The sequence below is a fragment of the Schistocerca piceifrons genome, chromosome 10 (assembly GCF_021461385.2).
Source record: "Schistocerca piceifrons isolate TAMUIC-IGC-003096 chromosome 10, iqSchPice1.1, whole genome shotgun sequence".
NCBI classification, from domain to species: domain Eukaryota; kingdom Metazoa; phylum Arthropoda; class Insecta; order Orthoptera; family Acrididae; genus Schistocerca; species Schistocerca piceifrons.
Window position 1 is genome coordinate 74,580,591 of NC_060147.1, and position 144,179 is coordinate 74,724,769.

Genomic DNA, 144,179 nt, shown 5'->3' on the forward strand with positions numbered 1-144,179 from the left:
ATGGCACTCCATCATTTGAGTATGTCTAGTACGTGATTGTTGTGAAAAAGGAATCTGAAAGATATTATTAACATGAAGTCATTGGTGTCAGTATTTAAATGATTTAACTGGGAATCTTCCTCTAAAAGCTGACCCTCTGAAGCCAAGTAAGCCGATGATTTTTGACATATTTTTGTACGCGTAGCTTCCTCAAACTCGTGAGGCTTTTCCAGAGCTTTCCCGTTCCATGGTGTCAAAGAAGCCAAAAATTTCAAGCACAAATAAAAACTTAAAAAAATTTCACTTCTGTATTTGTCAACATGGGTTTTATATCGCGTTTAGGAAAGTTTAGGACCAGAGGATGACCAGCATTTATCTGAAAATGAAGTCGCGAGAAGTTAATTAAAAAGTTCAAATCACTGTGAAATATCACACATTTATCGGTATGTATCCTTGCGAACTACATACAAGACGTCAATAATAATTTGGTCTGTGTTACTTCTAACTAGTGTCATTTCTGCTGTATCTTCTGCTTCAGGAAAAGAGCTTTGTAATGATGTTGGGGTTTTGTGCTACAGTTTCCCCTTTGCTGCCACTAACTCCATCTCCTCCGTCTAGCGTGGGACCTCGAACTACCCGCAGACAGGAGCACTTGGCTGCGCCTAAGAGCTTCCGTCAACGCTCCATCCCCGTGATCGAGTGGATCTTTCGGCCTCGGTTGCGTAACGTGATGCTTGCTTGTGTAACATTGCGCGAACACGTGTCGGATATCCCAAAAGGCGAAAACTCCGCACAGCGCTGGATATCCACGACCGGTCATTCTTTCGTCGTATGATACTGCAGATGTCGTAATGGGACGAAACTTTTTCTGCTTTAAGAATATCCAGCAATCGACGTTAATAAGCGAGCCACGTCCGAAGCGCAGTTTCAGTAGCATCTGACAGTAGGAGCCGGCCGCTGTGGCCGAATGGTTCTAGGCGCTTCAGTTCGGAACCGCGCGGCCGCTACGGTCGCAGGTTCGAATCCTGCCTCGGGCATGGATGTGTGTGATGTCCTTAGGTTAGTTAGGTTTAAGTAGTTATAAGTCTCGGGGACTGATGACCTCATATGTTAAGTCGCATAGTGCTTAGAGCCACTTGAACTTTTTACTTTTTTTTTTACTGTAGGATGCTTGACGTAGTCGAGGTAAATGGAAAGTATTTCTTCAGCATGTCACGAGATACGTTACTGTATACAGAGTGAGGCAATGAAGACACTTATGGTCTTTCACAGCATACCAATTCTTGAAATTGACAACGAAAATCCCAGCAGAAAATTTTCTACAGTTCGAAAGAATTGACGCTCTTTCAAGTGCTGTACGAGTGTCGCAGGGTCAAAATTATACGGACGGCAGAGGCTCCTAAAATGAAAGCTTAGGAATTGGAATCATTAATCGTAAATGGATAGATCAGGCGGTACGACGTCTTGAATGAGCAGTGCGTAGGTGGCACTTACACCCTATTTGTAATCTGCTTGCGTTTCTATACCACCGTTGGTGAGGCCATTTTGGGAAGAAATGCACAATCGTTTACCACCTGTGCGTGTTGTATTTTTTTCTGTTGATTTACATGAACAGCTGGTTGACCTGCTCCTAGCAGCATGTCTCACAGGAAGTGTGGCAGAATTTGACTCCCCGTTGCACTGCACGGGTTGAGGCTGGAAGTCGTCGCTCTGAATGGTTGCTGTGAGCATAAATTGTTAAAAAAATGGTTCAAATGGCTGTGAGCAGTATGGGACTTAACTTCTGAGGTCATCAGTCCCCTAGAACTTAGAACTACTTAAACCTAACTAACCTAAGGACATCACACGCATCCATGCCCGAGGCAGGATTCGAACCTGCGACCGTAGCGGTCGCCCGGTTCCAGACTTTAGCGCCTAGAACCGCTCGGCCCCCCCGGCAGGCATAAATTGTCACTACAGGGTGTTAATTGGCTATGAAAATAAAAAGATGTTCATTTCAGACGATTATTACCTTATATTAAAGCTCTCAGTTAAGTATTCTCGTAGCATATGTCAGATTTTGACCCCGTATGACGGAAAGTAGTGCATCTACTTGAGTGTCATCATCCTTGGCTTTCGGTATATCATTTGGGAAAAGCGCTGGTTGTATTCGGAATCCATACTGGTTGGCGTGAAGGAGATAATTCTGTTCGAGTAACCTCATTACGTCGGAACAAGGAATATGTTCTTAGACTCTGCAACAAATGGATGTCACTGTTACAGGACGGTAGCTTCGTGGATCCTTTCTGTTATCTTACTTCATGTCTATGGGCACAAATTTTTATGTCATATGTTTTATAAAACCATGTCCCAATATACTGGAGACAGATTGGCATCGCCCAATACAGTTTTTATAAAGCAGATCCGAAGATTATAATAAACATTTTTCGAACAGCGATCAAAAAATTTAAAAAAAAATTCAGTGTTGGTCGTACCACGTATGCTACAAGAACATAGGTGACCAGTTTCGGTCATATTACATGACCATCATCAGACCCATGGTATCCTTCGAAGATGGTACGTGGAGCACTCTTCTCAGCTGCTGTGTTGTCAGCTGGTCTAGTTGACATCACACCAGCTGAGAAGATTGCTCCACGTACCATCTTCGAAGGATGCCATGGGTCTGACGATGGTCATGTGATATGACCGAAACCGGTCACCTATGTTCTTGTAGCATACGTGGTACGACCAACACTGAATTTTAAAAAGAAATTTTTTTTAATCCGATGATGATCACTATCGACCGAAACCGATAGCCTGATGACAGAAAAATTTGTGCCCATAGACGCGAAATTTATTTTCGGGTCACTGTTCAATTCGTGACGATGTCACAGCCTGTGATTTCTGTTATCTTCCCTGTAGAAGGGCGTGAACTGTACTTACTTTCAGATACTGCGCAAAGTTTTTTGACCGAGGAATCTACGGTGTATTATCGTTACAATAGGGACTAACTTAGCCTCATGTTCCGTACCGAATCTCATAGGGACTCCATCGAGCGTGGGAGGTAACTACGTATGCTGCCGGCCGATAGCTTGCTGATGTGAACATCCGACTTCGAAATATTTTACTCGTGACGTTCGGCGCTTCGAGACGACTGTCACCTTGCGGAGGTCCTTAGCGCGCCTGACTAATAACCCTCGTCCCTCGCGCCAGAGGGCGGTAGGCGCCTCGCGTCATCTACCGCGACGCTGCGCTCATCTGCCGCTTCCTGTGCCGGCGGAAACCGCGACACACGCACGTGCGTGTAGCCTCACGCACCGTGCGAGCCGGTTAGGCCTTCCAGTTCTCGCGGAAACTTCGTCCTCTGTGGCTCCTGAGAGCTGTTCCTCTACCGTGCCACAAGTCCGCGGGCCGTTCCCTACAGCAGCCGCCGCCGCGGTGAGTTGGTAACATTTCGCAAGTGGGAAAAAAGTCAGTCTGCCGTAGAATTTTTGCAACTAGTTTTACGTTGGCGTTTTACTGTTACCTTTCTGGAGAACGTACATCTTCTCAGTGGATCTCAGAAACAACGGTCGCAGCGCGGGATTAGCCGAGCGGTCTTAGGCGCTGCAGCCATGGACTGTGCGGCTGGTCCCGGCGGAGGTTCGAGTCCTCCCTCGGGCATGGTTGTGTGTGTTTGTCCTTTGGATAATTTAGGTTAAGTAGTGTGTAAGCTTAGGGACTGATGACCTTAGCAGTTACGACCCATAAGATTTCACACACATTTGAACAAAGAACGGTTGTGTGAAATCCAGCTCGCTCCATTCGTCCACGAGACCCATTATGCAGTAGATATCGAAAGCCTGGCCGATAGATATTATGACACGCACGGTGCCATATAGACAGTTACTTTTTCATCGCTCAGTACACTAATGGAATACGGCGGAAAAATCAAAATTTTTGGTACAATTTTAGCCTCTGTCATGCAGTTTACAGTGGCTTCTGGCGTTTGTAAACAAATGAGCCGAAACATTATGTCCACCTGCTTCACGGCATGCCCATCGCCTGTCTTCCTTTCGAATTGCCCACGGTCCACCTTTGGAATGCAATATACGGGGTGGTCCATTGATCGTGACCGGGCCAAACATAAATAAGCGTCAAACGAACAAACTACAAAGGCGGAAACTTGTCTAGCTTGAAGGGGGAAACCAGATGGCGCTATGGTTGGCCCGCTAGATGCCGCTGCCATAGGTCAAACGGATATCAACTGCGTTTTTTAAAGTAGGAACCCCCATCTTTTATTACACATTCGTTTAGTACGTGAAGAGATATGGATGTTTTAATTGGACCACTTTTTTCGCTTTGTAATAGATGGCACTGTAATAGTCACAAACATATGGCTCACAATTTTAGACGAACAGTTGGTAACAGGTAGGTTTTTTAAATTAAAATACAGACCGTATGTACGTTTGAATATATTATTTCGGCTGTTCCAATGTGATACATGTACCTGTGTGAACTTATCATTTCTGAGAACGCATGCTGTTACAGCGTGATTACCTGTAAATACCACATTAATGCAATAAATGCTCAAAATGATGTCCGTCAACCACAATGCATTTGGCAATACGTATAACGACATTCCTCTCAACATCGAGGAGTTCGCCTTCCGTAATGTTCGCACATGCATTGATAATGCGCTGACGCATGTTGTCAAGCGTCGTCGGTGGATCACGATAGCAAATTTCAAAAATGGCTCTGAGCACTATGGGACTTAACTTCTGAGGTTATCAGTCCCCTAGAACTTAGAACTACTTAAACCTAACTAACCTAAGGACATCACACACATCCATGCCCGAGGCAAGATTCGAACCTGCGACCTTTGCGGTCGGGCGGTTCCAGACTGAAGCGCCTAGAAACGCTCGGCAACTCCGGCCGGTGACTTGGTTCAGGGATTGGGAGTGGACACTCGACATAAATAACAGTAAGATATTGCGTTACTCTTTTTTTTGTCATCAATCTTCTGACTGGATTGACGTGGCGCGCCACAAATTTCTCTCCTGTGCTTACTTCTTCATCTCAGAGTAGCACTTCCAACCTTCGTCCTCAATTACTTGCTGTTCGTATCCCAATCTCTGTCTTCCTTTACAGTTTTTGGCCTCTACAACTCCCTCTACTACCATGGAAGTCATTCCCTGATGTCGTAACAGATGTCCTGTCATCCTGTTCCTTCTTCTTATCAGTATTTTCCACATATTCCTTTCCTCTCCTATTCACTTATCAACATTCTTCTGTAGCGCCACATCTCAAACCCTTCGGTTGTCATCTGGTTTTCCAACAGTCCATGTTTCACGTCCATAGAATGCTGTACTCCAAAAGTACATCCTCAAAAATTTCTTCCTCAAATCAAGGCCTATGTTTAATACCAGAAGACTTCTCTTGGCCAGGAATGCCCTTTTTGCTAGTACTAGTCTGCTTTGATGTCCTCATTGCTCCATCCGTCATTGGTTATTTTGCTGCCTAGGTAGCAAAATTTCTTAACTTCATCTACTTCGTGACCATCAGCCCTTTGATGTTAACTTTCTCACGGTTCTCATTTATGCTACTTCTCATTACATTCGTCTTTATTTGATTTACTCTCAGTCCATCTTCTCTACTCTGTTCATGCCATTCAGCAGATCATGTAACCGTTCTTCACTTTCGCTCAGGATAGCAATGTCGTCAACGAGTCATTGATATCCTTTCACCTCGAATTTTGACTCCGCTGCTTAAGTTTTGTTTTATTTCCTTCATTACTTCTTCGATGTGCAGATTGAAGAGTAGGGATGAAAGACTACATCCCTGTCTTACACCCTTTTTAATCCGAGCACATCTTTCTTGGCCATCCACTATTATTTTTCCCTCTTGGTTCTTGTACATATTGTATACTACCCGTCTCTCCCTATAGCTTATCCCTATTTTTCTCGGAATTTCGAATATATTGTGCCAGTTTACATTGTCGAACGCTTTTTCCAAGTCGACTGTACGATTCTACAATTTCCAAAACAAATTCGCACGGTATTTGGGGAAACGAAGTGTCTCATTTTGAATTTTGGATCTCTAGCGGCACGCTGTGGTACTATGGCGTAGGAATTTTATTGTGTACTTCCTGAAAAAAAAAAAGGATGAGAATAATAATAATTGAGTACATATATATTTTCGTGGTGATAAGTAAAATATGGCGATTACCCCACGCAGGCGATACTTAACTCATTTTCGTCGGCCACCGAGAATTAGGGTGGAGTCCTATCGTTCGAAAAGGAGCGGTGTAGACTCTGGCGAAGAGTATCAGGATGTGATGTCATTTCAACAGGCAAAAGAGAACAAATGTTACAAAGGTTCAGACTGCTGTCAGGGCCGTACTCGTACGGAAATAGCGCAATCGGGAAAGATGTGGGGCGAACCAGCTGGCACCCCGCAGTTCGTGTTGCGGTAGTCCCGGACGACCCACATATTATGCAGATTGCTGAGCGGTAACAGCCGCGGATCGGCCGATTGCTGGAAGCCAGCACAGGGCGCAAGTATTTCTGGCGCCAGCAGCGGTATGGCGCTCCGTCCCGCTTGCAGCTCATTTTGATGCAAATTCCGCTCCCTCTGCAGTGACTTGCAGGCAGCCACCAAGTGCGCTGGGATTCCGCAAATAGCCGAGCGTTTCCGTCTCGCTCCATGTCGGACATGTAAACGACACGGCAGGTTTCCGTGATCGCCGAAATATACTTACGTTTTCCGCTGCGCTCAGCTTGTTTTGAGGCCACTGGGGCGGCGCACCGATGCGACAGGTCTGTAGTTGCAACGACTTTATGGAGAACGGCGACTTTATTTCCTTCGAGTGAATGCGATGGATTGGAGAACTGGCGAAATGGCAGAATTCTCTGCTTCATCTCGATTTTTCTGCCGAAAGATTAGTAACTAATAGCTCTCTGTTTATCTTTTTTCGTGTGATGATCTGACTTTATCGTCTTCAGGTAGTTACTTCAACAAATATTAAGCGCAAGAGCAGAAACTTAATGATAGATTAAAACTGTGTGTCGGACCGGGTCTCGAACCCGGAAGGTTGTGTTGGTGGGCAGTACGATAGGTGTGTGGTTGCAACTGTTGTATGGAGGACTGGCGATTTTGAAGGCTCACATTCTTCGAATAGGAGGAGCGAGTTGGACAACTGGTATACTGGCCGAATATGTTTGTTCCTTCCGACGATTATGACGTGTTGTCACTAACTTGCGGCCCTCAGTTTTATTTTATTACTCATTTTTTTTTCAATTTTATTGTGACCTTCGGACATTATCCACTCAGAGAACCTCCATTACATGATATGCTACAATTTAAGAAGTACATCCAATCACATTCAATACACATATATAACAAAGGCTTTCGCAGAATATTTCCATTGTTTTATACAGAACAGTTAAATGATAATGCTTTTAGCTGTCAAAGAGTAACGTACATCTCTATACAATGATGTGTCATGATTAGTGAGTAGTGACTACACACTGGTGAAACGTCCCCTCAGAAAAATTAAGAACGACTCTGCTGGTAAACTTCTACGTTATTTGATTTACGAACAGCTGAGCAAAACTCAACGTACTCAAACAGTTTTCTCTTTACTTATTCAGATCATCACTAAAGTGACACACAATATTTGTTAGCGCAACTCAATCTGACTTTCAATAATCCCTACAAAAGAATGGCCCTGACTAACAATAACCTATACCTTTCATGAATCATTTACCTCACAAAAATCTTCGTTACTCGAACTACTGCAATACAGCGAGCGCCAATACTGCCATCTAAATAAAAGATTCTAACAACTGAAGGCACTAACTACTGACAGGCATAGTTAGCAAATGAAAGATTTTGATAGAGAACAATCAATGTATGACATCCATCTCTACAAATTTCCTTCTTCTTGGGGACACAAGTCCAGATCGTCAGCTTATAGTAACCTCTCAAAACTCTGGCATCTCTCCCCACATCCATCACTGCTGGCGGCTCACCTCAAACTGCACAACGCTACGCGCTGTTCACATCCCACTGCCCAACACTACACAAGCGAATATTCCAACAATGAGTTCAACCAGCCACAGACAGCATACAGCGCAGTCAGCGATTTTCATACATAGCGCTACGTGGCGTTACCAACATAAAAACCTAAACAGCCTACTTATGCTGGTAGCGAGCTGCCTCTGCTTCAAAAAGAATAGACGTATTTTGAACGCGTATATTTATCAAACTGTAAGACAGACAATTACGAAACTTAGGACAATATTTACGAATCTCTAAAATGTAGATTACCGATTAACAATATGTCCTCAACCAGCGACGCGAACAGTATCACATAGGTACCCGAATTCCTCCCATACTGGGGTAATCATGTCCATTGTCACTGGTGTTAGAGTAATACGGGTCCGCTGCTTCAACTCTTACAGGTTCTATGGTATTGTTTATGCGTAAACGCTGTCTTTAATGAAATCTCACAGGTAGAAGTCACAGGACGTCATATCCATTGAGCTTGGAAGCCATCTGGTAAGTGCTAAATCTGATGTTTAGCCTACAGTGGTTCGAATCCATAAATTGTATCAAATTTAAAAAAAAACTCGTTGCATCTTTTATCTACATAAAGCAACTACTTGTGATTTCTCACCCTCTTGTTGTGTATGGGCGTGTTTGGTGTCTACTCTTAGTGTGATGTGGCCGATAACTTGTCATCAAGTGCGTTGCGGTCTATTTGTTTTCTTCGTATTTTATACCTTAATGCAAGGCGTTAATCGCGCGAACACTGTTCCCATATAGGTTTCACAAACGTATTATCAGCAGTCCTTACCTGCAGAAGCCCGCTATCCACCAAATGAATCGAAGCTTCATGATTGCTTCGTCCATTTCTAGACTCTTCAAAACCGTAAACACTCACATTTAGATGTCCAGAACATCCGCTATCAGTCAGAAAATAACATCGATTATTGGGGTCATTCTTACAGGCGATCAAAAACCGCGGTCGCGACATAGATGACGGTAAGACAATTAATTTGAGACACATGGTGTCGCAAATGTCGGGATACACCCCACGTATTGAACATGTGACATTACCACATGACGTACCTCAACAAACCAAGTAAAATATTCGCGCGCGACTTTATCGTGCGGGGCTCAGGGTTCGAATCTTGTCTCTTGCAGGCAGTGTTTTTTTCACTGCGTTACGTTTTCATGTGTTTACATTCAGGTAAGATTTATTATTTGATTACCGGCCTTAGGGTCTCCGCTGTTCTATTGCGGTCGGCTGGAGCGGCCGAGGGGTTCTAGGCGCTGCAGTCTGGAGCTGCGCAACCGCTACGGTCGCAGGTTCGAATCCTGCCTCGGGCATGAATGTGTGTGATGTCCTTAGGTTAGTTAGGCTTAACTAGTTCTAAGTTCTAGGGGGCCGATGACCTGAGAAGTTAAGCCCATAGTGCTCCGAGCCATTTGATCCATTTTGTTCAATTGCGAAGTACAGTTCAACAGAAACTTACCGTACAGCACCACAAATAAATGAGTATTAGCTTCCGAGTTGCGATCGTCACCAGTAACTGACCTCCGTTTTCTTCACTAAATAATGTCTGTAAACAAAAGAACAAGGCACAAAAAGAAAAGAAAAGCACATAATTGAAACAACTTTTATTTGATTACAGCGAGGACTATAATATTGTAACTTCTATGTTTACAACAGATCACATTTACAAAAGGCGTTCGAAATGTGAACCGTTTGCTCGAATGCAAGTGTTGCATCGCTCAGTCAGCCCTCCACGCAGAAGTGCAACCGCTGCGGCCGGCCGGTGTGGCCGAGCGGTTCTAGGCGCTTCAGTCTGGAACCGGGCGACCGCTACGGTCGCAGGTTCGAATCCTGCCTCGGGCATGGATGCGTGTGATGTCCTTAGGTTAGTTAGGTTTAAGTAGTTCTAAGTTCTAGGGGACTAATGACCTCAGATGTTAAGTCCCATAGTGCTCAGAGCCATTTGAACCATTTGCAACCGCTGCGAGTGCGGTGAGGTACGTCATCCGGTGTCTTCACATGTTGAACATTTCTCATCCATACTTAGAGTATTTCCCGACATTTACGACCCCTTGTGTCTTATATTAAATTACTTGCCTCAGCGTGATCTACGTCGCTCCGAGGGTTTTTGAAACATTGATAAGAATCGCCCTGTATATCAGAGCAATCAAGGCTATGTAGACATATGAAGCGGAAGAGAGACATTGAAGAGGGGAAGAGGGAGAGGGAAAGAGAGAGAGAGAGAGAGAGAGAGAGAGAGAGAGAGAGAGTAAAGTAGGAGAGCATAAGGCTTTTTGTGTTCCGCCATTCTCCCTTCCTCTTGCTGAAGGCCAGAAATAAAGTACTGAAGCGAGGAGCGGTGTGTACCCCTTGCAGACACCCATAAATCAATGATGCGGTAGCAATATCAGTTATTTTTGGTGTAATTAAATGTCCCGGCGGCTTAGCTGAGGTCGGTATCCTGCTGTTTTATTGTCCGAGGGGAGGAACCCACCGTCGAAGAGAGCGGAGGCGAAATTCTCGGCCTCCTCGTGGTTCCTTAAGGTAGTTCATCGCTGCCAGTATCCGTGTCTCACTATCGATTCGTAGCGCCTCGAGGTGGCTGTCAAAGTCAGGTCCAAGTGGCCGACTGTAGCTATCTATTCATGAACCCGTATCCTCCAAGATTTTAAGCGAACAAATTAAGAATTCCTTGACCCTTTTCTTAGAATATTTCAATTGATGTTTACAAGTGAGTAATAACTAAGTACGTGCAACATTTATGAAAATTTTAAAATGTATCTTATGTATAATCCTATGTCTCCGTCTGCGCTAAGAGGTACTACGAGCATCGTTCAGTAAGTAATGCAACACATTTTTTTCCTCTTGCTGATTGGTTGGAAGAATGGGGAATTTAATGTAGCATGTCCGCAACTCGTGGTCTCGCGGTAGCGTTCTCGCTTCCCGGGTACGTGGTCCCAGGTTCGATTCCCGGCGGGGCCAGGGATTCTCACCTGCCTCGAGATAACTGGGTGCTGTTGTGTCGTCTTCATCATCATCATTCTTCTCCATTACGTTCGGAGGAAGGCAATGGCAAACCACCTCCGCTAGGACCTTGCCTAATAAAGCGGTGCTGGTGTCCCACATCGTCCCCTTCGCTCTGCCGAACAGTGATGTACTTCATCACATCATCATCATCATCATCATCATCATCGTTGAGTATTCCCGCTTCAGCCCCTATAGTTTCAAGAAGCTCCGATTGGTGACGGCGCTATATTTAGTCTTCAGAATGGTGTCTGTAACAGAGGTGCGTTCCAAGGACTTTCATTCCGCGCGAAGGGGCCCTCCCCTCTCTCTCTCTCTCTTTCTCTTTCCCTCTCCCTCTTAAATGTCTCTCTTCCGCTTGATATGTCTACATAGTCTTGCTTGCTCTGATATACAGGGCGATTCTTGAAAAACCCGCCGGAGGTTCAAGTCCTCCCTCGGGCATGGGTGTGTGTGTTTTTCTTAGCATAAGTTAGTTTAAATTACACTACTGACCATTAAAATTGCTACACCACGAAGATGACGTGCTACAGACGAGAAATTTAACCGACAGGAAGAAGGTGCTGTGATATGCAAATGATTAGCTTTTCAGAGCATTCACACAAGGTTGGCGCCGGTGGCGACACCTACAACGTGCTTACATGAGGAAGGTTTCCAACCGATTTCTCATACACAAACAGCAGTTGACCGACGTTGCCTGGTGAAACGTTGTTGTGTTGCCTCGTGTAAGGAGGAGAAATGCGTACCATCCCGTTTCCGACTTTGATAAAGGTCGGATTGTAGCCTATCGCGATCGCAGTTTATCGTATCGTGACATTGCTGCTCGTGATGATCGAGATCCAATGACTGTTAGCAGAATGTGGAATCGGTGGGTTCAGGAGGGTAATACGGAACGCCGTGCTGGATCCCAACGGCCTCGTATCACTAGCAGTGAAGGTGACAGGCATCTTATCCGCATGGCTGTAACGGATCGTGCAGCCACGTCTCCGTCCCTGAGTCAACAGATGGGGACGTTTGCAAGACAACAACCATCTGCACGAACAGTTCGACGACGTTTGCAGCAGCACGGACTATCAGCTCGGAGACCACGGCTGCATCACAGACAGGAGCACCTGTGATGGTGTACTCAACGAAGAACCTGGGTGCACGAATGGCAACACGACATTTTTTCGGATGAATCCAGGTTCTGTTTACAGCATCGTGATGGTCGCATCTGTGTTTGGCGACATCGCGGTGAACGCACATTGGAAGCGTGTATTCGTCATCGCCACACTGGCGTATCACACGGCGTGATGGTATGGGGTGCCATTGGTTACACGTCTCTGTCACCTCTTGTTCGCATTGACAGCACATTGAACAGTGGACGTTACATTTCAAATGTGTTACGACCCGTGGCTCTACCCTTCATTCGATCCCTGCGAAACCCTACACTTCAGCAGGATAATGCAAGGCTGCATGTTGCAGGTCCTGAACGGGCCTTTCTGGATACAGAAAATGTTCGACTGATGCCCTGGCCAGCACATTCTCCAGATCTCTCACCAATTGAAAACGTCTGGTCAATGGTGGCCGAGCAACTGGCTCGTCACAATACGCCAGTCACTACTCTTGATGAACTGTGGTATCGTGTTGAAGCTGCATGGGCAGCTGTGCCTGTACACACCATCCAAGCTGTGTTTGACTCAATGCCCAGGCGTATTAAGGGCGTTATTGCGGCCAGAGGTGGTTGTTCTGGGTACTGATTTCTCAGGATCTATGCACCTCAGTTGCGTGAAAATGTAATCACATGACAGTTCTACTGTAATATATTTGTCCAATGAATACCCGTTTATCATCTGCATTTCGTCTTATTGTAGCAATTTTAATGCCCAGTAGTGTAGTTTACGTAGTGTGTCAGCCGAGGGACCGATGACCTAAGCAGTTTGGTCCCTTAGGAATTCACTCACATTTGAACAGGAGCTTTCATTGAGTTTCTTTCGGCGGAAAAGCAGAACATCGCAGATATTAGTGGGCGGCTGCAGAATGTCTGTGCAGACCTGACGGTGAACAAAAGCACGGTGAGTCGTTGGGCGAGGCGTCTGTCATAATGTCGCCAAGGTCGCACACACGTGTCATACCCGTCGCACACAGCTGTGACTACTGCAGCGTTGGAACGTCCGGACACTCTCGTTCGAGATGATCGACGAATCACAGTCAAACACCTCCCTGCTTAACTGGACGTTTGTGCTGATCTGCCCATCCGAAAGGAGCTCACAAAACTTCATTGGACTCTTCTTCCTCATCCATCCTACATCTCGGATCTCGCGCCTACCTGTCTGGTCCAACGAAGGACGCACCAGCGCAAGCAGTAGGTGGATGATGGGGAAGCTACTGATGTAGCAAGACATTGGCTCCGACCTGTACAAGTAGAGTGGTACCATGCTGGCATACAGGTTCTCCCAGTGAGGTAGCGTAAAGCTGTCGCACTGAAAGAAGATTATGTTGAAAAATAGGGTTCTGCAACCAAAAGCGTTAGGAACAATATGGTGTATTTGAATCTTTAATAAACGAACCCGTTTTCCGAAAAAATGTGTCGCATAGCTTACTTAACGCCCACATAATAATCAAAACTAGAAGAAAAGATCCTGTAGTATTCTGGAAACCAGTACCCGTTGTCATGTGGAACAACCTGTCCTTTCGTTATCATTTGCCTCTTAGGTAGAAGTAGAGACTTTAGGCGGTGCTTCACGTGGTTACCACGCATCCTGCCTGACACTTCTTTCTGCCCTTCTTCACAGTGGATCACGCACTCTTCCAGATACACCTGGCTCCCTTCGGACTGCGTCACATGCATTGGTTACGACCTCCTGTAGCGTTTGCATGTTGTCAATGAATTTTCGGATCCAATGAACAGGGAGGCCATGCTACCAGGCCTCCTAGATCAGTCAATCTCCCATAAAACACTGCGTTGGATTAATTAATCGTGCAGAAATCGGTTATATGCAGTGTGTGTGTGTGTGTGTGTGTGTGTGTGTGTGTGTGTGTCTGTCTAGTAAACATTGGCACTAAAGCGCGTACCATAAGGATACGAACGAACATTTGTTCATCTTCGATACCATAGAATACATCTCATTTACTGTAAGCTCTTTGCTTTCCATATCTTGGGAGGTGGTAATATGGACCAAAACAAGGAAAAAAACTGACCAGTAAACATAGGTTCTAAAATGCACACCTTAAGAAGTACGAGCCCTTGTTCAGTAAAAGAGGGGTGTTCCACAATAGCGAAGATAAACAGGTGCTTATAGCTCTTAAGCCATGTTTACTAGACATTATTTACATATTCTGTATAAGGAACCTGTCACCAAAGTTTGGCGGTGCTTTTTAGGTGTGTGTGTGTGTGTGTGTGTGTGTGTGTGTGTGTGTGTGTGAGTGTGTTGATGAGGGCGGTGGGGTACGAAACCCACTCGTTACTTGATTACGTCTTGCGGAGCCGAAAACTGCTCAATGAGTGAATAAGGAAAAAAAAAAAAACAGGCCATTTATGTAGCTGATAAGTTTTCGCTTAACGATAATCTCTATGAGGCCCGAAACAATTCCTTTATGGATGTTGCTGGTGGGAAAACAATATTTAATTGGGGATTCAGTAGTATCCATCATCCTGTATCTTAATAAAATGGTTCAAATGGCTCCAAGCACTATGGGACTTAACATCTGAGGTCATCAGTCCCCTAGACTTAGAACTACTTAAATCTAACTAACCTAAGTACATCACACACATCCATGCCCGAGGCAGGATTCGAACCTGCGACCGTAGCAGCAACGCGGTTCCGGACTGAAGCGCCTAGAACCGCTCGGTCACACCGGCCGGCCCTGTATCTTAGCAACGAGGAATTTCAAATGCGCACGCTTAATACAGCAGGAAAATAAATTTGTTATTATTGAATGGAAATGTCTGTAGGAGTTCTCTTGTGGTGTCTGTATCATACACTGATGTAATTTTGGAAATGGCTGTTCACACACACCTGATGCATTTGAAAAGTAGCATGACTCTAAAACTCTGCAGTTCCGTTCCTCAATTCCCGTACCATACACAATGTCAAGTGTCTCGCGAGTTTCTTAATGTCTTCTAATCTTCCACAGATACCATATCCAGAACATAAAAAATGTAGCGCCAAATAGTTTCTTGGAGGTGCCCAATTTGCAAGAAATCACTCATCATTATACGCACAGTGATAGAAAAAATATATAAACCTTACGATTTTTTTTTTGCGTGTGGGAAGAAAATCAAGTATAGCGGTGTAGCGAAGGCTTGAAACGTACCTTGGTGTGCCCCAAAGGAGAAAAGACTGAGAAACGTGGCTCTGAAGTAAAGTGTGTGGAGATGGAAAGTAATTTGTAGGTTTGTAGCTGTTTGCTTTGAGACCCTCTACAATCAAAAACTATACTCAGACCACTCTACATCCTTGTACATTCGGTACCGCGATCGATTAGCAAATGATTGTGGTGTGGGGAAAAAAAAGGGATAGTTACCAGGTTTATCGTGCCAAGTAAGCTTGTTACTGGCAGCAAACGGAATAAAAATTCTGTACACACCACTGTATGCACATTGGCGGCCTGCCTCAGTGCTTCGTAACAGTTAAGGCGAATGCTCACGCTTCGTCGGGAGCGATTTATAACGATTCGGGCCATGCTGACGAAGCCATTGACTGTCGCTGCACACCCCTCCCCGTGCCCTTTGTAGCGCGTGACGCCGTGCTTTATTTCGCCTGTTTACACGCCGCCCTGACCGAAAACCTTTGAAAAGCTGAACTGGCGACCAAAATAGGCACATTGTCGCAAGCTGACGTCTCTATTTGTCGATGGCGAAATTTCGCCTCACCCTCCACATTTTCTCTCGTTCCCTCTCTCTCTGCCTCCCCCCTCGCTCCCTCCTCCCACTCCACCCCGGTCTCTCTCTCTCTCTCTCTCTCTCTCTCTCTCTCTCTCTGCCTTATCGTACCACACGAATTTGTTTGTTCCCATTCTCTGGCTTTTCCTCCTCTCCAACATTCAGTGCACACCCTCAGCACAGCGAAACGAAAGAATAAGTGAAATCATCCATACTGAAAATCCACCACCCCTGTGTCTACATTCATCTTTTGTACGCGACGTCAGAAAAACAACACACACGGAAACCAGAAAAATCGCTCGCACCATTGCCTCTTTTGTCGTACCGTAACAGTAAAATTGGTCCCAGTATTGTGTCTTGCGATACTCAACGTCGGCGTAGCCACGCGACTCTAGCAAAACACACTTCTCACCCTCCCCTAATTCCACACACACACACACACACACACACACACACACACACACACACACACACACACAGAAACATGTGCACGGACACACATGCTGCCCACCTATTCACCATTCTCCGCCAGATTTTCGTGCCTGTCAGATTATTAATTCTCATTTTGTTCCTTTTTCTGTGTGTTGCAGGGGCGGTGTTGGGTCAAAGCGTCTACGCTATTGGTCGCTGGCCTGAGGACTTCCGAAAGCAGCGATTCGATCTCCAGACACCCCTGCGGGCAGCAAGCTCCGGGTGCCTCGTCACACAGAGTTAAACTCGCGGTTCGCGTCGTCACAGCGACGCTTCGACTAGCACAGTAGCTGGCCGTGTATAGATATACATTCACCTATCCAGATCTCGAGATTAAGTATACTTACTACTGGGGAGGATAAATTATATATATATATATACGTGTGTACATAAAATAAATTCATCCGTCGCCGCCCCGTAGGAAAATTCGGATATATATATATATATTATATATACGTAAATGCAAGAAATTTAAAATATTTTCTCTCTCTCTTTTTTCGCACTAAAGATTATACTGCAGGTGTTTTTGTAGGACTTTTGTGAGAGGCTGAGTGTCGAGTGTCGTCTTTCCGAGAAGCACTTTGTGTTCGTGAGCAGTGGATCAGCCCCTGAGGGGACAGTTTCGCGAGTTCTCTGGCGGGTCCAGCCTAGGAGTGTAATTGTTACAAAGTGTCAATATTAGTGCTCGCAGTTTTGGCCTGGAAGGAATAGATCGTGCAGGACGGTGATAGCGGAGCACGGCCGCGGTCCCTGAAGATGCCAGTCCGCTCGCTGCGAGTGGGGTAGAAGTGTCGACAGCCGAGAGAGAGCCACGTAACGGGAGTCAGGTTCCCCCGGGAGTCGAAGCAAGCCCGTAGCCTGGCGGTCGCCTGCACGAAGCTGTGGGGGTCCCCCACCAACTCCGCCGCCGCCGGCCCGTACGCGCCAGCCGCCGCGGACGCCGCCTCCGACGCCGCCGCCTCCGCCGCCGACGCGTCCTCCGCCGACGCGGGGCCCCGCCCCCAGCAACAGCAGCCGCCGCCGCCGCCGCCGCCGCTCCACCACCAGCCGCAGCAGTACCCCCAAGCCGCTGCCAAAATTTTGGTTTTCGGCGGCAGCCGCGCTGCGTCGAGTTGGGAGACCGAGGACGCGGCTGCGGGGGCGGCTGCGGGGGCGGGGGCGGCTACGGGGGCGGGGCCTGACGAGGACGGAGGCGTGCCGGGGGCGGGCGACGCGGGAGGCGGCGGTCCGGGGGCCGCCGCGGTGGCGCCGCCGCCCAAGATCTCGCCGCCGTGGTCCGACCTGTACCACAACCCCCACCACCACCAGCACGCGCACCACCACCACCCACACCAGCTGCACCACGCGGCCGTGCAGCAGCAGCAGCACCACCCGCAGCAGCACCACGGCCAGCCGCACCAGCCGCCCCCGCCGCCGCCCCACCCGCACCATACCCACCACCACCAGCACCACCAGCACCACAACCACCACCAAGCCCAGCACCCGCACGCCCACCAGGGCTCTCCTCACCTCGACCCCAGCATGAGTTCCTATTTCGCCAACTCGTACATGCCCGACCTGCGCAACGGCGGCGTCGTGCCCGCGGAGCACCCGCACGCGCACTACGGCGCCGCCGTGCAGCAAGGACCCGGAGGCGGCGCCGACCCCAGCTCGGGGGCGGGCGCCGCCTCGTGGGGCGGCGGCGGCGGCGGCGGCGCCGGGGCGCAGCAGCCGCCTCAGGGCATGCCCTACCCGCGCTTCCCTCCCTACGACCGCATGGACATCCGGAGCGCAGCCTACTACGGCGCGCAGCAGTCCGGCGGCGGCGGCGGCCTCGACGGCTCGCCCGGGGGCGGTGGCGGCAACGGGGGCGGCGGGGGCGGAGGCTACCGCTCGGGTTCCCCCATGGGTGGTGGCGGGCAGACCCCCGTCGTGTACGCGAGCTGCAAGCTCCAGGCGGCGGCGGCCGCGGCGGCCGCGGCGGCGGCGGGGAACGGGGGCGGGGCGGGCGGCGGGGGCAGCCCGCCGCTGGACGTGCCGCCCCACCAGCACCAGCACCACGCGCACCACGCGCCGCCCCACCTGCAGCAGCAGCAGCAGCAGCAGCAGCAGCTGTACGCCGACCCGGCGCCGCAGCAGCAGCAGCAGCAGCAGCCGCCGCCGACGCAGCAGCCGCCGCCGGTGCCGCCCCCGCACCAGCACCAGCCTCCGCTGGGCGCCGGCGTCCCGCCCCCCGGCCACCAGCACCAGCACCAGCACCCGCAGCAGCAGCAGCAGCCGCCCCCGCAGCAGCACAACGGCAGCCCCGCCAACACGCTGCCCAGCCCGCTCTACCCCTGGATGCGAAGCCAGTTCGGTGAGTGTCCCTTACCTACTTTAACTCTCTCCAACCCATATTTTATCTTACATTAGCAAAAAAGTTAAAATACTATTTTTGACTTCTAGCAACACATTCAACACGATTTCAGATTTATTTATTAGTGTATTTTATTTCCTAATGGGTCTATGTGTAGGGGTTGGATTCGGTTGGGTTGTTTGGGAGAGGAGACCAGGCAGCGAGATCATCGGTCTCATCGGACTAGGGAAGGAATTCGGCCGTGCCCTTTCGAAGTAACCATCCCGGCATTTGCCTGGAGAGATTTAGGGAAATCACGGAAAACCTAAATCAGGATGGCCAGACGCGGGATTGAACCGTCGTCCGCCCGAATGCGAGTCCAGTGTGGTCTATTTGGAGCCAGTACTTATTATCTTGTAGGTGCTCCCATCAAGTGATCTAGTTTATAGGCGCTATGTCACGAATTGCGAGGCTCCCCTCGTTGGAGGTTCGAGTCCTCCCTTGGGCATGGGTGTGTGTGTTGTCCTTAGCGTAAGTCAGTTCAACTAGTGTGTAAGTCTAGGGACCGATGACCTCAGCAGTTTAGTCCCTTAGGAATTCAACCACATTTGTACATTTTGATCTAGTTTACAGATAAGAATGCGATGGTGCCATGTGGGAACACTGGGCTTTCATGGATAATGCAGAAATATCTAAAATCTCTAATGGGTCCAATTCGATTCACTGGGCTGGAAAGGGTTAAAAGAGCTACTCGTAGAGTCAATCATAACCACGAAAAAATAAAAAGAATTAATTCATCGTCACTTTTCTGCTCTATTCGCGGGTGCTTTGTGTCTCCCATTGCTTGCGATAAAGCCTTAACTGTCGCAAGGCTACCCCACGCAGCTAAAATATCCAACTTCCACAAAAATGGCTCAAATGGCTCTGAGCACTATGGGACTTGACTTCTGAGGTCATCAGTCCCCTAGAACTTAGAACTACTTAAAACTAACTAACCTAAGGACATCACACACATTTTGCCCGAGGCCGGAATCGAACCTGCGACCGTAGCGGTCGCGCGGTTCCAGACTGTAGCGCCTAGAACCGCTCAGCTACTCCGGCCGGCAACTTGCACACAAATTCACTGCATAATTCTGGCGGTTATATGCACCAGACATTATATCGCTTCCAGCTGTAGTGAAATGCTGCCACCAACTTGACCACGGCGGGATAGACGTGGGTGACGCTGATCGGGAAGTTCAGATCCTACACAACCCCCTTTTTTCGTGCTGTCCGCAAGCTGAAATAAAAATTGCGGAAAAGAGATTTTCGACGCTGAAAACGTTCACAAAGCGGTTCTCGAATGTCTTCGTGACGTAGTACTAGATTTCTGTCGTCGAGATCTGTACGAGAGGCAGAAAGTTCCTACTGCTGTTTATAGAGACTTGGTGACTATGTTGAAAATTGTTTCATGTATTTGTGTGACTTTGACTGGTAGTGCAGCAGTCACTAAAAATTACTTGGCTTGCCACAATAATGTGTATCTTAGTTTTTGAAGTCCCTTCGTACTAAAGCCCTTCCTTTTATTCTTGTTCCATTTCATAAAAAGAACGTAATATGACGGAGTGAAACCTTCTCGTGAACTATGAGAACGTTCAATGCGTGCATCACTTATCGCGTTCATCTGAATGCTGGTAAGCGAGCTTTCCGCGCTTACGACACGAATCTGTCACGAAACGCGCTGCTCTTATTTGGACTGTGTCTATTTTCTCTGTCTGTTCTACCCGATCAAACTGCCCGAGTGAGGAGCAGGTCCTACGAATCCACATGTACCTACACACTATACAATCAGCTTTGAAGAGTGTAGTTGAGGGTACTTAGCGTGGTACCATAGGATACAGTTTCTTCGCGTTCAATGAATCGTATGGGGCGCGGGGAGAATGACTGCTTAAATTCCGCTTTGCGTGGTGCACTTGCTCTTATTTTGTCTTCACTGCCCCTACATAAATGATACTTAGCTCGACTCAAGAAAACCTCTATCTTCTTCACTTAATAATGATCATGAAATTTTGTAAGTACGCTTTTGAGGGGTAATTTGAGTCTACTTTCAAGAGTCTGCTTTTTCATGTCTTTCAGTATTTCTACCACACCCTCTCGTGAGTCAAACAAACCTATGACCATTCGTGCCGCCCTTGTTTGTTTTTCTTTAATATTCGCTCTTAGTCCCGGTTTGGTATGGGTCCCATATACTTCGCCGGCCGCTGTGGCCGAGCGGTTCTAGGCCCTTCAATCTAGTACCGCGCGACCGCTACGGTCGCAGGTTCGAATCCTGCCTCAGGCATGGATGTGTGTGATGTCCTTAGGTTAAGTAGTTCTAAGTCTAGGGGACTGATGACCTCAGATGTCAAATCCCATAGTGTTTGAAGCCATTTGAACCATTTTGAAACCTCACACTTCAGAAACAATCCAAGGTGGGGCGCACAAGTGATTTGTGAGCATTCTACTTTGCGGTTTGACTGAATTTTCACAGTATCCTGTCAACGAACCGCAATCTGACAAATCCTCTCCCTACAACAAAGCCTGTCTGATAACTCCGTTTCGCATCCCTCCAGATTGTTAAACCTAGGTATCTGTGTGAGGAGTAACCCTAATTGTGACTCGTTGATATGATAATCGTAGGATGCTACGTGTTTTCTTTTTTCCTATAGCGTGCCTAATTTTACATTTTTGTACATTTCAAACTCGTTGCCAGGTTTTCCACAATTCTGAATACATTAAAAAAGAAAACCGGCGCACCATAAAAAAATTTCCGAATGGAATGGAATGGAATGGAAATCAGTAAGTGTAATGTACATATACAGTCAAACAAATGATCACAATTTCTACATATACATCCATACTCCGCAAGCCACCTGACGGTGTGTGGCGCAGGGTACCTTGAGTACCTCTATCGGTTCTCCCTTCTATTCCAGTGACGTATTGTTCGTGGAACGAAAGATTGTCGGTATGCCTCTCTGTGGTCTCTAATCTCTCTGATTTTATCCTCACGGTCTCTTCGTGAGATATACGTAGGAGGGAGCAATGTACTGCTAGACTCCTCGGTGAAGGTATGTTCTCGAAACTTCAACAAAAGCCCGCACCGAGCTACTGACCGTCTCTCTTGCAGAGTCTTCCACTGGAGTTTATCTATCATCTCCGTAACGCTTTCGCGATTACTAAATGATCCTGTAACGAAGCGCGCTGCTCTCCGTTGGATCTTCCCTATCTCTTCTATCAACGCTATCTGGTACGGGTCCCACATCGGTGAGCAGTATTCATGCAGTGGGCGAACAAGTGTACTGTAACCTACTTCCTTTGATTTCGGACTGCATTTCCTTAGGATTCTTCCAATGAATCTCAGTCGGGCATCTGCTTTACCGACGATTAATTGTATATGGTCATTCTATTTTAAATCACTCCTAATGCCTACTCCCAGATAATTTACGGAATTAACTGCTTCCAGTTGCTGACCTGCTATGTTGTAGGTAAATGATAAAGGATCTTTCTTTCTATGTATTCGCAGCACATTACACTCGTCTACATTGAGATTCAATTGCCATTCCCTGCACCATGCGGCAATTCGTTGCAGATCCTCCTGCATTTCAGTACAATTTTCCTTTGTTACAACCTCTCGATATACTACAGCATCATCCGCAAAAAGCCTCAGTGAACTTCCGATGTTATCTCGAATGTTATTTATATATATTGTGAATAGCATCGGTCCTACGACACTCCCCTGCGGCACACCTGAAATCACTCTTACTTCGGAAGACTTCCCTCCATTGAGAATGACATGCTGCCTTCTGTTATCTAGAACTCTTCAATTCAATCACACAATTGGTCTGATAGTCCATATGCTCTTACTTTGTTCATGAAACTAAAAACTAGATAATTTATTCAAGAGAAAGAGGTTCACAAATTGAGAAATTCAATAAAGCGTTGGTCCAACTCTGGCCCTTATGCAAGTAGTTATCAGCTCGGTACTGATTGACAGAGTTGTCGGATCTCCTCCTGAGGTGTACCGTGCCAAATTCTGCCCAATTGGAGCGTAGAAGGCGGTAGAAACTATCGCTGTGTTCGGGCGGGCACTGTATTGTCGAAATGTATGCCCAGGATGGCTAACCGTGAGGGGCAGCTAAACGGGGAGTAGAATATCGTCGACATACCGTCGTGCTCTAAGATGACAGCCAAAGGGCTCCAGCTATGAAATGAAGTGGCGCTCCAGACCAACAGTCCGTGGTTGTGGAGCCGTATGGCGGGCGACTGTCAGGTTGGTACCCCACTGCTGTCCGTGGTGTCTCCAGACACGTTTTATGCGTGGAATCTCATTGACTGGAATACAGTCGTCTTCAGTGATGAGTCTCACTTCGAACTGAACATCGATGGTCACCGAAGACGTGTATGCAGGTTCCCCAGACACTGGTGGGACACCAGCCCGACTATCGACGTCCATACGCCATGACAGCAATTTCCTTTCCTTAGCAGGACCCCTCTGGTCATCATCCGCCGCACCCTTAGAAGTCGGCCGCTGTGGCCGAGCGGTTGTAGGTGCTTCAGTCCGGAAGCGCGCGACTGTTTCGGTCGCAGGTTCGAATCCTGCTTCGGGCATGGATGTTGTGATGTCCTTAGGTTAGTTAGGTTCAAGTAGTTCCAAGTTCTAGGAGACTAATGACCTCAGATGTTAAGTCTCATAATGCTCAGAGCCATTTGAACCACCCTTAGAACGCAGCGGTGTGTCGGCGATATTCTACGCCCCGGTTTGTTGCCCTTTATGGCACGCCCCCTGGGCCTACATTTCAGCAAAATAATGCTCGACCGCACACGGCTAGATTTTCTACTACATGTCTTCATGCTTGCCAAACTCTACCTTGGCCAGCAAGGTCGCCTTGTCCCTCCCCAGTTGAGAACGTCTGCAGCATTATGGGCAGGGCCCTCCATCCAGTTCAGGATTTTGACTATCGGCCGCACCAATTGGACAAACTGGAGGACATCCAAAACCTCGGTCAATCAACGCTTAGCCAAATAACTGCCTGCTTAAGGGCCAGATGGTAAATGGAGCTAACTTTTACCTAAGTGCGCATTTAAACACCAAAAACATAGGCACTGTATTAATTACCATCACCGGCTTTGCATTGATGGTGTAATAATTTATGAGTAAACTTAGCACGGAAAAACTGCAGTATTATCCTTTTACACCTCAACATGATGTCAACCCGGTCTAATGACTGGCAATTTGCTCATAATGAAGGGAAATAGGTAGTCGCGCACTTCACCAAACCTCGAAGCGCCGGAGCTTAGTTCAAATGGCTCTGAGCACTATGGGACTTAACACCTGACGTCACCAGTCCCCTCGACTTAGAACGACTTAAACCTAACTAACCTAAGGACGTCACAGACACCCATGCCCGAAGCAGGAATCGAACGTGTGACCGTAGCAGCAGCGCGGACCGGACTCACGCGCCTAGAACCACTCGAACGCAGGCCGGAGCTTAGTGTAAATAAAAAAGCACAATTTCCTGAAGTCTGTGTCACACATTTAGCCAAAGTGGGGACAAGTATATAAAATCTTTTTCGTATTTCGGGAACTGATATAATTTGTCAGTTCAAATGTGTCAAATGTTTATTTCTGAAATCAAATAAATTTTTCGCAAAAACAATCATTTACTGTGACAGTGGACCGATTCAAAGCGGAAAATCACCCAAAACTAATCGTGGGAGGGGCAATATAGTCCACCCACGAATGAGGTTCTTTATATATACGCAACTGGCCATTAAAATTGCTACACCAAGAAGAAATGCAGATGATAAATGGGTATTCATGGGACAAATATCTTATACTAGAACTGACATGTGATTACATTTTCACGCAATTTGGGTGCATAGATCCTGAGAAATCAGTACCCAGAACAACCACCTCTGGCCGCAATAACGCCCTTAATACGTCTGGGCATTGAGTCAAACAGAGCTTGGATGGCGTGTACAGGTACAGCTGCCCATGCACCTTCAACACGGTACCAAAGTTCATCAAGAGTAGTGACTGGCGTATTGTGACGAGCAAGTTGCTCGGCCACCATTGACCAGACGTTTTCAGTTATTGAGAGATCTGGAGACTGTGCTGGCCAGGGCAGCAGTCGAACATTTTCTGTATCCAGAAAGGCCTGTACAGGACCTGCAACATGCGATCGTGCATTATCCTGCTGAGTGTCGCAGCGATCGAATGAAGGGTAGAGCCACGAGTCGCAACACATCTGAAATGTAACGTCTACAGTTCAAAGTGCCGTCAATGCGAACAAGAGGTGACCGAGACGTGTAACCAATGGCACCCCACACCATTATGCCGGGTGATACGCCAGAATGGCGATGACGAATAGACGCTTCCAATGTGCGTTCACTGCGACGTCGCCAAACACGGATGCGATCATCATGATGCTGTAAACAGAACCTGAATTCATCCGAAAAAAATGACGTTTTGCCATTCGTGCACCCAGGTTCGTCGTTGAGTACACCATCGCAGGTGCTCCTGTCTGTGATGTAGCGTCAAAGGTAACCGCAGCTATGGTCTCCGAGCTGGTAGTCCATGATTCTGCAAACGTCATCGTCGAACTGTTCGTGCAGATGGTTGTTGTCTTGCAAACGTCCCCATCTGTTGACTCAGGGATCGAGACGTGGCTGCACGATCCGTTACAGCGATGCGGATAAGATGCCTGTCATCTCGACTGCTAGTGATACGAGGCCGTTGGCATCCAGTTGGCTTTCCGTATTACCCTCCTGAACCCACGGATTCCATATTCTGCTAACAGTCTTTGGATGTCGACCAACGCGAGCTACAATGTCCCTACACGATAAACCGCAATCGCGATAGGCTACAATCCGACCTTTATCAAAGTCGGAAACGTGATGGTACGCATTTCTCCTCCTCACACGAGGCATCACAACAACCTTGCACCAGGCCACGCCGGCAAACTGCTGTTTGGGTATGAGAAATCGGTTGGAAACTGTAGGTGTCGCCACCGGCGCCAACCTTGTTTGAATGCTCTGAAAAGCTAATCATTTGCATATTACAGCATCTTCTTCCCTATCGGTTAAATTTCGCGTCTGTAGCACGTCAGCTTCGTGGTGTAGCAATTTTAATCGCCGGTAGTGTACTTGTTGTCAGATAGCCTATAGTGTATTGTGATGACAGTCGCTTCGATTTATCGAGTGTACGAAAAAGAGAAAGAATTTCATCGTTTCATCAAGGTTTTTTTTTTTTTATAAAGCCGGAGAGTTAGTTAGGTTCGAACTAGCAAGAATGGACCATATCTGTTTTGTTCCTCTTTGTGTTCTTCTTGGCCTCTCTCTCTCTCTCCTACACACACACACACACACACACACACACACACACACACACACACAGAGAGAGAGAGAGAGAGAGAGAGAGAGAGAGAGAGAGTGTGTAGGGGTGGGGGGGGGGGGGGACGCTCAGGCAGCGTGCAGCCGCAGCACAACGTAAGACGGTCACCTAGGCTGGCCTCCCCCACACACACCACACAGCAGGATGGACAGTGGATTCGCCACGCATTCCTCGCGCCTGCACCCGCCTTGTTCTTGCGACTGCGGGGGCGAGCGGACAATAAGAGACCTCCCGTCGCAGCCGGCACCACTACAATGGCGGAGCCCACCCGCGGACCGCCACCATTCAGATTGAGACGTCTGGCCCGTCCGAATAAATCACCCCCCACCACGCACTCCTCCCAGGTAGCTAGCGCCTCTGTTCCGCGGACAGGGAGTAATACGCGCTGGCTCCGTCGTATCCCAGCGGACTCCCTTGTCGTAACCTGGAACAACTTAAAAATCATTTCAAGTTACTATCGCTATTATTCGTTGACGTCCAGCGACTGTCATAAACAACACAGTTTTATCGCTGTAGTCACTTTTAATGTCAACATTTACTGTGGCCGTCCCAAAAGATTTTCCAGAGACCGCTACCAGCTATAATTTTTTGTTGATTTTCGTAAATTACAAAGATAACACATAATGGGTGTATATTTACTTCGTTTGTTAGTATGCTGTCCACATAATTAAAAAACAATTCATCGCTGACTTCGCTCAGATGAAGTGGATGACTTGTTGTGGTGTCTTCATTACATCCATTCTTGTGAATCCTTCGATCTTGATAACCACTGTTTACAAATTTGCAAAGGGCACTAAAAACACGTCATCACAATCAATTCTACTTTACGGTACAAACAAGGAGATATTCAAAGCATATTTTGTTCCGATTTAACTATCGATGGCCGAGCGGTTCTAGGCGCTACAGTCTGGAGCCGAGCGACCGCTACGGTCGCAGGTTCAAATCCTGCGTCGGGCATTGATGTGTGTGATGTCCTTAGGTTAGTTAGGTTTAATTAGTTCTAAGTTCTAGGCGACTGACGACCTCAGAAGTTAAGTTGCATAGTGCTCAGAGCCATTTGAACCATTTTAACTATCGATATGTCGATCGTGGTGTTATCTATCAGTTGAATATCTTCTGTACACCCTGCTGATGTATTTCTGATAAAATATATTAAAATAAGAGAGAGTGTGACAGCTTAGTCTGATAACAACATAAAAATTATTTGAAGGCATTTGTAACACAAAATCATATATAATCTTAATCTTTACGTATTTCTTTAATGTTAACTCCATTAAGTTGAAGTAGACGAGCAAATGTGATTTCTTGAAATCCGTAATTACTTCAAGGTATCGTTTTTCCACTTTTGGGCATGGATGACTATTTCCATTGCCTCTAAGCCGTACATTCCAGCTCTTCTGTAAAGTGTTCAGTGTTTTAAGATTACTCTCTATTGGGACACTGTGTCCTATCCCATCTATATGCTTGGCTATAGCTGTTTTGCAAGCGTTGTAGAATCTAAAATAGCCAGCATTTTCTTTACACCGGGTTTGAAAATTTCCCCGCTTTTGGTCATAGAACATGCACATACGGTAAGGAACAATTTTAATGTCTGCGTGTACTTTTGTTAAATCTTTTTGCTTGGCTATTGCAGCCTCGAGATGGGGTTTGTAACACGAAATATGCTGTTTTAGTCAGTAATTTAAATAAATTGACAAACATTCCGCTACGGTCGCAGGTTCGAATCCTGCCTCGGGCATGGATGTGTGTGATGTCCTTAGGTTAGTTAGGTTTAAGTAGTTCTACGTTCTAGGCGACTGATGACCTCAGATGTTAATCCCCATAGTGCTCGGAGCCATTTTTATGAATCGGACTGCAGTTAGCAGAATCGATGGAGTGAAGAGGATGTAGAGGTTTAAAAAGTAATCACATAGGCTTGTAGCCTATCCGCAATGTTATTCAATCTGTACACCGAGCAATTAGTAAAGCAAATAAGGAGACATTTGGAAAGAAAATTGAACATCAGGAAAAAGAAATAAACAGTTTGAGGTTTTGCGGTAACAATGTTATTGTATCAGAGATACGAAAGGACTTACAGGGGCAGCTGAACGGAATTGGCAATGTCTTGAAAGGAGGGTATAAGATGAACATCAACAAAAGCAAAAGTTGGATAATGGAATGTAGTCGAATCAGAATAGATGATGCTGAGAGCTTTATGTCAGAAAATAAGATACTAAGTATTGGTGTTTGGGCAGCAAAATAACTGAAGATGGCCGAAGTAGAGAGGATATCAAATACAGGCTGGCAATGAATATAAATTTTGTAATAAAGATTTAAATGCTACGAAGCCCCTTCTGAGATTCTCTCAACTGTTTCCCTGGACGTAAGTGAAACTTGGACCATTAGCAGTTCAGAGAAAAGGACAGTATATGCTTTTGAAGTGTGGTACTACAACAGGATGCTGAATGTTAGATGGGTGGATCGAGTGGCAAATGAGAACATAGTGAAGTTAATTGAGGAAAAAAGATATTTGTGGCGCAACTTGACTAACAGAAAGAATCGGTTGACAGGACGCACCCGGAGGCTTCGGGAGTTTCTCAGTTTAGTAATTTAAGGAATTATTAGGGGTAAAAATTGTAGAGGGAGGCCAAGAGATAAATATAGCAAACAGGTTGAAATGAATGCGTGGTGCAGTAGGTGTGCAGAGATGAAGAAGTCTGCACAGAATAAACCAGTGTGGAGAGCTGCATCGAAACAGCCCCACACTGTCAAAACAGCAACAACAACAACAACAAGTTTTGTCATAGCACACGACAAATCGCTTTCAAGCGTTTGTGCTGCGTTAGTCCGATTACGGCATACCTCGAAAATCAGTGTAACTGTCCGATAGCTGTGTCGTTTCTTAAATGTTGTGAAGATAATACCATCAGCGTTATTTGCTGGCTTTATTCGTACGTAATCTGTTTCAGTGTTACACTAAACTAACTTTAGGCCCATCTCTGACTGATGCTCACGTAGATATCGAGGAAATTATTACTGTAGTTTTTGTAGAAGGTCCAAAACATCGCCTATGGTGTGTTAATAGGCGTGGGCAGCCTTTGTTGACATCCGGACCAGACTGGCATACTTAAGTTCACGGACACCTCGTAACGTGACCCAAGTGCAGTGCTCTTAACACATGAAGTCAAAACTATGGCACTCGTTACGTAAATGTTTATAGGGTATGAAAGACAGCCCTTTCCAACAAGCCAAAAATTCATTTTATGTTCACCCCACTCTCAGATATTTACATTCATTTACGTGTCATGTCGGCCGGCCGGTGTGGCCGAGCGGTTCTAGGCGCTTCAGTCTGGAACCGCGCGACCGCTACAGCCGCAGGTTCGAATCCTGCCTCGGGCGTTGGTGTGTGTGATGTCCTTAGGATAGTTAGGTTTAAGCAGTTCTGAATTCTAGGGGACTCATGGCCTCAGAAGTTAAGTCCCATAGTGCTCAGAGGCATTTGAACCATTTTACATGTGATGCTGACTTGGCGACGTCTTACAATAGCTGTAATTCCGTTGCAAAATTCTGCATCGTCTCTCTCTCTCTCTCTCTCTCTCTCTCTCTCTCTCTCTCTCTCTCTCTCTGGCTCCCGATCGTTGCCCACCTGTGGTGCATAACAATGTTTTTTCTCAGTAAAGATTACTCAGTCATATAGACGCCTGTAGATGGTGTACAGTAACGCTGAAACCTGTGGCATTTGCCGGCCGCTGTGGCCGAGTGGTTCTAGGCGCTTCAGTCCGGAACCGCGCTGCTGCTACGATCGCAGGTTCGAATCCTGCCTCGGGCATGGATGCGTGTCATGTCCTTAGGTTAGTTAGGTTTAGGTAGTTCTAAGTCTAGGGGACTTTGACCTCAGATGCTAAGTCCCACAGTGCTTAGAGCCATTTGAGCCCGTTGCATTTGAATAAAACCAGTTAGTACAGCTGACGATGGTATCCTTACTGCATATGAGATACAGTAACAGATGTTGTCCCAGTGTGTCCGCAAATTGAATGTATGGAGAAGTTGTGCCGTTGGAAGATTCTCACGCCGCGTACGTTCAACTCGTGCCCGGATCGCCCGCTTGCAAGGGCGACCTCAGGGTCGACAACCCTCTAGGTCTGCAGATTTGGCACGCTCCTTGGGCGAAGTGAGTCGTCCCGAGGGACAGCTAAGGTAACCCGTTGTTGAAAAGACACGGCAGCGGGGGCGGACGTCCTGGAGACAAAAGCCTTCGTCGGACAATGGGGGACCCCTGGTCAATGTCCTCTTGGGGGCAGCGGCCGGGGCCACAGGTCCACGCAGTGGATCGGCGCCTTCAGTCTCTTCCAGTATAGTTCCGCGCACGGGCGACTTCCCCGCGCCAAAGTATTTCTACTGCGATTTAGTTGCGATTGAGTTACGCGATGACGGAACATCCACCACCACCTACACCGCCTGGCTAACGGACTGAGGTAAGTTTCTCGAGATCGCCTAACTAACGTGGTGTACGAGCGTTAAAGTTGAGTCTATATCATGTGAGTAGCGAACGACTGAGCAATCTTCTAGACATGAGGCTTTTTGCAAATGATGCTGTGGTATATCGAGAGGTTGTAACAATGGAAAATTGTACTGAAATGCAGGAGGATCTGCAGCGAATTGACGCACGGTGCAGGGAATGGCAATTGAATCTCAATATAGACAAGTGTAATGTGCCGCGAATACATAGAAAGAAAGATCTCTTATCGTTTAGCTACAATATAGCAGGTCAGCAGCTGGAAGCAGTTAATTCCATAAATTATCTGGGAGCAGGCATTAGGAGTGATTTAAAATGGAATGATCATATAAAGTTGATCGTCGGTAAAGCAGATGCCAGACTGAGATTCACTGGAAGAATCCTAAGGAATGCAATCCGAAAACTAAGGAAGTAGGTTACAGTACACGTTTTCGCCCACTGCTTGAATACTGCTCAGCAGTGTGGGATCCGTACCAGATAGGGTTGATAGAAGGGATAGAGAAGATCCAACGGAGAGCAGTGCGCTTCGTTACAGGATCATTTAGTAATCGCGAAAGCTTTACAGAGATGATAAATAAACTCCAGTGGAAGACTCTGCAGGAGAGACGCTCAGTAGCTCGGTGCGGGCTTTTGTTAAAGTTTCGAGAACACACCTTCACTGAGGAGTCAAGCAGTATATTGCTCCCTCCTACGTATATCTCGCGAAGAGACCATGAGGATAAAATCAGAGAGATTAGAGCACACACAGAGGCATACCGACAATCTTTCTTTCCACGAACAATACGAGACTGGAATAGAAGGGAGAACCGATAGAGGTACTCAAGGTACCCTCCGCCACACACCGTCAGGGGGCTTGCGGAGTATGGATGTAGATGTAGACATCGGCTGGACCGTGTACCAGCCATTTAAACTTCCGACCAGTATTGTCATTGTTGTGTCAGTTCCGGAGACTGGTTTGACATAGCATTCCTCACTACTCTATCCTGGGCAAGCGCTTTCATCTCTGCATCCATTTGAATGCGCTTACTGTAGTAAAGGTGAGCTTGATGGTCCAGTTATAAAGTACGAGCGTAAACGCCGTAACGTCGCGGGGTCGAAAGCATGTCCGACACCGTAACTTTGCCTTTACTCTAGACCTCACATCTCAGTGACGTGGAGATATGTCGGGGATGACACGTGGATCTGATTGCATGTAAAAGTGTAGTTCTCCTTTCCACCGTAGCATTGTTGGGATCGGTTACGAGTGAGCAAGTCGGTGAAGTCCGATTTTTCATAACTTAAAACAGACTGCTGAACGTTGCTCTTGAGGTACTTACAGCTTATCATGCCGTACGAAATTACTTTATAGTAGTCAAGGGTCCACCTCCACAATTTCTATCTCGGTCACATTGTTCTCCATCTTCTTTTAGTCAACTTGCTTCATTTTTTTCCTTCCTAATTCGACTCAGAACGTTTCCATTAGTTATACGATCTCTACCCACCTAGTCTTCAGTTTCCTTCTTCAGCACCTCGTCTGACCAGTTTATCGTCTGTGTTTCACCATCGAATAAGTGTGCACGCCAGACGAACACTTAAAGACTTAAATTTGTACTGGATGTTAACAAATTTCTCTTTCTCGAAATTGCCTTAATCGCTGTTGTCAGTGTTATACCGCCTCTGTTCGATCCATCGTCAATTATTTTGCTGCCCAAATAGCTATCTACTGTTTTTAGTGCCCTACTTCCTAATCTAATTCCCTCAGCACCTAATCTAATTCCCTCATCACAGACATCCATGCCCGAGGAATCATTCGAACCGCGACCGCAGCGGTCGGGTGGTCCCGGACTGAAGCGCCTAGAACCTTCTCGGCTGTCCTCATTAATAAACAAAATATAATGCAAGAGATGTGCGTTGTGTCCAAATCCAATCTAACTTGTCAAGCACTTGATGGGATACGCTTCTTTCTTCTTTAGCATAAACTGTGAAACTTTCAAAAGCGTTGATTTTCCCACGACTAATTCATTGCTTAAACGAAAAGTTGATGCATTCCGACTTATTTCGATTGCCTCTCTGCTTCAGTGAGCGGTGTTATATGGTACAAGAGGTCTCCCTGTGCGAGAGTGATCGGAAACGTTGGATTTTCTTACGGCATTTTTGACGAGCAACAGAGAATTTGCTGTCGTTAGCGATGGTTTTATGAAATTTTCTACTGAACTCCTATTTCCAGAATAAGATTTTCAGTCTGCAGCGGAGTGTGCGATGATATGAAACTTCCTGGCAGATTAAAACTGCGTGCCGAACCTAGACTCGAACTCCGGACCTTTGCCTTCGCGGACAAGTGCACTACCAACTGAGCTACCCAAGCAGGAGAGCTTCCGTAAAGTTTGGATGGTAGTAGACGAAGTACTGGCAGAAGGAAGGTTGTGAGGACGTGGCGTGAGTCGTGCTTTGGTAGCTCAGTTGGTAGAGCACTTGCCCGCGAAAGGCAAAGGTCCCGAGTTCGAGTCTCGGTCCGGCACACAGTTTTAATCTGCCTTGAACTCCTATTGTATAGCCAGGTAAGATTATTCTCGGAAGCGCACACTAGCCATAGCTATGATTATCTCGGAAAAAAATACCAAGTCGGCATCATCACAGGATTCTACTAAAATTATGTACCGGGTAATCAAAAAGTCAGTGTAAATTTGAAAACTGAATAAATCCCGGAATAATGTAGATAGAGAGGTACATATTGACACACATGCTTGGAATGACATAGGGTTTTATTAGAACCAAAAGAATACAAAAGTTCAAAAAATGTCCGACAGATGGAGCTTCATCTGACCAGAATAGCAATAATTAGCATAACAAAGTAAGACAAAGCAAAGATGATGTTCTTTACAGGAAATGCTCAATATGGCCACCATCATTCCTCAACAATAGCTGTAGTCGAGGAACAATGTTGTGAACAGCACTGTAAAGCATGTCTGGAGTTACGGTGGGGCTTTGGCGTCGGATGTTGTCTTTCAGCATCCATAGAGATGTCGGTCGATTACGATACACGTGCGACTTCAGGTAACCCCAAAGGCAATAATCGCACGGACTGAGGTCTGAGGACCTGGGAGGCCAAGCATGACTAATGTGGCGGCTGAGCGCACGATCGTCACCAAACGACGCCATCTGTCGGACATTTTGTGGCCTTTATTTTCTTTTTGTTCTAATAAAACCCCATGTCATTCCAAGCATGTGTGTCAATTTTTACCTATCTACATTAATCCGTGGTTTATTAAGATTTCAAATTTATACTGACTTTTTGATCACCCGGCATTATAGCACAGCATCCGTTACTTCTTAGAAATGGACCGGTACTGTGTTTCAGACGCTAATCCCCTCTGCGTTGCGTTCACAATACGTGTACAACAAAAGCTGAATACTGATGATTGTAGAGAGCAACAGAGGTTGCCGTGCGACTACTTTCTGGCTTTTAACGGACGCTGTACTGTACCCTGCTTCCACACACACACACACACACACACACACACACACACACACACAAGGGAACGGTTACTCCATATACAGACGCGCACCCAGCCGCCACACCGCCGACTGTTTCCAAGTTTGATTGGCCGCCCCTGTCAGACCCGCATCCAATCTGCGCCAGCCTCGGGCCCCCGGGGGCCTAGCAACGTAATTCCATATATACATTTTTTTACTATTTTTTTTTTATTCCCAGCCGCGTTCCGTCTCTTGCAACCGCCCCGTCCCACTTGGCGGGCTCCCTATATACCTGCTGCTGCAACCCTCCTCCGCCACACACCGCACCACCGCCGCGCCGCCCAACGACTTTTTCCTGCGCTCGCGCTGCGGGGAACCCCCGCCGGGAATTGGCAGGGATGAAATTCCTCTAATTAAAACGCCTTGCTGGGTCGACGGCGGCCGGCGAGCGGACTCCGCGTCAGGAATCCACCACGGGATTGTCTTCGTTTTCCGAGCCGGCGCTCCGGCACGAACAAAAACTAAAAATAATAAAAAAAATACAGAGAGGGGGGGACAGGCAGATAGATACAACACGGAATTCGATTTAAGCCCCTCTGCGAAGCCCCTTTTGCTTTATACTTATTTTTTCCCCCCGCGCCCCCCTTTCGAGTGACAGTGTTGGTAGTCCTGTGTCTCATTTGTCTGTGTGGGAGCTGACTGTCCGCTTCCCCATTTTACTCCATGTCAGTGCCTGTATGTATATGTGTGTGCGTGTTACGTAGTGTGCGCGCTATTTCCTCCGGCACAGAGCTGCCTTATTTCGACCTTGCCACTCGCAACTTTTTTGTTTTGTTTTATTGTTATATCTGACCTGCCAAATCGTTGACGTGTCCGTGTGCTTCCCTGTCGAACGGCTAACAACGAAAAAAAAAAAAACTGTTGGTGCAGTCTGATTAAAAATTGTAGTGCTCAAACGGAATGGGGGACTAGATTTTATCACTTCACATCTCCTGTAGAGTTCGGATCCTGTCTTTTCGTAACAACTCACTGTCGCTCCTTAGCCTTCAAAAAATGGTTCAAATGGCTCTGAGCACTATGGGACTCAGCATCTGAGGTCATCAGTTTCCTAGAACTTAGAACTACCTAAACCTAACCAACCTAAGGACATCACACACATCCATGCCCGAGGCAGGATTCGAACCTGCGACCGTAGCAGCAGCGCAGTTCCAGACTGAAGCGCCTAGACCCGCTCGGCCACACCGGCCGGCCTTAGCCTTCAAATACAGGAACATACGAGTATAGTGTTGGCTACTCCACCGTAGGTAAAATAACAGAACCGACACACACCCAGGATCAACCAAGTAAATGAAATACTTCCCTGGAGGCGCGATCTAGAATGGTCACCTACTCTCTCTATTTCTAAATGGAAGTCATTTTCTTCCACGGCTGTCCTTTTGTTTCGAAATAAACAGTTTATTTCATTCATTCCTGTTGTTGGGCCGCCTTATTATATGAACAAACTTTGGCCGACTCTTCTTCAGGGTGACTGAGCAACTTAGTCGACCTGAAGGGGATCACTGCAAAACGGTCGAAACGTCGGTGCTGTAGTTCGTTTAGTATTTCTTAATCACGCGACCTAGTACCCGGAAGGATTTTCATTAACTTTGATACTGAATCTTGCTGGCAAAATTAAAACTTCGTGTTGGACCGGCACCGAACCTTGTACCTTTGCTTTTCCCGGGCAAGTACTCTATCGACTAAGCTACCCAATTACGACACAAGACCAGCTATCACAGGTTTACTTCCATCAGTGTCTCACGAAATATATAAATATATATGTAATATGTAAAAGGGAATGTTGTTCCTGACTGACTCACTTGAAGTTTTTACACGATACTTAAATGAACATTCGTTCACATAGATTATATATATTTTAATATATATAATACATAAATATATATGTAATGTATAAAGAGGACATGTAGTTATCAAAAATTTCTAAAAGTTTTGGACCGATTTACTTGATATTTTCACATGATATTCAAATCAATATTTGGATGGAAATAGACTATATTTTTTTTTAACCACAACGTTGTATTTATAGCTTGTCGGTGTATGATTATAGTAGTACTGTGGAGTGGGAATCGTCCGAAAGTCTCTAATCCTATCCATCCGCAAGTTAAAACTAAGCGAACGAGTGTCATTGAAGCTACTGTCCTCAGCTGGAGAGCTGTCTCTCGTACCCTCATATCCTGTATACCAATGATCCCGATCGATTTATTCATTTTAAGCGACTGCAATTCCCTGTTAAGATTTCGTTTGCAGTAACAATAAACAAGGCTCAAGGTCAGGAAAAAGGATAAGAGGACAGAGGAGAGGCGAGGCGAGGAAAAAATTGACTTACAGAGTGAGGAGGGAGGAGGAGTAGACGGACAAAAAGAGGAGATGATGGTGATGCGCAGGAGAAGTGTGGGAGGGAGGGGGGGGGGGGGCGAGGGCTAATTCCCATACATATTTAACAATTGCGAAGCATTGCAGGGTTCGAAGTTTTCTGTGTACTCAAACCCATCAATTCGCTCTTTGACTTGACTATTAACTCATGCTATTTTCTTTTGTACGTGTTAATTATGTCTTATTTTTTTCCTATTATTATTTTCACGCTTTTTTCACCTTTTTCTCTTATTTATAAATTTCTGAGAGAGTTATGGAAACGCTCTTCATACAGAATCATCTCAGCACAAAGCATTTCGTAGATACCCCGCAGTCGCTCAGTGTTGTTCCGGAGTAATATTATTTGCAACTGAAACTCTGTAATGATTTCACATCTCAACGCATTATTACTCTTGCGTAAGCGTATATGGCATAACTGAGCACTGTTTTGACACAGTCGTTCTCAAAGAAAGGTTCGAATCCTGTCTCGGGCATGGGTGTGTGTGATGTCCTTCGGTTAGTTACGTTTAAGTAGGGGACTGATGACCTCAGAAGTCCCATAGTGCTCAGAGCCATTTTTCTGTAGGGTACTTCCCATTGGCCTAGAATCGTGAAATTCGCCAAGAGGCCAGGTTTCACAGTAAAGGTAAAATGCGTAAATTATTAATTTGTTAATTATATAATACGAAAAATATATTTTTGTCATTTTTTATTCGCCTGTCTGTCCGTTCCTTAAGACCATTCTCCTCTGGAACAAGTAGGCGTATCAAATTCAAATTGACGTCACACAGCAAACCCTATGGTCTGTTGGCGGTGTAAGAAATTTAAGCTTCTAAGTATATGCGATCAAAAGATTCAGTCATTTATGTCACATATTCTGATACTTGCAAACTCACTCATAAACATTTGTAGGGTACTTCCCATTGACCTAGAATCATGAAATTCTGCAAGAAGCAAGGTTTCCAAGTAAAGGTAAAGGGAAAAAATCCGAAAATTATTAATTTGTAATTATATAACAAGAAAAAACATATTATTATAGTTTTTATCCCTTTGTCTGTCCGTCCGTCCCTTAAGACCGTTCTTCTCTGGAATAGGTTGGCGTATCAAGTTCAGATTGGTGTCACATACTAGAGTCTAAAGTCCCTTGGAGGTGTAAAATTTTTAAAGTTCCAAATCAGTGCGATCAGAAGATTCAATCTTTTATGTCGCATATTTTGGAACTGGCAAACTCACTATCAAGAGCTACAGTGTGCTTCCCGTTGACCTATAATCGCGATATTTGGCAAGAAGCAAGGTTCCACAGTAAAAGTAAAGTAAAATATCTGAAATTTGTTCAGCTGTAATCATATCTCATAAAAAATATCTTTTAGCCATTTGAACAGTCATTGCATTCACCATCCGTCAAAAGCATAACAGGCGAACATTGCTGGATGCGAACATAAACTGTAGGCTGTAGTCATCTTTCAGTAAGAAAAGAAAACAATGTTTTATTAAATATTCCCCCCCTACATATATAAACTGAAGCCCCTGCTCTTGTCTTTTGGTATGTGTGGGCTAGTCTCAGGAACTACTCAAGACATTTTGATACGGGCTTAGAATTCCCCGTATCATTGTCTTTCTAGTATCGATATCGATAACAGGCAAAAATCGTTGTCACTTTCGATTTATAGGGTCGACGAAATACGCATAATTAAGTTTGTACTGAACCCTCGGTGCGCAAGTTCTACTCGCACTTGGACATTTCTTTCTTTTTTTGCGTAACTTTCTTTTGCATATCTCTTGTAGTAAAATCTGGACAAGACAGATGACAGGTATCGATCAGTGTATTCAGAGGACACTAACAGAACGCTGTTACGGGAATAGCGCGTCATTTTATCTCGCATGTAGCTGAAACCAGAAATGTCTAGTACACAGTTTTCCACTGTCATCTAGAATAGACGACATAGACATGATTCTACATTCGCGAGTGAATAAGTGTTTTGACGGAATGCGTAACTGATAGCAAATCTTCAGATTAGCACGTGATCTGAGCTTGGTTTTTGATGACGTCTGCTTATAATAGATGGTCACTGGGAATTCACTCTTCATTGGCCTATCGGACGATGTTGTTATCTTGCAGTCGCAAGCGAAATTATTTCCTCAAAATTTTTTTACTGCTGACAGAATATACAGTGTTGTTTGAAACTACACGTTTTTTTTTTTTTAATATCTGTCGCTAAAGGCGTTCAATTACGGGGCATTGAACTATGGAGGAAGCATTCGTGTTCTGTGCGTGTATGAGTGGATGTGGGGGACGGGTACAGGGAGCGTGTCTTTTGAACTGTAGATGATATAAGTTACTACATTCGTACATCCGTGTTCTTGCGTGTGTGTGTGTGTGTGTGTGTGTGTGTGTGTGTGTGTGTGTGTGTGTGTGTGTGTGTGTGTGTACCCACTGCTTATTACTTAAACTATTAAACTTAATATGTTTGCTGTAAACTATCAGTTTTTCTGGCATACAAAAATGTTACAGCGCGAAGACGACGAAATGCGTACGTGGCTTCGATAATACAAGACCAACATACCTACCAAAAGCAATTCCTCTTATTTCTGCAAAATTTTTAGCTGCCTATTGCGAGCTGCCGCAACAGTAATTAATACGTATTGGCAAATATACTGCAGGTGGTTCATATCGTGATGTAATTTGGAATAAATCATAATTTGTGTAAACAAGAGGAAAAGTTCAGTGATATTCAATTCAGCGCCAGTCGTAAAAGTACAGATTGCGTTAAATTCACTAGACATACAGAAATAAATTACCGAAGTAACATGAAATTGAAAGAAGACGTAAAATCAGTTGTAAAGAGGCTGAGAAGATGAATTAAATGTATCTGGAAGGTTCTGGGGAAATGCGACGTATTTGTGAAGAATAACTTAAGTAATACTCTCGACCTATTCATAAGCACTGATTTATTTTATCGGGTCCTACCTGCAAACTTGAAGAATGAGGCCGAAGTATCTGATAAAGTTGCCGTCAGGGTTGTAGCGGAAAGATCTGATGCGAGGCTGATTTTTGAAGATGCATGAAAGGGATGCTGTGTTGAAACGCCTGCGTGATCAAATCCTGCCCTTAGAGCGAAACATGTTTTCATGAACTTTGGCAACAACAAAAAAAGAAAAATAAAAAGAAAATAGTCAACACAATTAGCACTTGATGATTTGACTATGAAAAGAAAAGGAGGAAGTTTGAAGGAAAATAAGGCGTATATTTTTCAGCAGGTGAACAAAAGTATGGACGAAGACACAAACGATTTAAATCAAACTACTGTAGAGGTTTCTACAGGCGAACTTCTGTTCCATCTACTCGATCCACCCTGTTTTCTTTTGAAATTTTAAACGTAGCAAGTAAAGTGTTCCCTAAAGACAAGGAATCCTTGTTGGAAGAAATAGGCGCCCCATGTCACGAAGATGATGGGATATAGGTGGCGACTTTCTAAAATGATGATGGATCCGTACGCTTCTTACAGTGGGCTTTATCTGTAACCTTGAACGTTACTCTAAAGTTAATGTAAACATGGGATTAAAACTAGACATTGGATGTTTCGAATCATTCTGCAACGCTGCGTTATTTTGGATTAGAGCTTCCCATCAGTGGTCACGCGTGAAAGCTGCAGAGGGAACAAAAGATTAATACAAGAACTACTCGTATTACGAAGTACAGAAACACTCTGGGAATTTAAATGTTGATCACTGGAAGAGAGACAATGGTTTTTTTTTTCTGGAGTAACACCTTTGGTGATGTAGACTGATTCCAATGTAGCTCAGCGTTTTCCACGTAAGGACTGTGAGGGAAAGATGGCAGAGATTATAACACGTGCACTAACTCACGGATAGTAATGGTTTTGATCCCCGCCTACTCGAATGAATCAGTAGGAAGTGTTCTCCATCACGACCAGTACTGCAGACTGCAGAATATATCTGACACAGTAAACAAATAGTTTTTTATTGATTTTGTGGGGAGAGTACGTTTTCGTTTCTTTCGTGCAGAAAAATGTGTTGTTATCCTTTGCCGCATACTTAATTTGCTATGCGCTTGTTTTTCCTTTGTAGGACGGCATTACGATGCATTACAAAAACGTGCATACCTTCGACGGAGTCGTAGGTTTTTCTGCATTTATTAATCTAGTCTGTCGTGCAGCTGTAATTTAATAGCATTCCCGTTCCCTGTGCATTCTGTCATATCTTTATCAAAACAAATCAATATTTAGCTTAAAAGTAAATGTTTCCGTACCAACTTTTTTTTGGTTTCTTACATTTATTCTGTCTGCAGTTTCGAATTTTTTGCAACCTAAAAACAGTTCGTTTAATTTCTCCTCTCCAAAAAAATTGTTAATAGTTTACAGGACTTTCATTCGCTCACATTAGCAATTATTTCGTTATAAAATAACTGAGGTCAAAAATAAGGCAAATAATTTAACATTGTTCTTTATATTATTACGGATGTAATGATAGCTTCCTTACAGCCCGTGTTTCACCATGACAGGTGCGTAACATGATTCGGTTAAAAACCGGTAACCGTTTTAGAAGCTGTTCCAGGTGTTAGTTTACTTGTATAAGTACCTCAGCCTCGGACGCACAAGGAGAGACTTAGTTTTAAAATACACGTGAAACAAACTAAAATACAACAGAGTTTCTCTTGGAACTCGGTAGAGGCTAATAAATAACATGGAACATACTTTTGTATTCTCACAACTGTTTTAGTAGTTATTTCACTCGTTGGGCTTATGGCGCTCTTTGGGATTACATTTGGTCGCGAAATATCACTCGCTTTCTTCGAAAAAGAAAACCTACTTTATGTACACTATGTCAGGTTGTTGACGATTTTCTACACTTTAAGAAAAATTTGATACATCTTTTTGGCAATTTCTGCAACATTTGCTGTTAGCAGTAACTTTTATACGGCGTGCTGTGACTAGTTATTTGATGATTTGTGTAATGTAAACTGAGAAAAAATTATTGATGATTTGTGTAATGTAAACTGAGAAAAAATTATTGAATGGTAAACACTAACTACGAGTTTAACCTCATATTTTTTTGTTACGTGGTATTAATATAATATAAAAGATATGGGTTATTGGTAGTTTGAAATGCTCAGAGCTTTTACAAATGATCAAGTCTCTTCACTGCTACTTCTATAGAAAAACTGCACCGGATTATCATTTTTCTGCCAGTTTTTGCGTCAGTAAGAATCTGTCTAACTGCAACTTCGTATATTCATTTACTTGAGAAGCAGGCCGCACAGGTGTTATTGCCGCAGACGTTCTTCAATAGAGCAGATGTTAGTATATCTCGTTTATAAACTACATTTAACTTTCCAAGTAATTTTCTCCTAGCTTACTGTAATTATGGTTCTGTCTTCTCGTTGAACAACAATTTACTTGCACAACTCTACAAAAGGCGTTTTCGCTTTCTGTTTTTCGTTGCCGTTTCCCTCTTCGGCGCTAAGCTGTCCACTCACATCTCTGCGGAATGATTTGTGCCAAATATTCTCGCTTTTATTCCCCGTCGACCCGTTCCCAAATTAACCAGTCCAGAACGCTCCAGCACTAGAATATCGGAGGTGTAAAAGCCACTCTTTTTTATACCTGCCCAAGAGTTGATGACCAGACCGCCTATGTGTAATGTGTAACTGACAACTCATATTTCATTTCACGTGAATAACAGTCTATGTGATGTGTGGTGCAGTTCCATGCTTGGCCAGATTTTGCAACAGCTCGTGCTGCAAAACTGGATTATCTGTGGCGATACGCAACTACGGTCCAAAATCGTAAAGGTTCTTACGAAGCTGTAGTTGATGGCTGCACACATTTATAACTGAAATTTTGACGGAAATTTCATTGTAAAAATTTACTCTGTTGAATAGTCGAATATGATAAAGGTGCAATAACGGACTGCTTTTTTTTTGGGGGGGGGGGGGGGGGGTGAGGAGTGGGGGTGTGTTTCTGTTATCCGGGAAAGATAGGCTCTACAAAATGTAACGAAGATACATCAGCATTTTGAATAGGAAATATTTTATTATAATACGGGACTGTGATAATGATAAGAAGCGTGTAGTTGCTTTACTAATACACATTATTTAAACAGAAAGAAATAGCGAAAATAAAGAAAAAGTGTTTGCTTTATCACCCACAGTGCTTCGACAAGAAATACTAATCCATAACACTCCAGCAGAACTGCCATTTCAAGTAATTTAAAGGAAACAAGTGTTAAATACTCCACTTGGATTTCTATTTAAGAATTAAATTAGTTTATCTGCACTGTGAGGTGGTTTCCAGCTTACAGCGCCGTAATGAAGCGAATACTGACCACTCTCATTTTACGACAGTAATGCGCAAAACGGCACGGAAACATGAAGTAGAGGTATAAATGTTACTATAAGCTGAAAAAAGTGTTGATGGATATAAGCGGACTTGCACTCACTAGTGCTGCTATATACGGTAGAAAATGTTTATTCAGCACCTCATTTATCGGTATTCCGTGAATTTTTCACGACGCATAACTTCCTAAGGTGCAGAAGTGCGTGACATCGGATTGTGCGGAGATGATTGCAGCAATACACACACTGTGTAATAAATACTGAGCACCAATCACATTGTTTAGTTAGATTTCTCCTGACGTGCTGTTAATGATAAATATTTAGGCACTACTCACATCAGAAGGAAAAACTGCTGAATAAAATGTGTTATGTGAGTGTACGGGGAAAATATTTTATAGTTATAAAGGTTACTGGAAAAGAATTGCAGTGCACATGGGGTATCACATATAGATAATAATCAAACATCGAGTGACATTCGTTTCTTTAATAATGTCTCGCTATTTCTTTGTGGTTAAATAACATGACAACCAACGCTTCTGTAACTATGGTGACGTTTCTTCGTGCTAAAATATTTTGCTTACAAATAAATGGAGTTTTATTATTCGGTAACTCCTCCTCCTTGTGTTCAATGGATACACACAAAAACTTTATGATTATAACCTGTAACAAAAATATGCTAGTAGAAGAACTGTTAAGTATTTAATCCTAAATGGGCAAGGTACAAAAAAGCAATATGAAAGTAAGGTTTAATCAATACTCACACAGAGAGCGTTGCATGAAAGAAAGACACGCTGGGTTTAAACTCAGGTTTGCGAATAAATACACATTTCTGTTACGTTGAATCTATTATTTTGATTAAAACCTTTTTCATGCAGTGATGTCTTTCTACTTGAAATCGCTTGTACAGCAAATTTGGTTTTCCTTTGAGGCAAAAATATCCGTCCTCATTGAAAACACGTAAGCAACGTTTTGTGTACTTTAATACTCTGGAGCCAAGAGCTACATGTAAACAGACAATCAGTGCAGTGAATTTAAATTGGTTTCCTTGTTGTGGCGTTGTTTATTGCATTAAATGGTTGGAGGAGGAAATAAATTACAACATACTTCGTTCAGTCCTAAGCAGGCACGCACAATTGATATTCAGAATGCAAAATAATTAGCCCTGATCCGATAAAACAATATAAAGTACTGTTGGCTGATTCTAGTGGGTGTGACGGTAAAACAGAAACAAATTTGACATTCCATTCACAGAAGGTTCTACTCTCTTGACCTTAAAGCACCATTATTAGTTGCTGTAATGGGATTCATTATTATGACAGGCGATATATTAGCTATAAACGTAATTGTAACAAATTCTTTTAAAGTTACTACATATACTATTAGAGATGGTAGTACAAACAGGTTTTTACAAGTGGTCGCTTCATTTAAATTCGACTTTGTGAGTGGTCTCTTTGTGATACAGATTTTACTAATATACGCTAAATCCCCTGTCTCTTTATAACTACGTTACTGAAAAATTAATACTCAAAAGTTCAAGTACATTCCATTAATGTCGTCACGTAAAACAATGCATTTTTAAACTGCATTTGCTCAGAACTTTCTCGACTAACGTCCCATGTTGAATCACATTTTGTACATGCAGTTTCACTGGTACATTAACAGATACTACATACAGTTAAGTAGTGAGCAAATACGCGAAAAAAACTGGTAAAATGGCTAAGAATATCCACTGACATCGCTTATTTTACGAAAACATTGTGACGTTATGATCCAAAATGACAGCTGTTAAAACCCTAACACACAACTGGAAAACAGACTATGTAAATTCATTAAGCCCTCTTTCCTCGGGCAATGCGCAAAGCAATACCAAAAGCCTAGTAATTGAAGTAAATGTTCTCCTGCTAACTGACCAGAGAGTGTTTAAATCGTCCAGGAAATGAACTGATGGTGTAGATGAAACACTTTTCCTCATTTTCACACGCTATAGCAACTGGGTTAGGTGTCTGCAAATTATGGGACAGCTTTTCACACGAAGCAACAGATCTGCTGTTTAATTCTTCATTCCACTATCCCTATTTACATTTGGTAACCAGTTTGCTATAGGTTGCTTACGAACATTTTAAGCACACTGTTCATATTTATATATTTTTTTATTTGGACACTACGGCGCTGACAGGAGACAACTATGAAAATTCCGAGACGTCACCACTTTTTTTTCCGCGTTATAACGTGACAATCACCATACACCATTACAGAAAAGCAGGAGAACCACAAACGAAGTTTTTTTGGTAATTTTCTAAGATTTCACGCAACTTTCCAACACTACTGTAGACTTAGCCGCCCGTTCACTTCTGCCCTCTCGCGACCGTTCGTGTGAACTATGTTTACGACGACTCTCACTTTTGATTGGTCTACTGAGTTCGTAGAGAAAGGGGGGTAGGAGCACCGGAGAGAGCAGTGTGGAGGGAGTTGAAGGGGGGAGGGCGGGGAGGTGGAAGGGGGGAGGGGGAAGAGTCAGAGAGAGAGAGAGAGAGAGAACCGTGGGACAGAGACAGAGAAACAGACGTTAGGAGAGAGACAGCACGAGGTTTGTGTGAGAGAGAAGGAGAGAGCCGAAGAGATCAAAAATAGGGAGAAAAAACACAAAATTCCCCTGTGGCGGGGGCGCTAGCAGGGGGTCGGGGTGGAGGAAGAACTGGCCGCGCTGGGGACCCATGGGATTTTCGGGAGTGCGGGGGAGGGGGTGATGGAAAAAGTGGGAGGGAGAGATGTGGTCATTTTTCAGACGTCGCTTTTCTCGTCGCTTATATCCATCACAGTGCACAGTACTTCGAAACTGCTTCCTTCCCTTTCCTAGCATATCGCCAGCTTTGTTTTTTCGTATTTTTATTTCCTCTGTCTTACAAGTTTTCAGAAAAAAAGGAGAAAGCGTGCTGGTGGAATTGAAGAAACACACAGCGAGCTCAGTCGTGAGAAAAGGATTTATAATTCATGTTATTGGGTAGAAGGCGTGATGTGATACTCCTTCGTGTTAATGTCAGCAATGAAGAGGTTGGTCACGGGTGCACCGAAATTTTTCCCTTAGCTCAACTCACGCAGTTACGCCCTCCTCAACCTACGGCTAGGTTGCAATGGACAGAAAGGCGGGCAATGCTGCTGAGCAACGATTTTTATCATTTCCCGCATTTGCTACCGAGTAGCCCTACGTATCAGCTACGATCGGAAGCAACCAACAACCACGTTCGCTTTTACAGCGTACAAGGTTTCAAGAAGAAGTGGTCAATACTTAGGGATATGGTAGGAATGATCGTTCGAAGCAAACAAGTCCAGTAAACGTGGCTTCTAAAGTGCATACTCTAAGAGCTATGAGCACTTCATCATCTTCGACACCATTAAACAAATACTTTCTGCTGCAAGCTCTGTGCTTTCCATGTATACAGAGGTTAGTTAGTTATAGGTTCCACGGATGATTTTGTACGATAGATGGTAACAATGCGGAATGAGTCAGTTTACATTCACATCGCAAATTACAAATTAATCTGAACATGTGGTTTCATTCTGAACTTTTCTAAGCTTTTCTTTTTCTTTGTTTTTCTATAAAGGAAAAAAGGTATACAGACGGGGGTTAGAAATTCCTACCCACTCCTTTTACACATTACTGTAACATAGATTCTTCTACAATGCAGAAGGACTTGTCAAGGACAAACTGTTTCAGGCTGTTTTCAAATTTTACTTTGCTGTCTGTCACACATTTTATTTCTCAGGGTAAGTGATCAAAAATGTTTTGCAGCGTTGTGTACTCCTCCTTGTGCTATAGACAATTATAATGTGGAGAAATGAATTTCATTATTCCTTCTGGTATTGTTATTATTTATGTCATTGTTCCTTTTGAACTGCAGTTGATTATTTACAAAAAAAATGGCTCACGTGGCTCTGAGCACTATGGGACTTAACATCTGAGGTCATCAGTCCCCTAGAACTTAGAACTACCTAAACCTAACTAACCTAGGGACAACACACATATCCATGCCCGAGGCAGGATTCGAACCTGCGACCGTAGCGGTCTCGTAGTTCCAGACTGAAGCGCCTAGAACCACTCGGCCACTTCGGCCGGCGATTATTTACAACAAACTGCATGACGGAATATATATATACTGTGAATCGGTAGTCAGAACGTCCAACATTTTAAACAAAATGTCTATAATATAATAGTGTGTGAGCACCATATATTATTTTTACATCACGTATTTGCGCAATTAAGACTTTCTTTCTTAAATATGAGTTACCCGAACATTATTCCACATGACATTATTGAATGAAAGTATGCAAACTATGTCAACTTACTTATTTGTCTCTTCTCAAGATTTGCAATGATCCTAGGAACAAATGTGGCCGAACTAAGTTCTTGTAGGATGTCCGATTTGTGCTTTTTCCAAATTTAAATTCTCATCAGTACGGACACCTAAGAATTTTGAAGTTTCTGCCCTATCTATTATTTCCTCAGCATGCGTTTCACTTATCATCGGTTAGTACCCCAAAATGTACAGAACTGTGTGTGTTGTGTCTTCTGAAAATTGAAGGTGAGACCATTCCCAGATAACGAATCAATGATACTTTTAAGAATTTTGTTTACCATTTCTTCTGTTTCTGTGTGTGTGCTTGGATTGATCATAATACTGGTGTCATCTACAAGAAGAATTAATGCTGCTTGTTGTCTATCTGGTGGAAGATCATTTAAATATATGAGGAACAATAGTGGACCTAAGATTGAGCCATGGGGAACCCCATAAGTGATCTCTTCCCAGTTAGAATTATGTCTTCGGACTATATTTGTTGAATTGCTAAGTAGAACTTACCGCATTCTTTTGGTTAAATATGCTATTATCCATTAGATCGTTACACATCAATACTATAAAACTTCAGTTATGTTGGAAAATCCACCCGCTGATGGAGGTTTAAACCTTCGAAACGCGTCGTGGAAATAAATAAAACGGTAACTGGTAAGAGTGAACTTGTTGTTTCATTTAATGTCAGTAACAGTCACGGTAAAGCCTAACCTAAAAATGTTCGCATTTAAAATTTGTTTTCTTGTTTTGGTCCGTACTACTGCCTCCCAAAATTTGGAAAGCAAAGAGCCTGCAGTAGAAGATATTTGTTTCACAATACTGGAGGCAAAGAAGTGCTCATAGCACTGTAGAGACCATGTTTACTCGACTTTTTCACTTCGGATGATCGTTCCTGTCATATCCCTGAATTCTTTGACGTCCTATATACAGATAAGGGTCTCTCAGTTTTGAGAAGTTATTCAGAAATTTGCAATACCATCGCAATTAGCAGTAACAGGGAGCCATTTAATGTTGATTTTAATTCTCTTTAATCTCAGTGCAGTACCAGGTCACCAACCCCATCAGCCGGCAGTTTGTGTTTGAAGTATCAACAGTCTAAATGTCATACTGCCGTGTTTCTGGACGTACTGAATGTATTCCGCATTTGATTTTAATTGACATCACCTTGTTGGCATAATAGTGTTTATCAAATGACCTTTTTCACATGTTGACATTCAGATTTGAAGATAGTCATCACAGAGGGAAATCGGTAACTAAGTGATATACGTTTGCAGTCAAGCACTGGGACTAAAGAGAATTAAAATCATCATTCAGAAATTCATGTTAAGCAATATTTTTTTAATTGAAATCGGACTAGTGAATGGCCTTTCCTTGCATAGACGAAACCAACCCCAAGCTGAGACTACTTGTATTATCAGCCACATTCCGCAGTTCCCACGTCATTCCTCATTCGCGATCGGCATACGAGAAGTAAATCTAAGTGGGAGACTGAAAAATGCTACGTACTACATCTGATACGGTAGATACGAGGCTGCTCGCATTGTCAGTTAACTTTTTGTTCCGGTGTACTACTACGAGACTGTTTTGCGAGGCTTGCGCCGTATTCTTGCACGGCGACATACTTACTCAAACTCGTATTAGCTCAGCGGCAGTGAAAAATTTCTTCATTTCAGAGGTGTCCTTGTGTTCAGGTTACGTCGTATACAGTGTTCGACAGAAACGAGCCGAGACTGTGATTACAAATCCGTTCGTTCTACTACTCAAAACATGTCTAAATCACGCTTTCCGTGCGCCTGTGCTTTCCAGCCTGGGTTCGAGAACACGTCCGTAGTAAACTGCTCTCCCATTGTTACTGAGTTCATCAATTTTGATGAAATTTGTCACAGGGTAAGAACAGAGTTCAAGATCCGAAAAAAGTAGAGAACTGATGTGCCGTTAAAAGCCACTTAGTAATGGAAGTGGTCTCACTTTCTTGTCAGAGGCAGTATACACAAAACGTAATTTCTCGAATTCTATAAGCAGCAAATCTTGTTGGTTATGTCGCTTGTAACCATTCGTCATCTTCGTGAGCCCCCATCGTTCACTATGCTGTCTAGTATCCGCAATAGCATTTACTGCGTGAGTAGACGTCCACCGTTTGTCATGCGACGAAAAACGCTCATTTTGTGTGAAGAACGTCGTATGAGCTTCGTTTCGACACTAATTTGCTGCTCTCAAAGTATCGTGTTAGTTGTCTTTCATTATTTCGTCTTCCGTCATCACCATTTTAAAAGCGACAGGTTTCGATGACATAGGTGGAAGGTTGGAACAAAATGAATGGGGTATTATTGTAGTGTAAAAGGGTAGATTGGAGAGAACTTATAAACATGTCAACAAAAGGCGTTCAGTTGTCTAACTTACTCGGCCAATAAAAAGCCTACTACTGGGGAAGAAGTCTGTGGAAAAAGTTCAGGGGAGTAGCACCATATAGAAATGAAGCTCAACTAGAGGGGAAACCGAAGCAAAAGAAATTGGAGTCATTTCAAATGTGCTCTGTGGAAGGAGGAAGCTAGAGATAAAGTGAGTAGATAAGGTGCGTAATGGAGAGATGTTAGACTTGTGGAGAAAGAAATGTATTGTACATTAATTTCAGAAACTGACATATGTTGATGAGATCTGTATTATAGAGTCACAGAGTACCTTGTTTTGTGAGTGATAGGGGAAGCTGAGGGGAAAGCTACAAATCGGCTAGCATGGCATAAAAGGTAACAGAAAGAGTGATGAAACTAAAAAAAGAAAAAAAAAAGAAATGGACATTTTTGAAAGGCAGTGCTCCAAAACTGTGATCTAATGCAGGAATGGCATTATGACTAACAGTTTCAGCTGCTGAAGTAAACAGATTTACTGATTGTCGATTTCAGGCTACATGAGTATTTTAAGGTAGGTGAAAGTTATTTAATTCATTAGCTGGAGGTATTCATAATGTCATTCCCGGAAATATGAAATCACTGAATCATTTATGACCCCGGATCTCTCTGCTCACAACTGTTTGTTTATGGCGAAAAATGTGAAGTAACCATTTACCACTCGCTTTTCTGAATATAATTATAAATTCACCCTTGTGTAGCACAGAACTTTCGTGTATCTGCACTTTATGAGTATTTACTCACCTTGTTCCACGTTCTGTTTAGCATGATAAAAAAATAAACATCTCTCACGACAAAATTGTCCCTCCTTTGGATTACTACCTCACTCTGCTAAACTGCCTGTCTTCAAAGGCCACAGATTTTCCCATAGACGAATAATAAAGTTGCCGAAAATAAGGAAATCAAGTGTTCACATACAATAAAATGACCAATCACGGTAACAGTTCGTATGACAAATTTTGTGAGGGTGAAAATTAGCAGTGTTCCCTAATGACTCTGTCAAGAAAGAGAAGAAGATACTTCTTCAAAAATGCGATCCAGTAAAATCAAGTTAGGAAACGTCAGTTGCCAACTGTCCTCAGCTCTGAGATAACATATTTGGATGTAGTAAGAAAATTCGTAACAACTTACCATAGGTCAACCATCTTATAAACAAATTCTCTCACAGATGACGTAATGCGTCGTATCATTTCTCATTAAGAGACGGAATCGTTCCATCACGATAACGGCAATTTGTTCCTACGAAAGCAGAGTTTGTTTGATGAGACGAAATTTTCAAGATCAACAGTTATTATGAAGAACTTCAGTCTCTGTTAAACCTGAATCATGGGTGTAGATTATATGGTGGGACATCCTAATGAAACAGCCACATCTTTGCATAAATGGAAGTATTCAGTATTATTCATAACAATATAGCCGTAAATGTAATATTTTAATAATTTTCCCAATATATATAATAAACAGCAAAAGTACTAGTAAAATTCCAACCTCTAAGACTAAAAAAATGGTGAAGAATGATAAGTCATGAAACACATCATCTTCATGGTTGACCATACAAGCTTTCAGTCAATATAGGAATTCGAAATCATCTTTTTCCCTCTTCCAAGGGTGCCCGACGTATTTCCGACAAATCGGTTTGGTATAATATAACTATTTTCACAGTTTTCTGTCTTCCATTCGTAAGAAGTGCTCGTATCAGTAATTTTATTTTTTTCATTAATATTAAATTTCTTTAATTCCTGGCTGACACGAGTTTCTCATATCGTATGTGAGGGTCCCTAAGGGTATTTCTAGACGTCTTAGGAATTTCACTTTCGCCGTTTCGTTGATTCTCTTCTTCTGGTCTTCACAGCCCAACCCCCACATCATAAAACTGTTATAAAATTTGATTTGCTAGGATATCGTTGAAGAACAGAGAAATAAGTTAAATAAATTTCAACTGTTATGATATTGGCGCTACGAACGGGACGCTTGCCAGACGAAATAAGAAAAGACAAACAAATTATATTTTATAAACAATAACAACCACATAAATTATTAGCGCCGCCTTATATAAGGTATAACCTCAAGTCCGATTTGCAAGTTACATTTAAAACCCAAGTTAACAGTACTATAGACACAAAAGAATTCACCGTAAACAGTCATATTGGTCGATACTTTTCTTAGTAAGTCGCATTTCGAAATTATATCTTTAGTCTCTGGCTATGAAACACATTTCATTTGAATATTTGACTCTATGCCACATCCCAAGCGCATAATAAATGAACGCGTCCCTAACTCTTTACAACGGAAAGAAATTTAGTAATACTCATATGTACTTCCAACGGGAAATAGGTTTCCATAATCGCAGCTATTTATCGAATTATTCTTCGTACTGTGTAGACTTGAGTAAGAAAGAAACCTATGGGGGATGAGTTGGTGCATTCAGAATTTTCATTTAAGTGACGTAGGAAGTGTTTCATTATGTTAATTTTTCTCATTTTGAGAGAGGAGAACTGGAGGACGATATATTTAATAGTTAAAAACAGTTCAGCAGCAAAGGTCGCATAAAATATTTTATTTGTTTAAGCCATACGGTTTCAACAAACTATGCTGCCATCTTCGGGTCTTAAGACCTTTTGTTGTGAAACTTGTTCATTTTACGCTCACCTCTCGCACAAGATGTCAAGTAGATAAAAATAGCACATTTAGCAATGACAGACCTTTTATAATATGATAATTTTGCCCACCTGACATCTTTTGCATGAGGTCACCGTAAAATGAACCTATTTCACAAAAAAAGATTTTAAGACCTGAAGATAACAGCATAGTCTGTTGAAACTGTTTGTCTTACATATATATAAAAAAATGTGATCTTTGGTGTTGAATGGCTTATAGCAGTTACCTGCTATACCTGAGTTACCTGAGTAATAAAAAATTTGTTGGAAACGCTTTGTGATGCATACGGCACTAGCAAACAGTGCAAAGTCTATGTTTCTCTACTTTAAACTTACCTGGGATCCTCAGTAATATAGGTAAGTTTCTCACATCATCATACACTGGAGCTACAGCAAAGTGGCATGTACATTGTATTGCAAGGATTCTAGAGTGAGAACAGTGGGGTGAAGAAGGATAAAACTGAAAATTAGAGCAGAAACACAGTTGAGATAAACGATTTCTTTATTTCTGAAATTACAGCATTATCCGTGACAGATATTATTTTCGAAAATATTATGTACGAAATTCTGGGTGCACGTTGAAACGTTGATATTACAGTGCTGTAGAATTGAGTGTTTTAGAAGAGAGGGAATACGGACATTTCTGAAAAATTCTGCCCAAATGAACAGCAGAATGGGTTGGCCACGTGGCTTCACTTTTCATGTGCACTTTGCTTGTCGATGTTGGCAAGCGTTATACGTAGACGTTGTGAAAGGCCCATCGGTTGATCAGCAATGAGGGACACAAAATTTTTCAAAACGAAGACTTTAAGAAAAAAAGCAAGAAAATTTATTAAATGGCACAAGCTCGAACGCTAGTAACAGCTGTTACAAAAAATTACTTGTTATATGTGTAGTTGTGACTACGTGAACATTTTGGATGCTCTACAGCGAAATATATTAAAACGGCATGCTGCTGATGTCTTCATGACGAGTACCTAACAGAAAAGTATAACATTCACTGTAAGTAGCTAGAAACATTCTTATAGGAAAAGCCACTCACGTACATCTGCAAATCGGTCTAGCCTCTACAAGCAATGTTCCTCGGATATTGGCAAATAGTAGACCTAATACGCACTGCTGTGTGAAATTAAGTTTAGTAGAGCAGTGATAAAATAAATAACTACATTGAAAATTCGACCAGAGCTTTCTATTAATTCGCAGGCAAATATTACATACACACTGCTGCCCCAGTATATAGACTGCCTCATTTGATTTGTAGCTACCAATATTAATCCTTTGAAATGGAACTGCAGAATTCAGTGAGTAGTCATTGGTCAGAACATGATTTAAATCTCGATAGGATTCGACAAATAAGCTGTGAACTATTCTACAGGTTCTCATTCTTAATAGGCTTCTAATAGAATTGAAAAACGTGACTAATAATCTTAAGATTTTCAAGATATGAGTTTAAAAGTTTTCATGTGGCACTTTTCGTTTATCTTGTACAGGAATTCCAAGTAATAGTGTGGAGAAATTATGTGCAGTGTAATATTTATATGTACATACGAGTACTAATATCTTGGGTTTCGAACCGAGTCAGCATTCCTGGAAGTACATATGTAGCGATTACTTTCGCGTTCAAGTGATTCTGACTTACACATTATGACAGAATCTGTGAAAATGAAGGTTGATTAAACATGTGTTACTTAATTAAATGATTAGTTACTACATATTAATGAACGAAGAGACACAGGTATTTAGCATCTGATGTATGTATTGCCGGCCGTTGTGGCCGAGCGGTTCTAGGCGCTTCAGTCGGGAACCATGCTGCTGCTACGGTCGCAGGTTCGAATCCTGCCTTGGCATGGATGTGTGTGATGTCCTTATGTTAGTTAGGTTTAAGTAGTTCTAAGTCTAGGGGACTGATGACCTCTGATGTTAAGTCCCATAGTGCTCAGAGCCATTTGAACCATTTTTTGATGTATGTATTAAACTAGCTTAATGATAAATCTGCTGTTAGATTACACGGACTTAGACAGTTAACCTAGGAGACAGTTGTTAGTGTTCGAAAATCCAGAAATTTACTTCAAAATGCAATAATTTTGTTGTCACACCTTCGCATTCCGCAGAAGCGTGTTTCAAATCTCCTTCCGGTCATCCAAATTTTGACTGAATACCGGAATTGTTTCTATGAAAAGCACACAGTCAATTTATTCCCCCAGTCCGGTACTCGCATATCTATAGAGAACTACTCGTCACCAGGATGTTAAAGCCTGAACTTCTTTACTCCTTTCTTACTCGTCGTATGCGTTGTATACAAATGTAACCGTTTTCTTTCGCTGTGCAGCCTCGCATTAAATCTCGCTGAGAGGTTAGGCAGTCTATGTTCGATTTAAACTGTCGCTACGAACCATAAACATCACTTGCAGCATCAGAAGTATGTTTCCGGCAACGTTTCATCGCGAAAAGCTTGCTTTATGGAAGCGAACGGTGTATAGCCGTGATAATAGTCGGTAATGTATAGTGATATTTCTCACGCGGTACGCTGTGAACGAAACCAGCCAAGCCACTGGACGGCAAGCCCACGTTGTTGAATATGTGCATATTGCGGACAGATATGATCTGACGCGTGCGGAAAGAAAAGTACTGAAGTGTGTTACCGAACCTGCCCTTGAACCGTGCTGTGATAGAGACGTGTCCAGCAAAATGATTTCATGAACAGAGAAATTAAACAACCGGCTGAGAACTGAGAGCGTCTTTCACTTGCCGTATTCACTGTTTTATTCGAAGTGCGCATAGATTTACAACATACCGAGCGTGTGAAAAAACAACATGCTCCCTTCACAAGTTATTTCCGATACCAGTTTAGGAGTAGGCGTTCTCCAACGACGAAAAGTTTTCAGTTGACTGTCGTATCGACGCCTACTGCAGAAAATATATCCATGCGGAATAAAGGATCAGCTATGCGATTGGAATGAGGGTGTGATGATAGGAAGAAAATCTTATCAGGTCCGTTCTCAATAGACACGTACAGGTCATTTCGAGACTGAACCAAAGTGTTTCAGGGACATTCGGTTGGAAAACTCGACAACGTTGTACAAAGATAAGATCTTAAGTTGAAGGTCGTTTACATAGGTTACAATGCACTCCTTTCTCTAAGTATCCATCTTTTATGACACGGTAAGGCATATTCGTGTAACACTTTTCTAGTGAGTTCATTCCATCCCTGAACCATTGTTAAGGAAGGTTTCACAAAGATCCATGTACGTCAGCCAGAACTTATACATTCGAATCAACACGTGTTCCAGATACCAGTATCGCTAGATGTGGCAATAAGTCAGACGGTGCCAAACGTGCTGAGAAAAAAGCGGTGTTTAAATTTTATGTACTTCAAATCCCTATTTGTCCGAAATACCTTTGTTGACAGGTGTATTGCCATGATTAACAGTCTTCTTTTTTTCTCTCTTTAAAACCGAGTCCTTTAATACACAGTCTTTTTTCTTCCAGTTCTTCTGGATGACTTGCACAGTATCTGCGAGCCAGTTTATGAGAAGAGGACTGATGTCTGAGAGGATTATAGTTCGAACTCCCATGTGTCTTTCTAGATTTAGAATTTTTTCATTTTATTCACTTACGAAGAATGCCGTGGTTTTGTTCCCATAACGGGACTGTTATCAAGCCAGGTCGTAAGTCAATCCAGGTCGTAAGTCCTCTGAATAGTTTAAGCAGTCTATCACGAATTCATCTACATGTGAATCTACATTATTACTCTGCAGTTCACAAATAAGTGTATGGCAGAGTGTTCTTCGAACCTCCTTCAGATTATTTCTCTACCTTCACTCTCTAACGGCACGTGAGAAAAATGAACGCTTAAATCTTTCTGTACGAGATCTGCTTTCTCTTATTTTTTTTTACAATGACCATTTTTCTATACCTAAGTTGGCGACAATAAAATATTTTCACATTCGGAGGAGAAATTGGTGACTGAAATTTCGCGGAAAGATCTCGCCGCAACGAATAACTCCTTTGTTTTAATGATTTCCATCCCACCATATCTATGAGACTCTCTCCCAGATTTCGCAATAGTACAAAATGAGCTGCCCTTCAATGAAATTTTTCGATGTCCTCCGTCAATCCTATCTGTTAAGGATCCTATACCGCACATCGGTACTCTAGCAGCGGACGAACAAGCGTAGTATAGGCAGTCTCTTTATTAGATCTGTTACATTTCTCAGTGTTCTACCAATAAAACACAGTCTTTGGTTTGCCTTGTGATCTTTCCAACCTACATTGTTCGTAATTGTGATTCTCAATCACTTATTCGAACTGACAGCCTTTATATTCGTGTGATCTATCGTGTAATCGAAATTTAAAGAATTTATGACAGACGTTGTGTGGGTGGCATCGCACTTTTCCGTACTGTGAGAGAATTGCCACCATTCATATATAGTAACTAAGTCATTTTGCTATTTGCTTTGGTGTTGTGATGACTTTACTAGACGGTAAATGACAGTATCATCTGGTAACAATCTAAGAGGGCTGCTCAGATTGTCTCCTAAATCGTTTATATAGATTAGCGACAACAGAGGACCTACAGAATGTTCGGAAATTCCCGTTACAAACTTCTAGCACTTGTAGAGAGGACTGAGTATATAATATTCTGAATAGGAACCCATGTCCTGAAACGTACCATATCCAGCCGCACAACTGAAGCGGTACTCCATAGGCACGGAGTTTGATTAGAAGTGTATTGTGAGGGGCAGTGTCAAAAGCCTTCGGGAAATCTAGAAATGCGGAATCAATCTGATATCATCTGCCGATGAATAAGTGAATAAAGAGCTACTTGTGTTTCGCAAGAGAGCTGTCTTCTGAATCCGTTCAGACAGTGAGTCAATACACCGTTACCTTCGAGGTAATCCATAACGTTCGATTCCCGGCGGGGTCAGGGATTTTCTCTGCCTCGTGATGACTGGATGTTGTGTGATGTCCTTCGGTTAGTTAGGTTTAAGTAGTTCTAAGTTCTAGGGGACTGATGACCATAGATGTTAAGTCCCATAGTGCTCAGAGCCATTTTTTCAGAGTAGCACTTACACAGAATTTCCTTAATTATTTTTTGGCTGTATCCCAGTTACTGTCTTCCCCAAAAGGTTTTGATAGCTACGGCTCCCTTTAGTTCCAAGGACGGTTTTCTGTCCCGTCTCAACATACGTTCTATTTTCTTCTTGTCTCCGTTCTCGAATTATTGCTTTCTCGCCTCATCATTTACCATCAGTCCACTTTACTTTCAACATCCTTTTATTGCACGACATATCAAACGATTCAATTCTCTTCTGTTTCAGTTTTTCCACAGTCGATGACTTGTTGCCATACAATGCTCTTCCCCAGAAGTACTTTCTCAGACAATTTTTTCCCCAAAACTCAGGCCGATTTTTGACGCTAGTGAGCAAAGGAAGTCAACGTGGAACTGCCGTGCGGGTGGACCGGGTACTGCCAGGGAATTGTCCTCGGCAGGATGATTGGAAGGGGCTACACTCAATCTCGTGAGGTAGTTGAACCGAATAGTAGCGGCTCTAGGCCACGAAATCTGAAAACGGCCTGCACACCTGCATACTGCATGAAATGACACCACTGTCAGAGGAAGACACGGCGGTCGGTCGGTGACCTTGGGCCTGCCACGCCCTGCGGGTGGAGTTTGCGTATTAAAAGTCTTGTTTTAGCATAAAAGTCAATTTTACTGGTTCTAGCCTGCTTCTAATGTCCTCCATCCTCCGACTGGTATGTATTATTTTGCAAGATAACAGAATTCCTTCACTTGTTCTACTTCAAATGGCTCTGAGCACTATGGGACTTAACTGCTGAGGTCATCAGTCCCCTAGACTTAGAACTACTTAAACCTAACTAACCTAAGGACATCACACACATCCATGCCCGAGGCAGGATTCGAACCTGCGACCTTAGCGGTCACGCGGTTCCAAACTGACGCACTTAGAACCGCACGGTCTGTTCTACTTCGTGAACTGCAATTTTGACGTTAATTTAATAAGCATTTTTGTTGCTTCTTATCACTTATTACTTCCGCCTCTCTTGGTCATTTGACTGCCCATTCTACTCAAGTATTGTAGCTCTTCCTCACAGTCATAATAGCAGTGTCATCACCGTGTCTCATCATAGATATTGTTTCACAGTGGATTCACATTTTTCACTTCTCAAAAACTTTTTTTTATTAACTTCGTTGCATATGGACTGGACAATATGGGAGAACGACTGCATTCCTGTCGCATGCCGTTTTTCATCCAAGAACGCTTTTCACGATCCTCATTGTTCCTTCTTTGTTCTTGACATATTTTGTATTACCCATCTTTCCATACAGCCTGTACATACTTTTCTTATTATTTCAAACATCTCGCACCAGTCACGTGGATTAACACTTTTTGTAGTTCGACAAATCCCTCAACAGTGTCTTGAATTTTCTTACCTCTTTCTCGCCTCCATTATGAAACGCAACGTTAGAGTTGCCTCTATAGTGCCTTCACAATTCATAAAGCCTACGTACTACGTAAATACTCTCACTGGTCAGATGAGTCCTGATTTCAGTCGGTAGGAGCTGGCCGTGGGGTTCGAATATGGCGTAGACCCAACAAAATTGGAAATTGGCAATAAGGACCCATGGGACCAAACTGCTGAGGTCATTGGTCCCTGGGCTTACACACTACTACTTATTCTAACTGAAACTATCTTACGCTAGGGACAACACACACACACACACACACAAACACACACACACACACACACACACACACACACACACACACACACACACACACACACACACAGATGCCCGAAGGACTCGAACCTCCGACGGGGGCAGCCGCGCGAACCGTGACAGGACGCTTGAGACCGCGCGGCACCCAACAAAACCGAGGACCCAAGTTTTGTCAAGGCACTGTAGAAGCTAGGGTGGCCTGTGTTTACATTGAATGGACAGGGTCCTCTGGCACAATTGAACCGGTCATTGACCGGAAGTGGTTATGATCTCTGCTTGGAGACCATTTGCAGCTATTCATGGATTTCATGCTGCCAAACAACGACGGAATTTTTATGGACAGCAATGCGCCATGCCACAGGACCACAAATGTCCGCAATTAGTTTTAAGAACATTCTGGGCAATTTGAGGGACTGATTTGGTCACTCATCGAACATATATGGGACATAATCTAGAGGTCAGTCTGTGTAGAAATCCCTCCACCAGCAACACTTTCACAATTATGGATGGCTTTAGAGTTAGCACGGCTCAATATTTACGCTGTGGAGTACCAACGACTTGTAAAAGTCCATGCTACATCAAGCTGCGGCACTACGCTGGGGAACAGGAGGTTCGAAACGAAAAAATGGTTCAAATGGCTCTGAGCACCATGTTACTTAACATCTGAGGTCATCAGTCCCCTACAACTTAGAACTACTTAAACCTAACTAACCTAAGGACATCACACACATCCATGCCCGAGGCAGGATTCGAACCAGCGACCGTAGCGGTCGCGCGGTTGCAGACTGAAGCGCCTAGAACTGCTCGGTCACACCGACTGGCTGTTCTAAACGATATTAGGAGATATCCCATGACTCTTGCCTAAAAAATGTGTTCAAATGTGTTTCAAGTTTTCTGGGACTTAACTGCTGAGGTCATCAGTCCCTAAGCTTACACACTACTTAACCTAATTTATCCTAAGAAGAAACACACACACCAATGCCCGAGGAAGGACTCAAACCTCCGCCGGGACCAGCCGCACAGTCCATGATTGCAGCGCCTAAGACCGCACGGCTAATCCCGCGCGGCTAACTTTCGCCATCCGGTGTACTGCTACATCTACAATGACGTGACCTTAAACTTTTATCTACCATCCCGCCCCCTCCCCCCCGTCCCCCTCCCACACCCGTTTTGGGGAGATGACAGTCCCACCTAATCACAATCGCGTTTCTCGAATTCTGCCCTTTCACTGGTCCCGTTTAATTTTCCAGCTGCCGAAAGCGTTACGAGGGAGGCATTTGCGATCGACCACGACACTGTGCGTGCGCGGTGGGTGGCGAGGCGCAAGAGCTCCAGACACACCGCATCAGATGCTGTGCGCTGACCGCGTAAGCACGACTCTTGACGCCCCTCGAGATTTCTGATTACCGGTTGTGAGCTAGCGGCCACTTGCCAGAGTATCACTTACGGTTACATGGACTCCCGCGGTCGCTGCAGCTAGCTATCAGGAGATCGGTCATCCTAAGACGACCGCTCTCTTTCTGTGAGGTACATCGGAGATCACTTCTGTGTCTGTGCGTGACTCCCCACCCAGGACAAGGAGCAACGTTCTGTTTGGCAATAAACTTTCCGTTCCAGTCGCAAACCTAGTGGCGCATCGTATACGGGTGCACTTTTTTTAGTCTGATGTCAACGAAACTTTGTATATCTATGCAGCATCGGTAGGTACGTAAATGATTAAGAGTTGCAGTTGCCTGTGACAGGTAGAAATGTCACAAGAGTGTAACAGTGTTGTTCGGGTTTAGTGTTGTTAGCATGCCTGTTAGCGTAAATAAGGGGCGTGAGCAGCTTCAGTGATCACTGTGGAGGACACGGACATGCTGCGTACTTGTACGAGACAGCGTTATCAGCAACTGACACACCTGGAATGGGGCCTCATGGTGGTTCTCCATTTGGCCAGCTGGTCGAATTTCGCGATATCCATATTTGTGGGGATATCGGGTCGGACTGTGATCTAATGTAGGACTACATATGAACGTGGAGCAGGCAACAGTCATCATCAAGGTTCTGGTGGACCACATCTGGCTACTGCAAGTGTGTGCATCTAGCACATACTAACCTGTTCACATGGGTGCCTGGCATCCAAAAACACCTAATGAACTCCCTATAACATTCTGTGTCATGCCACCCCATTGGGCCCGCATCTCGTGGTCGTGCGGTAGCGTTCTCGCTTCCCACGCCTGGGTTCCCGGGTTCGATTCCCGGCGGGATCAGGGATTTTCTCTGCCTCTTGATGTCTTGGTGTTGTGTGCTGTCCTTAGGTTAGTTAGGTTTAAGTAGTTCTAAGTTCTAGGGGACTGATGACCATAGATGTTAAGTCCCATAGTGCTCAGAGCCACCCCATTGGTCAGAGCCTAGTGGTAGCTGGAGTAGAGAATAAACATCCGATACAGAGACTGGTGTCAACAAAAATGGCTTCCTCATCTTCGGTAAGGATAGAAGCTGACGTAATGTATTGAAATGTATGGCAAGGCTGGGACTCGAACCCGGGTCTCCTTGTTACTTCGGAGATGTGTCAGCCACAATACCCTGGTGACGTAACAGGTAACACATCTGCCTAATAAGCAGTACACCTAGGCTCAAGTCCTGGTCATGGCACGAATTTTAATTAATTACTTTTGCTGCTAGCTTTACCAAAGATAAAGTTGGGATTCAGTATCACTCAATGAAAATTTAATCCCGTCAGGTCAGCAGATAGGCTGTGCCTGAGATACAGGCAGGATTTCCCCATTACGTACAAACCTTGGGTGCTATTCCAATATCGGAGAGCATCGTCAAAAATAACGACTTAAGAATGGGAAAAGCAAGATAGGTTGAGGAGGGAAGTTTGTATTAGGGAGGGCGTCAGACTAGGGCTGTGTTAGCGACAATACCAAGGTACTGTAATGGATAACACATCTGCTTAGTAATCAGGACACCTGGGTTCAAGTCCTCGCTTTGGCACAAATTTTAACTCACTACTTCAGCTTCTATCCAAGTTGAAGATAATGCTGAGACTCAATATGCCTCCAGGAAGTTTTAATCCCATCAGATCAGCAAACGGCTGCGTTTGGAGTGAGGCCGTGACGGGGAAACATGGACTGCTGTTGAATAGCACTGCATTGCATTCAGCGACGAATCGCGATTCTGAGTAACCCTCCAATTTCCATGACTGACGTGTATGTTGTTAAGCATTGGGGAGGTCACATTCTTCCAATGTTTTGTAGAGGCCCAGTGGTGTTACTCTTGGCGTTATGGTGTAAGGAGCCATCGGGTCTATCTCATGGTCATGGCTGATAGTGACTGAGGGAAATCTGATGGCACAGTGGAAGGCTACGGACATCCTGTGTTCTCAAGTGTTACCTCTCAAGGTGACAGTATCCTTATTCCATTTTCCAACGGGACAAGGCTCGTGCACACATGAAAAGTGAACACTCTGCTTCATGTTGACATGCTCTCATGGCCACCACGACAGAGGTGTGAGACCAGCTCGGGTGTCACTTCTGTCCCACTGTCTGAGATATCAAAGACCAGTTCCAATAGTTCTGCACCAGTTTGCTATTCGAAGAGGTTAAAACGGCGTTATGACAGCCTTCCCAACCGAATCAGTGGACGCATCCAGGCTAGAGGGGGCCAGCGTGATATTGATTAAGTGGACTTAAATTGCAAAGTTCTTTCCAGACTTTACTCGGTGTTGTTGAAATCACTGACATCACATACCCTCTCAACCTGTGAAGTTTCATTTCATTTCCTCCTCTCTATCTGGATGATTTTTTTTTTGTTATTTTAAGCAGTGTAACACACCCGAGGAAACATATTGTATTGTATTGTACGTTAAACGGGGACCTAGAAACGACGGAGAGGCTCCGTCCCCGCCGCAGCCGCAGTGGTCCACAACCCTGCGACGACTACCGCAGTCCACTCCACCCCTCCGCCGTCTCCCACACCGAACCCAGGGTTATTGTGCGGTTCGGCCCCGGTGGACCCCCTCAGGGAACGTCTCACTCCAGACGAGTGTAACCCCTATGTTTGCGTGGTAGAGTAATGGTGGTGTACGCGTACTTGGAGAACTTGTGTGCGCAGCAATCGCCGACATAGTGTAACTGAGGCGGAATAAGGGGAACCAGCCCGCATTCGCCGAGGCGGATGGAAAACCACCTAAAAACCATCCACAGACTGGTCGGTTTACCGGGCCTCGACACAAATCCGCCGGGCGGATTCGTGCCGGGGACCAGGCGCCCCTTCCCGCCAGGAAAGCCGTGCGTCAGACCGCACGGCTAACCGGGCGGGCTGAGGAAACATATAGATTCTGTTCCTCGCAGAAATGAAATCATTATCAAGGCTAGAGACAGTACTGCAGGATACTGCCGTGATGTCTGGTGAGGGTGATGAGCTTTTTATCTACTATGCTTTTGTAGTGACAAAATTATTAGCAAACGTAATGCGATACCATTTGCGAGCGGTTTATACTGAGTAAAAGTGCAGCCTAGAGGGGACCCCTTTGCGCAGTGTACACAACGGACGTCGGCGAAAAGCAGAGGCGAGCAAAACATGGACGGAAGGAAAGTGAGAGGTCCATGTAGACGAAGAAAACAGCCGGCGGCAGTAATAAGCGGACTGTGGGTCCCTGGCCGGAGAGCCCATCCATCTTGGTCATCCCAGGCAGCGGTCAAAGCAGGTGCCGTTTTTTGTTAATACTATTTTCTCATCGCGTGCCCGCCCAGCCTCTGAGTACAGCGCGTTCGTTCGCTTCACGCAGATGTCTGCGTCCCTCACGACGCGATCATTGCCTCCTTCCATTCTTCCCTCTCAAGTTTTGACACTCGGTCTTATTTTGCAGCAGTTCCATCTGGCATTTTCTGCTTTGTCACTAGTCCTATTTCCACTGAAATACTGTCCATATACAGTGAGTTCGGGAATACCCGTTACAAGATTCTGGAATTTGTACAGGGGAATGAGTACATAATATTTTGAATATAACCCCATGTCCGTAAACGTCATCCAACGACAATCTGAGCCCCCATCTTACTGTTACTCGCTCCTGTGAACGAGAACGCGTTATGCAGATCGTGGTGCCTCTCGCGTCCATCTAGAAAAGATAACCTGAAGATGCCTAAGTAAGGCGAAACGCCTCGTTGAAAAATAAAAAACTAAAATTGGAACCAAGACTGTTTTTAACCAATACGCTACAGAGCGTTGAAGTTATAGGCGTCAGGGCCTGTCTATATATATATATATATATATATACCTACCGTGATGATGTTACAAAGTGTCAAGAATGATGGAGAAGGATAAATGGATCAATCTGAGGCAAGGTTCCCTGCACCGGAAACGAATGAGTCGAAAGGTACAAGTGAAAACCGTTCTAATACCTCTGACAGTGGATTACATGTACTGCTACTGTTATTGCTAAGACTGTAGGGTTAGCAACTTTCAAGTGTGGTGGTTTGGACCAAAACAAGAAAAAAATGGTTCAAATGGCTCTCAGCACTATGGGACTCAACTTCTGAGCTCATCAGTCCCCTAGAATTTAGAACTACTTAAACCTAACTAACCTAAGGACATCACACACCCATGCTCGAGGCAGGATTCGAACCTGCGACCGTAACGACCGCGCGGTTCCAGACTGTAGCGCCTAGAATCGCTCGGCCACTCCGGCCTGCCACAATTTCAAGAATGTGCCGAGAATACCAAACCAGAAGCAATACATCTCACCACTGACAACGCAGGGGCAGACGGCCTACATTCAAGTACCGAGAACAGCAGCGTTTGAGCACAATTGTCAGTGCTAACAGACAAACAAAACTGATTTAAATAACCGCAGAAATTGATGTGGGACGTTCGAAGAACCTATCCGATAGGAAAGTGCTGCGAAATTTTCTCATTAGTGGGTGAAGGCGGCAGACGTCAGACGCGGGTGCCTTTGCTAACAGCTCGACATCGCCTGCAGCGCCTCTCCTGGGCTTGTGACCGTATCGGTTTCACCCTAGAAACTGGAAAATAGTGGCCTGCTCAGATGAGTTCCGAACCCAGTTGGTAAGAACTGATGGTAGGGTTCGTCGCGGGGACACCACGAAGCCGTGAGCCAAGGTTGTCAACAAGGTACAGTCCAGATTGGTGGTGGCTCAAGAATTGGGAAGTCTGTGTTTCAGTTTGCAAGAACTGATGGTAGGGTTCGTCGCGAGGACACCACGAAGCCGTGAGCCTAAGTTGTTCACAAGGTACAGTCCAAATTGGTAGTGGCTCAATAATTGGGAGGTCTGTGTTTACATGGAATGTACAGTGTCCTCTAGTCCAACTGAACTGATCATTGACTGGAAATGGTTCGGTGACCTGGAGACCATTTGTAGCCATTCGTGGACTACATGTTCCCAAACAACGATTTAGTGGATGGTAATAAGCGGTGTCACTGGCTCACAGTTATTGGTGACTGGCTTGAATAACATTTTAAACAATTCGAGTGAATGAATGATTTGGCCACTCTGGTAGCCCGACATGATTCCCATCGAACATTTATTGGACGTAATCGACATTTCAGTTCGTTCACAAAATCCTGCAACAGCACAACTACTGCAATTATGAACGAGCTGCAGAGGTGGCGTGACTCGATATTTCTACAGGTGACATCTAACGACATGTTGAATCCATTTCACGTCGACTTGTTGCACCACGTAGCGAAAGAGGAGACCCGACAAGATATTAGATATCATTGTCATCTCAGCGTATACAACAATGTATGTTCACTCTTCAGGATGAAACAGTAGCTTATAATTGCTGTTGGATGTGCACTGAAGGTGCTGGACCCCTTGATGATACCTGTATCATTATTAACGCAAAGCTGAAACAATTTTTTTTGTTTTGTTTTTTTGGTCATCAGTCTACTGACTGGTGTGATGCGGCCCGCCACGAATTCCTTTCCTGTGCTAAACTCTTCATCTCAGAGTAGCACTTGCAACCTACGTCCTCAATTATTTGCTTGACGTATTCCGATCTCTGTCTTCCTCTACAGTTTTTACCCTCTACAGCTCCCTCTAGTACCATGGAAGTCATTCCCTCATATCTTAGCAGGTGTCCTATCATCCTGTCCCTTCTCCTTATCAGAGTTTTCCACTTATTCCTTTCCTCTCCGATTCTGCGTAGAACCTCCTCATTCCTTACCTTATCAGTCCACCTAATTTTCAACATTCGTCTATAGCACCACATCTCAAATGCTTCGATTCTCTTCTGTTCCGGTTTTCCCACAGTCCAGGTTTCACTACCATACAATGCAGTACTCCAGACGTACATACTCAGAAATTTCTTCCTCAAATTAAGGCCGGTATTTGATATTAGTAGACTTCTCTTGGCCAGAAACGCCTTTTTTGCCGTAGCGAGTCTGCTTCTGATGTCCTCCTTGCTCCGTCCGTCATTGGTTATTTTACTGCCTAGGTAGCAGAATTCCTTAACTTCATTGACTTCGTGACCATCAATCCTGATGTTAAGTTTCTCGCTGTTCTCATTTCTACTACTTCTCATTACCTTCGTCTTTCTCCGATTTACTCTCAAACCATACTGTGTACTCATTAGACTGTTCATTCCGTTCAGCAGATCATTTAATTGTTTTTCACTTTCACTCAGGATAGCAATGTCATCAGCGAATCTTATCATTGATATCCTTTCACTTTGTATTTTAATTCCACTCCTGAACCTTTGTTTTATTTCCATCATTGCTTCCTCGATGTACAGATTGATGAGTAGGGGTGAAAGGCTACAGCCTTGTCTTACACGCTTCTTAATACGAGCACTTCGTTCTTGATCGTCCACTCGTATTATTCCCTCTTGGTTGTTGTACATATTGTATATGACCCGTCTCTCCCTATAGCTTACCCCTACTTTTTTAAGAATCTCGACCAGCTTGCACCATTTTATATTGTCGAACGCTTTTTCCAGGTCGACAAATCCTATGAAAGTGTCTTGATTTTTCTTTAGCATTGCTTCCATTATTAGCCGTAACGTCAGAATTGCCTCTCTCGTCCCTTTAGTTTTCCTACAGCCAAACTGATCGTCATCTAGCGCATTCTCAATTTTCTTTTCCATTCTTCTGTATATTATTCTTGTAAGCAGCTTCGATGCATGAGCTGATAAGCTGATTGTGCGATAATTCTCGCACTTGTCAGCTCTTGCCGTCCTCGGAATTGTGTGGATGATGCTTTTCCGAAAGTCAGATGGTATATCGCCAGACTCATGTATTCTACACACCAACGTGAGTAGTCGTTTTGTTGCCACTTCCCCCAATGATTTTAGAAATTCTGATGGAATGTTATCTATCCCTTCTGCCTTATTTGACCGTAAGTCCTCCAAAGCTCTTTTAAATTCCTATTCTAATACTGGATCCCCTATCTCTTCTAAATCGACTCCTGTTTCTTCTTCTATCACATCAGACAAATCTTTACTCTCATAGAGGCTTTCAATGTATTCTTTCCACCTATCTGCTCTCTCCTCTGCATTTAACAGTGCAATTTCCGTTGCACTCTTAATGTTACCACCGTTGCTTTTAATGTCACCAAAGGTTGTTTCGACTTTCCTGTATGCTGAGTCTGCCCTTCCGACAATCATTTCTTTTTCGACGTCTTCACATTTTTCCTGCAGCCATTTCGTCTTAGCTTCCCTGCACTCCCTATTTATTTCATTCCTCAGCGACTTGTATTTCTGTATTCCTGATTTTCCCGGAACATGTTTGTACTTCCTCCTTTCATCAATCAACTGAAGTATTTCTTCTGTTACCCATGGTTTCTTCGCAGCTACCTTCTTTGTACCTATGTTTTCCTTCCCAACTTCTGTGATGGCCCTTTTTAGAGATGTCCATTCCTCTTCAACTGTACTGCCTACTGCGCTATTCCTTATTGCTGTATCTATAGCGTTAGAGAACTTCAAACGTATCTCGTCATTCCTTAGTACTTCCGTATCCCACTTCTTTGCGTATTGATTCTTCCTGACTAATGTCTTGAACTTCAGCCTACTCTTCATCGCTACTATATTGTGATCTGAGTCTATATCTGCTCCTGGGTACGCCTTACAATCCAGTATCTGATTTCGGAATCTCTGTCTGACCATGGTGTAATCTAATTGAAATCTTCCCGTATCTCCCGGCCTTTTCCAGGTATACCTCCTCCTCTTGTGATTCTTGAACAGGGTATTCGCTATTTCTAGCTGAAACTTGTTACAGAACTCAATTAGTCTTTCTCCTCTTTCATTCCTCGTCCCAAGCCGATATTCTCCCGTAACCTTTTCTTCTACTCCTTTCCCTACAACTGCATTCCAGTCGCCCATGACTATTAGATTTTCGTCTCCCTTTACATACTGCATTATCCTTTCAATATCCTCATACACTTTCTCTATCTGTTCATCTTCAGCTTGCGACGTCGGCATGTATACCTGAACTATCGTTGTCGGTGTTGGTCTGCTGTCGATTCTGATTAGAACAACCCGGTCACTGAACTGTTCACAGTAACACACCCTCTGCTCTACTTTCCTATTCATTACGAATCCTACACTGAAACAATACTGGTACTAAAATAGTGCCCTGAGGTACTCCTAAATATCTTCTTCAGTAGATATGAAAGTTGAGTTGGTGTTTGGTTACTGAAGGGAACTTTTTGATCTCGCCTACAGAAACGTTACTGGCCCCAACATAGTGCACTGAGGTATTCTCTGTAGATGAGGCAACAGTGTCTTCAGTAGATATAAAAGTTGTATCAGCACTTTGGCTACTTATTCTCGCCTATAGAAATAGTATTGGTCCCAACATAAAGCCCTGAGTTATCCTTTGTAGATGATGCAGCAATGTCTTCAGTAAGCTAGTTATAAATGTTAAATTGGTGCTTTGGCTACTGAGCCAAACTCCTTGCTCTCGCCTACGGAACCTCCTTCCCTTTTCCTCTTCGGCCCCCAACACGCCCTCCCCTCCATCGCCCCCTACCGCTGGCGCCAGAACCCCTCTGCCTGCGGCGTGTTCGCTTCCTTTGCCGTCTGTACTCGTGCGCTTCTTTTTGTTTCTCATCCCACCGGGGCGCTCAGGACTGTGCGTTTGATGGTTTCTTAATTAACCCCTGAAACATACGTCTGTCTGACGGACGGGGCACAACTGGAAACCCAGGAAGAGCGGCGGGCGGCGGTAATTTAATATGTGCCCGAGTACCTGCCAAGATCTCTCTCTCTCTCTCTCTCTCTCTCTCTCTGTCTCCCTCCCTCCCTCCTTCCTTCCTTCCTTCCTCCCTCCCTCTCCGCCCCCCCTCTCTCTATCTTGTTTTCTCTCCGTCTCGTTCTTTGCAACTCCTCGTCACTCCGCGGGCTTGAAGTAATGCTCAAGGGCAAAAGGCACAGCTGTTAGTTCTAAGGAGATTTTAATAGGCAAAAGCGATCAGAAAGGGAACTATCCTGATTTAGAGCTATCTGCAGAGGCGGCTAATTGTTCCGGCGGTGTCGATCAAAGGGCACAGGGTACTCTAAATTTGGCGTCCATCTCGATGAACCCATCTTCGACGCTAACAGCCTGTGCTGAAGTAATTTAGTGAAAGTTGACAGACTTGCTGTATCTTCAGCCGAGGTAACTCGAGTCCTTTTTGTTTGCCAGACCTGGTGGGTGACAGTTGTTCAGACAATCCACTCGCTTTTCGGAGGACGACGTTTCAAATCCCCGTTTGGACATCGAGATTTAGGTCTTCCGCGATTCCTTAAATCGCTTAAGGGGAGCCGGAGGTGCCTATGCTGCCCATGTTAAAATCACTAAGTTTGAGGAACATTTGTGAATAAACTACCAAATAGTGTTTACATATAGAGTGGTTTAGTATTGCAGTTATGACAGAGGGATTTTGGAGTATCTTTTCTAGTTTCCTTCCAATTATTATTTTTTTATTAATGACCCAAATTTTTTACAAATAATTGCTTTATAATTAAACTGAAATGAAACTACTGAACATATTGCCAAATAGCTTTGTTACAATGTAAGTTTGACCACTAGGAGTGCTGTATAAAAATTTCATCTCTGTAGCTTGAGTGGATTTTGAGAAAATGTTCCTTATATTCGAAAAATTCTAATTTACGGGAAATGGCTATGAAAGTTTCTCAATACATTCCTGCACTATAGGATGGATTATCAGGGTCTTCTTCTTCATCCTCCTAAAGCTTCCTCTTCTTTCTTTTCTGGCCTGTTGTTCCATCATACTTCATATGCCTTTCTCTTCTTTCTGCTCCTCTTATCCTTTCTGTGTCAATATTTCTTAGTGCTCGTACAGTGTTCACCCCAGCTGTAAATCCTAATGCCTTCAGAACTTCACACTTCACACTGTTCCCTTGGTTGTAGGTCGCTATTGCATCATAAATACCAAAGTGCAGTGTTTTTATGCTTACAAACACCCTTTTAGGAATCACTTTCCAAATCAAATTGTTTACGCTCTCATTAGAATTCTGCGTCTTTCCGTGTAGACGTTTGTGTAACAATTCTGGCTGTGCTAAGTCATGAAAAATATCATCACTGTCAATAACATATTCACGAAACCAGTCACTGCCACCAGTCAGCTTCTTGCTAGAAGATGTCACAGGGCTATGGCCGGCCATGTGTTGCTTAGCAGAAGAACGCACTGTTTCAGTAATTGTAGTATCCCAACTTGGTATCAGTATTAATTTTCTTTTACCTACGTTCTTCCTCTTCTTGTATACACGGTTACTAAAACGTGGCATCGTAACCAGAACAACGCTTTACACAAGTAGTATAACACTACCAACAACAGACGCAACACTGAACTAATTCGAAACGGTAAACAGCAAAGAGACGATGTTCCGCGCTCTTAGCGCTTCATTTGTCACAGAAAACAATGCAGCCAACCCTTGCACACTCGCTGTATGCGTAACATAAGGCGCTGTATGCGGAACAGGCCGAGAAAATCCCAAGCAGTTCGCCAGGAAGTCACGAGAGAGTGTTAGATGCATTCAGCGCCCGCCCATTTCCTCTGCAGGCGTGGGGGAAAATGGTAATAACTCCACTTCCAGGGCGAGTAGAACAATAATTCAAAGTTTTCGGTAGCAATAAAAATCGTAATTTTTTGGATTTGACCACCTCCGGCTCCCCTTAAGGCGATTGTCGGGATGGCTCTTTTCAAACGGAAAGGCAGGTTTCTTAGCTCATCCTTCCTCGATCCATAAGAGCTGATGGTATATTCGAGTGTCGCGCAGACCCCACGAAGCCATGGTCCCGAGTAGTCAACAAGGCACTGTGCAATCCGATGGTGGTTCCATAATGGCAAGGGCTGTGTTTACATGGACTGGACTGTGTCCTGTGGTCCAACTTAACCGATCATTAACTGGAGACCACCTCCAGCCATTAATGGACTTCATGTCCCGAAACGACTATCTTATTTTTATGGATGTCAGTGGGCCATGTCACTGGGCCACAGTTGTTCGCGACTGGTTTCTAGAACATTCTGGACAATTCGAGCGTATAATTTGGCCACCCAGATCGCCCGATATGATTGCCATGGGACGTTTATGGGTCAAAATCGAGAGATCATTTCGTGCTCAAAATCCTGCACCAGCAACAGTTTCGCAGTTATGGACGGCTATAGAGGCAACATGGCTCATATTACAGCAGGGGCTTCCAAAGACTTTTTGAGACCATGTAACTTCAAGTTGCTGCATTACATTGGACAAAAGCAGACCCGACACAACATCAGTGTACTAACTGGCAGCCCCATAACAATGCGATGGAACATAATGCTGTCCAATTACAAGATCAGTGGTAAGTTCGTGGATCATGTCACATCGTTAAGTATATGCGATATAAAATGCTTGAAACCAGTAGTGAGGAAAATCAAGTGGGAGAGTTGACAAGATGTAGTACTTCTACAACGGAAACCGCTCTCTAGACGCTATTGTTGGAAACAGTTCTAAATTACTGCTCCATCGTTTGGAGTCCTTATCAAAAGGTCATGACAGTCTCTCGGTCTTCCTCTACCATCTTCATCTTCCCACGCCACCACTCTTCCCTAGAGTTCCAGATCAACTGTATTTTGATACCTCGTAATGTGTCATCTCAAATTGCTCCTTCCTTCAGTCAAGTTATACCATAAAGCTTATCCCCCCACCCTGTTTCACTCAGTACATCTTCACCTACCTAGCCGACCTCGGTAACCTTTTGTAATACATCATTTCAGTAGCTTCTGTTCTGTTCATCCTCGTTTCGCTACAATACTGGACAGACTTCACAACACCTAGCTTTGTATTTTTTTGTTGACGTATTTCTTAGTTTTCAGAAAATCTCATGTTACTAATTGTCTGTCTGCACTTAGGACGGTATACAGGTAGTCTTAAATTTTGCTTTCGCCAGTTTTATTACTTTCCGTTAGCACACTTCGCCAATTACTTCCGACTCCTCATTTCCTAATCTAATTCCTCCATCATTGCCGTTATCGTTGTTTCACCTTTGTTGATATATCTCTTTTCAATCACTGCTTACTCAACGTAAAATTTTAATAAGCCGAGCATAGTCTACAACCCTGTTTCTCATCTTCCTCAATTAGTTCCACTATTTCATATCCACTGACTCTTATAACTGCAGCCTGGTTGCTCTAAAAATTGTAGATAGCGACTGGGTAACAAGAAGGAAGGTCGAAAAATGTTTACCCTGGCAGTTCTTCTGCTGAAATCTGTCTTCATTTACACACATACCATGCAAATTCGTGGTATATTGCTCCTGGAAGGTTGCTTTCGACCATACTACGTTTAAACCATTATCTGGAGGGATTGGACGTCAATAAATATATGTCGAGGCCAGAAAGTAATACCATATTTAGCGAAAGAGTTTGCCATGATCATTTCAGGATAGATAGTATGGTACGTAGTATACAATCTCAGTTGGAGGTAATGAATTATTTACGATCGGTTTCAGTTGGCAGCCATCCGTTTCAAATCTGAAACAGCGATGAAGCTATCACTATGTGACAGACTGATTGCTTCATCACTGTTGCGAGTTTGATAATGAATACTCACTCTCCGAAACACGTCGTCAACAAACGATAACTTTTTGAGAAAGTGATAGCTTCATCACTAAAACTTAGATGACAGATGCCTTTCATCGAAAACCGTTCGTCAATAAATTGCAACGTGCGACTTGCTGTAGATCGGTGTCGCCATGCAAATATTATGCTGGAGAAATCCCACTCGTGTTTCGACAAAACTACGTTGGGAGTTAGTGTCGTTTGAACCCTATGTCAACTCTGCCGAAAGAGACCATGCTTCACCCTCAGCGGCGCCTGTGCAAAACTTTTTAATTAACGCCAATTAAGTGCGATACGTGCCCCGAAACAATTACGACGGGTAATTATCTGATAGCCGCGCGTAGCCTTCGGACGCTTCTAATTAGCCGCTATTCCGCACGAACGGCATCGCCCCACAAACAAACAAACGACTGTAAAAGCTCACGCCGCTCGACACATGAGCGAATCTCCGTACATCGGAGTCACATTGTTTTAGGATCCTAGCACTTCTTGCTAAGCAGGCAGCAATACTTTAAAATGTTCCGCCAGCTTCTAATTCGAGAGTCGTTTCTGAAGGAGGGAGAGAGAAGAAAAAAAACCGCATTGTTCCTCAGTCTGTACACTGACCATGAACCCAATAAAGTTAGAAAGTAAAGGAGAGGAAGAAAAAATTAAATGATTAGGTATTCGTTTTATACATTCAAAAGTCCCATGGACATATTTAATTTGTAGACAATTGTATCCTATTGCGTTAAAGGCATTTTCTGACGATTTCTAATTACTTGTTGAAGCTGTCCAATCAAAGTCTGCTTTTCGTCTCATTTGGTTATACGTTAAGATGCCTGAATTTATAGAAACAGTTCTTCTTTCTTTCTTTCACTGGTGCCATGTCCCGCACTGACGCAGGGTCGACATTGTTAGAAACGGATTTGGCAAGGTTAGGATGAAGGGGTGGCCGGATGCCCTTCCTACCGCCACCCCATACCCCCATGGGATGGAATCAGTGTACCCCAGCTGTCTGCGTCTAGTGTAATTCATGGAATAGCGCGAACGTGTTCAGATGTCGGCGAGTCGTTTAACTGAGGCGGAACGTGGGGACCAGCCCGATATTCACCTAGTGGGATGTGGAAAACTGCCTAAAAACTACATCCAGGCTGGCCGGCACACTGGCTCTCGTCGTTAATCCGCCGGGCGGATTCGATACGGGGCAGGCGCGCCTACCTGAGTCCAGGAAGCAGCGCGTTAGCGCTCTCGGCTACCCTGGCGGGTCAATTTATAGAAACAATGTTTAAATATACAGAATACTGCCACACCAAAAGAACGTGAAGGTTTTTCGTACGATCCGGCTTGTATTCAGTTCCTCTAGATCTTTCCTGGCGTTCATGTGCCACGTTATTCTTGTTCACTGGTGTTAGAATTTTTGGATATATCTTTCGTACATTTGGAATGTTTCATTCTTTTACGTGGCCCTAGGATCAGACTCTGCATTTGCGCATTGTGCCTGTATTTGTTATTTTGATTTTTTATGGTGATCCAAATGGTTCAAATGGCTCTGAGCACTATGGGACTTAACATCTGAGGTCATCAGTCCCCTAGACTTAGAACTACTTAAATCTAACTAACCTAAGTACATCACACACATCCATGCTCGAGGCAGGATTCTAACCTGCAACCGTAGCGGTCGCTCGGTTCCAGACTGAAGTGCCTGGAATCGCTCGGTCACAACGGCCGGCTATAGTAACCCCTTTTTATATAATTTGGCCTGTGTATTGCGTGAGATATTTTCCTCTTTTCTTTCTAATTCTGCTCGTAAACACGTCTCAGAGAGGCTAAGAGACTCAGATGTATAAGGGACACTGGTTTTGCGACAAGGTTGATGATGAAATTTGGTATCTATGGAGCGCTTTCTGTTCTAAATGTCTCGTGTAGTTTGGAATGCTATTTCCATCTATATGGCTCTCGCTTTAAAGACTCCATCTAACCCATCCATTCGCTCAGGTATTTAAAGCTATTCACGTGTTTTATAGTTCCGTTGCCGATGTACAGTGATAAGCCATAACATTACGACTACCTACCTAGTAGCCGGTATGTCCACCTTTGGCACGGATAACAGCGGCAACGCATGGAAGCATTAAGGCCTTTGTAGGTCGCTGGACGGTGTTGGCACCACATCTGCACACACAAGTTACCTAATTCCCGTAAATTCCGGGAAGCCACCATGTTCAATCACATCCAAGATGGTTTCGTTGGGGGTCCAGATCTGGCAGGTTGGGGGGGGGGGGGGCGAGCACATCAAACGGAACTCGCCACAGTGTACCTCGAACCACTCCATCACACTCCTGGCCTTGTGACATGTCGCATTATCTAGTTGGAAAATGCCACTGCCCTCGGAAACATGATCGTCAAGAAGGGGTGTACGCGGTGTGCAACCAGGGTACGATACTCCTTGGACGAGCTCGACTGGACACATGGATGCCGACGTGAATGTTCTCCAAAGCATAATGGAGCCGCTGTCAGTTTGTCTCCGTCCCACAGTACAGGTGTGAAGGAGCTGTTCCCCTGGCAGACAACGGATTCGCGCCCTCCCATTGGCATGATGAAGAAGGTATCGGGATTCATCAGACCTTGCAGCGCTATGCCTCTGTGCCAATGTCCAGTGCCGACGATCACTTGTCCATTTCAGTCGTTAGTTGCCGATGTCGTTGTGTTAGCAGTTGGACATTCACGTGTCATCGGCTGTGAAAATCCATCGCTAGGAGTGTAGGGTGCTGTGTGTGTTCAGAAACACTTGTACTCTGCCCTGTATTAAAGTCTTGATGGTAGCGCCGCCACAATTCACAACCTCTCCTGTTTTGCGAGTCTGCACAGCCTATGAAGTCGGACATCTGTGAAGAGAGGTAGTCGCCCAACTCCACGACTTCTGGACGTGGTTTCCCCTTGGTTTCGCCACGTGTTGGAGATAGTCAGTCACTACGTCACTCATCGAACATCCGACAAGTCGCGCAGTTTCCGAAATGCCTGTGCCCAGCCTCCGAGCCATCACAGTCTGCCCTCGGTAAAATATAGATCGCGCGCCTTCCCCATTCGCCAGGTGAGGCTGCTATCGCCTGGATGGGTTTATACTGATAGCAGGTCGGTGGTCTTAATGTTGTGGCTGATCAATATATGTGGCTACAATATACAACCAGTCGTTCACCGGCCGCTGTGGCCGAGCGGTTCTAGGCGCTTCAGCCCGAAACTACGCGGCTGCTACGGTCGCAGGTTCGAATCCTGCCTCGGGCATGGATGTGTGTGATGTCCTTAGGTTAGTTTGGTTTAAGTAGTTCTACGTCTAGAGACTGATGACCTCAGATGTTAAGTCCCATAGTGCTTAGAGCCATTTGAACCATTTTGAACCAGTCGTTCTTTGAGTTGGTGCGATTTTCTGTATCATTGACTACCACTCGAGCCGCCGCAGGCCCATCATCAGATGGAAGTCTCACAGAATATCATATTACCGTAACAGTATCCTAACTTGCTTGTCATATCAGTGATACTCACGAGGGGATATTCTGGGAGGTGCATCGAGTTATGAGCTCCCACTTCGCCTGCTTATAGTGTGGGTGGGCACCTATGACACCCTAAAATTGTAGGTGCCAATGCGGCCTCGTTTTTGAAATATTGAGTGTTAAAGTTTGGGCAGCTCTTTACATACAGAAAAGTTTCACTATTGTGGCCAGTGAGCGAGTAGCGTGTTCGGTCAGAGAGCTGTTTGGCCTCTGTAATAAAAAACTGAGTGGAAGGATCAGCAAATGAACTTTAACGGATGTCATGTGACGTCCGCAACGACCAAACCCAACGATCAACAAGAACAAAAAAAAAAGAAAGGTGGCAAGCGAGCGAGACTCCCGTCCAGGCGACCCTGGTTCGAGACCCGTCTATGCTACTTTTGTTTTCGCGACGCTAGATCCATCGCAAAAAGTTATATTCCATGACGTCAACGCAGTGGCGTTTCCTGCGGACTTGAGAAAATACAGATGCGACTGCGACGAAAATGAATGTGCATTCGTACAATTTTCGTGGTGTCGAAAGTACAAATGTTTTAATTGTTTTTATAAGAATGCTCTGAAAAGCTAATCGTTTGCATATCACGGCATCTTCTTCCTGTCGGTTAAGTTTCGCGTCTGTAGCACGTCATCTTCGTCGTGTAGCAATTTTAATGGCCAGTAGTGTATATTGAAAGCTGAGGGTTGGACTGGTGTGGGCGGACGTGGCTGTACTGCCTGAGCCGGAATGGGGCGAGAGAGCTGGTGATGCTGCCACGGGGGAGGGGATAGGGGGAGGGACTGGCAGAGGCGACTCACAAACGGACAGAGCCTGCCTGCCGCTGGAATGTGTTTGAAAAGCGCCGTTTGTCTTCATCACGGCGTGACGTAAGCCGGGCCCACTGCGGCCGTCCCCCCCCCCCCCCCCCCCCTCGCTACCACCGCTCTACCGGCAGCGAGTGGCCGGCGCAGATACGGCAAGACGCGGCCACCCGCCGTGACGTCACACTCGCGGTCCGGCCGCGTAAACTGTCACACTGGTGCCCGCGACGCGACGGCATAATCTCGTTACGTGTCCGCGGTCATCTGCAGCGCGGTGCGGCGTCGCTCGGTGGCACCTGGCCAGCCCCTGCGAGTTTGCAGCGACTGTGGCGGGTGCGCTGCGCGCGCTAGATAACGAAGTTACTGTGATCCTATACGGCTGGCCCCACCCCTGTGTCCGCATCTCGCAACGGATTCGCGTGACAGCCGCGGACGCACGCTGCTCCAGCAGACGGTTGCAGCCCCATATACCTGGATCACGATAACAAACGGATTGACGGCTGGTTGTTTGCAGGACAGCTACAGCGTGACAATTATTGAACTATTTGAAATAAAATCATTATTCACTGAAGAGCCAAAGAAACTGGTACACCTGCCTGATATTGTGTAGGGCCCCCGCAACACGACGTGGTGTGGACTTCACTGACGTCTGCAGTGGTGCTAGAGGGAATTGACTCCATGAATCCTATAGGGCTGGCCATAAATCTGTAAGAGTACGAGAGGGTGGAGATCTCTTCTGAACAGCACGTTGCAAGGCATCCCAGATATGCTCACAAGGGAACCTCCCCATCGCACCCCCTTCAGATTTAGTTATAAGTTGGCACAGTGGATAGGGCTTGAGAAACTGAACAGTTTTTCAAGGCCTATCCACTGTGCCAACTTATAACTAAATCTGAGGGGGGTGCGATGGGGAGGTTCCCTTGTCAGTAATGTTCATGTCTGGGGAGTCTGGTGGCAGCGGAAGTGTCTAAACTCAGGAGACTGGTCCTGGAGCCACTCTGTAACAATTCTGGACGTATTGGGTGTCGCATTGTCCTGCTGGAATTGCCTAAGTCCGCCGGAATACGGAATGGACATGAAGATGCAGATGATCGGGCAGGATGCTTACGTACGAGGGTAATCCCAAAAGTAAGGTCTCCTATTTTTTATAAGTACATAGACGTGTCTATTTCGACAATGGTTTGCATCAGTTTACAGCTTGAACGTTTAGCTATTTTCCGACATGGTCACCATTTCTATCGATTCATTTTTGTAAACGCTGTGGCAGTTTCTGTATGCCCATGTCATACCAGCTCGCCGCCATGCTATTCAGAAAGTGAAGAGCGGACAGAGGGGCCTCAACCAGGCTGACATTCCTCCACGTATAGATGTGTGGGTTCAATAACAACACCTGTACGCGGAAGGCAGGATGTCGATGTCACCAGAGCAGACACGAAGGCCACTGCGCGACAACCTCCTCCAGTGTGACCGCGCTCGCCTATAAATAGTACAGGCCAAAGAGTCTGCTGCAGTAAACACGTGAGTTGGACGTGTTACCAACCTACGGTTTCTAAGTACACCAAAGACAGAACTCGCAATCGATAGTGGGTACACTACGGGCGGGAGTTCAAACGAAAGTGCTTCATAAAAGACCAACCCTGAACAACCGCGGAAAAACGAAATAGAAGCGAAGCAATAAAAGACAGCAACGAGATGCTATAGCCCGATCGCACCCAAACACTATCGATTACCAAAAATATTGGCTCCACACGACGCTCAGGAAGCGAGCTGTGGAAAGATGGAAGTACACATGGCTCAACGACCTCTTTCAAACTGAGTGAGGCGTTGGTTTGATTCCCAATCTTGGTACAAGTTTTCACTCGCCACTTCAGTCTATATACAAGAAAACGTGTCTTTATGGGACCAGTGAAGTCTCTGACAGTGCGTCATTTCATTTGTATAAGTACCTGCGCCTGGGTTTCAGGCTGGCTTCTCCATGCTGAGGTGCTACTCCAGAACATGGAGAGCCTCAGCAATTCTGTTCGTGTGTAAGGAGAAATTGAAAGAAGACAAATGTTTATGGTGTTAGGACAGCAACCAGCCACAAATTTACTTTCAGTTCCTTTATTCAAAGGGTACCGTTACCGGTTTCGAATCGTTGTGATTCATCCTCAGACGGTTTACACGCTTTCTTTATGACATGTGGTGTGTTTTTTGTAGATTAATTGTCGTGAAACGTCGGTTTGGAGTGTTTGTTTCCATAACATTCGTCAAACAGATGTAAATGCATTCCCACTGCATTCTTATTGTTGCACACGTAAATTGTTCTCACTGAACACTTTAGATTTGTCACTGACACATACATGTATCAAAACATGTGGTGCGTGGTAGAAATCTTCTCGTTGACAAATCTAAAGTGTTCAGTGAGAACAATTTACGTGTGCAACAATAAGAATGCAGTGGGAATGCATTTACATCTGTTTGACGAATGGTATGGAAACAAACACTCCAAACCGATGTTTCACGACAATTAATCTATAAAGAATAAAGAAAGCGTGTAAGCCGTCTGAGGATGAATCAAAACGATTACAAACCGGTAACGGTACCCTTTGAATAAAGGAACTGAAAGTAAGTTTGTGGCTGGTTGCTGTCCTAGCACCATCAACATTTGTCTTCAAACAACAGCCACGGTGTCCATGTCATCATGTGACAAAATTGAATTTCAAGAAGACTGGGGAGGCACTGAGAATCTTGTTCGAGGAGGGAGGCATGCCAGGATAAACGGTGCCGTTATATGAACCGCTATGTCAAGGTGGCAAAGTGGCTAATGCACCTGCCTAGTAAGGAGAAGACCCGAGTTCGATTCACGGCCTTGGTACTAATTTTTACTCTCCGTTTCAGTCTACGTACATTAAATCATACTTTCTTTTTACCACATCATCTGATTTAATTCAGTGCATCCTGTAACACATTATAAACTAGTAAAAGTATTAAAATCAGCAGTAACAAATTTTTAAACATACGGTGTGTAGCAGCTTATTTTGGTTTGAGCTACCATAAGCTTCAATATCAGTTCCACTGTTGTTCGTCTAACATTAGATGCAAGAACGTGTATGTTTGCTAGAACTGCATTCTTGCTATCCAGTTAGAACGATCGGTAGTCGAAGACTGACACAATCATGATACATAGCGGAAATATGAAGAAAGAATTGAAAAGTTGTAGGGTTGTTAAGGGAGAAACTACCTACCGCAAGATTCAGTACTGCGTCCAGATTTTTCCTCTACCACTAAACGAAACTGTAGGGACGCTATATCACCATTTCTGCCGTTCAGTAAACATACTAACGAGCAAGTTGGAGTAGCTGAAAACTGAGACAATGATGGTGCACCGTGGAAATGTGAAAGGGGAATGTAAGAGGTGGGGAGGTTGTTAAGGGAGTGGACTGCAATTACGAGTGGCCGGATGGGCGGCTTTGTTAATCCCGTCGCCCCCCGCGCTGCGCAGTTGCTGTGTGTCTAATTGGCGACCAATCGGGGAGTGGGCAGTAATTGCGTGTCAGCCACCTGGGTGAGACGCGGCCGACAGATGGACGAAGACGGACGTCCGAGGCGGCAACGCAAAAGGACCAGCAGGGGCGGCCGGGCGGCCGGGCGGCCTAATGGAAAGGAGGGAACTCCGAAATGGCTGGCTGGTTCCTGTGCAGCGTGCGGTGTCTGGCCTCACTGATTACCGACACCCACTGCTACGAAAAGCGAGCCCGGTATAAAAAGACAAGCGACTTCTAATCAAGCTGCGGGCCTATGGGGCATCTACTCAGTTGTGCGACTGGATTCGTGATTTCCTGTCAGGAAGGTCGCAGTTCGTAGTAATAGACGGCAAATCATCTAGTGAAACTGAAGTGATATCAGGTGTTCCCCAGGGAAGCGTCCTGGGACCTCTGCTGTTCCTGATCTATATAAATGACCTGGGTGACAATCTGAGCAGTTCTCTTAGGTTGTTCGCACATGATGCTGTAATTTACCGTCTAGTAAGGTCACCCGAAGACCAGTATCAGTTGCAAAGCGATTTAGAAAAGATTGCTGTATGGTGTGGCAGGTGGCAGTTGACGCTAAATAACGGGAAGTGTGAGGAGACCCACATGAGTTCCAAAAGAAATCCCTTGGAATTCGATTACTCGATAAATAGTACAAATTCTCAAGGCTTTCAATTCAACTAAGTACCTGGGTGTTAAAATTACGAACAACTTCAGTTGGAAAGACCACATAGATAATATTATGGGGAAGGCGAGCCAAAGGTTGCGTTTCATTGGCAGGACACTTAGAAGATGCAACAAGTCCACTAAAGAGAGAGCTTACACTATACTCGTTCGTCCTCTGTTAGAATATTGCTGCGCGGTGTGGGATCCTTACCAGGTGGGATTGACGGAGGACATCGAAAGGGTGCAAAAAAGGGCAGCTCGTTTTGTATTATCACGTAATAGGGGAGAGAGTGTGGCAGATGTCATACGCAAGTTGGGATGGAAGTCATTAAAGCAAAGACGTTTTTCGTCGCGGTGAGATCTATTTACGAAATTTCACTCACCAACTTTCTCTTCCAATGCGAAAATATTTTGTTGACCCCAACCTACATAGGTAGGAATGATCATCAAAATAAAATAAGAGAAATCAGAGCTCGAACAGAAAGGTTTAGGTGTTTGTTTTTCCCGCGCGCTGTTCGGGAGTGGAATGGTAGAGAGATAGTATGATTGTGGTTCGATGAACCCTCTGCCAGGCACTTAAATGTGAATTGCAGAGTAGTCATGTAGATGTAGAAGGACTGTTGCAGACGAAAGGTGACAGAACACTTCCAGGAGACTGAAATTTTTGGAAGATCGAAACAGCACAGTCATTTTTATAAGTTACAGAAAACATTTATGGTAGGAATAAAAGCTTCATTTGTAGGCTTCAATCACGTTCGTATATTGTCGCAGTCGGTCTACAGCATTACCTGTTAGGGCTCAATCCATCATCAGATTGTGTTACATGAAATGAATGAAGAACGTCAGTGTGATTAGAATCAGACAGTTCATAATAACACAGTTCCAGACGGGTTAAAACTGTACGTGCCATACCGGGATTCTTCTCCCGTTAATCAAAAGTGGTTCAAATGGCTCTAAGCACTATGGGGCTTAACATCTGAGGTCATCAGTCCTCTAGACTTAGAACTACTTAAACCTAACTAACCTAAGGACATCACACACATCCTTGCCCGGGGCAGGATTCGAACCTGCGACCGTAGCACCAGCGCGGTTCCAGACTGAAGCACGTAGAACCGCTCGGCCACCGCGGCCGGCTCAGATCAGTTACCATTACAAAATCATCTTAATTAAATACAGCGATAAATTGAAACTTTACATTTGAAACATAACATTACACCTGCTTCAGTTTAACAAAGTAACCAGTATCTGCTCCTGCGCCTACGCGCACACCAAAGATGATAACCTAAGCCTGCGATAGAGCTTAAAACATTGGCGCCCGCTCACATATAACAGCTCGAGAGAAAGATATGGCACTATTGTACAATCGATTAATACTCAAATAACACTTTTCAATCTATATCCGCCATGTGGCATATGCCATCATCGGATCAAAATCGGCGTCATTTTTCCAGGTGTATCAGTTTTTTTCCGGCAGTGTAACTTACAGATTGCGAATGGGTACGCTGCGTAAAATGATCCGTTTACTTTTTTTTTTTTTTTTATCGAGTATTGAAGCATGTGGTAGTTCGTAGCTAGAGTTACGTTTTATATTCCTGATCCGTCAGAATATGGCAGACCACCTTGTAGCTGTTTTTAACACTTTTCACTTTATATTGCTCTGATGGATAAGATAGCTACTTTTTTCAGTTTTTGGAGTCAAAAGAAGCCGTTGAACCGTGTTTTGAAGCTTGTGGTCGCTCATAAGAAAAATAACCGTTTATATGCGTCTAGAACGAAATGTTCACTCTACAGCGGAGTGTGCGCTGATATGAAACTTCCTGGCAGATTAAAACTGTGTGCCAAACCGAGTCTCGAACTCGGGACCTTTGCCTCTCGCGGGCAAGTGCTCTACCAACTGAGCTACCCAAACACGACTCATGCCCCGTCCTCATAGCCTTAATTCCGCCAGTACCTCGTCTCCTACCTTCCATACTTCGCAGAAGCTCTCCTACATACCTGGTAGAGCACTTGCCCGCGAAAGGCAAAGGTCCCGAGTTCGAGAGTCGGTCCGGCACACAGTTTTAATCTGCCAGGAAGTTTCATATCAGCGCACACTCCGCTGTAGAGTGAAAATTTCATTCTAGAAACATCCCCCAGGCTGTGGCTAAGCCATGGCCCCTGCAGTATCCTTTCTTCCAGGAGTGCTAGTTTTGCAAGGTTTGCAGGAGAACTTCTGTGAAGTTTGGAAGGTAGGAGACGAGGTACTGGCGGAATTAAAGCTGTGAGGACGGGGCGTGAGTCGTGCGTGGGTAGCTCAGTTGGTAGAGCACTTGCCCGCGAAAGGAGTCTGGCACACAGTTTTAATCTGCCAGGAAGGTTATATGCGTCATTTGCGGAGACTGTGTTGTCACAGGCTATCTTTACAGCTGCTTTTTAACACTGTCCGAGATACCGGTAAGCGGCGGAGCCTCATGACACGCCACCTGTTCCTGTGTTGCAGAGCGCAAGCGCGGCCGGCAGACGTACACGCGCTACCAGACGCTCGAGCTGGAGAAGGAGTTCCACTTCAACCGCTACCTGACGCGCCGCCGGCGCATCGAGATCGCGCACGCGCTCTGCCTCACCGAGCGCCAGATCAAGATCTGGTTCCAGAACCGCCGCATGAAGTGGAAGAAGGAGAACAAGTCCAAGCCCGACGCCGGCCAGAACGGGGACGGCAACGCCGGCTCCGACATCACCCCGCAGACGTCGCCGCAGTGAGCGGGCCGCGCGCCCACCACCCTCCGCCACGCACCTCCGGCCTCCGCACAGAGGAATTCGCCGGAAGGACTCCCTCCCTCCCCCCGCCCCGCCCCGACCCCTCTCAGAAGCTGTTCCCGCAGAAAAGTATTATGACGTCCACCCTCATGTGCCCCCAAGAAATTTTGTGGCTGTCCCTCCCCCATAACCCCCATACATCGTTAGAGAAAGGAACCTTTTTACTCAGAGCGGCAGCCTTTTTTTTGCAATTACACAGCTGTGCGTGCGAGTGTGTGCTAAATTATATATATATACATATACGCGTATAGTCACTATATTTAAGAAAGCAGCGCTTGAAGTGTAGCAAGAGGAGACAGTGAACAAAATTTGAAAATATATATATATATTATAAATGTGCTAAAATTTTGACAAGTCCAATGTAAATAGTCACTAAGCATATATTCAAACTGTTTTCTGTGCGTTTCTAGACGTGTGCGTGTAAGCGCTTTTAAATTAGGAACTTGGCTGTAAATGGGATGTGGCGTTTATGGAACAATTTGTTTTCAGACGCAAGCTCAGACGAAGAGGAACGTCGACACTGTAGCTCAAAGGATGCTAGCAGATCCAACCTCTTCAATTAACAACCTGGGCATATGGGAGGCACATCCCAATTTCTTTTAATGCATCGCATCTAAGCTCACTGTCGTACATTTCATAAAATCCGTGTAAAAAGAGAGGAAAAAATCAAAAGAACACACGATTTCAGCATCCAAGTAGAAAAGCAAGTATAATAACAAGCTTAGTATCACGAGCTAACTTTATTCTAGGAAAAACAAACGACAGATGTGCTTGTGTTAACAGTAGATGAAACGCTACAGTAAATGTTGTCACAACCTTTTTGCCATCATGCCAATGTGATGCAGCTAGAAGAACCTATCCCTTTTACAACTGAACGCTGAGAATACGTTTTGCATTGCCCCCTTTTTTTTAAAAAAAAAGAGAGAAAAAATGAAAGTGACTTCTTCAGTGGAGCGACTGACTGTTTTTGATCTGCCAAAATGTGACGAAAGAAGAAGGGTAACCATGTGTTGCAGCGACCTACGAAACACACGTTTAGCGCTCTGACTATAATGCGGTCTCCGTTAAAAACCTCAGAAATGAGATTTTTCGAAGAGAGGAAGACCTACGAGAGAGTCCTCTATGTGGATAATTGAACGAAGGCTGCGTGGTTGGTCTGCGCAGATCTCCGACAATTTCATGACTAGTCGCAACGAGCGATGAATGTGTGCAGATGCGCCGCCGATGGTCCAGTATTTTCAAGCTTTGAAAGTGCTTAGCTGTGTGTGTGTGTGTATGCGTGTGTATCGAAGCTCTGCAGTGTTATCGTATTAATGTAGGAGGTAAAGGAAAATTGCGAGCATCGTATTACTGGTGATCAGGAAGTGAGTTATTCGAGTGAAAGTTGCCAAAAGTGATGTTGCTAATTGTTTCCTTGGTCGTGTGACAGTAGTAATGTTTCGCCCAGTTATGAGAGTCAACACCATCGTTCCCTGAAGGGTCGCTGCCATCGCCAGTCTGCAACCCCAAAACGTCCTGCCCATCTTCAGCGGGAGAGAGGTCCATCTACATTGCCCTCCCTTCCCCCCCACCCCCCATCCCACGTACGTGCAGGAAACCTCTGGGCCATGAAACGTCTACACGACACCAGTCTAAGAAGTGGCAGATCAGAAGACATTGAGGTTCACAGGCGTACGCCGTACCGTGTAAGAACAGACAAGCTCTGCAGACTTTCGTCGGAAAGGTCAGTGAAAGACTATGAACATTGCTGGCTGGATCGTTCATTTTTAATTTTTCTTTTTCAATATGTGATAAAGACGCTTTTAACTAGTTAGTAAGGACATTTCTAAAAATGCTAAAAAAATACATGTTAGAGTTCTAGAATGTAGTGTTCCAAGAGATATTATTCAGTCTGATACCACACGTGGAGGAACTTTTGTGGCTACCAGTTTTATTAATAAATTTTATTTTGCTCCAGTAAATGGAAAAAATATACGTTCCTAATCGCCTGTACAGCTGTACAGAGTAGGTCCACAATGCCCTCCATGGTGCAGGCTGGTTAACATCTGTTGGAATGGATAGTTCGTGTTGAGCAAAATTTTATTTTGTAGTCTATCTATCTCTATGCCCCATGAGATGGCTCTGTGTCAATGTCCCTTGCTGTCCCCAACCCACCAGTTGACCATTTCATTTGATGTCTGCTGGTGTGACAACCTTAAAGCTACCAAAATAGTGGAGAGACTTACATGCAGAGATTATAGAAATGTTGGTTCCGAGCCTAACTTGGAATATTATGGTTAGATGACACGTGTAGAGTAAGAAGGTGATATCACCTCACTTGTGAGGGCTTCGCGTATTGTAGTTGAACAGTACCTCAGCTCTGTTTTTGAATTTTCTAGAGGTCAGTTTGTCAGTAGAGGGGGGCACCTTTATCCCCATACATATTATTAAATGTGCAATATAAACTATGAAATATATATAACTATATACAAGGAAAGATTTATCGTATAGTTCATTACATGTGAATGCATAGAACGACTAGCTATTAACTCGTAAGTTTTACACTACTGTATGTGAATACCAGCTATGATGGTTGAGCTTACAGACAAGAAAAAGGGGGAAATTCGAAAGGTATTCTTGATTTTCCAACAATAACACCTGTAGAATGCGTCACGTAGAAAGCAAGAGAACAAAGATAATATAGGTATCGATATAGAATACCATTTTGCACTATGTTATGTTATTGATTTTGTGACTAAACGCGTTTATACCAAAGCTGAGATAAATTATTTTTATTTTCGTTCATTGTTAACTAGGAAAAATATATAATTTTCCATTATTGTAAAATTCCTTGGCTCAGTTACCAGAGGCCTCGTAATATATAAACCATGAACATATTTTCTAATTAAAAGATATAATAACTTCCTGTGTGTTTATATCTCTCATAGAGTTTCAATGAATCTTACATCAAAAATTTCAGTTTCGCTATTCGTTAACACTTCAATAGATTTTTTTTTTTACATTAAATATATACATTTCATGCAAAATTATCACAATGAATTGACAAAAGGAATAATTTGTGGACATTCAATTTTAAAGAAACCAAATCGCTATTTTGTATACAAAGGCAAAAAGGCAACATTACATCAATATAATGAAACTAGGGACTTACATAATTAAGGTATAAAAGCTTATTAAAGTATATACATTATATTTCAAAAGGAATAAAAATCGGTATTTGTTATAATAGGAGGAATGCTGGGACCCCTCCATATGAAATTGTTTGTGATGAATTGTATAATTTCTTTTTTCAGATGAACAAGGAAACGATATACGTAAGAAGGAGTCTGTAACAAAACTTGCACACACTTTTTTGTGTAAGATTGAAACTGGTATACGTAATATAAAATGACGTAAACTATTTCTGGTCCTATATGAAACTGTAGAATACGTCTTTATACACCAATGGAATAGCATACATATGTTTCGTACAGAAGTTTTGAGTGTTTCGATAGGTTTAAACTAATTTATAGCAAGAAATATGTGCTGTGCTAAAATACGTACTACTGATATTAACAAAAAAGAACACTTTTTTAAGAGGAAGGTATTCTCAGAACATATTTCATATTCCATAGAAAGTAATGGAAAGTATTTGTCTTTACTATTAACCATTGATGTGTATTTGTTAAAGTCTACACACTAAAATTTGGGACAACCGATTCAGAGATTATTGTATCAATTCTGCTGAAAACACCACAGCATCGGTAGTCATCAAATGAGTGTTGTTTGTCGATTTATTTTACTTGAATTCATTATTGTAATTCATCGTAATTTTTGTATGATAAGTATTGTTTCGAAAGAATGAGAATATCCTATATAAGTATACATACATATATAAACAGTCACATCGCGTTCAATATTATTATATAGTATATTAAATTGAAGTAACTAAACATAAATATTCACAGAAGTTCGAACACTTGAGTCTTGCGGTTCAATTTCACCAGAAGAAAACAGTACTACTATTCATTTCTCAGACATTATAAGTAAGTATTAAACGTTGACTGTAGTTTGTGAAAATTACATAAAACAATTCAGAAATGGGTCCTTGTAACTTTTCGTAGTGTAAAGATATATTTAAAAGTCTTGTGCGTGTGTGAGTTAATTTTTTGTAGTTAACTGTACAAAAGTAATAATAATAAATTAATATAATAAACAGTGTCAGATATGTTTTTTATACTTCACACATAATACAGTAATCAGGTTCCAGTTTCCTTCCACAAATCTCTTAAGGACCATGTCTTTACAAACATCTTCCAAACAGGTGCAAGCCACAATTAATGATATAATATTGAGTGCAAAAACATAAAATGCTGCACTGAAATTACAATACGTTTCCAGAGAAACTACAAAAAGCTCCAATTTATTGATAACATAAAACACCAATTTAGTACTTACACACTCACTGAATGACAGAGGTCTCAGGAAGTGCAACAAAACAAACTGAAAACAGTCTTGTTACACAGTAACACAGTATTTGTTGGAAACAAAAAAAAAAAAAAAAAAAAAAAAAAAACACAGACTGCTTATAATAGAAGGCGTCGAAACAACTACAAGGAAACTTTTCATATTTTACTCAATCAGGTTCAAATCAATTGAACTGTAGCTTGAGTGTAGTACTAAGAAATTGCTTTTGTGTCAACACATTACAGGTTTTCAGGTATGGTGAAGGACTGTGTGTTAAGGAAAATATACTAGCACAATGCTGTAACTGAACATTTTATTAGCAACCTTACATCACTGAACAATTTATCTGAATGCCCTCAGACACAGAATATACTTATGCAGTCTGCATTACTGACGAAAATACTTAGTTAATGTAAGCTGTCAGTCCACTTAAGAAATGGTTCAATTTCTTATTTCTGAGTCCAGCAGAAACTTGAACTAATTTTACAAACGTATTTTCTCTCAGTTTCTGAATGATACACATGTACAACAAGAAAAAAAAGATATAGAAGTTAGAACTGACACAAACTCACTGGAGTACTAGAAATCGACATCAGCTTGAATAAAAATTTTGCATCGTATTCTTAATGGCACATTTGAATGAGAAGAAGATGGGTGGAGTGACAGGAGTTACATTTTTTATCCATAGTTTTGAATAGACTTACGGGCAATCGAAGTAGGTATACTTCCCTAGAAGGGTGCTAAACCACTGTCCATTTTGAAAGGCTCATTGTATCAAGGAATTCCTAAAAGCTGAGGTGCATTTGTCATCATACTGATCTATGGCCACTCACTGGCCGTTCACAACTCTTTAGGCATTGATGCAGGAGATCGAAGGTATGCCCAACCATCGAAGGTCACCACAGTAATGTTCCATACCTTTTACGCCAGGAGAACTATAGGGTCAACTGTATGTCATCATATGCACAGAGAATTCTAAAAATAATTCTGATGTGATATGGGAGAAAAACACATATAATTTGAGAGGACAATGCAAGTGAATGAATGGGTGATGTAATTTGATAGTTCTTACAACTGCTCAAAACTGGGGGCTCAACGGGTCATGAGCCAGAGGTCCCAAATTATTCAACGGAAACTATTCACCCACCGGTCCATTGCCATAGATATGAAATTATTCCGTTCGAAAGATCAATCCATTACTTCACATTCATTTAGACATACGTGTACCCTACCATCAGTGAGTCGCAGCGTTTTTGGGGGGTCACCTTCCTAGGTCGCAAGGTCCCTGCTCAAGCATTAATTCTTGCCATTGGGGCATCTAAAGCGCAGTCAGAGAAGGTTCCCTAGGTAGAAGGCTGCTTCTTTGCTGAAGGCCTGTATCCATGGTGGATGAACTAGTGAACTATCATTTTTATTAGCTGGGACTGTAATTGATTTAAGAAATGACCCAGAGCCCTGCATGCCCTCCTTATAATCTCTGTTCTTACTGATCAATTTACAGGGCAGGCATGCAAACATATGTGGTCTTTCCATTTATTCATCCACTTGTTGTTGTTGTGGTCTTCAGTCCTGAGACTGATTTGATGCAGCTCTCCATGCTACTCTATCCTGTGCAAGCTTCATCATCTCCCAGTACCTACTGCAACCTACATCCTTCTGAATCTGTTTAGTGTATTCATCTCTTGGTCTCCTTCTACGATTTTTACCCTCCACGCTGCCCTCCAGTACTAAATTGGTGATCCCTTGATGCCTCAGAACGTGTCCTACCTACCAGTCCCTTCTTCTTGTCAAGTTGTGCCACAAACTCCTCCCCAATTTCTATTCAATACCTCCACATTAGTTATGTGATCTCCCCATCTCCTCCCAAATTTCTATTCAATACCTCCTCATTAGTTATGTGATCTACCCATCTAATCTTCAGCATTCTTCTATAGCATCACATTTCGAAAGCTTCTATTCTCTTCTTGTCCAAACTATTTATCGTCCATGTTTCACTTCCATACATGGCTACACTCCATACAAATACTTTCAGAAACGACTTCCTGACACTTAAATCTATACTCGATGTTAACAAATTTCTCTTCTTCAGAAACGATTTCCTTGTCATTGCCAGTCTACATTAGATATCCTCTCTACTTATTGGATGGGAAACACCAGTATGATAGTCACCGGAGTTCCCTGGGTGACAAAGTTGTTGTTGACAATCAGTGAATTAGCAAGTGTCCTGTACTTTACTCCATTAGCCTACTCATTCAATAACCAAGATAGCCAATGCGAATCATTGTAATCTGCCATAACCATTGAGCATAACGTCACTGATTTTACTTGATTCGATGTCCTGGTGTTGGACCAGTGACACAGAGACCACAAACCCTAATGACCGTTAGGTTTCGGAAGTGGGGTGTCCCATGTGTCTGGCTGTGTTAAGATTCTCTCACATCTCTTATCTTGTCCAGCCTTGGCGCAAGTGTCATTCAGACGACACTTCAATAACCCATTTCATTCTCTTAGGCGGTATCAATGTTCTCGTCCAACACAGCTTCTAATTCAATTGCTCATCAGTGCATTATTTAAATGGGAAGCATCCCACAATTTAAACAATGTAAAGGCATAGCTCTTGGAAGATGAAAGCCATTATACTAAAATTCTTTTGGGTTTGAGGCCACTTCATGCTGCCTCTGTAGCTTTCCATAATTGCGAAGGTGTTACCGGTGCAGTGTTTAGTGCACAACCTCGCCCCTCGATTATGTCCCTTAAATGTTCGATGGGATCCATGTCGGGCGATCTGGCTGACCAAATCATTCGCTCAAATTGTCCTGAATGTTCTTCCGACCAGTTGCAAACAACTGTGGCCTGTTGACATGACATCGTTGTTTGGGAACATGAAGATCATGAATGTCTGCAAATGCTCTCCATGGAGCCAAACATAACTATTTCCAGTCAATGATGGGTTCAGTTTGAGCAAAGGACCTCGTCGATTCGTTGTAAACACAGTCCGCACCATTACGAGCCACCACCGGCTTGCATAATGTCTTGTTGACAACTTGGGTCCATGGCCTCGAGGAGTCTGCGCCACACTCGAAATCTACCATCAGCTCTTACCAGCTTAAATCGGGAATCGTATGGCCTGGCCACGATTTACCAGTCGTCTAGGATCCAACCGATATGGTCACGAGCACGGGAGAGGCTCAGTGGGTGATGTCGTGCTATTAGCAAAGCAACTTGTCTGCTGCCATAGCCCATTAACGCCACATTTCGAGGGACCGTCCCAACGGATACATCCATCGTAGGTCCGATATTGATTTCTGCAGGTATTTCATGCAGTGTTGCTTGTCTGTTAGAACTGACAACTGTACGTAAACGCCGTTGCTCTCGGTCGTTAAGTGAAGGCCATCGGTGGGTCGTTAAGTGAAGGCCATCGGTGGGTCGTTAAGTGAACGCCATCGGTCTCTGCATTGTCCGTGGTGAGAGGTAATGCCTGAAATTTCGTATTTTCGGCACACTCTTTACACTGTGGATCTCGGAATACTGAATGCCATAACGATTTCCGAAATAGAATGCCCCATGCGTCCAGCTCCAACTACCATTCCGCATTCAGAGTCTGTTAATTACCGTCGGGCGGTCATGATGACGTCAGAAATCTTTTCATACGAATCACTTGAGCACAAACATCTCCGCCAGTGCATGGCCCTTTTATACCTCGTGTACCCGATATTACAGCCATCTGTAATATGTGCGTATCGCAATCCCTTTACTTTGTGACCTCTATAATTACAACTGGATCAGATTATCATTAATACTTCCTCAGTTACTAAAACCCAAAGGCCTTTGTGGAACACCCTGTAGTGTACCTGTAGTGAACAACCACTGCTTGAGAGGTTTTTACTTTGCAATTGATCTTTCCTATCTGACGGGTTGAACCGTAATCAGTCAGCTCAGTCGCTGTTGACAAACATTTGAGTTATCGCAAACTACTTCTTTTCTGTCAGAAGGCAAACATGTCGGAACTCTTTCGCAGCTTTGGGGAGCGACGAGCAGAAATGTTGTGAGCAGTGGCAGGAATGAAGGCAGACGTGCGTGCACTCATTAGAGTTCATCTTACTAAAGGAAACGCAAGAACAGAATTAGAAACAATTAAAACAGCAGCGCTTATAATATGATATGATATACAGAAAGAAAATTACGGCCAAATTTGCTAACGAAACTGCAATGACGTTAGGGAATGCAGAAAGAAGAAGAATGACAAATTCGTTACAATACAATATAGATACGGGACATATTTACCAAAAAACAAGTAACACATTTCGTAATACTAAAACTGAAATTATATTTGGACAAAGAATAAAGCAGGAATTTACAGGATACAAAGAACAGACACAGCTTAAAAATATGACCGGTGGGGAATACGTACCATTAAATGTAGCGAATGTGACATGTTCTACATCCGACAAACACAACGATTATTAACTAAAGGTACAAAGAACATATAAATAAATGTGGAAACATCTCCATATTTAGTATATACCTTCAAGAGAATCTACACTCTACAGTAGACTAAGTACTAGTCTTTCCATACTTCATTGAGTTGAAAAAGAAAACTGCATGAACATCTTACCATTACAAGAAATAGATAAATCTACACATTTTTTATCAAAAATATACCAAATAACATTTTAAGAACAAACACAAAGTTGAAAATAAAATGTATTGATAACTTTGACTAAATTCATATCAGTGATACACAATTCAAGAATTAGAGACAGTCCTGAATTTTATGTATATTTCCAGCATCGGGAAATAATTTTTTTTTTTTTTTTTTTTTGGTAGGAGAGACTGGGGGAGTACCGAGATATCTCACGAAATTTTTTCGTTCTGTTTTGAAACCTGTCACTTCCATGGAAAAATTGATGGCATCCTGTGTGACCCTGTAATGTTAGGCGCATAGCTGCTCCAGACAATTTGGAAAATATTAATATCTTTGAAGGTATTTAAACATTTTATAAACATTTGCCCCGGATGTCTGGGCAATATCGACACTCTTACAGCTTTACACTAAATGCATGAAATAAAGACAGGATTAAATTCCTGTTCCAAGAGGGGTTATTACCTGTACTTGTATCAAAACACATAGGTATCATGGTTTTCGAAAATGATGTTCAGGGTGGAAGAAAAAATATAAATCAACACCAGCTTTATTGAAACCTAGAACCCTGTTGCTGATGATTTTCTTAAGCGTATTTTAGGGCTATTCTTTTTAAAACCAGAAACCCAGTCTACTCCCGTCATTTTGGTAATTTTATCGAAATTGTGCTGGAGGACCAGCTTTACCGTAAGATCATAGGCAATTCGCCGCAATTCAACCAGGCAAATGGCATAGAATAAATGCGTCAGATTAGTCACATGGTTGACTAATTCTTGTTCTTGTCCTTGTACCAGAGGAAGGTTTCTTATCTGAATATGATTTTAATCAGTAATAAAGTATAATATTTAGTATGTTCAGCTCCTTTTGGGACGCTTGTCACTTATCTCCCTGGCTTCACTAAACTTAATGCGTTTCTGTAGAGTTCTTTCAGTCCATTGAAGCTTCTTATTTGCTTTTTCTTGTCGTCGCCATTCGAAATTATATCTAAGGTCTTACTTCAGTGTAAAGAACTTTTTTTCTGTAGTCTAGAGCATGGGGAAATATCGGCACCCTATCGACGTTGCCACCCGTTCTTCTGTCGCCATTACCCCACTCAGACATCATGGCAGAGAACAGAGTGTAAAGGCTTTGCAGTTGCTGGGGAGGTTACAAAACCTGGCGGCGAAAACAGTACCAAAATACATAGCAGCTTCAACAAAAGCAAGAAGAAAATTAAACAATAAAATAGTTTCTTGTTGAAACTGTTACAACCTGTGCTAACGTTTCACTGTCAGGTAGCTAGGTAATGCCGAAGGGAGCGAATTTTCCAACTGTTGATTTGTGAAATAAAGTGTTTATTTCAGAATAAAGTGAAGGGTTACGCCTGGAAAATAAGTTCTTTCAAGAAATTCACAGCGCCTGAAGACATGTACATCTCAAAGGCTATATAGCTACAGTTTTCTCTTCTGTCAAAACTGCGCTCGAAATTTTCTAGCAGGACGCAAAACCACGCCTGTGGTCAACTGCTCGTTCACTGCCACTGGGGAAATCAAGCAGATCTGAACTTGGCACAGCGTAAGGACACTGAGCATGACCGACAAAGAATGAATTCACCACTAGAAATAGCTCTTTAGAAAAGCGAGCAGTCACAGTTCTTCTTCAGATACATACATACACCACAAGCAACCGTATGGTGCGTGGCGGAGGGTATCCTGTACCACTACTACTCACTTCCATAAATAGAGCGAGGGAAAAATGTCTATATGCCGCCGTATGAAACCCAGTTTATTTTATCTTACCTTCGTGCTCATACGCAGTCTACGATGGAGGCAGTAGGATCGTTCTGCATACAGCTACAAATACCGGTTCTCTGTATTTTCTCAATAGTGTTCCTCGAAGAGAACGTCGTCTGCCGTCCAGCGATTAGCATTTGAGTTCCCAAAGAATCTCCGGAATACTTGCGTGTTGTTTGAACCTACCGGTAACAAATCTAATAACCCGCCTTCGAACTGCTTCGATGTCTTTCTTTAATCCGACCTGCTACGGATCCCGAACACTCGAGCAGTACTGAAGAACAGATTGAGTTAGCGTCCTATTAGCGGTCCCCTTTGCAGATAAACCACGCTTTTCCAAAATTCTCCCAATAAACCGACATCGACCATTCCCCTTCCGTAGAAAAATCAGCATAAGCTCGTTGCATTTCATATCGCTTTGTGACGTTACGCCCAGCTATTGAAGCGACTTGACTGTGTCGACCAGGACATTACAGGTTTGTTCTTCAGAATGAGATTTTCACTTTGCAGCGGAGTGTGCTCTGACATGAAACTTCCTGGCAGATTAAAACTGTGTACCGGACCGAGACTCGAAATCGGGACCTTAGCCTTTCGCGGGCAAGTGCTCTAGCAACTGAGTTACCTCAGCACGACTCACGTCCCGTCCTCACAGCTTTACTTCCGCCAGTACCTCAATACCTCGTCACCTACGTTCCAAACTTTACAGAAGCTCTCCTGCAAACCTTGCAGAACGAGCGCTCCTGAAAGAAAGGATTTTGCGGAGACATGGCATAGCCACAGCCTGGGGGATGTTTCCAGAATGAGATTTTCACTCTGCGTGAGTCGTGCTTGGGTAGCTCAGTTGGTAGAGCACTTGCCCGCGAAAGGCAAAGGTCCCGATTTCGAGTCTCGGTCCGGCACACAGTTTTAATCTGCCAGGAAGTTTCAGGTTCGTTCTTGCTACTCATCCGCATTAACTTACATTTGTCCACATTTGGAGCTAGCTGCCATTCGTCACACCAACTGGAAATTTTGTCTAGGTCGTTTTGTATCTTCCTAGAGTCACTGTACTTCGACTCTTTACTGTTCAGCGCAACATCATTACCAAACAACCGCAGATTGCTTCCCACCCTGATCGCGAAATCATTTACGTGTGCAGCGAACGACAGTAGTTCTGTCACTCTTCTCTGTGGCACTCCTGACAATGCCATTGTCTCTGACGAACACTTGCCGTCGAGAACAATATATTGGGTTCTATTACTTACTAAGCCTTCGAACCACTCACGTATCTGGGGATGTATTCTACATTCTAGTACCTTCGCTAACAGTCTACAGTGCGGCGCCGTCTCAAATCCTTTCCGGAAATCAAGAAAGACAGAATATTCCTGTTGCCCTTGACCGATAGTTCACAGTACATTCAAATGGTTCAAATGGCTCTAAGCACTATGGGACTTAACATCTGTGGTCATCAGTCCCCTAGAACTTAGAACTACTTAAACCTAACTAACCTAAGGACATCACACACATCCATGCCCGAGGCAGGATTCGAACCTGTGACCGTAGCACTCGCGCGGTTCCGAACTGAAGCGCCTAGAACCGCTCGGCCACACAGGCCGGCTCTTGACAATAACTTGGTTGGTTGGTTGATTGATTGGTTGGTAGGTTGATTTGGGGAAGGGGACCAAACAGCGAGGTCATCGGTTCGGTTCCATCGGATTAGGGAACGATGGGGAAGGCAGTCGGCCATGTCCTTTCAATGGAACCATCCGGGCATTTACCTGAAGCGATTCAGGGAAATCAAAGAGAACCTTAATCAGGATGGGCGGACGTGGGTTTGAACCGTCATACTTCCGGATGCGAGTCCACTGCGCCACCTCGCTCGGTGGCAACAGCTTGACAAAATTTCTTGAGGTATGCCATATCCTTGGCCACTAATTCGTTATCAGATCCAGTACAGCTGCCAAGTTTCGAGAAAATTGTTGCTATGTTACACCCGCCGTTCTAAACAGACCCATTACATCAGTAGTGTGTGTGGATAAGCTGAGAATGTGGGTGTGACGGGGGGCCTGCAAGATTAGTCCTCGCAGTTGTGTTGACTGCTGTGTCCGGCTGGCGTAGGAGTCACAGCAGCTGCCTAGCGAGCAGGAGAAACCAGAATCGAATATTATTCTGGCACAAATTTTCAGCTTTCCCCATTGGTATAAATCAGTGACCACTTACTGCTGAGGTCTTTAATTGCTTTGTGTGTTGATTCATACTGGCTGTGAGGTAAACAAAGAGTCGGGTCTTTGGGACATTTCCGAGGGACACAACATACACTGCTGGCCACCGTAAATGCAACACCCTGAATGAAGCATCCGAATCAAGTGAAATTTACACCATGGGTTTGCAGCGATGAGATATGCAACTGATTAGAATTTCAGCGCAGACGCACATCACGCGCGCCTGTGGCGCCACCTCATAGCGCCATTTAAGGCTTGGCCATTTCGACGAGTGTACGTTCGGCACGTGTGTTTACCTTGTGGTTGTTTCACAAGACGATCAGTTATGCCTCGTAGACAACAGCGAACATCGTTTGATGAAGTATCCGAGCACAGCACAGCACAGCACATTGCGTCTGTAACGCATCATCCAGTGTCTGCGCGTACCATTCGACGCCGTTTACAGCAGAGTGGTCTGTCCGCAGGACGTCCATTGCTTCGTCTACCATTGACGCAGAACCACAGACGTCTCCGTCGCCAATGGTGTGATGACAGACGGATGTGGACGGCAGAATGGAATGACGTTGTCTTTACTGACGAGGCACGCTTCTGTCTGCAGCACCACGATGGTCGGATTCGAGTGTGGAGACACCGTGGAGAGAGGATGCTGGACAGCTGCATTATGCACCGCCACACTGGTCTTGCACGGGGTATTATGGTATGGGGCGGTATTGGATATTACTCTCGCACGCCTCTAGTACGCATTGCCGGTACTTTAAATAGCCGGTGCTACATATCCGAGGTGCTGGAGCCAGTTGTCCTTCCTTACCTTCAGGGCTCGGCCACAGCCATATTTCAACAGGATAATGCGCGACCACACGTGGCACGCATTGTCCAAAGGTTCTTCGTCAATAACCAGATTGAAGTGCTTCCCTGGCCGGCTCGCTCTCCGGATCTTTCGCCGATAGAAAACATGTGGTCCATGGTTGCTCAACGAGTGACCCAGATTACATCCCCAGCTGCCACACCAGATGATCTTTGGCAACGTGTGGAAGCTGCTTGGGCTGCTGTGCCCCAGGAACACATCCAACGTCTCTTTGACTCAATGCCGAGACGTGTGGCAGCGGTGATCTCCAACAATGGCGGCTACTCTGGCTACTGATTCTGGCAGGAACCACATGTCACAGACGTCTGTAAACGTAATCATTTGATACTTGGTCAACATGTTATCTACAAAATAATTCTTGTTGTGCTACCTCTTGTCTTTCTTGGTGTTGCATTTACGGTGGCCAGCAGTGTATATACAAGATAATTAGGGTTTTGTGTCTTGAACTACACAGATTTTATATGCTTAAAGTCAAATATTTAACACATTAACTCATTCGTAATCAGGTGCTGAAACTGTTTAAAGGATTAGGGGTTCTAGGAGGGTGACCAACTCTGCCGTGTTTTCCGGGATCTCCCGTGTTACAGAATTTTTCTTTATCCTCCGGGCTCCCTTACTGACCGCCTGTGTCTCCCGTATATTTCGTCAGTGATCACTGATACGAACAGTAGCCCCTTGAATTGCGATTGATATTTCGCAAGGAAATCAAGAATGTGTCAGGTTCCTCAGCAATAGGTTTTCATACTGTCAAGTATAGTACCAGCTACAGAAGTATGGACTGTGCAAAAAAAATTATCACCGAGCGAGGTGACGCAGTGTTTACCGCACTGGAATCGCATTCGGGAGCGATTCAAACCCGCGTCGTGCCACTCTGAATTAGGTTTCACGTGATTTCCCTGTACAGCTTCAGGCAAATGCCGGGATGGTTTCTGTGGAAGGGCACGGCCGGCTTGCTTCCCCATTCTTTCCCACTCCGATGAGGCCGATGACCTCGTTGTTTGGTCCCCTCCCCCCAAATCAAACAAAGAACCGAATAAATTATCGCACGATGTTTAGCTTAACTCTGATTTTGAGATGTAAACAAGCGCTTTTAGGGTACACATAATATACTGAACCGTCCGCGGTGTCCGAGAGGTTCTAGGCACTTCAGTTCGGCACCGCGTGACTGCTACGGTCGCAGGTTCGAATCCTGCCTCGGGCATGGACGTGTGCGTTCAACTTAGGTTAGTTAGGTTTAAGTAGTTCTAAATTCTAGGGGACTGATGACCTCAGATGTTAAGTCCCATAGTGCTCGGAGCCGTTAGCCAATATACTAACGGAAAAATCGTAACAAAAATAATTCATGTAGAGTAATGAAATTTTGGGAATACGTTTGTCCAGTTAACATATTTAAGTGATTGACATTGCAAGATCATAGGTTAATGTAATTGAGACATAAGTCATTGCAAATGTGATTCGCTGGTACATTAATAGCCGGTCTAACCGCCAGAATGTTGAATGCAACTATGAAAACATACATTCATTGTGTTGTAGAGGTGCCGGGTATCAGATTGAGAGGTAGAGCCCCATGTCTGTCGCACTTGATCGGTCAGTACAAGGACGTCTAATGCTGTTTGTGGGTGACGCTGGAGTTGTCTCATATGTGCTCGACTGGAGAGAGATCTGGTGATTGAGCAGGCGAGGTGATCATATCGACACTCTAGAGAGGGTGTTGGGTTACAACAAGAGTATGGGGGTGAGCGTTATCCTACTGGAAAACACCCATTGCAATTCTGTTCATAAATGGTAGCACAACAGCGCGAATCACCAGATTGAGGCACAAATTGGCAGTCAGGAAACTTAGGATAACCACAAGAGTGCTCCAAGCTCACATACGAAATCGCGCCCCAGACCGTAACTCCAGGTGTAGGTCAAGTGTAGACGTAGACAAGTTGGTTGCAGACCCTCAACAGGCATCCTAAACAACAGATTTTTGGACAACATGGTTGTGGGGAGAAGCAGCAATTAGTATGATTAAACAATAATTGAAAAACAGTCTCAAACGCATTTATTATTATTATACCGCCAACCAGTTTCAACCCGACGTAGGGGTCGTCATCTGGGTGTTTCACCATTGGTCGACTGCTGGTGACTGGTCGACTGTGATAGTTTCCTGCCGTTATGTAGACAGGAGTGACAACACCAGCTGTCGACCAATGGTGTAAACGCCCAGAGGATGACCCCTACGTCGGGTTCAAACCGGTTGGCGGTATAATAATAATAAATGATATTAAGACTGTTTTTGAATTATTGGCCCTAAACAACACATGGCTATCACTGGCATCGAGGCAGAAACAGCTTTCATAAGATAACAGAACAGACCTTCACTCCACTCTCCAATGAGCTCCCGCTTGACGCCACTGAAGTCGCACATGGCGATGGTTTGGGTTCAGTGGAATGCGCGCCACAGGGCGCATGTCTCGGAGCTGCCCTTGCAGTACATGATGTCTGACAGTTCGCTGTGTCACTGTAGTGCCAACTGCTGCTCAAATTGCTGCTGCAGACGCAGTCAGAGCCATACGCCGAGCACGATGGTCTTCAATCTCGGTAGTGTCACGTGGTCGGCCGGAACCCGGTATTATTTCGACCGTACATTCTCGCGACCACCGCCGACAGAAGTAACGAACAGTGGCTACATTCTTGCCAAGTCTTTCTGCAGTATCGCAGAAGGAACATCCAGCAACTACTAAACGAACTCACTCGAACTCAGTGAGGTGTCGACAATGGCGTCTTTGTCACCTTGAAGGCATTCTTGACTAACATCAACTCGCCACGTCCAATCACAAAGCTAGCTAACGCTCGTGACTGTTTCAGCGTGTATTTCAAGCAAACCTGATTTGTGTTCTCGTTGTCGTACTACTAGCGCCACTCCCATGCGACCGCCGCGAAACAGAATAGACTTCATCTTTCAGACGCAGAAACACGCCTACCAATTCTCGGTTATGTCGCACATCTCCTCCTTGGTGGTACAATTTTTTTCCCGTCAATGTACACTACTGGCTGCTAAAATTGCTACACCACGAAGATGACGTGCTACAGACGCGAAATTTAACCGACAGGAAGAAGATGCCGTGATATGCAAATGATTAGCTTTTCAGAGCATTCACACAAGGTTGGCGCCGGTAGTGACACGTAACCCGTGCTGACATGAGGAAAGTTTCCAACCGATTTCTCGTACACAAACAGCAGTTGACGGGCGTTGCCTGGTGAAACGTTGTTGTGTTGCCTCGTGTAAGGAGGAGAAATGCGTACCATCACGTTTCCGACTTTGATAAAGGTCGGATTGTAGCCTATCGCGATTGCGGTTTATGGTATCGCGACATTGCTGATCGCGTTGGTCGAGATCCAATGACTGTCAGCAGAATATGGAATCGGTGCGTTCAGGAGGGTAATACGGAACGCCGTGCTGTATCCCAACGGCCTAGTATCACTAGCAGTCGAGATGACAGGCATCTTATCCGCATGGCTGTAACGGATCGTGCAGCCACGTCTCGATCCCTGAGTCAACATTTGTGGACGTTTGCAAGACAACAACCATCTGCACGAACAGTTCGACGACGTTTGCAGCAGCATGGACTATCAGCTCGGAGACCAAGGCTGCGGTTACCCTTGACGCTGCATCACATATAGGAGCGCCTGCGATGGTGTACTCAACGACGAACCTGGATGCACGAATGGCAAAACGTCATTTTTTCGGATCAATCCAGGTTCTGTTTACAGCATCACGATGGTCGCATCCGTGTTTGGTGACATCGCGGTGAATGCACATTGGAAACGTGAATTCGTCATCGCTATACTGGCGTATTACCCGGCGTGATGGTATGGGGTACCATTGGTTACACGTCTTTTTTCGCATTGACGGCACTTTGAAAAGTGGATTTTACACTTCAGATGTGTTACGACCCGTGGCTCTACGCTTCATTCGATCACTGCGAAACCCTACATTTCAGCAGGATAATGCACGACCTCATGTTGCACGTCCTGTACGGGCCTATCTGGATACAGAAAATGTTCCATTGCCGCCCTGGCCAGCACAATCTCCAGATCTCTCACCAACTGAAATCGTCTGGTCAATGGTGGCCGAGCAACTGGCTAGTCACAATACGCCAGTCACTACTCTTGATGAACTGTGGTATGGTGTTGAAGTTGCATGGGCAGCTGTACCTGTACACGCCATCCAAGCTCTGTTTGACTCAATGCCCAGGCGTATGAAGGCCGTTATTACAGCCAGAGGTGGTTGTTCTGGGTACTGATTTCACAGGATCTATGCACCCAAACTGCGTGAAAATTTAATCACGCGTCAGTTCTAGTATATTATATGTGTCCAATGAATACCCGTTTATCGTCTGCATTTCTTCTTGGTGTAGCAATTTTAATGTCCAGTAGTGTATTACCGTCTCTGTAAGTATGCTTGTTTGTTACTGAGCAGGAAAGCTACGCTCTTAAGAAGCTCTTAACGTCAGTTGAAGTTTTTGGATTCGGCTGTTAGTTGCCACATGTATATCAATATAAATTAGGCTGATAATCGCGTTCTGCATTGATATTTCATTTGGACAAGATGCTGCCTGCGGGGCACAATGTGGAATATTGCTTTAAAGGATCGTGGGTGGGGACTGGTCAGGAGGCAGTTCCTGGTTACCTCATACTGCGGTCCAACACCATTAAGCTGTACAATTTTCTTGATAACTTCTTTACTTTTCTTCTGGGAAAAAGCTGCTTGGGGTGATGAAGATACGAGGGTCTTTCCAAAGAAATGCACACTGTATTTTTAAAAAATATATATTTTATTCTACATGTTTGAAAGTTTTACAGTGTGCAGATTCATCGTTTAGGAACAGTATTTTCATTTCTCCACATAATTTCCACCCCTCTCAACTGCCTTACGCCATCTTGGAACCAGCGCCTGTATAGCCGCACGGTAAAATTCTGGACCCACCTCTTGGAGCCACTGTTTGGCAGCGTGCACAAGGGAGTCACCATCTTCAAACCTTTTTTCACGAGGAGAGACTCAGTTTCCCAAAGAGATGATAGTCACATGGAGCCAGGTCAGGACTGTAAGGTGGGTGTATCAGTGTTGTCCATCTGAGTTTTCTGATCGCTTCCATGGTTTTTCGACTGACATGTCGCCGTGCATTGTCGTGCAACAGCAAAACATCCTGCTTTTGCCGATGTGGTCGAACACGACTCAATCGAGCTCGAAGTTTCTTCAATGTCGTCACAAATGCATCAGAATTTATGGTGGTTCCACTTGGCATGATGTCCACAAGCAAGGGTCCATCGGAATCGCAAAACACGGTAGCCATAACGTTTTCAGCAGAAGGTGTGGTTTTGAATTTTTTTCCTTGGTGAATTTGCATGATGCCATTCCATTGACTGCCTCTTAGTCTCTGGTGATAAATGGTGGAGCCATTTGTCATCACCTGTCACAATTCTTCCAAGAAATTCATCTCCACCATTCTCGTACTGTTCCCAAAGTTCGCTGCGTACCGTTTTTATTGTTTCTTTGTAAGCCACTGCCAACATCCTGGGAACCCACCTGGCACAAACATTTTTTAACGCCAACACTTTCAGTATTCTGCAAACACTTCCTTCCCCTGTCCCAAAGTAGAGTGACAATTCGTTCACTGTGATGCGTCTGTCAGCAGTCACCAATTCGGTAACTCTCTGCACATTGCAATCCGAAAACAACGGAAGTAGGTTGCAGTGCGCTTGTTCGCCCACTGCTTGACTACTGCTCAGCAGTGTGGGATCCGTACCAGATACGGTTGATGGAAGAGATAGAGAAGATCCAACGGAGAGCAGCACGCTTCGTTACAGGATCATTCAGTAATCGCGAAAGCGTTACGGAGATGATAGATAAACTCCAGTGGAAGACTCTGCAGGAGAGACGCTCAGTAGCTCGGTACGGGCTTTTGTTAAAGTTTCGAGAACATACCTTCACCGAAGAGTCAAGCAGTATATTGCTCCCTCCTACGTATATCTCGCGAAGAGACAATGAGGATAAAATCAGAGAGATTAGAGCCCACACAGAGGCATACCGACAATCCTTCTTTCCACGAACAACACGAGACTGGAATAGAAGGGAGAACCGATAGAGGTACTCAAGGTACCTTCCGCCACACACCGTCAGGTGGCTTGCGGAGTATGGATGTGGATGTAGATGGTCTGGAGTGTGTGCAGTACGAGACCTGCCTCAATATTGCCGTGCCCGCTTTCATCACGTAGCCTGCTTGCCCACCGACTAACTGTACTGCGATCGACAGCAGCATCTCCATACACCTTTTTCAACCTCTTGTGGGTGTTTCCCACTGTCTCGTTTTCACAGCACAGGAATTCTATGACAGCACGTTGCTTCTGACGAACGTCAGGTGTAGCAGCCATCTTGAAGACATGCTGCGACGGCGCCACTCACGGGAACTGGTTGAACTATGTTTGAAAACAAGCGGGAAGGATCTATCTACGCACTGTAAAATTTTCACACATGCAGAATGAAAACTGTACTTTTTCTAAAATAGTGTGCATTTCTTTTGGAGTGACCCCCGTAGATGGGAGATTGTACCTGGTGAGATTCGCAATATTTTCCGGGTAGGCACGTTCAGGCTGTCGAGTTCAGATATCTGCCAGTGATTGCACTAAACTCCACGCGAAACGTAGGGATTGTAGAAGTAGTGCTGAGGTGCGGGGAGCATTGCCAGCCCTCTAGGCCTGCGCCATAGGCGACATCCGGCCGCCTCCACGCCGTGGGTCCAGCGCGGCCCTCTCCCAGTCAGGGGTGTCCAGCATGCCGGCCACTGCCTGACGGCTTTGCCGCCCCGCTTTCCAACCCCCGTCTTCCCTCGCAGCCATCCGTCCGTCCGACCTGCGCCCTCCTCCTCGACTTCCTCTCTTTCGTTTTTCGCGTTCCTCCCCGTCCGCGCTTCCGCCAGAGGGGAGAAGCCGGGCCTTCCAAGATGGCCTCTCCTCTCTGCGCGTATTATTATTGGCTAATACCGGGGGTTGGGCCCCGCCTCGCCCCGCGCTGACGGCGCTGATGTATCGATTCTCGCCGCCGCCCGAGGTCGACCTCTCGGTCGCGCCCCGATGTTCGCCCTCCACCGGGCCTCTGCTCCTTACGCACGCATTACGCCCGCTCTCTCTTCGTCTGGTCTATCCGGATGTGGGGTGCGCACTATCGCGCAGTCGACACTAATTCGCCCGCTATTTCTTCATTCTACATCCATGACCTGCAAAGTACTTTGAAGTGCAAGGCAAACGGTATTTTTCCATTTGATACCATATTATGGTTGACGACTATTATTATTACATCAGTTTTATAACACCTACCTGCTTTGTCAGATCCCCAATTCCATGATCTTGTATCGTACCATTGATATTCTTTTAACACCTTTGACATCATACACCTGCTAGCCAATAAAATTGCTACACCAAGAAGAAATGCAGATGATGAACGGGTATTCATTGGACAAATATATTATACTAGAACTGACATGTGATTATATTTTCACGCAATTTGGCTGCATAGATCCTGAGAAATCAGTACCCAGAACAACCACCTCTGGCCGTAATGACGACCTTGATACGCCTGGGCATTGAGTCAAACAGAGCTTGGATGGCGTGTACAGGTACAGCTGCCCATACAGCTTCAATACGATACCACAGTTCATCAAGAGTAGTGACTGGTGTATTGTGACGAGCCAGTTGCTCGGCCACCATTGACCAGACGTTTTCAATTGGTGAGAGATCTGGAGAATGTGCTGGCCAGGGCAGCAGTCGAACATTTTCTGTATCCAGAAAGGCCCGTACAGGGCCTGCAACATGCGGTCGTGCATTATCCTGCTGAAATGTAGGGTTCCGCAGGGATCGAATGAAGGGTAGAGCCACGGGTCGTAACATATCTGAAATGTAACGTCCACTGTTCAAAGTGCCGTCAATGCGAACAAGAGGTGACCGAGACGTGTAACCAATGGCATCTCATACCATCACGCCGGGTGATACGCCAGAATGGCGATGAAGAATAAACACTTCCAATGTGCGTTCACCGCGATGTCGCCAAACACGGATACTACCATCATGATGCTGTAAATAGGACCTGGATTCATCCGAAAAAAAAGGCGTTTAGCCATTCGTGCACCCAGGTTCGTCGTTGAGTACACCATCGCAGGAGCTCCTGTCTGTGATACAGCGTCAAGGGTAACCACAGCCATGGTCTCCGAGCTGATATTCCATGTTGCTGCAAACGTCGTCGAACTGTTCGTGCAGATGGTTGTTGCCTTGCAAACGTCCCCATCTGTTGACTCAGGGATCGAGACGTTGCTGCACATTCAGTTACGGCCATACGGATAAGATGACTGTCATCTCGACTGCTAGTGAAACGAGGCCGTTGGGATTCTGCTAACAGTCATTGCATCTCGACCAACGCGAGCAGCAATGTCGCGATACGATGAACCGCCATCGCGATAGGCTACAAACCGACTTTTATCAAATTCGGAAACGTGATAATACTCATTTCTCCTCCTTACACGAGGCATCAGAACAACGTTTCACAAGGCAACGCCGGTCAACTGCTGTTTGTGTACGAGAAATCGGTTGGAAACATTCCTCATGTCAGCACGTTGTAGGTGTCGCCACCGGCGCCAACCTTGTGTGAATGCTCTGAAAAGCTAATAATTTGCATATCACACCATCTTCTTCCTGTCGGTTATATTTCGCGTCTGTAGACGTCATCTTCGTGGTGTAGCAATTTTAATGGCCAGTAGTGTATTTACAATTCACTCTTCCGTGTTTTCCTCGGAGTTGCACTTTTTCTGTGGTGCGGTGGTATCCACAGCACCTTCTTCTCGCGGAATTTGGATTCATCTATCCGTTTGACATGGCCAACATATATTGTTTCCGTTCTATGTTGCTGCTACTGACCCTCCTACACCAATTCATAGCCGAAATTCTTTGTCGCTTATTTTTTCTCTTCTAGATTTTCCCAATAACCGTATCAACACATCCGTGTTGGTAGCCTTCAACTCCCTCTTCTTGATCTCTGTAACTCTCCATGCTTCTGCCACGCACAACAAGGAACTCTTTTTATTAGAGTATCATTGGTAATATTTGACACGCCAGGAAAGCAGCGTACGATGGATTTGTTGCTCAGCTGACATCCAGTGACTAGTCCACGTTCGATGTGAATGACCCCTCCTAACCGGTTGAATCTTCTCTTTCTCTACTGAGAACACAGTATGCCCCATCTCCTTATATATTGTTGGATCCGCCGTACGTGACATCTAGTACTTCCACGACTATTTGCGACAGCACATCATTATAAAGGGTGTTTCCGTAAGAGAGTGGAAAAATGCAACAGGACATAGACAATGGGAACCTCGAGTCGGAGGAGCCAGATTAGCGAGTTGTGGAAGTAAACTTGTATATCGCTTTGTCTAGCGTTATTGTTTTAACAGCTTCTTTACGACCAACGTGCGCACAGGTTTACACATACTATACTGTTTACTTACATGTGCATTATTTATTCCCTGCAAGGAAACAGGAAGGACGAGCCTGATTACTAGGAAGTCATGATGCAGGTATTGTTTACTTTACTGGTCCATAATGTGGCTCTGTTGTATAGTATTTACATTGAACCATGTCAGAACGACAGACCCATTCAGTACTCAGTGATATTCAGAGACGTACAGTACAATACGATGAGGCAATACCGGTACAATATTTCCTCGTCATTGCGTTGAAAGGGGAGTTCCTGTTCCATGGCGTGGATCCTCTTGATTATTTCCTATAGGCATATTCAAAGTCACTCGCGTGTGAGACTCCAATGGATACGGAGATGGAGTTAGCTGCCAGAACTGTAGCTGTGATTCGAAACACACCAGAGATATTTGTCAAGGTGTATCAGAATATTGTTCGCATATGTCATGCTGGCTTTGAGGCTGATGGATGTCAGTTTCAGCACATTTTATAAGATACACTGCTAATGGTACGTTCATTGTGTCAATGGTGGTATTCGATGTAAATAAAAAGGTACAGAGTAATGTGATTTTATTCCTGTTGTCTTCTTAAGTGCCGCGCGGGATTAGCCGAGCGGTCTAAGGCGCTGCAGTCATGGTCTGTGCGGCTGGTCCCGGCGGAGGTTCGAGTCCTTCCTCGGGCATGGGTGTGTGTGTTTGTCCTTGGAATAATGTAGGTTAAGTAGTGTGTCCGCTTAGTGACTGATGACCTTAGCAGTTAAGACCCATAAGATTTCTCACACATTTTTTTCTTCTTAAGCTGGCTTCTCCGATCCCAGGTTCCCTACCACAAAACGGTTAGCGGAGCATCCTCTATGCCCCGTTAAACTTTTGCACTCTCTTACGGTAACACCCTTTAGATAACTGCTTCACCTTCTTGGGTAGCTGTTGATACTGGCCGGCCGATGTGACCGAGTGGTTCTAGGCGCTTCAGTCTGGCACCGCCCGATTGCTACGGTCGCAGGTTCGAATCCTGCCTCGGGCATGGATGTGTGTGATGTCCTTAGGTTAGTTAGGCTTAAGTAGTTCTAAGTTCTAGGGGACTGATGACCCCAGAAGATAATTCCCATAGTGCTCAGAGCCATTTGAATCATTTTTTGTTAATATTGTCTTCCACGTCATCAACATACAACATGAACGACAAGTTTCCCAACACTCTTCCCTGGAGAAGGCCTGAAGTTATTTCTACTTCTGTCAGTGTCTCTCCGTGAAAGATAACATGGTGCGACCTGCCCAGCAAGAATTTCTGAATCGAGTCACAGATTTGGTTTGATACCCGTTAAGTCGTACTTTTGTTAGTAAAAAGACATCAGAAAATTGCAGTCGCTGTCAGGCATTCTCCGTAAACGACACTACCATACCAAGTGGGCTGTTCTCTCGCGAGAACTGTTACAAAATTCGGCAACCGTGAGAGTGGAATCATTACGACATGAGTTCCCAACCACGAAATAGGATACGGTGGGCTGTCGAGTACGCATGTAAATGCAGATTGTAAATGCTTTTGGAGCCAGACTGACACGAACACATTTCATAACCTCGTGTCGGCTCATTTCTGATGTTCGTCGACGCTTCTAATTAAGCCAGAACCGGCGCACGATTCCCTGCGGACTCTACTACAGCACTCTGGTTGTTTATTCGCAAATCGCGCCGGCCACAGACACCCTGTTTGGGGAGATCCCTAAGCGGCTATTGTAAGCTGCTGTATTCGATCTGAAGCCGACATAGTTGCGTTTTTACACAAGGCCCCTAAATCCCACAACACTTGCCGCTGCTCACACACACACTCACACACACACACACACACACACACACACACCTCCACCTACACACGATCTGCGAGTACAGTGGACTTTTTTTTTCCTTGTTTGTTTTCTGATTTTCCATCAACACGAGTACATCGCCCGGAGCCCATTCGGTTTGCAGAGGTCAGTCAGGCAATTCGCCATAATGGGCAATGCCACACTTGGGGATCGGCACCAATAAAACGATTAATCGCCCGCCACGTACGTTCAAATCGAAATCGTATCATTTGGGAAGCCGTCGCAAACGCTTAATCAGTCAGCTGTGGAAACAGGGGCCAACAATATAGCTTGCCGTGCTATCCAAAGCTAGCGCTCTCTCTCTCTCTCTCACTCTCTCTCTCTCTCTCTCTCTCTCTCTCACTTGTGTGTGTGTGAGTGTGTGTGTGTGTGTGTGTGTGTGTGTGTGTGTGTGTGTGTGTGTGCCCGATCTGGCTGGGAAGGCTATGTACTGCTTCGAGCAAATCATTGGGCGATAATTGCTGTAAACCGCTCGCCGCTGCGTTGATAGGGCGGTATTCCATTTGCGTAATCAAACCATTGTGGCGTAGAGGATGAGAGGGAAAAAAAGAAAGGACGGGTGCAAAAGAGAAAAAAAATTTCCAGCGAGTACCTTCGGTAAGCAAAGCGATGCTAAATTAGCGCTCGCACACAATTAGTTCTACGCTGTCAGATGAAGACTACGACCATCAAGTTTACCGAGTCTTAGACTCTTTTGATAATTTTTATTTTGGCTGGAGCCAGTCACGGTAAAATTTTTTGGATGGTGCTGCCGCCATTTGACTGTAACAACTTTTATTTTATTGGTCTGCGATCCAGATTCGGCCTTAACCCATTTTCAAGTACAAAAACTTACTTATGTGAAAAGACATCAGACTGGTAGGAAATGCAAGTCCTTGTCGAAAAAGCATATCTCGTCATATAGGACAGATCTGTCATTAGTAAATGTGAAAACTTCTCTAAAACGCCAAAATATATTGTAGACCTTAATTTCTCGACCCTATAGCACAGCTGTTGTATGGAACTGCTAACCAATAAACATTTGCATTCTCCACAAGTATCTTACGATGCGTGGCGGAGGGTACATTGTACCACTACTAGTTCCTCTTGCCGGCCGGTGTGGCCGTGCGGTTCTAGGCGCTTCAGTCTGGAACCGCGTGACCGCTACTGTCGCAGGTTCGAATCCTGCCTCGGGCATGGATGTGTGTGATGTCCTTAGGTTAGTTAGGTTTAAGTAGTTCTAAGTTCTAGGGGACTGATGACCATAGATGTTAAGTCCCATAGTGCTCAGAGCCATTTGAACCATTTAGTTCCTCTACCACTCGCAGATAGATCGAGGGAAAAGTACTGCCTCCGTATGAGTCCTAATTTTTTGTATCTTGTATAAATCGAAGTCGACAATTCGCCTACCCTACCACAATCCTCAAATCCTTCCTTTTGCAGCCTTCCTTGCTGCCCAAACTTCCCTCATTCGCTCACTGTGTTTCTGTTTCCGGCCCTCTGTCCATGCTTCTTGTCGGCTTTGTGCCTTCGGCTCCATCTTGATTGCCTTTTTGGTTGCCCATATTTCTCTCATCTTCCGACTGTGATCTTGCTTGCGTTCTTCGGTCCATTTTACGCCTGTTCGTTTGTCACAGTGTATCTCATGTAGTTTACTTTTCTTAATGATGTTTCTGAATTTTATTCTGTCGTTTATTGTGTCTGCTGTAATGTTGAATTGGTCCAGGTCGTATTTTACCTCTGCCACCCATTTGTTGTTTCTAGTGGTTACCCAGTCAAAGATCTGTTTGGTCGATCTGTGTGATGGCATTCTGTATAGGTGTCCATAGAATTGTAGTCTGCGTTTTCTAATCTTTTCTGGGACCGTCTCCGTATGTTTGTATAGTTTATCTGTAGGTTTCTTGATCCATATTTCATTGTTGTTAGTTGCGCCAAATATTTTTCTAAGTATTTTCCGTTCTACTTTTTCTAGTTGCCTGATACGTGTATGCCCTAGGATTAGTGGATACGTGTATGCCCTAGGATTAGTGTGGTCTCTGCTGCATATAGCGCCTCGGGGAGCACCACCGTGTAGTACTGGCGTAATTTGGCTTTTTGTGAGATAGACTTCTTGTTGTAATGATTCCACTGCAGCTGTTATAGAAGGTACGAGCGTACGGAATAGGCCTCCAGATGTGTGACTGGTTCGAAGACTTTTAAGTAATAGAAGCCAGTATGTTGTCCTCGACGGCGAGTGTTCATCGGAGACAGGGGTAACATCAGGGGTGTCCAAGAAAGTCGGAGAGAGAGAGAGAGAGAGAGAGAGAGAGAGAGAGAGAGAGAGAGAGAGAATAGCAACGGTCCTATCGCACTTGCCTGGGCACCCCTGATGTTACCTCTGTCTCCGATGAACATTCGCCGTTGAGTACAACATACTGGCTTCTATTACATAAAGAGTCTTCGAACCAGTCACACATCTGGGGCCTGTTCCGTACGCTCCTACCTTCTATAACAGTCTGCTTTTCGGAAATCTAAAATTATGGAATCTGCCTGTTGTTCTTCTTCTGTAGTACGCAGTATATCATGTGAGTATAGGGCAAGTTGAGGTTCGCACGAGCTATGCTTTTTACAACCGTGCTGATTCGCGGACATGTCCTTTTCAACCACTAGAAATTTACTATATTCGAACTCAGAATATGCTCTAAAATTCTGCAGCAAACCGATGTTAAGGATACTGGTCTGTAACTTTGCGGGTCCGTCCTTTTACGCTTCTTGTATGCAGGAGTCACCTGCGTTTTTCGGAAACTTGTGGTATGTTCCTATGGGACCAAACTGCTGAGGTTATCAGTCCCTAGGCTTACACTTTACTTAATCCAACTTAAACTAACTTGCGCTAAGGACAACGCACACACACTTGCCCGCGGGAGGACTCGAACCTCATACGGGAGGAGCCGTGCGAACCGTGGCAAGGCGTCTAAGACCACGCTGCTAGCCCGAGCGGCCTGCGTTTGTCTTCAGTCGCTTGGCACTTTGCGGTTGCCTACATGAATAGATATGCTTTTGCGACAGGGACTTGTACTTCATAACAGTTTGATATCTTTTGACAAATTATTACAGTCAAAAGGCAGTAGCATCATTCAAAAAGTTGAACTATTTTATTTTTCGATACCGTGTCTACAGTGCAGGCTGTTACAGACAGCTAAGTAACACTGATGAAGAGATATATGTTAAAGCTGAATATGAATCTTTCTGGGGTTGGACAAAAATGTGGAAACGAAGTGGGCAATGCAAATGCAGATGTTAGCCAAGTCTGCAGATTGCGCTACTGCATTTCGCCAGAAACGACACCTGTGCGAATTTCCTCAGTACAGTGTGTCAGTCGTGGTCAAAATAGTATTTTGTGTAGTTGTCAATCTAGTACGCTGGATGCCCTGAACGTTTCACTCTATTCAGTAACACATATGCACTCATACAACATAGACACATATACACAACATTTAAATTTTTGGCAGGGACAGCATTCCCCCTAGAAATAAATTGGTATGTTTCCAACCCCCGGTTCCAACCGCGGTTTCCGGGAGGTTTCCCTTGGTTATAGGGCGTATGCCGGAACTGGTAAGCCCCTACCAGTTATTCACGATTGCGATCCCTCATTTGACCGATTATCACAGGATTTGTGATTGGTGTAAAGAATGGCAGCTGACTCTAAATATAGATAAATGTAAATTAATGCAGATGAATAGGAAAAAGAATCCCGTAATGTTTGAATACTCCATTAGTAGTGTAGCGCTTGACACAGTCACGTCGATTAAATATTTGGGCGTAACATTGCAGAGCGATATGAAGTGGTACAAGCATGTAATGGCAGTTGTGGGGAAGGCGGATAGTCGTCTTCGGTTCATTGGTAGAATTTTGGGAAGATGTGGTTCATCTGTAAAGGAGACCGCTTATAAAACACTAATACGACCTATTCTTGAGTACTGCTCGAGCGTTTGGGATCCCTATCAGGTCGGATTGAGGGAGGACATAGAAGCAATTCAGAGGCGGGCTGCTAGATTTGTTACTGGTAGGTTTGATCATCACGCGAGTGTTACGAAAATGCTTCAGGGGTTCGGGTGGGAGTCTCTGGAGGAAAGAAGGCGTTCTTTTCGTGAGTCGCTACTGAGGAAATTTAGAGAACCAACATTTGAGGCTGACTGCAGTACAATTTTACAGCCGCCAACTTACACTTCGTGGAAAGACCACCAAGGTAAGATAAGAGAGGTTATGGCTCGTACAGAGGCATATAGGCAGTCATTTTTCCCTCGTTCTGTTTGGGAGTGGAACAGGAAGTGAAGATGCTGGTTGTGGTACGAGGTACCCTCCGCCACGCACCGTATGGTGGATTGCGGAGTATGTATGTAGATGTAGATGTATCACATTGTCTGATATTTGGCTGTACAGAAACGCGACTCTATCATAGCCTGGGTCTGTAATAGCAAGCTCCACTCCTGGGAGTGGAGAATGAAAAGAGTAAAATATATAAGTTATATCCGACCTAAATGAAATGCACATTGTTGGTGCTCGTATGGTGAACAAGTGCGTATGCGAGGTAGCTGAAGTGTTTAATGTTTCAAGAAAAACCGTATCGAAAATTTATACCACAAACAGGGGACGCAGAAAAACATCATCTACTAAGACACAACGCGGACGAAAGTATGTTGAGTGATTGTAACAGACGGTCGTTGAAGAGGACTGAAAAATATGAGCACAACAGTTGCAAAAGTCACTGCAGAACTGAATGTCACTCTCGCGAACCCTACCAGCACCAAAACAATGCGAAGGGAACTCCATGAGCTGGGAACTGCATGACAAGCTGGAATTCCCCAAAACCATTCATCATTGGTGCAAATGGTGGTGCTGAAGCCATAAAACATGGACTATGGAGCAATGGAAGAAAGTCATTTGGTCGGATGAGTCTTGTTAGACACTGTTTACACCTTCTGGTCGAGTTTACGTCCCAAGTGTGAAGCGTGGGCAGGGGTTTGGTCACGATAGGGGCAACCATATCGTGGTATTCCACATGCCCCGTGGTTACGCTGCAAGGTCGCAGAGTATTATGTGACCATTTTGGCTGGTCAGGTCCATCCTGTGGTACAGTATTTGTTCCCCCAGTGATGGTGCCGTAATCCAAGACCTCAAGTCCCATTTTCACACAGCTCGCACCGTCTGGGACTGGTTTTGTGAACACGAGGATAAATTGTAGTATCTCCCCTGGCTATCATAGTTAAAAGCGATGCTGGTATTTTTCTGTATTTATTCGGTTTTGCTTAAAACAGGTGCTTTTTTATTTTTTACTAATACCGAGTAAAGAACAGAAACGAAATATCAATTAGCCTATTAGCAGCAGTGCTAAAATTTTTCGGTTTTAAAACCTTTTCTAAAAAAAAACAAAAAAAAAGCTAGTAATTTTTTATTCGTAAAACTTGCTTTGGCTTGAAGTATTGCGTCATTATAGAAAATTGGGAAAGTGATTAGTGCTGTTTAAATAACAACGTCGACAGAAATTAGCAACAAACTAACGTCCGTATTGACGTGTGTCACGGTTTAAGGTTTTCCCCCCCACGTGGACTGTACGGTAGTTTCTCGCTTTCGTCGCCAGACATCCGTTGTATTGCAGAATGGCATCAACGCTAGTCTGGAAATATTTTTACGAAGTGGCGTAGCAATGAAGGACAGTGCTTCATTTGCTTTAAAAGATTAAATATTTCTCTACTGTTTCTGTGAAATGTAAAAGAGGAGCCGGCCGCGGTGGCCGAGCTGTTCTAGGACCTTCAGTGCGGAACCGCGCGACTGCTGTGGTCGCAGGTTCGAATCCTGCCTCAGGCATGGATGTTTGTGGTGTCCTTAGGTTAGTTAGATTTAAGTAGTTCTAAGTTCTAGGGGACTGATGATCAAAGATGTTAAATCCCATAGTGCTCAGAGCCATTTGAACCATTTCTGTAAAAGACGAAGCAAATTATGGTGACAGCAATACATTAAAATCTTAACGACTTATTATTAGTACATAATAACAATAGAAAGTAGTGAATCTGTTGCCTGTGTCTATATAATACGCTTATATGTGCTTGTTCCCTGTGAAAATGGTCAGATCATCTGGATGATCCGAGTTCTTCAATCTCAGTTTCCACCCTTTAGGCCTATTCGCAGTGACCAAATAGAGGTATGATCCCCGACGACAACATAATTTTTGAGCGAAGTGTCATAATATCAATAGCAGAATACTGGCGAATTTTTTGTAGTATTCAAACCCGTTACCACTTTCCGAGAGAAGCAGCGATAGGTGGACAGTGTATGTCTACAATGGTTCAAATGGCTCTGAGCACTATGGGACTTAACATCTTCGGTCATCAGTCCCCTGGAACGTAGAACTACTTAAACCTAACTAACCTAAGGACATCACACACATCCATGCCCGAGGCAGGATTCGAACCTGCGACCGTAGCGGTCGCGCGGTTCCAGAGTGTAGCGTCTAGAACCGCTCGGCCACATCGGCCGGCGAAAGTGCATGTTTCCTTTTATTAACCCACTTAATTTAATAGTTTATTTCTGCGTGTCTTGAAGCTGAGAGAGTCAATAAATATCTTTGTTCGATTTCTACGTTTATTGCAGAAAATAATACGGAGAAAGACCGAAAATCAGTTATTTCAGAAACCGGTTATTTTCAGGTGTTTCAACAACTGGCGCCGAAAAACAATCGGATACAACTGAAAACCGGCTATTTCAGCGATTATCGCCATCTCTGCATCGGAAATACCCATACTGTAGTCGGAGAAAAAGGAAGTAAACAAGCATTTGCATTACTTTGTACACCCCTTGTATGCTTCTGTTTCCCGATTGTCGATCCCCGCGGTACAGGTGGTCCAACATACTGTCTTTCCCATAAACGTCCACGTGGTTGCCCTCTGTATTGAGAAGCATCCCGTAGGTGTTGTATACATAGGTGTAAAGTGCATCGTGGAGAACAGTACATAAAAAAAGTAGTGTTGGTGGTGTTGACACCGAGCGACAAGTGCCCCAGTGTTGCGTCTGGCCCCAACAGCAGGTGGAGCAATAACGCCTGAGCTACGACCGGCCTTGGCGCATTTACGCGGGACATTTGCCGAGGCCGTTTTAAATGCCTCCTCCCTCCTCCGTCTCTCTCCCACCGCCTCGACCACCGCTCTCTCCCTCTCTCCCTCCCCCCCCTCACCAACCTGCTCCTTTTCCTCCTCCTCCGTCGCTCTCTAGCGGCGCGGCCCGCTGCGGCGCTTCTCCCGGCGTCTGCCGGGATCAGAATGTTTATGGCGGTCATAAAAGTGTAAGCAAGGCTTCCCTTCCCTGCCCCCTCGCCCCACGGCCGCTTAAAGAACAGCCCACGCGACGCGCGGGCGGCCAGATAGGGCAAAACACCCCATAAAGTTGGCGGCGGACAGTTACGGCTCTTTAATAGCCGCCCTGGCGCTGTGTAGCGGCCGCCGCCACTACTGTACTCCACACAGCTGGCCGCGTAGTAGGGCTGTCCAAGGCGCGCTGCGCCGCGCCGCCACGCGTGGCGCGACCTAGTCTGCTGAATCAACTCTGCACTTTTTATCATCTAGAGGATTTTTAACATTTTTTTTTTGGTCATCACTCTACTGACTGGTTTGATGCGGCCCGCCACGAATTCTTTTCCTGTGCTAACCTCTTCATCTCAGAGTAGCACTTGCAACCTACGTCCTCAATTATTTGCTTGACGTATTCCAATCTCTGTCTTCCTCTACAGTTTTTGCGCTCTACAGCTCCCTCTAGTACCATGGACGTCATTCCCTCATGTCTTAGCAGATGTCCTATCATCCTGTCCCTTCTCCTTATCAGTGTTTTCCACATATTCCTTTCCTCTCCGATTCTGCGTAGAACCTCCTCATTCCTTACCTTATCAGTCCACCTAATTTTCAACATTCGTCTATAGCACCACATCTCAAATGCTTCGATTCTCCTCTGTTCCGGTTTTCCCACAGTCCATGTTTCACTAACGTACAATGCTGTACTCCAGACATACATACTCAGAAATTTCTTCCTCAAATTAAGGCCGGCATTTGATATTAGTACACTTCTCTTGGCCAGAAATGCCTTTTTTGCCATAGCGAGTCTACTTTTGATGTCCTCCTTGCTCCGTCCGTCATTGGTTATTTTACTTCCTAGGTAGCAGAATTCTTCAACTTCATTGACTTCGTGACCATCAATCCTGATGTTAAGTTCCTCACTGTTCTCATTTCTACTACTCATTACCTTCGTCCTTCTCCGATTTACTCTCAAACCATACTGTGTACTCTTTAGACTGTTCACTCCGTTCAGCAGATCATTTAATTCTTCTTCACTTTCACTCAGGATAGCAATGTCATCAGCGAATCGTACCATTGATATCCCTTCACCTTATATTTTAATTCCACTCCTGAACCTTTCTTTTATTTCCATCATTGCTTCCTCGATGTACAGATTAAAGAGTAGGGGCGAAAGGCTACAGCCTTGTCATACACCCTTCTTAATACGAGCTCTTCCTTCTTGATCGTCCACTCTTATTATTCCCTCTTGGTTGTTGTACATATTGTATATGACCCGTCTCTCCCTATAGCTTACCCATACTTTTTCAGAATCTCGAACAGCTTGCACCATTTTATATTGTCGAACGCTTTTTCCAGGTCGACAAATCCTATGAAAGTGTCTTGATTTTTCTTTAGCCTTGCTTCCATTATTAGCCGTAACGTCAGAATTGCCTCTCTCGTCCCTTTACTTTTCCTAAAGCCAAACTGATCGTCACCTAGCGTATTCTCAATTTTCTTTTCCATTCTTCTGTATATTATTCCTGTAAGCAGCTTCGATGCATGAGCTGTTATGCTGATTGTGCGATAATTCTCGCACTTGTCAGCTCTTGCCGTCTTCGGAATTGTGTGGATGATGCTTTTCCGAAAGTCAGATGGTATATCGCCAGACTCATATATTCTACACACCAACGTGAATAGTCGTTTTGTTGCCACTTCCCCCAATGATTTTAGAAATTCTGATGGAATGTTATCTATCCCTTCTGCCTTATTTGACCGTAAGTCCTCCAAAGCTCTTTTAAATTCCGATTCTAATACTGGATCCCCTATCTCTTCTAAATCGACTCCTGTTTCTTCTTCTATCACATCAGACAAATATTCACCCTCATAGAGGCTTTCAGTGTAATCTTTCCACCTATCTGCTCTCTCCTCTGCATTTAACAGTGGAATTCCCGTTGCACTCTTAATGTTACCACCGTTGCTTTTAATGTCACCAAAGGTTGTTTTGACTTTCCTGTATGCTGAGTCTGTCCTTCCGACAATCATATCTTTTTCGATGTCTTCACATTTTTCCTGCAGCCATTTCGTCTTAGCTTGCCTGCACTTCCTATTTATTTCATTCCTCAGCGACTTGTATTTCTGTATTCCTGATTTTCCCGGAACATGTTTGTACTTCCTCCTTTCTTCAATCAACTGAAGTACTACTTCTGTTACCCATGGTTTCTTCGCAGCTACCTTCTTTGTACCTATGTTTCCCTTCCCAACTTCTGTGATGGCCCTTTTTAGAGATGTCATTTCGTCTTCAACTGTACTGCCTACTGCGCTATTCCTTATTGCTGTATCTATAGCGTTAGAGAACTTCAAACGTATCTCTTCATTCCTTAGTACTTCCGTATCCCACTTCTTTGCGTACTGATTCTTCCTGACTAATGTCTTGAACTTCAGCCTACTCTTCATCACTACTATATTGTGATCTGAGTCTATATCTGCTCCTGGGTACGCCTTACAGTCCAGTATCTGATTTCGGAATCTCTGTCTGACCGTGATGTAATCTAATTGAAATCTTCCCGTATCTCCCGCCCTTTTCCAAGTATACCACCTCCTCCTCTTGTGATTCTTGAACAGGGTATTCGCTATTACTAGCTGAAACTTGTTACACAACTCATTTGGTCTTTCTCCTCTTTCATTCCTTGTCCCAAGCCCATATTCTCCTGTAACCTTTTCTTCTTCTCCTTCCCCTACAACTGCATTCCAGTCGCCCATGACTATTAGATTTTCGTCCCCCTTTACACACTGCATTATCCTTTCAATATCCTCATATACTTTCTGTATCTGTTCGTCTTCAGCTTGCGACGTCGGCATGTATACCTGAACTATCGTTGTCGGTGTTGGCCTGCTGTCGATTCTGATTAGAACAACCCGGTCACTGAACTGTTCACAGTAACACACCCTCTGCCCTACCTTCCTATTCATAACGAATCCTACACCTGTTATACCACTTTCTGCTGCTGTTGATATTACCCGATACTCATCTGATCAGAAATCCTTGTCTTCCTTCCACTTCACTTCACTGACCCCTACTACATCTAGCTTGAGCCTTTTGCATTTCCCTTTTCAGATTTTCTAGTTTCCCTACCACATTGAAGCTTCTGACATTCTATGCCCCGACTCGTAGAACGTGATCCTTTCGTTGATTATTCAATCTTTTTCTCATGGTAACCTCCACCTTTGCAGTCCCCTCCCGGAGATCCGAATGGGGGGCTATTCCGGAATTTTTTGTCATAGGAGACATCATCATGACACTTCTTCAATTACAGGCCACATGTCCTGTGGATACACGTTATGGGTCTTTAATGCAGTGGTTTCCATTGCCTTCTGCATCCTCATGTCGTTGATCATTGCTGATTCTTCCGCCTTTAGGGGCAATTTCCCACCCCTAGGACAAGAGAGTGCCCTGAACCTCCATCCTCTCCTCCGCCCTCTTTGACAAGGCCGTTGGCAGAATGAGGCTGACTTCTTATGCCGGAAGTCTTCGGCCGCCAATGCTGATTATTTATCAAAATTTAGGCAGTGGCAGGGATCGAACCCGGGACTGAAGACGTTTTGATTATGAACCAAAGACGCTACCCCTAGACCACGGGTCTTTTTAGCATACATATGCCAAATAGATTCAAATGGTTCAAATGGCTCTGAGCACTATGGGACTTAACTTCTAAGGTCATCAGTCCCCTAGAACTTAGAGCTACTTAAACCTAACTAACCTAAGGACATCACACACATACATGCCCGAGGCAAGATTCGAACCTGCGGCCGTAGCGGTCACGCGGTTCCAGACTGACGCGCCTAGAACCGCACGGCCACACCGGCCGGCTGCCAAATAGGCTATATATTTTTTGTTATATACACTCCTCTGGTATATACCTGCTTAATGGCTTGTTTTTCCGGTTTTGGAACGAAATAATACATCACTGGTTCAAATGGCTCTGAGTACTGTGGGACTTAACAGCGGAGGTCATCAGTCCCTTAAACTTAGAACTACTTAAGGGGCGTAGGACGTCAAACGGGCCGTCTTGGACCGGGAGAGACACCACAGAACATTTTAATTTCCACTGTCTATACTTTTACGAATAAATTCATAAAACTTTATCAGCACGACCAGCAAGGTTTCAGGATCCACAATCATAGCAGTGGAAGTTCAAAAAAATAACAAAATATATTTTTTTTACATGTGAAAGTTCATTTTTTCACTTCTATTGGCTGCGTTTGTTGCTATAGGTACAAGTTTCTTCAGAAGTAAGAGAGGTTCTTCGATGAATTTTGCACAGCATACAAACCATACTTACAGGTGTATAAAACTCTAGAAATTATTTAATTTATGAAAAAATTAATGTGATGTTACATTTTAAACGTTGTTGTTGTAGTTGTTGTTGTGGTCTTCAGTCCTGAGACTGATTTGATGCAGCTCTCCATGCTTCTCTATCCTGTGCAAGCTTCTTCATCTCCCTGTACCTACTGCAGCCTACATCCTTCTGAATCTGCTTAGTGTATTCATCTCTTGGTCTGCCTCTACGATTTTTACCCTCCACGCTGCCCTCCAGTATCAAATTGGTGATCCCTTGATGCCTCAGAACATGTCCTACCAACCGATCCCTTCCTCTAGTCAAGTTGTGCCACAAACTCCTCTTCTCCCCAGTTCTATTCAATACCTCCTCATTAGTTATGTGATCAACCCATCTAATCTTCAGCATTCTTCTGTAGCACCACATTTCGAAAGCTTCTATTCTCTTCTTGCCTAAGCTATTTATCGTCCACGTTTCACTTCCATACATGGCTACACTCCATACAAATACTTTCAGAAACGACTTCCTGACACTTAAATCAATACTCGATGTTAACAAATTTCTCTTCTTCAGAAAAGCTTTCCTTGCCATTGCCTGTCTACATTTTACATCCTCTCTGCTTCGACCATCATCAGTTATTTTGCTCCCCAAATAGCAAAACTCCTTTACTATTTTAAGTGTCTCATTTCCTAATGTAATTCCCTCAGCATCATCCGACCTCATTCAATACATTCCATTATCCTGGTTTTGCTTTTGTTGATGTTCATCTTATACCCTCCTTTCAAGACACTGTCCATTCCATTCAACTGCTCTTCCAAGTGCTTTGCTGTCTCTGACAGAATTACTATGTCATTGGCAAACCTCAAACCTTATGTTTAGAAAAAACTCAAATATTACAGTTAATTATCTCAATTTTTACCACAGTTTTTAATATATTTGGAAAATTCTAGAGTTTCATACACCTGTAAGTATGGTTTGTATGCTGTGCAAAATTAATCGAAGAATGTCCCTTACTTATGAAGAAAAGTGTACCTATAGCAACAAATGCAGCCAATGGTTAGTGAAAAAAGGGTGAAAGACAAATGTAAAAAAATAAAATATTTTCTTAAATTTTTTAACTTCCACCACTATAAGTATAAATCCTGAATCCTTTCTGCTGGTCATTCTGACAAAGTTTTATGAGTTTATTTTTAAAACTATAGACAGTGGAAGTTAAAAATTCCTATGGTGTCTCTCCTGCTCCAAGTCTTTCCGTTTGACGTCCTACCCCCCCCCCCCCCCCCCTAAACCTAACTAACCTAAGAACATCAAACACATCCATGGCCGAGACAGAATTAGAACCTGTGACCGTAGTAGTGTTGCGGTTCCGGACCGAAGCGCCTAGAACCTCTCGACCACCGTGGCCGGCCAAATCACTGATGCTGCGTATCATGGATCGCACAGTTTGTTGGTAGGTTTCTGGAGGCATGTGGCACGAGCTGTCTACGCGCAGGTCATGTAATACGCACGAACAATGGTCCGTTTGTTTGCGTACACAGTGATGGCCCCCCATGGCGACCCAGATGGGATCCATAGGATATACTTCGGGTGAATTTTGTTGCCGAGACATCAACGTGAATCCGCTGTAACGCTCCTCAAACCACTGCAGCACGGTTCTGGCTCCGAGACACGGACAGTTATACCACTGAAAGATGACATCGCCACTGGGGAAGACAACAAGCATAGTGGTTCGCAGCTGTTAGGGTGTCATCGATTACTACCACACGTAAAAGAATGTCTCCCATGGAGTAATATTGCTCCCATTAGCCTGCGTCCGTGGCGCACTGCACGTTTCGAGCCTCCGTTCACCTCGATGACGGCGTTTGTGGAGGCGATCATCGACCGAGTGTGGCAAAAATGTGATTCACCTGAAAAGCCGACACGTTTCCACTGATCGACAGTCGGATCCCGATGGTCCCGTGCCCACTATCATCGTAATGGACGATGTCGTTGAGTCAACATGTGAACACGTAGAGGTAGTCTTCTACGGAGTTCCGTGTTCAATAATGTATGATGAACGGCGTGCTCAGAAACACTTGTGCGTCAGCCAGCATAGTTCTCTTTCGGCAGATCACTATCTATCCTACTTTACAGAGCAGACAAGTCTCCAAACACCGTCTTCTGTGAAGAGTTGTGGATGTCCTACTATTTAACGGCTAGGAGCAGTTTCATTGTCCTCCTACCTCATTCTGCAGATGCTCACGACAGTAGCACGTGAACATTCGATCAGCATCGCGGTTTTCGAGGCACTCGTTCACAGGCTCTGCTTAATAATGACATGCCCTTTGTGAAAGTCGCTTCTCTCAAAGAACTTCCCCATCAGCAGGCCATGTGCCCCATCCTTGTCTGATCCGCTTACATTCTTTTACTACCCCGTCATGTAGCCGCAACACAACCAGGCGGCATCGAACGACGCAGCGGGCAGCGGCCATAATGCTTTGGCTCACCAGTGTATATAATGAAACCGTTATGTAGTAGTTACAAATATGCTCCTACGTTATGTTTTCTCATGTTGTTCTCTTTTTTCTGATTAGAAATAACTCTTCTAGCACAACCCTAGTGAGGTTAAAATATCATTTGGTGTTACGACTCCCCATGTGGCTACCGATGTATAAGGTTCTGAAGATGTGTTCATTCGGTCCCTGTACTCTAGACGGCTGGTTTCACTCGCACTTTTCATAGTGGATTCAACATGTTTGTTTACAGTGTGTAGTTTTGTCAACTGTCACTATGTGTTTATCGTTCGTCTTTTGTTTGGTGTGTGTGTCTGTGTGTCATGTTCCCTCGTTGGTAGTAAATGAAATGAACTGCCTTTCATTTACTTCCAAACACGGAACATGCCTCCATCAATAAGTTCAGTCCTTGCAACTAAATGAATGGCTGAATGCCAGACGAGTTTTCTTCTTAATTTTAGAAAAATATTAATTAGTTTATAATAAGAGGATAATCATAAAGTTTTATTTATCACCTCTAAAAAGCAAAGTAAAGGAATCAAATGTTTGGTTGGATGTCAAAACAACGGGAAAGAACGTGAACGATTATGGGTAAAGGGCCCCTAATGCGGTGGTTGACTGTTGTTTCGGTTCTTAGCAGAGTATTTTATACATTATGAATGACGCTGGTGTAATTTTCTACAATATTTGTTATTTATGTCATAGACCGGATTTCGGTTCTTACGTCAACATCAGGGACAACAACACATGTTTATCTCTGTTCGTGGCGATGGCGTAACAGCCGAAAATCGGTTTGTAAAATAAGTGACAAATATTATAGAATATTACGCGAGTATTCTGTTTGTTTTTATCCGTATTGTCAGTATTTATTGAACAGTGCAAAAATATTGTTAGTCCGAGATTAATACTGACAGTTTGCACAATATACCGTAGAAGACAAGAAAGTCTTAAGAAACTGATTCTCTTTCAATATATTGTGTTATATATTGTGTTCCCGCTGGGAACGAGAGAAATACAGTTCGCCCCGAAAGGAAATTGTCGCGCAGAACTGAAACAAGTAAATGGCAGAAATTAGTAAGTGGGCTGAAAGATTTACGAGTATATGGAAGCACAATGGGGTACTCAGAAGAAATGAAATTCTTGATTGCTCAGAAAACGCCAGATACTTCAATGTCTACAATAGCAGAGGAAAGTAAGTGTCGTGATGCCCTGACAGTAAGCCGAAATTTTAAGTTTACTTTTTACAGTTCTCAGAATTGACTAATAATATCAGTAAGCAGACACGTTCAATTTTCTTGAAACTTGTCACAGGGCACACGAAAGACCACGTAAGCTTTCAGTCACAATAATTGTTGCATTTTGATTGCAACGGTAAGTGCAATAGAGAAATACATAGAAAGCAGCACAGGTACACAAAAGTTGTACGGTTCAATTGTTTAATTTTTAATATTTTGTTTAATTTATAATTATGGTTTACAAATCTGTTCTGCCCATTAAAGAGCCCCTGGTGTACTGAAAATGTTCACATACAGCAAAGAGGAATTGTTTCGCCCGTCCTGCGTAATACCTGTTGGTGTATTGCAAGGCAAGCAACTCAGTTGCAATATGCTTGTCTTCCACATTGCCAAGCACCGGCATGTTCGAGGTGTGGACGAAGCATTACGAATGCTTTAAAAAAAAATCAAAACAAGTCATGGTCGCCTTCGATAATTTTAACAACGTTTTGTGTGTTAAACACAGTGCCGTATTACAATTTCTGCTTTTAGATCTTTTCAAACTGCGACACGCGGAAGTCAAAATTTGAAAAGTATCAGACATAAACTTTATCTTTTCATTTATTTACCATATTTACTTATTTTGTCACGATTAGATCCATCTGGCTCTATCTTGCAGCTAACTGTACTTTGTAACTATATTTATATTATATTAATTAAGAAATGCATCTTTGCACACCTCGGAAATTTTTTGTTTGGTTCCGGAAACAAGTACACGTTGCACTCCTTATACACAATGAAATTTCCGCGCTGTAGTATCGTAGGACGCTGCAGAAAGATCCAGAAGAAAATGGCTTGTAAGGGTAGGGTTGACATGTGGATTACCGATTTTGTTTCAGTTTTGTTAGGACATTCTGCACTGAAAAGAGATACATGTTTCGGATTTTTTTACAAAATCTCTACTTTTTGAAAAAGTATAAGTCAAAGTTGATGACGGAAAATTGTATTTACAATGCCATGCATCGAAGGACCGTCTAAAAACAAACATTTCTTATTAATATAATACAGGGTACGAAGTTAATATGTCTGTGTTTTCATATCTTAGCCAGGGCACCTGTCATTCTATGTGTCTACAAGAGCGAAGTCGAATGGCCAGAGGTCAAGAAGTGTTAAACTACCAAAACTGGTCCGTTTTTTATTGTTGGTAGCGTCATTTTTTTCATTAGATAGGTTTTCCGATGTATCGGATACAATTTTGATTATCAGAATATTTTATTATTCCTTTTTGTTGAAGTAGATTAATAATCAAATATATATCGTAATGTATTAACAGCCATTTTCCGCGTCAGACAAAGTGCAAAAATACAAAAAATGGCTCTGAGCACTATGGGATTTAACATCTAAGGTCATCAGTCCCCTAGAACTTAGAACTACTTAAACCTAACTAACCTAAGGACATCACACACATCCATGCCCGAGGCAGGATTCGAACCTGCGACCGTAGCGGTCGCGCGGTTCCAGACTGAAGCGCCTAGAACCGCTCGGCCACACTGGGCGACGCAAAAATACACTTGAAACATATTATTGCGTAATCCTAACAGATTGTCTATTCGTGGACGCAACCGGTGGAGTGAAACTTGTCTTAGAAACAGGCGAAACAACTATTTCTCGCATCACGCGAAACACTCGAACGATATCTCGCCACACCGAGACGTTTTCCCGTACGTTGTTCGTAGAAAACATATCCGATTCACGTTGCTAAGAACAGACCTATCAGATAACAGTCCGGATGCGTACCAAGCGTACAAAAGCAAATCTTGAAAGTCGAGAATGCACAACTTGCTATGGACCAACGCATGACTTGTAATAGCATCCGCCCTGTTTCGTAATTATCTGCTCTGATGTCGCGTGATTTTGAAGTCGTGCGATGAAATTCTTTCCCTGTCGAAAAGTGTAAACGACACACGTCTAACAAAGAGAGGTACATTTCGGTGATATCATGTCACCATGCAGGTCGGTTGAGAATCATCGTCTACGTAAGACCTATCTAGCACGTCATGTATCAAAATGAAAATCACTGTCAGTACATTGTATATCCTTTTTTGACTATCAATCACATCTCCCTACATTATACTTAAAAAAAAAAAAAGAGGAAACAAAGGTATTCTCCCAATCACAATATTGTCAGATATGCTGAAACATGTCGAATACAGAAACACCAGGACGAAGAATCGAACACAGAATCCGCGATTTGGTAGTTGAATGCCTCTGCCGCTTATCCGCCGGCATCACACTCTTAGACGCACTGAATGACGTGTATCCAAGCACAGGCGTGAAAATACAAAACTGTTGATATCTCAAACATTATTAACTTTGGACTACATATAATATTGATAGCAAATGTTTATTTTGAGGCGATCTTTCGATGTATAGCGTTGAAAATACGATTTTCCGTCATAAACTTTTAGCTCGATTTCTTTTTTAAATTAGTGAGCGTCTAGCAAACAACCGAATGACGTGTCTCTTTATTTTAAACATAGAACTTCGCTGCAAAACTTGATCGAAAACCGTGACCCATATGTCAGACCCTCCGCGTGTAGGGTTCAGTTGTTTGTGGGAGGAGACCAGACAGCGAGGTCATCGGTCTCATCGGATTAGGGAAGGATGGGGAAGGAAGTCGGCCGTGCCGTTTCAAAGGAACTATCCCGGCATTTGCCTGGAGCGATTTTGAGAAATCACGAAAACCTAAATCAGGATCGAACCGTCGTCCTCCCGAATGCGAGTCCAGTGTGCTAGCGCCTGCACCACCTCGCTCAGTCCTCTGCTTATCACACCATTGATAAATGGGAAACTGGATACGCCATTTTGTTTTCACCCTCATGTGGCGTGCTATGGTGGTGTACCAGCACTGCAGACATGTACCCGTAACAAACAACACGGCCAGAATGGCCGAGCGGTTATAGGCGCTACAGTCTGGAACCGCGAGACCACTACGGTCGCAGGTTCGAATCCTGCCTCAGGCATGGATGCGTGTGATGTCCTTAGGTTAGTTAGGTTTAAGTAGTTTTAAGTTCTAGGGGACTGATGACCTCAGAAATTAAGTCCCATAGTGCTCAGAGCCATTTGAACCATTTTTGAACAAACAAAAATCTAACAACAACTTTATATTTTCGGGATGACAGTTAAAAAATTATGGCTACCCAACGAATGTTAGTTTTGTAGGACATAAATATGAATTCCTTTCTGCACTGCATTTCTCTGGCTGTTTCTTCGGTTAAATGGTTTAAATGGCTCTGAGCACTATGGGACTTAACATCTGAGGTCATCAGTCCCCTAGAACTTAGAACAACTTAAACCTAACCAACCTAAGGAAATCACACACATCCATGCCCGAGGCAGGATTCGAACTTGCGACCGTAGCAGTCGCGCGGTTCCGGACTGAAGTGCCTAGAACCGTTCGGCCACCGCAGCCGGCACACAAGTTAAAAAGCATTCGTGATAATCACATCTGAATCAGAAAATCGGTCATAGTGTACCCGGTTCACGGTACTTGTAACTTTTGGCTTGCCTTTGCATGTACCCTCCGCCACGCACTGTACTGTGAGTTGCGGAGTATAGGTGTCTACATGACGGACGAGCGTAGGTAGCATCATGACCTGACTGAGCGTATGCCATTGTAAAGGGAGCTGAACTCTCTAAGAGACATTGTGAGGTTCTGTAGAGTGTGAATGTTGCTGAGCGGTTTGTTCTGGAGCGGCCAGCACACACAGAGCTAGCCAGCCGGTCGGGAGAACTCGCAGCGGCGCCTACAGCGGCAGGTCCAGATTACAGCTTCCGGCCTGGAGCCGGCTGGAACGCGAGCCGGCTTGGCAACGCGGCCGCGTGCTCGCCCAGACGGGACCCCCGGCCCTGCCTGGTGTTCGGTTTCTGGCGCTGCCCGCCGAGAGATGGCTGCCAGCGACTCCACCTAACTCCTAAACCAACTCACCGACACCAGGAATACCCACAAGTCCCATTCAATGCGCTATTTAGCCCCTTCATTGTATTTTCTACCTCCAGATTCCACGTACCGGGTGCTCAAAAAGTCAGTACAAATTTGAAAACTTAATAAACCACGGAATAATGTAGATTGAGAGGTCAAAATTGAAACACATGCTTGGAATGACTCGGGGTTTTATTAGAACCAAAAAAAAAAAAAAAAAAAAAAAAGTTCACAAAAATGTTCGACAGATGGCACTGGACAGCAAAACGTCAGTGACTGCGCATGACAATCGTGTATAATACAGGGTGTCCAGAAAAGGGCTCCCTGATTTCTAAATTAAATATCTCGAAAACAAAAATCGGTAAAGGAATGCAGTAAACGGTATGTTTATTGTGAAAGTTGTAAGAAGTTTATACAGCAGTTTGAAATAATAGTTACAAAAGCTGCTAACAGATGGCGCAGTACGCTGTACAGCTCATATCAGCATACGTAAGTGAAATAATCGTATGAAAACAATCTTTGCAAACAATCACATCACAATGTTTTCAAAATGTTCACCATTGGCACTACAGAGGTGGCGCAAACGAGGAATGAAATTCGTCATCACATTTCGTAGTGTCTCAACCGAAATGGATTCACATGCCACAGAGATCGAGGATTCAACCTCGTCCAGCGTGGCGGGATGCTTCGGGCAGACCATGTCTTTCACTGTGCCCCACAAAAAAAAAGTCACAGGGAGCCAAATCCGGCGAATATGGAGGCCAATCTATGCCTGCACTAGAAAATTTGGGATATTCCAAAGCAATGACTCGATTCCCGAAGTATTCCTCAAGAAAGCGAAACACTTGTTCGGTCCGATGTGGTCGGGCTCCATCTTGCATAAACCATTCAGTACCTGGTCTGTCCTCTAACGCTTGCTGTGTGGCGACAAATTGTTCCAAAATTGCAACGTACCGTGCACCAGTGACCGTTTCTCGAATGAAAAAAGGGCCAATAATGCCTCTGCTGCATACTGCAGCCCACACAGTAACTTTAGGAGAATACAGGGGTTTCGCTTCACACCAGTATGGCTTTTCGGAACCCCAAAATCGCCAGTTCTGCTTATTCACGTATCCATTCAGGTGGAAGTGTGCTTCATCTGTAAACCAGATGCAGCCAACATTAACACCTTCACTAACAATCATTGTGAGCATCTGATTAGCAAAGGCAACCCTTCGTTGCACAGCTCGTACGGGTATGGCCTGGTTCGTTTGAATTTTGAATGGAAACATGTGTAGGCTCTTTCTCAGTATTTTCTGTGTGCTGGAACGCTTCAAACCAGTCTCAGATGCAATTCTACGGACGGATGACATTGGGTTTCGCTGAATAATTCCAGAAACTGTGGCGATATTTTCAGGCGTAACTGCGGTTTGCTTGCGGCCAACGTGCCCCACTAGATAATCAGTTACGCTGCCTGTCCGTTGAAATTTTGCGAAGACCGTACGAATGGTTTTCGCATCAGGTCCTTTTGTAACTATTATTTCAAACTGCTGTATAAACTTCTTACAGCTTTCACAATAAACATACCGTGTACTGCATTCCTCTATCGATCTTTGTTTCCGAGATATTTAATTTTGAAATCAGGGAGTCCTTTTCTGGACACCCTGTAGGAACTGTAATGAGACAGTGAATCAGATGCGCCAGCAGTCGCAGCATGTTGACGTTACCTGAAAAGGCGCTTTTAGTGAAGCTGTACTATCAGAATGGGAATGTGCTAGTTCAGCGTTACGGTCCTATCGCCATAGGAAGGGGATTCGAACGGGTAAAGGTCCGTTGACAAATGCAGCTGTGGCGAGAATGATTTCGAAGTTCGAATCAACAGGTTATTTAGGCGATAGACCCCGCAGTGGCCGACCGAGCACAAGGCGTAATGCTGCTGAGACAGTTTAGGAAGAAATGGAGACTGTAGCGGGTTCGTCTATGCACGGGGAAGTCAGCGCTCGTGCAGTCGCACGTCACACCGGCATTCCATACACTACTGTTTGGTTGGCACTTAGGCGTACCCTCCGATGCTATCCGTACAAAATCCATCGGCATCATAAACTGTTACCTGGCGATTTAGTGAATCAGAGGGCATTTGCGGTGTGGGCGTTTCAAAAGATGGCGGAAGATGACGATTGGTTGAGTAACGTGTTGTGAACCGACGAAGCTCATTTCACGCTCCGAGGGTCTGTCAACGCCCACAACTGCAGAATTTGGGCTACCGAAAATCCTAGAACTGTCGTGGAAACTCCATTGCACGACGAGAAAGTAACGGTATGGGTTGGATTTACCACATCTACAGTTATCGGGCCTTTTTGTTCCGCGGAAATGCATGGTTCTGGTTTTGTAACTGCTACCGTGAAGGGTGATAGTACGCCGATATGTTACAGAATCGCATCATCCCCAGCCTGGCTGATAAACACCTGCTGGAACGTACGATGTTTAGGCTGGATGGCGGTCCACCTCATACAGCTAGACGCGTGAAAGATCTCTTGCGCGCGTCGTTTGGTGATGATCGTGTGCTCAGCCGCCACTTTCGTCATGCTTGGCCTCCCAGGTCCCCAGACCTCAGTCCGTGCGATTATTGTCTTTGGGGTTACCTGAAGTCGCAAGTGTATCGTGATCGACCGACATCTCTAGGGATGCTGAAAGACAACATCCGGCGCCAATGTCTCACTATAACTCCGGACATGCTTTACAGTGCTGTTCACAACATTATTCCTCGACTACAGCTATTGCTGAGGAATGATGGTGGACATATTGAGCATTTACTGTAAAGAACATCGTCTTTGCTTTGTCTTACTTTGTTATGCTAATCATTGCTATTCTGATCAGATGAAGCGCCATCTGTCGGACATTTCTTGAACGTCTGTATTTTTTTGGTTATAATAAAACCCCATGTCATTCCAAGCATGTGTGTCAATTTGTACCTCTCTATCTACATTATTCCGTGATTTATTCGGTTTTCAAAGTTATACTGACTTTTTGACCACCCGGTATATATGTTGCTAGTTTCACGAAGATATGCAAATATTTTAATATGTTATTCTACAAGTAAAACTAAGGAAAATAGTTCTTATAAACATCGGTCCGCAAATGTTTATTTACGGAGTTACTGCTAATAAAAGATTTTGCCTGAAACGTAGCAACGTCGCTAATATGAAGCCACCGCAAAACTGTACGAGGTTAAAGTAAAGCACGATTTCTATTTATTTTGTTGTTATCGATCTGCTGAATCTAATAAAGCATGTCCCAGACGTGTATCTGCATTAGTTTTCAAAACATCCAGAGGGACAAAGAAGTAATTTCGTAAAATTTTTAATTTATTAACTACTTAGTCCAATTTGTTTTTTAAATTCCATACAATTGCACGAAGTTTTCAACAGAAGTTGTAGAGAATTTAATTTTGGAAAAGTGATGGTAATAACGTAACTGAAAGTGTAAGAATGTGTCAGATAATCTGCTTTTATTGATACCATAGCACACGTGAATTCATATTAAGCAGATATTCCGACATATTCATACATTTTCAGTTACGTTATTAGCTTCATTTTTCCAAAATTAAATTCTCTACAACTTCTGTTGGAAACTCTGTGAAATCGTCTGGAATTTAAAAACCAAATTGGCCAAGTAATTAACAAACTAAAAATTTTACGAAATTACTTGTTCTGGAAAATTACTGCAGATACAAGTCTGGGACTGTTTTATTAGATTCATCAGATCAATAACAACAAAATAAATGGAAATCGTGCTTTACATTTACCTTTTACTGTTTCGCGAGGGCTTCGTATTAGCGAAGTTGCTAAATTTCAGGTAAAATCTTTTATTAGCTGTAACTCCGTAACTATGCGGACCTATATTCATATGAACTTTTTCTTTAGTTTTACTTGTAGAATAACGTATCAAAATATTTGCATAACTTCATGAATCACCTTGTATAGTGTGCCAGATATTACTTTGTACTACTAGAGCTCCGCAAGGTTTAGTTCTGGGACCACTACTATTCTTGATATACAGTATGTCCCATTAACCTTGACCACCCCAAGTAGTAAAATTAAAAATCAAAATTTGGCATAGCTACCAGGGGGGCATTAAACAGCACGATTCCCTTCCACGTACCGAAGATAGAAACAGCAGTACGTCTTTTTAAACGGCACCCAATATCTTATTATTCGGTTATCCACTTTCTCCCCTCGAGGCCGGTTAAAAACGTATCACATTGACGTAAATATGAGATTATCAAAAACATAACACAGAACTGACTTCGACTCTCTGGTATTAAGAATCAGTGGAGATATTCGGGATAACGCAACTCATCGACTTGAGGGAGTTGACAATAAACAATTGGCAGCACAAGGAAATGCACAACGGTCATTCAGTAAACTGTCTCCAATTGTTCGTTCGTCAGCGAAAATACAAATTCTACTCGTGTGTGGAGAAAGTAAGTTTACTGTTTTTCGACCCGTGTCTCTTTGTGTCTACATTTGTTTTGTTGCCATTTCCAGCTAGTGGGCACAGGTTTGTGCTAGTGTAGAAGGGTCAAAGTCAGTTTTATGTTACGTTTTTAATAATGTTGTATTTACTTGAATAGCAAACTATGATACATTAATTCATCGACTTTGAAGAGAGTGAATGGATTAACGAATAATAAAAGTACAGGGTACTACTTAATAAAAACATAACAAACATGGTTTCCTTTCCCGCAGAAAAGTAACCATGCTGGTAAATGTCACCTGGTGGGCAAACTGCATTTGCATGATACATTTCTTACTTTTCTGCTGAACAAACTATTATTTGGACACACCCTGCGCAGAAGGTGTCACATAAGACGGACCACTGCCTTTATTTCGTGAACGGCTTGAGATAATTAAACGCGATTGTCGACGAAAGACAAATATGCAGAGGGCACATAATTTCATTGCATGTTTTATCAGTCGAGATACAGAAGCAAGTATGGGTTTTTTAATTGAGACGATATACATTAACAACATACGGAATGTGTTGAGAAGACGTATAGTGACATAGCGCTCGTTAATGTTACCACTGAAATTTTCCCATGTTTTCTTGAATGAGACTACACACTTTTTTGATTAGGTGCGAAATGTGTTGATAAGACGTCTTTAATGATAAAACACTAGTTAATGTTGGCACTGAATTTTTTTTCTCAAAGACACCCGAGTAGTGTGCTAATATTGATAGCCAACGCGACAGGAATCGGCTAATGGCGTGTAAACTTCGCCAAATTGGTTTCTAATGCCAGTCTAGGTCCCTATGTGCACCAACAACATGTCTACACTATGAAAGATGAAACGTGTTTTACATATCGCCTCTACTTCATCGACATTGATAAAGTATCGACTGATGACCATAGCTGTAAAGTCCCATAGTGCTCAGAGCCATTTGAACCATTTCGATAAAGTATCTGTTACGACTGCGCAAAATGGAACTATATGCTAGCTTCAAATCAGATCGGAGCGGCTTGGAAAATCTGCTCCAAACATGTGTGCGTATTCCTATTTAAATGAACAACTTTTGTGAAGGCCTTAGAAAGTAAACAGTAGAAAAGCTAGGACCCCACTTGGCAATGTTTATACCCCAGATGCCAATTTCGGACGCGCTGCTTTTTAGTTTTAGCAAATTTCTCGAAAAGTTTTGAGAAAATTTCGCCACCAACAGTAACAAGAGGTATATTACCGTGCTAGTATTTGTAAGAACTTTCGAATATCATTAATAGTATATCGTTACGCTAAAGAAGAGTGAAACATTATTACTTCGATATCTCGATTGACACAAGAATTAATAACATTAAACACGCAACAAAATTAGTCAGCCAGTATATACGACCTTCCATATTACAATGACAGCGCAGAAAAAGTGCCAAGTGCTCTTTGCCTTTGATGTAAGCACTATAAGCAAGCCCAACAGTACTGCAGCATCAGAGGGAGCAGTATATGGAAGGTTCAAATGTATTATTGATCGGTTATCCATAAATAGTTCTTTACTTAGAATACGCAGTTCCGTACAAGCGTGATAAGTCATCATCAATAACGATGCAGTATAGAGAAAAGCAAATATGCTTTAGCAGCTGATCTCCCCATGACTCATTAAGTTTTTGTAGCCTCGGCGCATGTAATAGGAACAGACATCAGTCACTGATCTCACTACATCTGCATCTACATCTACACCTAAATAGATACTCCACAATCCACCATACGGAGGATACCCAGTACCAATACTAGCCATTTCCTTTCCTGTTCGACTCACAGATGGAGCGAGGGAAAAACTGCTGTCTGTATGCCTCCATATGAGCCGTAATTGCTCGAATCTTATGTTCGTTTCTTGCACGCAGTGTATGTTAGTGGGAACAGAATCGTTCTGCAGTCAGCTTCAGATACCGGTTCTCTAATTTTTCTCGCCGCGCTGGATTAGTCGAGCGGTCTTAGGCGTTGCGGTCATGCACTGAGCGGCTGGTCCCGGCGGAGGGAGTCCTCCCTCGGGCATGGGTGTGTGTGTTTGGCCTTAGGATAATTTAGGTTAAGTAGTGTGTAAGCTTAGGGACTGATGACCATGGCATTAATTCCCACATGATTTCACACAAAATGGTTCAAATGGCTCTAAGCACTATGGGACTTAAATTATGAGATCATCAGTCCCTTGGACTTACAACTACTTAAACCTAACTAACCTAAGGACATCACACACATCCATGCCCGAGGCAGGATTCGAACCTGCGACCGTAGCAGCAGTGCGGTTCCGGACTGAAGCGCCTAGAACCGCTCGGCCACCGCGGCCGGCAGATTTCACACACATTTAAACATAATTTTTAAAACTTTTCTCAATAGTGTTTCTCGAAAAGAACGCCGGCTTTCCTCCAGGGATTCTACATCTACATCTACATCTACATTGATACTCCGCAAGCCACCCAACAGTGTGTGGCGGAGGGCACTTTACGTGCCACTGTCATTACCTCCCTTTCCTGTTCCAGTCGCGTATGGTTCGCGGGAAGAACGACTGTCTGAAAGCCTCCGTGCGCGCTCTAATCTCTCTAATTTTACATTCGTGATATCCTCGGGAAGTATAAGTAGGGGGAAGCAATATATTCGATACCTCATCCAGAAACGCACCCTCTCGAAACCTGGCGAGCAAGCTACACCGCGATGCAGAGCGCCTCTCTTGCAGAGTCTGCCACTTGAGTTTATTAAACATCTCCGTAACGCTATCACGCTTACCAAATAATCCTGTGACGAAACGCGCCGCTCGTCTTTGGATCTTCTCTATCTCCTCCGTCAACCCGACCTGGTACGGATCCCACACTGATGAGCAATACTCAAGTATAGGTCGGACGAGTGTTTTGTAAGCCACCTCCTTTGTTGATGGACTACATTTCCTAAGCACTCTCCCAATGAATCTCAACCTGGTACCCGCCTTACCAACAATTAGTTTTATATGATCATTCCACTTCAAATCGTTCCGTACGCATACTCCCAGATATTTTACAGAAGTAACTGCTACCAGTGTTTGTTCCGCTATCATATAATCATACAATAAAGGATCCTTCTTTCTATGTATTCGCAATACATTACATTTGTCTATGTTAAGGGTCAGTTGCCACTCCCTGCACCAAGTGCCTATCCGCTGCAGATCTTCCTGTATTTCGCTACAATTTTCTAATGCAGCAACTTCTCTGTATACTACAGCATCATCCGCGAAAAGCCGCATGGAACTTCCGACACTATCTACTAAGTCATTTATATATATTGTGAAAAGCAATGGTCCCATAACACTCCCCTGTGGCACGCCAGAGGTTACTTTAACGTCTGTAGACGTCTCTCCATTGATAACAACATGCTGTGTTCTGTTTGCTAAAAACTCTTCAATCCAGCCACACAGCTGGTCTGATATTCCGTAGGCTCTTACTTTGTTTATCAGGCGACAGTGCGGAACTGTATCGAACGCCTTCCGGAAGTCAAGAAAAATAGCATCTACCTGGGAGCCTGTATCTAACATTTTCTGGGTCTCATGAACAAATAAGGCGAGTTGGGTCTCACACGATCGCTGTTTCCGGAATCCATGTTGATTCCTACATAGTAGATTCTGGGTTTCCAGAAATGACATGATACGCGAGCAAAAAACATGTTCTAAAATTCTACAAGAGATCGACGTAAGAGATATAGGTCTATAGTTTTGCGCATCTGCTCGACGACCCTTCTTGAAGACTGGGACTATCTGTGCTCTTTTCCAATCATTTGGAACCCTCCGTTCCTCTAGAGACTTGCGGTACACGGCTGTTAGAAGGGGGGCTAGTTCTTTCGCGTACTCTGTGTAGAATCGAATTGGTATCCCGTCAGGTCCAGTGGACTTTCCTCTATTGAGTGATTCCAGTTGCTTTTCTATTCCTTGGACACTTATTTCGATGTCAGCCATTTTTTCGTTTGTGCGAGGATTTAGAGAAGGAACTGCAGTGCGGTCTTCCTCTGTGAAACAGCTTTGGAAAAAGGTGTTTAGTATTTCAGCTTTACGCGAGTCATCCTCTGTTTCAATGCCATCATCATCCCGTAGTGTCTGGATATGCTGTTTCGAGCCACTTACTGATTTAACGTAAGACCAGAACTTCCTAGGATTTTCTGTCAAGTCGGTACATAGAATTTTACTTTCGAATTCAATGAACGCTTCACGCATAGCCCTCCTTACGCTAACTTTGACATCGTTTAGCTTCTGTTTGTCTGAGAGGTTTTGGCTGCGTTTAAACTTGGATTGGAGCTCTCTTTGCTTTCGCAGTAGTTTCCTAACTTTGTTGTTGTACCACGGTGGGTTTTTCCCGTCCCTCACAGTTTTACTCGGCACGTACCTGTCTAAAACGCATTTTACGATTGCCTTGAACTTTTTCCATAAACACTCAACATTGTCAGTGTCGGAACAGAAATTTTCGTTTTGATCTGTTAGGTAGTCTGAAATCTGCCTTCTATTACTCTTGCTAAACAGATAAACCTTCCTCCCTTTTTTTATATTCCTATTAACTTCCATATTCAGGGATGCTGCAACGGCCTTATGATCACTGATTCCCTGCTCTGTACATACAGATTCGAAAAGTTCGGGTCTGTTTGTTATCAGTAGGTCCAATATGTTATCTCCACGAGTCGGTTCTCTGTTTAATTGCTCGAGGTAATTTTCGGATAGTGCACTCAGTATAATGTCACTCGATGCTCTGTCCCTACCACCCGTCCTAAACATCTGAGTGTCCCAGTCTATATCTGGTAAATTGAAATCTCCACCTAAGACTATAACATGCTGAGAAAATTTATGTGAAATGTATTCCAAATTTTCTCTCAGTTGTTCTGCCACTAATGCTGCTGAGTCGGGAGGTCGGTAAAAGGAGCCAATTATTAACCTAGTTCGGTTGTTTAGTGTAACCTCCACCCATAATAATTCACAGGAACTATCCATTTCTACTTCACTACAGGATAAACTACTACTAACAGCGATGAACACTCCACCACCGGTTGCATGCAATCTATCCTTTCTAAACACCGTCTGTACCTTTGTAAAAATTTCGGCAGAATTTATCTCTGGCTTAAGCCAGCTTTCTGTACCTATAACGATTTCAGCTTCGGTGCTTTCTATCAGCGCTTGAAGTTCCATTTGAGTGCCCGAAACAGCTCTGTAATATGTGCGTGTTGTTCGAACCTACCGGTAACAAATCTAGCAGCCCGCCTCTGAATTACTTCGACGTCTTCTTTCAGTCCGACATGGTAAGGACGCCAAACACTCGAGCAGTAATCAAGAATGCGTCGCACCAGTGCCCTATATTCGGTCTCCTTTACAGGCGAACCACTGACTCTTTCCTAAAATTCTCCCACGAAACCGAAGTCGACCATTCGCCTTGCCTATCACAGTTCTCATATGATCGTTCCATTTCATCTCGTTTCGCAATGTTACACCCAGATAATTAAACGACTTGGCTGTGTCAGGCAGGACACTAGTAATACAGTAACTGAACATTGAAGGTTTTTTCTTCCTACTCATAGGTATTACTTACATTTTTCCACACTCAGAGCTAGCTGCGCCGGCTGAAGTTGCGAACGGTTCTAGGCGCTTCAGTCTGGAACCGTACGACCGCTACGGTCGCAGGTTCGAAACCTGCCTCGGGCATGGATGTGTGTGATGTCCTTAGGTTAGTTAGGTTTAAGTGGTTCTAAGTTCAAGGGGACTGATGACCTCAGATGTTAAGCCCCATAGTGCTCAGAGCCATTTGAACCTTTTTTTTGGAGCTAACTGCCAGTCGTCCAGCTAACTAGAACCTTTGTCTAAATCGCCTTTTATCTTCCTGCAGTAAGTCAGCTTCGACACCATCATCAGTAAACAACCGCAGATTGCTGCCCACACTGTCCATAAAATCATTTACAACAGCGGTCCTATCATACTCTCCTAGGGCACTCCTGACGAAGCCGGCCGGTGTGGCGGAGCGGTTCTGGAACCGTGCGACCGCTACGGTCGCAGGTTAGAATCCTGCCCCGGGCATGGATGTGTGTGATGTCCTTAGGTTAGTTAGGTGTAAGTAGTTCTAAGTTCTAGGGGACTGATGACCTCAGATATTAAGTCCCGTAGTGCTCAGAGCCATTTGCACCATTTTTGAACTCCTGATTATACCTTTGTCTGTGACCAACATTCGCCGTCGAGGATAACACATTGAGTTCTATTACTTAGGAAGTTTTCGAGCCACTCACATAACTGTGAGCTTCTTCCATATGCTCGTACCTTCCTGAACATCTGCTACTGCAGCCTACAAGACACTGAGAATCCATGGTGGAGGGTACTCCCCTTGTACCACTTACAAGGGCTTCTTCGTGTTCCATTCGAGTGCGAAGCGCGGAAACAATGACTGATTAATCGCCTCTGTGCGAACTGTCATAAGTCTGATATACTCTTCACGGCTCTAGGGGAGTGATAAATAGTAGGTTACATTACTCTCTTAAATCTGGCTCATGAGACTTTGTAAGTAGACTTTTGCGAAGCAGTTTGCGCTTTTCTTCAAGCATCTACCAGATCAGGTTCTTTAGCATACCCTTGTCGGTCTCTGAAGGATCATATAAACCTGTGACTAATCGGACAATTCATACTTTCAGTGTCTCCTGTAGGTTCCATTTGGTGTGCACAGTTGCGCAAATCTACTAGAACGGGCCGCACGAGTATTTTGCATGTAATACCTTCCGGTGACTAACTGCATTTCCCTACTAGTCTACCAACGAACCGAAGTCTGCCAGCAGCCTTTCCTGAGACTTTGCCTATCTGATCCTTTCATTACGTATCCACATAGATCGTAACATCCAAGTATTTGTACGAGTCGATTGATTCTAGTTGAGCCTCACTGATATAGTCATACTATAGTAGGATGTTTTCTTTCTGATCTGTGAAGGGCATTATTGTACTTTTCTGAAAATTTAAAGTAAGCTGAGATTCTCTGCATCAATTTAAAGTCTTATGAAGACCTGCCTCAGGCCGGCCGCGGTGGCCGAGCGGTTCTAGGCGCTTCAGTCCGGAACCGCGCGACCGCTACGGTCGCAGGTTCGAATCCTGCCTCGGGCATGGATGTGTGTGATGTCCTTAGGTTAGTTAGGTTTAAGTAGTTCTAAGTTCTAGGGGACTGATGTCCTCAGAAGTTAAGTCCCATATTGCTTAGAGCCATTTGAGACATTTGTCGGGTGTTCGAGGAGTGCTGTGTTCATTGTCTTCAACTCAAGTTGAAACAACGTCGAGACGACGTGAGATTCGGCAACCACCACTCATTACAGATGTCAAACGTCGAAGGCTGGGCAGACTGGTAAGACGACAGGCAGCGAATTGTGGAGGAACTAACATCAGACTTTAATGTTGGGCAGAGTACAAGTGTGCCTGGACACACAGTGCACCGAACACTCCTAACACTGGGCCTCCGCAGCCGACGACCCACGAGTATGCCACTGTTAAGGCCACGACGTCTGCGACTACGACTGGCACGTGACCATCGCCACTGGACGTTGGTAGAGTGGCAGAGCGTTGCCAATCTGATGAATCCCGATACGGTCTTCATCGCATCACTGGGAGGGTGCGAATCCGTTTTCTTCGAGGAGAACAGCTCCTTGACACCTGTATTGCAGGACTGAGACAAGTTGGCGGCTGCTCCATTATGCTTTGGGGAACATTCACTTGGGCATCCAAGGGTCCAGTGGAGCACGTCAACGCACCATGACGGCCAAGGAGTCTCGTACACTGTTTGCAGACCATGGACACCTCTCCATGGCGATCATTTTTCCCGACGGCTGTGGCATTTTTCAGCAAGACAATACTCCATGTCGTAAGGCTAACAGTGTGATGGGGTGGTTCGAGGAACACAGTGGCGAGTTGTAGTTGATGTGCTGGACCCCCCAACTCGCCAGATCTGATACCAGTCGAACACATCTGGGACGAGATTGAACCTGGCGTAAGAGCTGGTCGACCCCCTTCCCGGAATTTACGGGAACTAGGTGACTCGTGTGTGTACAGATGTGGTGGCAACTCCCTTCAGCGACCTACCAGGGCCTCATTGGTTCCATACCACGACGCGTCGCCGCTGTCATCCATGCCAGAGGTCGATATATAGGGTATTAAGTAGGTGGTCATAATGTTCTGTCTGATAAGTGTAAAAGTAACTTAAGTAATAGCAACTGAACTTGCATAGTATTAACAGTAATTTTCAGCAGATTATGCAGATACCTGAACTGAAATACTGTGCCAAAATCGCTCCACGCAAATGCGGAGATGGTTCCTTTGAAAGGGCACAGCCGACTTCCCTCACCATCCTTCCCCAATCTGATGACACCGGTGACCTTGCTGTTTGGTCTCTTCCCCCAAACAACCTATCCAACCCAACCCGTGGCCAACGTGACGTTGGATCCCGCCTGGTGGCGTTGCGGCCACGTGACGCGGTAACAAAATGGTTCAAATGGCTTTGAGCCCTTTAGGACTTAACTTCTAAGGTTATCAGTCCCCTAGAAATTAGAACTACTTCAACCTAACTAACCTAAGGACATCACACACATCCATGCCCGAGGCAGGATTCGAACCTGCGACCATAGTGGTCGCGCGGTTCCAGACTGTAGCGCCTAGAACGGCTCGGCCACTCCGGCCGGCTGACGCTGTAACAGAAGTATAGAAGAGGATCAGACACGGACAGGGGATCACCCTAGCGAAGATTCCGGCAGCAAATGGGGAAATCCGCTGAGATAAGAGAGTTTGACAAAGAGCAGATTATTATTACGCAGAGCATGTGAGCGAATGTCTCGAAAATGGCGAGGCTGGTCGAATGGTCACGTGCTACTGTCGTGAGCATCTACGGCGCTAAATGGTTGGTCGTCCACGACTCTCCACTTTCCTCTGTAAAGTAGGACAGAGGTGATCTGTGGTATCTCTTGCGAAAGAGCACAATGCTGGTGTATGCACAAGTGTTTCGGAGTGCACCAATCATCGTACATTGTTGAACATGGAACTCCATAACAGACCACACGCTGACCCAACATATCGTCAACTAAGATCGCAGTGGGCACGGGATCATCGGGATTTTACCGTTGATCAATGAGAACGTATCGGTTCTTCGGGTGAAACACATTTTTGCTACATTAGATCGCTGGACGCCTACACGAACGCCGTCATCGAGGTGAAAGGCAGATCGAAATGTGCAGCGCGCCAAAGACGCGGGCTGGTGGGAGCAGTAATATGCTATGGCAGACATCTCATGAGGTTCCGTGGGACCTGTGGTAGTAATTGAAGACCCACTGACAACTGCGAACCACTTGCATCCTTTCATTCTAGACGTCTTCCCCGGCAGCGATGTCATCTTTCAGCTGTATAAGTTTCCATGTCTCGGCGCCAGCACCGTGCCACAGTGATTTCTGGAGTATTATAATTAACTCAGGTTGATGTTTCGGCGAACTAACTCGCCTGATGTAAATGGTATGGAACCCATCTGGGTCGCTGTCGGGCACCATCATCGAGTACGCAAATCAGCAGCCCCTTATTTACGCGAATTACATGACCTGTTTTTAGACATCTAATGCCACATACTTTCAAAAACCTACCAGCAAAATGTCGGATTCCTGATACGCTAAATCAGTGACGTATATCGTCCGAAAGACGGACATATGAGCCGGCCGCTATGGCCGAGCGGTTCTAGGTGTTTCAGTCCGGAGCCGCGCTGCTGCTACGATCCTGCCCCGCGCATGGATGTGTGTGATGTCCTTGGGTTAGTTAGGTTTAAGTAGTTCTAAGTCTAGGGGACTGATGATCTCAGATGTCAAGTCTCTTGGTGCTTAGAGCCATTTGAACGGACAAACGAGCTATTACGCAGGTGGTGGTGATGTTTTGGCTCATCAGCGTAAGGTGTTAACGTACTCAATTGTAATACTTCGTATTGGGAATACCATTGGTCTCCGGATCTACTTTTATCTAAGTCCATCCTCTTACAAAATGGCTAAAGAACTTCGGCTGTTAGAAACAACTTCAGCCGTCTACATTTTGAATGTACTTTATTGATGCGGTCAGTTTCGACATTCCACCACGCCATCTTCAGGCCCCATTGGACTCGTTGATCAGGGACCCAGCAGATGCTGTAGTAAAACGCCGAAACTGCTCATATGAATAAATTACATTAAAAATTTAAACGGCTGAGGTGTTTTTAATGCTTGTTTGATTGTCCTCTTCTCACCATTAAAATTGCTACACCAAGAAGAAATGCAGATGATAAAAGGGTATTCATTGGACAAATATACTAGAACTGACATGTGATTACATCTTCAAGCAAATTTGGTGCATAGATCCCGAGAAATCAGTACCAGAACAACCACCTCTGGCCGTAATAACGGCCTTGATACGCCTGGGCATTGAATCACACAGAGCTTGGATAGCGTGTACAGGTACAGTTCATCAAGAGTAGTGACTGGCATATTGTGGCGGGCCAGTTGCTCGGCCACCATTGACCAGACGTTTTTAATTGGTGAGAGATTTGGAGAATGTGCTGGGCAGGGCAGCAGTCGAACATTTTCTGTATCCAGAAAGGCCCGTACAGACCCGCAACATGCGGTCGTGCATTAGCCTGCTGAAATGTAGGGTTTCGCAGGGATCGAATGAAGGGTAGAGCCACGGGTCCTAACACATCTGAAATGTAACGTCCACTGTTCAAAGTGCCGTCAATGCGAACAAGAGGTGACCGAGACGTGTGTAATCAATGACACCCCGTACCATCACGCCGGGTGA

The 144,179-nt window shown here is 44.3% G+C and overlaps 1 protein-coding gene across 2 annotated transcripts; it reads left to right on the forward strand.

Annotated features, from left to right (window-relative positions):
- Positions 1-17,753: 17,753 nt before the first annotated feature.
- LOC124718850 (homeotic protein antennapedia-like) lies at positions 17,754-88,456 on the forward strand. Of its 2 annotated transcripts, XR_007005915.1 has the most exons (3): positions 17,754-18,693; positions 83,982-86,021; positions 87,592-88,456. XR_007005915.1 is itself a non-coding variant. In XM_047244473.1 (2 exons), the coding sequence occupies exons 1-2, from the start codon at positions 17,880-17,882 to the stop codon at positions 84,239-84,241; spliced, it is 1,074 nt and encodes a 357-aa protein (XP_047100429.1). In that variant the 5' UTR covers positions 17,754-17,879; the 3' UTR covers positions 84,242-88,456. The 2 variants fall into 2 exon arrangements, 1 of the variants encoding a protein (XP_047100429.1); XM_047244473.1 differs by having other exon boundaries at positions 83,982-88,456.
- Positions 88,457-144,179: the final 55,723 nt, after the last annotated feature.

What these genes read in the sequence shown, in the direction of transcription:
- LOC124718850 (XM_047244473.1), top strand. Translation starts at nt 17,880, where the DNA reads ATGAGTTCCTATTTCGCCAACTCGTACATGCCCGACCTGCGCAACGGC. An exon ending in CTGGATGCGAAGCCAGTTCG is followed by an intron (nt 18,694 to 83,981) that starts GTGAGTGTCCCT and finishes CCTGTGTTGCAG; the next exon opens with AGCGCAAGCGCGGCCGGCAG.